The 144,179-nt window shown below is 38.6% G+C and overlaps 1 protein-coding gene across 2 annotated transcripts; it reads right to left on the reverse strand.

Moving 5' to 3' along the window:
- Positions 1-7,018: 7,018 nt before the first annotated feature.
- Positions 7,019-113,387, reverse strand: ARC3 (GTP binding protein). 2 transcript variants are annotated; one of them, XM_010272451.3, is made up of 16 exons: positions 112,599-113,387; positions 103,770-103,828; positions 93,143-93,207; positions 90,033-90,167; positions 72,984-73,032; positions 70,582-70,694; positions 70,409-70,480; positions 65,036-65,146; positions 61,887-62,068; positions 12,418-12,672; positions 12,223-12,290; positions 11,629-12,032; positions 10,264-10,368; positions 9,969-10,106; positions 8,333-8,499; positions 7,019-7,273 (listed from the first exon to the last, which is right to left on the reverse strand). In XM_010272451.3, the coding sequence occupies exons 1-16, from the start codon at positions 112,925-112,927 to the stop codon at positions 7,201-7,203; spliced, it is 2,325 nt and encodes a 774-aa protein (XP_010270753.1). In that variant the 5' UTR covers positions 112,928-113,387; the 3' UTR covers positions 7,019-7,200. The 2 variants fall into 2 exon arrangements, with proteins under 2 accessions (XP_010270753.1, XP_088759764.1); XM_088903638.1 differs by having other exon boundaries at positions 11,629-12,050.
- Between the last annotated feature and the right edge of the window lie 30,792 nt (positions 113,388-144,179).

Here is a 144,179-nt window from a genome sequence, read left to right on the forward strand (position 1 = left end):
CTATCTTTGGTAGATTTCAGTCGTAATAATCTTTTTGGCGAAATCCCAAGAGAAATTGCGAACCTCAAAATCCTTAACACACTAAACCTATCAAGGAACCAACTTACAGGACAAATTCCCAATGAGATAAGATCAATGACCAGCCTGACAACACTTGATTTATCCTACAACAATTTGGCAGGTCCAATGCCAACTGGTGGGCAATTCCTGATCTTCAACGACACCTCTTTTTACGAGAAATCATAATCTTTGCAGTCCATTGCTTCATTTACAATATTTACCATCCCAAAACTTGGACGGGTTTTCGGACTGAAGGACTGCGTCCTCAAAAGTCATTATTGTCATTGTGATCATCTTGGTTGTTCTGCTAGGCCTTGTCACTGTAGCTTTAAAGCTCAAAAGCTACTAGAAAAAATGCCACGAATCAAAAGCTTGGAAATTGGCCCTGTTCTAGAAGCTCAATTTCAAGGTAGAAGACGTGGTCAAATGCTTGAAGGAAGAGAACATCATCGGAAAAGGTGGCACCAAAATCGTCTATCGTGGGCCCATGCCGGATGGTGTGGACGTGACCATTAAGCGCCTAGTGGGGAGAAGTAGTGGCAGGAGAGACCACAGCTTCTCTGCTGAAATTCAAACTCTTGGAAGAATTTGACACTGAAACATTGTTCGGTTGCTGGGCTTCATGTCTAACAACGATACAAATCTATTGATTTACGAATACTTGCTAAACGGCAGCCTAGGATAACTATTGCATGGATCGAAGGGTTTGCACTTACAGTGGGAGACGAGGTATCAAATCGTAGTGGAGGCAACGAAGGGATCGTGCTACCTTCACCATGACTACTCTCCTCTTATAATTCATAAGGACGTGAAATCAAACAATATCCTACTTGATTTGGACTTCAAGGCCCATGTCACAACGTCGGAGTGTATGTCCTCCATTGCTGGATCGTATGGTTACATTGCGCCAGGTTCGTGATCTGAACCATCTGATCTCTGCTTTCTATTACCTTTGACTTTTCTCTAGGTTGATAGAGAAATTAGATGACACTTAAAGGGCATTTGTGCCTTTTCCCATGACACTTAACGGTAGAAAGTTTGGGTACTAAATTGTCGCATATTAAAGTTTGGGTACTAAATTGGTACTCGACCTAAAGTACAAGGTACCAATCAGGAATTTTCCCTATTTATTATTTAAGAGGGTGATGGGAAAGAACTACTTATACATATTAATCGGATTCAGAGTTTTATCAAACAAGTTAGTGTATATCCAAGTTTGATCCAGTTAATAGATGAACTCCTTTTGCCCATCCGAACCAATATTTTGCTAAGAAAAAACCTCCATCTGAATCCAGGATAATTTGATTGGATTAGAATTTGGTTTGGGTCATGGATTTTCCAATTCTATTGACGGCCCTAGGCCTATTTTGAGAAGAAAAGTCTACTTTGTGCATCCATTCATGGTCAAATTCCGTTACTTGTAATGCAATTTAAGAGAGTGATTTGTAAATTGCAAGAGACATGTTTTGGCTTTGTTGGGGATGGCAGTGTTTTCCGTTTTTGTGAGAGGGAAAAATGGAGATGGTAGACTTTAAACTATGGTTCAAGGCCCTAGGCCTAAGGCCTAAGGGCAAACTTGATGTTTCTAGTCTAGGCTTAGTCCAAACTAAAATTTGACATATTTGGATTGGGTTGAAGTTGGGGTTGTTTAATTAGTGTAAAAGGGGGTTATCAATGAGCAGCTCTGGATAATCAAAATCCATTGAAAAGTTGGACTTAGGAGAGTAGTGTTTAGGTTTCCATAATAACAAAGTAACAAGCCCAACCCAATTTGATGCAAGAATAGTGTTTGGGTCTGGCCAGTTTTGTCAATGCTCATTCAAGCCATGCATGGCCCAGCTCAATCATGCAGGAGGACGGTTTGGCTTGGCTATGGCTAATAGCTAGCTTGCTAGCTATGTAGAGAAAGAGAAGTTCTACTTCTAAGGTCTCCCCCATTGTCTTCTAGTGATTTTGCAATTGTCCTGAAGGCATTCCACTTTTGCTAAATCAGTTGTTGTCTTTTATCTTGCATTGATGATCTCTATCATATTCCTATTGAACTGCTACATTCCTCATTTCCTCTTTTCAATATGGATTAGTTCTTTAAACTTTTAAAAACATCGTCCTCTATTCAACGTGACAAGCTTAAACAATAATACATCAATGAGGATTTGGAGATTATGTGGATTACAAAATTAGACAGCTAGATAATTTTATTTATATTATTTGCTTTTGTTCAAAATAAATCTAGATTTGCTATGTTGAAATCCAGAATAAGAAAAACCCCTAGGAAAGATGAAAAACGCATGTTTGACCTTATTCAAGTCAAATATGTTGTTGTGGTGAGGGCCAAAGAGCATTGCCGCTAGGTCTCTTTTTGTTTTTTTTTTATTTTTCTTTTTGACATACATGATATTTCTACATTTACAAGTGGAATATGCTAGTCAGTGTAGCCAGGTCTCTTTGGAGCATGAGCTCAAACACATGGTGGAGGTAAAATTGTCTCACTCTAGATATTGCAGAAGCAAAGGATTGGATACTTGGTCTAGCAAACGATAATTTGCTTCTGATTCATATCGAGCCGTTAATCCGGTCCTGAACCCTCTCATAGCCCTTAACGCCATGTGGATTAGGTTCTTCCAAACAGTGTTTTAAAAAGCGTGGGAGGCATACACCTGGAGGCACGCTTCCAAGCAAGGTGCTCCCAAAATGCCCTGGGGCGTATGGTAGAGGCATTGACACTTTTGAGGCATACACCTCATGTGCCTCATGCACATCTTATATAAAAAGATAGAAAAAAAAGGAAAAAAGAAAAAAAAAAGAATGGAAAGGAAAGGAAAAGAAAATGAAGGGAAAGAAAAAAAAGAGAAAATGAAAGAAAAGAAAAGGAAAGGGAAGGAAAGAAAAGATAAGGGGAAGGATTTTTATTCTTTCCCTCTTTCAACACTAATGTTATACGTCTTTATTCTTTTTAATATAAAAATAAAGAAAAAGTGAGACCCCCCTTCCTCTTCATCCTCCTCCCCTTATCTTAACCCCCTCCTCTTAAAGAGGCTTACGCTTCTTGCATTCTAAACTACGCCTCACACCTTTAGGTAGTGGAACACCTCACATCACGCCTTTGCGTTTTAAAACATTGCTTCCAAATAGACTTGTAGGAGATGACAATATGTTTGGTGGAATTATTTTAAGGAGAAACCTACTAGAATTCAATCTGAATCTGATGGAAAAGACATCCATTGCAATTTGAATCCAGTCTAGATCTATTACTCAAAGAGCATTCTTCACAACATCTATCAATCACAAATTAGGAACATCTCCCATACTTATATATTATTATTCATAGGAAGATGTTCCCAATACATGGTAAGATATGCTATGAGGTTGGTGTGAGATGCGAGCAAATCCCAAAGACATCATTGGAAATCCGACCGATAAGATTCAATTGGAATTCAATTAAAATCTTGATGTACCTCTATCCAATCAGATTTGATTCGTTTTACGGATCACGTATCGTATCGACTATCGATTCAGAACAACTTGCCCCAATTAAACCTACTGGGCAGGTTAATGCATGGCTTTCAAAACCAGACCAGACCAGACGGTCGGATTGGAAAAACCAGGCCATTTTCCCCCAAAACTGTTTTTTCCCCAAAATTGTTGATTTTGGTCAGCAAACTGCTAAATCAGCTAGTTAACCGTTCGAATTGTTTTGACTGTTTTCCATTTTTTTTATTTTCATTTTTTTTGTTAAAATGGGCCGACCATTCGACCCGAACGGTCGGATTGTTCGAACCGGTAATCGGACCCATGACTGGTTCGATTTTAAAAACTATGGGTCAATGTCATAGTGGGTCACTAGGCCACGACTTATCAGTTAAATTCAACCCTTTATAGTTTAATTGGTGATAAGACTAAGAGGCTCAGCTCCATCCTATTCATAACAACCCTTGCATATCGACATAAAGGTCCATTGTCAACTCTTGTCCAAATGGGAGCCCAACATCAAACTAGTGAATCCCATCAAACATCTTGTCAACACGTACAAGCTCATTTGGAAGAACCTAGCCCATCCACGTAGCGTTAAGGGCTATGAAAGGGTTTGGAACCGAGGTGTAGGACCAAACCAATGTCTCGATATGAATTAGAAGGAAATTGTCATTTGCTAGACCAAGTACCCAATCCTTTGTTTATACAAAATCTAGAATGAGCCAATTTTACCCCCACCATATGTTTGAGTTGTGCTCCAAGGAGACTTGGCTACACTAGCTAGCATATTTTGCTTGTAAATGCAGGGATATCATTATTGTTAAAAAACAAAAACAAAGAGAGACCTAGCTACAATTCTCTTTGGCCCTCACCACAATAGCATATTTGACCTGAATAAGGTGAAACAGGTGTTTCTCAACTATCCCCAAGGTCATTCTTATTCTTAGGTAGGGAATTTCAACATAGCAAGTCTAGATTTATGTTGAACAAAAGCAGATTGTGGAAATAAAATTAGCCAACTATCTAATTTTCTAATCCACATAATCCCCAAATCCTCGTTGTTGTATTATTGTTTAAAAACGGGATTAATGAAATTTTTGAGTGAGATCCAGAATTCTAGACATTCGTATTAAGCTTGCCACGTTGAATAAAAGGATGATGTTTTTAAAAGTTTAAAAAACTAATCCATAGTGAAAAGAGAAAATGAGGAGGGTAGCAGTTGGATAGGAATATGATAGAGATCAACAATTGATTTAGCAAAAGTGGGATGCCTTCAGGGCAATTGCAAAATCACTAGAAGACTATGGGGCAGACCCTAGAACCAGAGCTTCTATTTCTCTACCTAGCTACCAGGCTAGCCATTGGCCATTCTCGAACCACCCCATCCTCCAAAACTACCGACTAATAACCTAGGGCATACACATAACTAAACAGGGCTATGCATGGATTGAATGAGCATTGACAAAACGGCCAAAGCCAAACACTGCTCTTGGATCAAATCTGGTTGGCCTTGTTACTTTCATGGTGTTTGGAAGTGTGGTGGCTTTTTGGGACCAATTTTCAAGAAAAAATGCCCATGCTTCCAAGACCCATTTTTCACAAAAAAACACTTCTGCCACATAGGCAGTGAGCAACACTATGTTGTTTGGTGAGTTGATTTTCATCACCGTTTTTCATGTATGTACTAACAGGTAAGTACCACATAGGATACACATCAGTCAACCGTTGGGGGAAACAGTTCACCGATGCAGTGGGGTCCCAATTTTTGAGACATGCCCGATTTTTTAATAATCGACTGAACCAAACAATGAGATACATGGGTGTTTGTTGAAACGCTTATGTGGATCCGACGTGGCACTGTATTTTTGAAAAATGGCCACGGTTCCAAACATCCCCTTTGTTATTATGGAAACCTAAACACTGTCCTCTCCTCCAACTCTATGATGGATTTGATTACCCAGACATGCCCATTGCTTGTTCATTAATTGATCAACCCCAACTTCCGCCCAATCCAAATATGTCAAATTTTAGTTGAAGCTGAGCTTGGACTAGAAAAATCAAGTTTGGCCTCGGGCCTTAGCCTAAGTTGACCATGACTTAGTCTTCCGTCTCCATTTTTCTCTTTCCCGAAAACGGAAAACACTTCCATCCCCAACAAAACCAAAACATGTCTCTTGCAATTTACAGATCACTCTTAAATTGCATCACAAGCAAGAACATAAGTCATGAATGGATGCACAAGGTTTCTCTTCCCAAAACAACAAGCCTAGGGCCATCAACGAAGTTGGAAAATCCATGACCCGAACCAAATTCTGATCCGATCAGATTATACTGGATTCAGATTATTGGTTTGGATGGACAATCCACAATCTGATAAAAATCTGAATCCGGTTAATATGTATAAGCTCTTTCCCATCCACCCGCTTAAATAGTAAATTTCAAATTCAAAACTCAAAAGTCAAAGCAAATGAAAATATATTTTTCTATCGTCCTCTTCAGTTCTTCATGTTTCTTTTTTCCAAATCCTAACCATTGTTTATTCTCTACCACCACTGAAACTTGAAACTGACGGGGATTGGGGATTGGGGAAATGGAGAAAATTGCCATCCCTAAGTTTGATAAACCCTATTGAAAATTAATTATTATTATTTTTGTATTATTAAAAAATTATTAAAAATAGTATATAAAATATAAATAATTTTTAATTATTATATAAAACAATTATATACTCTTACATATTTCTATTATTTATCTTTAACTTAATAAATCCCGTACATTGCAAGCATCATACTAGTAACTAAATATATAACCTAACATCTTAATGATAAAACGAGTAAAGACGTAAAATTTTGAACCCTCCATCCATATATATGTTGGGGTGAGGCTTGAGGGTTGGGGTTCAGGGTGGATAAGTACCACCTCCAACCCATCCCTGGTTGAATAGTTTCAGATTTTATCTGAAACCCGCCCGAAGTGGAGGTTGAATCCCGGTGGGGGCTGGTCAGATCTCTAAATCTGATATTTCTTGATACACCTCAGCGGCTCTTGTTCTACAAGTATCTACATTGAGCATGGATATAATGACTACAAAATGTTGGTCACAGCCATATCCTCAATTCCTTCCTCAATTCCTCGTAACTCCAGAGATACATATTGGGATCATTTCCCCATGAACGAGAATAAATAGTACAAGAGATATTCCCAATGTACAACTGTAAATGTGTGTATACAATGTTAATTTGGGCTACTCTACATTCGTTGCTCTCGTAAAATTTACTTCATTAACTTTTTTAAATAATATTTTTCCCATTTTGCGAACTAGCTCTAGGTCGAATTTAAGAAGAAAAACTCTAAAAAAGAAATGACGGGTTTATCTCATAAAGATATTTTAGACAAAAAAGAAAAATTCCAGTCTTTTAAGACTCAGTCCGGACCAAATGATTAGACAACCAGGAACCGATGGGGGTATTCAGGGAGTCTTAAAACGTTGAAAAATTCAAAATGGGATTCCTCGAGAAAGAACTAAATGAATTTCAGATATATCCGACAGTAGCATTTGTGCAAAATAAATATTTACCCTAAAATTGAAATAAAAATTATGAGATTGAGATCTATACAAATATACATACATATACGAAAACGTTACACATTCATGGATCTCGATACAATTTATTCAGCATCATTTTCAGAGTCCAACTGCTTACGGCTTACGAGAACACCTTCTTCCCATATTTCGCTCCACCTGTAAAGATACAAAATATTAAATGACAAAATGTGCACTATGCAATGAGACTAGATATTGTAATCTAATCAAGAATCAAAGATAGGAGAAAGGCTCTACAAAAAATTAGGGATAAACATAAGATATTATACAAATTAATAATGGATGAACATTTTTTTTTCTTGCGGGTGAATGGGATTTTTGATCCCCGGTCAATGGAAAGTGGGAACCATATCGATTTGATTTTACTAGCTGAGCCAGCTGCTTCAGTTCATTCCTGTCACCTACTCGCCTAGGCAGCGAGTTTTCTTTCTTTTTTTTTTTTTTAAATAAAAAAGTATAAATCCTAGGCCAGTTCCCTCTGGTTTCATGGTACAAGCAGTAATGTTTAACTAATAATTACAATAATCCTCATGAAATAAGTATATAGCCCATGTCAAAAGATAGAAAATCAACATATTATGAGAAGAAACATAAGAAAAGAAAGAAAACATACAAACAGTAAGTCAGTAACGGATAGAATCATAGAAAATCAACATAATCCTCCTGAAACAAGGGTTGAGCACTTGTTTTGGTCTAAGAAGTCCTATTGATTCTTCTGGTGTGTCAATTGGATAAGATCTTCCAAGTTATTTCTTACTTATCAATTGAAATTTCACAGTCCTAAAGGGTTTAAGACTGTCACTACTTGTGTGTCAATTGAACCCAAACAAATAAGAAAATAATAAAAAGAAACTAGTATAAGAATAATAATATTAATCCTATACACCCATAATATGAATAATTTAGTCCAATAATATCTATTGTACTACTATTAGTAACATAAAATAAAATTATAAAAATACTATGTGGTGTCTTACATATAGGCATTTGGGCAAGGCGACCTCCAAGAACGCCTTATCGCCTAGGTGTCGCCTTGACAACTATGGTTCTGTTCTGTATAATCAATTCCTATTATTCTTGCACATACTATTTTATTGAATATGTTTTGACAAAAACTACATATAACAACCTGTAAAAGTAACACCATGGAACCAAAAGGGGAAAAACAGGTAAGACAACATCTCTGTATATACCTACCTAGTTCCATCAACATCAATGCATAAGAAGTTCCCATGGCGCCAGCCATCTTGGAAATGGCCAAAAAAGACATCACCAAACTTTGAGTAAAAGCGTCCTTCACCATTGGCTTTTCCCTTCCAGAAGTTTGCAAACCATCTATCCCCAGTATGAAAATAATACCAACCCTAGAAAAACATATATCCATTTGAGCTTTGTTGCACTGTAAATGATTCTTCAAAAGGGACCAAATATTCAATCATGTTGAAGGACGGAGAATGGTGGCTAATCCAACTCTCAGATATGTAAATGAGAGTTCACCTCATAATGCTAACAAAACTAAAATTACAAGTTTATACACAGGAACAATGCAGAAAGTGGCCCAGTGAGAATATTACATGTGGCACACATGCACAAATATACAAGAGAAAAGGTAGACAGATACTTCATAAGAGAAAAGGTGTTTTATAATAAATGGGTTTGCCTTTTCCGAAGACAAAAGATCAAATTGATAATCTCTTAATAAAGGAAAATTTGGAGGAAATGTTAGCATATAGAGGCAAGTTTATTTTCTTTCCTTTTTTTTTTGCTAATATGAGCATGATTGTCATCTATACACCTCATAAGGAGTAGTGTAGTAATAAGTTACAAAATTCTAGGGACTTATTTGTAGTTATAACATATACTTGTAATTTCAATATTTCTTGCCATTTAATACACTAATTATTTATAGCAATGAGTGAATGGATTGACTGTGATACTTCTTCACCAATGCTCCATTTCTATTAATTTTCTTGTTCTCTTCTCTCTTCTCCTTCTTTATTACAAGAGGCGACCCATGCGATGGATGGATTGGTGTCAAAAAGTCCATATTATTAGATAATTTTTCCTAATAGAAGTGGATATTGACATGGTGAGCAAGTTTTGATAGCCTAATATTTAACAAAAGAATGGGGTAAAGTTTTAGAGACCAATTCTTTAACCAAGTAGAGACTTTTATGTTGTACATCCAAGGCTCCTCTTGTTGCCATGCATTGCATTATCTAATTACAAGCAATAATACCAAACCTAGTTAGTTAAAAAGAGAAGAGTCCACATTTTCTAACTATCAATTGGATGCGTTTCCTATCACTTTGGTGATGTTATTGCAACTAGGCTATCTTGTTGCATGCAAAGGTTTAACAAAAATCAGTAGTTCCGTTTTGTTTTCTCTGATTAGGAGTTTTGTGCTCGATTCATGCTACTTTGTATGATATCCCAAAAATACGGTTTCTTGTTGTCAAAAATACTTGATAGGGAGATTCATGCTTTCTTGTCAAAAATACTTTGTATGATATCCCAAAAATATGACTCCACCTATTTTTGTCATTTGAAGAGATCATGTAGCCTATATGGACAAGCATGTTCAACAGTAATCCACCACATTAACACATTTTCAAAAAATAATATTTGCAATGTTACAAATTTTTAACAATAAACTACACATTTTTCAACATATTCAACATATTTCTGTTTTTTATGTGGTTGACATTTTTATCAAAGCCAATGCTTCACATTTGAAATTGTCCATGCACCACGTGTATATAATGATATTCATCAATAATTTCTTCTTTGTATTGAAGTAAATGAGGTGGATGTCCATATGAAACAGGGTTACCTTCCCATGCATAAGGTCATCCCTCCATGATCCTTGGAAAACATCCCCATTACTGTAATAGAATGTTCCTAGACCTGATCGTTTACCATAACGCCACATGCCATCATACATGCTTCCATCAGCAAGGGTTAGACGACCCTATAGAATCAAAGAATTATGACTCTTAACAAACTGACAACATTATGTATTCTGTTACTGCAAAATAGCAAGATAATATATAGGAGTTTTTCTATCTTTTCTTTCTTTTTCTTTTTTCTTTAATAAAGTCATAGATTGTCAAGTTATAGCTCAATACCTTCCCTTCAGGGAGACCTCCCTGACAACGTCCTCTATAGATTCCTCCTCTATATTGTATCTCAGTGATAGGACTCCACTTTTTTTGCACATCTCTTTCAGCTTCCTGTTTGGGAATCATTTGATCAAATAAAACCCCCAGAACTTAATAATGGAAATAGAAGTAAAAACAAGTAACATAAATTTTATTCAAATAGTTAAAATCCAATATATCAACCATCAGATTCCAGAAGAGCCAGTGAACATAGTTTCCTGCAGATGAGGCAAGACCTGAAAATTTGAACTAAATTGACTAGAGACTAAACCAATTTACTTTCTCAACATTTCGGCAACTCAAAATGTTTTCTTTTGTATTCTTGATTATGGCTATCCTTTTGGACTGCTTCAAGAAAAACAGTGTTGAAAGTTGAATTGGTAAGAAAACACCATCAAAGAGGATTGAATACCAGCTCTAGGAGACGAGAACATGGAGACATGAAGAAGAATGAAGCTTCAAACATAAGATGAGGAAAAAGAAAAGAGAAAGAAGCAAGGTCTCCATACAAGGACATCTCTTTGGATTGCATCTGATAAAGATAAACTAATATAAAGTTTGGCATTGAACAGCTTATAAGATCCAGACAAAGGGAAGTGGTCCAAAATTTTAATTGTTAAAGGAAAGAAAGAAACAAACCAGAACTGAGTGTTACCAATTATTTTTGTCTGCTTTTTTGAATAGGATACATCATTTTGGACTTTTAATTCTTTTTCTTTCTACTTTCACTTTTCTTTCAGGGGGGAGGGGGGGATGGGTTCTCTTGATGTTGGTCCTGTTAGAAAAAAAATAAAGTAGGCAGCAACACTAGGTGGTGTCATTTCTAATCTTCATGAAGTTAGGGGCAATGGTTTCTTTCAAACATTGGATCCTTGCTGAAGCTTTTGGTTTGTTTTGTTAGGTTTTATGGGTAATTTATAGTGACACAATTTTGTCAAGTGTGAATTAGGTTACAATACGGAAAGATGGGGATGGGTTCCATGCACATGCCCAAACCATCTTAGTCTACTCTCTCTCATTTTATTACCTATTGGAGCTACTCCTAGGTTCCTACAGATAACTTCACTCCTAATCCTATACTTTCTAGTTTTTCCACTCATCCATCTTATATGAAACATAAATACCGGTGACATATCTCATGAATTATTAAGAATAAACTTGGTAACCAGAAATGACAATGAATACACACACAGATGTATATATGGTTTCATAGACAGAAAACAGAAAAGATCTACAATTAAAATAAACAAAAATTATGGGTTGTACAAGCATACAATCTTTGTTACTAGAATTTTATCAGAGAAGATAATAGTGTCATGAAATGCACAATACCAGCATAGATGCTGCACGAACAGAAAGCAGTCCTTGCTTCCTAGGAATGTCAGAAAATTTTCCCTTTATTAGTGTTGATGCAGCATTATAGATATCAGTCACTGCTTCAAAACCTGCATCAGTCAATGTATCCCAAGAAGGCATTGTTGGAGTGCCAAGTGAATCTGCATTAAAATCTTCCAGAGAGCTTTTCTCTGAGAATTGTGTAGTATAAGAAACTTTGGGATCATCTTTCACTTTTTCAGATGATTTAACACCAACTGGAAGGGTATAGACACTTAGGTTTGCAAGCATGGGAGCAGTAACTGACACAACAGCCCTTTCTTTTGCCCATTCTTGTGCAATATAAAATCCTGGCCCAACGTTCAAACTAACGAGTAACTCTCTTCCATCGGCAAGTCCTCCTAGATCAAGCATGCAAACTACAATTTATGAAATGCATGTCTTAAAGAAAAACGAACCAAAAAAGGTTGTTCCTATGACTATGCATTGTAGCAAATGAGAATAATAGTTATATAACTTAACTAATATAAATTACTGTTTAGTGACTTGAGAGTACATGATGTTAAAAGGGCATTCCCTCACATTATATACCTTCAGCAACTTGATCATGCATGTCAGAAGCCACCTCAGTGCTTTCCTTTAAAATCTCAACATCTGTTCTGTTGTCATCACCATTAGGCTCTCTCAAATTATAATGTAATATCTATGTAAGTGTAATCTGTACAATTTTCACTAAGAAGATATTCTTTAAGTTGAAGAAAAGCAGCAAACACAAGTTAAACAAACCTCATGTTAGAGATTCCATCACAATTGTTAGATAGTTCTGCCAATTCTTCAGAGGACACACCCATATCTTCATCTTTACTATCTAGTGAATTTAAATTTGGCATATTTCCACTTAGAGGATTTTCAAGCAAATCAGATGGAAGTTCACTGCTGGATTCTGGATGGTTTACTCCCAAAAGAGAAAAAACAAATGGGAAACGCAGTGCCAGTTCCGACAGAAGACTTTTTCTCATAGAAACCTTTTGTTTATCACAGCTGAAAATGTCATGAGAAAGCATCAGTAGCTCAGAAGGACAAGATAATAAATATTTCATGCACTGCCTCAAAAAAAAATTGGATCTAGTGACCAATAATAACAACCTATATATGTTCATATCTAGTACTTAAGTGGTCTCTTTAGTCTGGCATATAGAACTCCAAACAGCATCAGAAAACATATCAATACACTCAGGCCTTACTAGTTACTATAATTTACAACTTGGTAGAGTTTACATGGAATTTTGGAAGAACAGACAATGCCTTCTGTTAATAGAAATCATGGTTTAAAATGTTCCTAACTTCCCTAATATTTCCACGACATATTTCTATTTCCATGGGTAGCAACACGAAATTTCACTGGAATTGACATATTCCCCAATGAACACTACCAGCATATGTGGAGTACAAGAGATAGTATTATAACATAAGTTGTTTTAAAATGTCCCACCTAACTTGCATGACTACCACTTTGAGCTAGCTCCATATTTATTTCAAGCATGAAGTTAAATTTAGTTTTCTTTGCATAATAGATTATTTGATTGATCTATTACAACCATTTACATTTACTCTGAGTTTAATTTTGCTTAAACTCTTTCTATCATGAAGCTCACAGGGAAACTTCTGAACATATTCTTTTGTCTATAACCTCAATTTCTTAACTTTGTTTAGTGATTTGGAACAAGAAATTGCTTTAAAAAGGTGTGTCTATTCTTCTTCTATCATTTCATAAAATATTATTCTATATTTTGCATTATTTTACAATGTCTCCACCATGTCAATAATTTTTACAACATTTCCACCAACACCATGTCTATAGAAACAATATAAAGCATGAACGAAAAATCAAATACCAGATATAACAGAGGTTCCTCGTATTTTGGCATAAACACTAAATTTTTGAGATTGGTCCCAAATGACAACTGAATTGCATAGTCACTTGGGGGTAGGAGATTGGGGATACATTCATGGCACCAAGCATTGTAAGAAATTGTTGGGCACACAATTTTTGAATGGCATTAAAGCAAAATGAATGCAAATCTGAAAGGCAAAGATAAAATGAAAGCTCCATCCTACAATGTTTTTTTTTTTTTTTTTTTCTTAAATTTGCAGTAGAATAAGCTCCATAAACACTTTGTTATTATCCTCAATTTGTTGAATGTTGCAATATTCATTCTTTTTTTTGATAAATGATTGAAAATGTAGAACTGTTCACTAGGCAAAATTTTCACATTGTATATCTGTTAACATACCACAAAGGAGATTATATTGCCAAATCCTTGCATGTGAACAACCTCAAATCCTTGACATGCTTCTCACTAGCCAAATTAAGAATTCTCTGACAGGATAAAAAAGTTCAAGTATTTGAAGCCATCTAACACCTCAGGATAAAAGACTTGAGCCCACCTCCTTGTTGAAGAGGACTCTTGAGAGTAAGGGCCTAAAAGTATTAGCTGCCGGTGCCACCTACCCAATAATTGACATGAGTTACAATAACAACCTTTTCAAGTTAAACATGTAAACCTCAGTGACCCACCTCAAGTTCTGAGTAAAGATGTTAATCATGTCCAGATTGCCAAGCATACCATGAAGTCCAGATTTTTTTTGAGAAAAGGTACAAATTTCACCACCCAAAAATTGGGTGTCTCCTTGTATACAGTGAGAGGCTGTACAAAAGGACTGTAAGGAGTGATATCTTAAAACAGCAAAAAAAAAAAAAAACCTCAAAAGTTGTTAAATGTATGGACAGAATGTATATCACCAGAATGAGTCTCCTTAAAATTCAAGGAGCCAAGCACCCTTCTCCCAACACTACATCCTCACAATCCCTAATCCAACTCAATGTGTTATTTCCAATCATGTTGAATCAGATTATGAGAAATTTGATTGTTGTTTGGTTATATAGATACAGTTTCATAGGAACTTCAACATTGATATCGAAGTCAACAAAAATAATTTTCAACCAAGGCAACTTAGACACGCAATGTGCCATTGCTCTTATTCTGCCACAGCACTAGATCTAACAATAAAAGATTGTTATTTACTTCTTCATGACCCAATACTTCCAATAAGAGCATAGTAACCTGAATTTTAGTTTCTACAATTCAGAGACCCTGCCCAATCTGTGTATCAGCCTCCAGTCCTGTAGTTTTGCATACAATATTCCTTTGCAAAATTAACCTTTTAAGTAGTCTAAGTCTATAATGAGTCATTTTTTTTTATCAATAACAACTTTTCATTAAAATGAAACAAAAATAATTACAAGGGGAGATAAACTTTCTTAACTCCCTGGGTTGGGCAAGAGCCCCCATAAAAGCAATAAAGAAGAAATACAACATAGCCCAAAATAAAGAATCCCAAGCCAGCCCTTGCTTATCTAACCTATCAGAAAAAGAGTTAGCAGGTCTCTTCACCCAACTCTACCCAACTTTACTTCACTTCCATATCCTTTGGCAGCCATTTGTAATTTTCTTTTCATTGCTAAAGTTCCACAACCCCACCTTATCCTCTTTTAGCCATCCTACTACCACCTCGAGTCACCTTCAACCACAAGTTTCCTTATACTCAACTCCTTTGCCCTTTGGATTCCTCCCAGAACCGCAAAGATCTCAGCCCTGAGAGAGTCACCTACCCCTATAGAGCCTGAAAACAGAGCTGAAATAACCCCTTTCTCATCCCTGAAAACTCCCCCAATACCAGATTGTACTGGGTTCCCTCTACTGCTGCCATCAAAGTTGAATTTTATAAATCCATTAGGAGGAGGGGTCCAAGAAAGACTAGTCCCGGTTCTGATCTGAGCAGCTCTAATAATCTCCTTAGACCTTCCACTTTCTCAGCAAGTCATCCAAAGTAAATTCAGTAAATAAATATGAAGTCTTTAATCATTGTGCTGCCCTTAAATGAATCAGTTCTATTACGGTTTCAATACTCCTCTCCCCATCTGAGGAAATCCTTGAATTCCTTTCTTTCCACAATGTCCAACAAACAGAAACCCTTAGGCACCTCCACATGATCCTTCCTCTTTTCAAATGCCACCTGAAAAAGGAGGAAGAAAATAACGTTTGCACAGTCATAGGGGGGTTCCACCTACACCCAAAAAGAGAGAATACCCACTCCCAAATTGTTTTGGCAAAATGGCAAGCAACTGAAAGGTGATAACTAGTCTCCCCATCAGCTTTGTAGAGAATGCACTAGTGTGGGGATAAGCAAGTCTCAGGCCTCTTCCTTTGAAGCAAATCAACAGTATTGAATCTTTCCAGGAAGGCTTCCCAACAAAAACTCCCAACCCTTGGGGGAATTGGCTTACACCAGACCTCTTTCACAAGGAAGGAAGAGTCAATGGAACCAGAAAGATGAGTTAAGCTTCGGAAAAAGGAGGCACAAGAGAAATAGCCTGAAGAAGAAGGAATGCAAATTCTGGCATCCTCCTTTGTAGGGTCCAAGAAAACATTTTCAAGGACACCCAACAAGGTCATGGTGCTGCCCATATCTGTATCCCTTAGTGCCCTTCTCAAGCCTAAATTCCACCCAAGCCTAGAACTGGAGGTAGAAGGGACAATAAAGAAGGAAATGGGCTCATTTTTTAGATCAGAAAGGGCATACAAAGAGGAGAATTGGTCCTTTAAAGGGATATTCCCCACCCAATTTTGTTCCCAAAACTTTATAAGGTTGCCTGAATTTAAATCATTACCTGATCAAAGGGGAGAAAACTGGAAGCAGGTCATGAACGGCTTTCCACAGCGAAGCGCTTGTTGCCAGAATTCCAAGATCCCAACCATTGTCCTCGAGCCCATGAATGCTAGCCACTATCCTAGCCCCATAGTTTTCAAGGCTCCAAGGTGAGGCTAGGCGACTGGGGGGCGCCTTGTCGCCTAGTCGCCTAGGCGATGGAGTTTTTTTTTTTTATGTTAAAACATAGATCCTAGGGTAGTTCCTTAGGTACCGTAACCATATTCTTTAATAATTCTTCATGAGTTTCATAAGAAAAGTATAAATTTCATATTAAAGTATAGTAGTAGTAGTAGTAGTAGTAGAAGAAGAAGAAGAAGAAGAAGAAGAAGAAGAAGAAGAAGAAGAAGAATATATGGAAGAGGAAAGTGTGCTGATTAGATAAAATTTTAAGTTCTTCCTTACATATTGGTTCAGGTTTTTAAGTCTTTGAGGGTTCAATACAACATTTAGCAATGTTTGTGTTGATTAAACCCTAATAAATAAGAAAATAATAAAAAGAAATTAGTATATAAACACACAAAATGATTATTTTAGTTTAATAATGTCTATTTTATAATCATAATCTCAAAAAAGAATGAATAAAAAAATACTTTATAGTAGGAAGTAGAAAATTGCTTGGCGATTAGGCGAGGCGAGCCTCAAGGGGCGCCTTGTCGCCTAGGCGCCCGCCTAGGCGTCACCTTTACAACTATGCCTAGCCCATAACTTCTCCTTCTCTAGAGGGAACATCCATAACCACTTTCCCAACAATGCCATATTCCTTATCCTAATATTCCCTATCCCAAGATCTCCTGACTTCTTGCCTCTAGTCACCACCTTCTCCTTGAAGAAATAGTTGGTTAGCCACGAATATGGGGTTCCATACCCACACTCAGGCTCTAGTGTGTGTGGTTTCATACCCACACCTAGTTGTTTCTAATTTCTTTTATTAGTTGTTTCTAATTTCTTTTGTTAGTAGTTTCTAATTCCTTTTATTAGAAGTTTCTAATTTCTTTTAAGTTGGGCCGGCTGGCCTTATTGTTTCTAATATTTGTTTATTTCCTATTCTTGTAAGGAACCTAAAGCTATAAATAAAGAAGTGTACGGGGCAGCAGATCACTAGCCACCGAACCCCTTCTTTCTTTTCTCCTCTCTTAACTCACTCTCTCTCTCTCTCTCTCTTTATTCTCTTCGAACCTGTAATACAATAAACGGTTCTTCTTCTTCTTCTTCTTCTTCTTCTTTCTAGTTGGTATCAGAGCTAGGGTTTCTCATGTGGATTTAATTCATCCGGCCACATAAGAATTGTTTAGGGCTGAAAGTTTAGAAAGATCCTTACTTCAGCTGATTCTTGGAGGATGCAAGAAGGCTTTAGTAGCTGTCCTAAGATTGGAGAGAGCTTCTTGTAATTAGGAAGAATCAAGCAGGAATTGAGTGATCAAGATCGATTCTTGATCAAGATTGGAGGTGCCGATCAGCTTTTTCTTGGTTCTTTGATCAAGATTCAAGGTGCTGACAGTAGTCGATTGATCAAGTTTGAAGACAAAAGGTAGCAATCAGTTTTCTGGGCATTTTTCTTCATAAAGTAAGTACATTTTCTTGAGATTGATACTCAAAAGGACTTTGTTATTCATTCAGAGAGGTACGGATAGAAAATCTCAGGACTGATATCAATCCCAGGACAATAGTTGACCATTATCTAACTACAAAATCATTGTCCTAGGTTGGCTGTTATCAACCTTGAAATACAGTTTTTCTTGTCACAGTAGTTTAAAGCCTCTTCTTAACTTAGAATGGAGTACAAGAACCAAGGGGAAGGTGCTTTTGGGACTGGTGGTTTAGGTAACATGACTGAAAACACCTTTCAGATTACAACTGTTAAGTTTGATGGATCAAACTACTTGGAATGGGCCCAATCAGCCATGATGGCTGTTGGGGGTAGAGGAAAATTGAACTTCTTGCTAGGGGATGTGAACGAACCCTCCAAGGAGGACCCTACTTATGCTAGGTGGGTCCAAGAGAATTTTTTGGTGATGACATGGCTGCGCAACTCTATGCAGCCACACATCAACTGAAACTACTTGTGGGCCAAAACAGCTAAGAAAATATGGGATATTATGAAGGAAACCTACTCTTAGCCCCTTAATGTTGCTAGGGCTTATGAGCTAAAATGTGAGGTTAAAAATCTAAGGCAAAGGGAGAAGCATGTCTCTGTTTACTTTTCAACCTTAAAATCCCTGTGGCATGAAATTGACCATTTTGAAACAATTGAGTGGGAGAGTCAGAAAGATGCACAAACATATAGAAAGCAGGTTGAAACTAACAGAGTTTTTGAGTTCCTAACTGGTCTAAATTCAACAGTTGATGAAAAGAGATAGTGTGACTTTATCAAAAGTCTATTCCCTAGTGCATAGTGAAGAAACAAGGAGAAAGGTTATGTTGCAGCAACAACCCTCTGAATCAGCCTTTGCAGCAGTTAGACCTAAATCTGGGGGGGATACGGAGAAGAAGGTGTTGGACAGTTTTGTATGCCCTTAGCTTCAATCAGAATGATGTACATTATGAGTTTATTGTAAATGAATAAAAGTACACATTTGATTCATGTTCCCTTGGTATGTTTCTGTGTAATACCCTTAAACTGGACACTTAATGAGATTCGTGTTAGTTTAGAATGTTCACAGCCGGTGGGTCGGCCTGGGGAGACCTATCCTGATAAGGCTGACACTGTTGTGCCACCAAGTCGGTTGGGGTGGCCTGTCTCAGCTGCCAGGGTGAGACCCTAGGCACACGCAGTGTAGGATTAATTGAATCTTTGAACCGGACTAGATTTCCAATATTGCTTTGGACCTTGGAGATTAATGGGCAAAACTGGAAAGTTACACCCGACCCCTAGACTCGATTATGATACTACACTAGGTGTTGGATTGGGCTGTCTTTGATGTACCAATCAGTGAGATCCTTAGCGGGGGTCAAAACCTGGGTATGTTGGGACAGTTTGAGAATTCATCTGAGTGGGTGATCATAGTGACAGGATCAGCCCCTTTGTCGGACAAAGGTAATGATCGGGAATGCACTCTCTCTGATGGAAACCTAGACTGCCGGCAGCCGATTTCAATCATTGAGACTTGTTTGCAAAATATATTTTATATGAGATATAAAAGTATATATATTATGGTTTCTAAAATGTTTGCAAAAGGTTTTAATTCCTGGGATCCATATGAGTAGAGAGTGCAACATTGTTCCTTGCAGCTGAGGGAGAGGTCCTCTCTTGTCGGGCAGTGTTTGATCATTATGGGCTGAGAGGTTGAGTGTAAGACCATTGAGGGCAATGCCTGATGGGCTAATCTTGCATCTGCCCACAGTCCCTGGGTGTTACAAGGTGGCTTGGCCCAAGGACTACTTAGGGTAAGTGTTGGGCCCATAGAGCCCATCTGATGGGTTTCAGGGGGTGCACTGTTCATAGCAGTGTATTCGGCCAGGCCTTGTAACAAAGGCTGGGCCGAACCCATGTGGCTGATGTGTAGATCAATGTTTGGGTCCCACGCCATACAAGGAAGCCCAACTGGGCAGCAATTTGGAAGGCATAGTGAGCACACAACCCTAATGGGCCTAAACCCCATTTCGAATTGGGCTGATTTGAACATTTTAAATGAGGGGCGGATCTGGGATTAGATTAGTTAATGGGATTGGGCCTTGACCCTATCCACTCAGAGAGTCTAAGATCTAAATAAGATTTAGATCTAGGAGCCTCCTAATAGGATTAGGAGAGGACTGATCTAATCCACAGATAAGATAAGGGTTTATCCTTATCACCTAAAGAGATGTCTAATCAAAATGTGATTTGGATCAGCAACTCCTAATTGGATTAGGAGTTGATCCTTTTGGGTTACAAGAAAAGAAGGGGTGGCAACCTTTACAACAACAGAAAAGATATCACCAAGTTCTCTAGTCTCCAGAGCTGAAATCATAGAAGAAAGATTTCTGCAATCTCTGCGAAATACTTTCTTGCCGCCTCCTTCCTGCCGCCGCCAGACCTCTAGTTCGATCTCCAACTTTGTAGGAGGAATCAAGATTCGATCTTGATAGCAGCCCTTTGTGAAAGGACTGATTGGAAGCAGTGTTCACGTGCCATCCAACTATTCTTATGAAGGATCAGGTTCTTGGAGAATGCTGCTGATTCTGCTCCATCTTGCACTGTGCCATCTTCAGTGGGAGTAGTCTTTGGATCTTTCCTTGGGCGTGAACACCTCCATTGAGAGATAATATTTCTCTGTATCAGGTATACCTCTCTCCTACTCCTTTTGGTTCAGATCTGGTTCAGTTTATGGTTCAAGATTGATCCTTGAAAATATGATTTTCTAAATAGGGAATGCGATTCCCAGTTGAAAGGGAGAGAAAAATTTTTGAAATTCGCCCACCTTATTCTGCAAGATTTGGGCGTCCATACGATGGATGTCTCATTCCTTCAGAAGGAAGCTAAGAAGGACTTAATATGTGAACACTGCAAGAAACCTAAACATACTAAGGACACCTGTTGGAAGTTGCAGCCTCATCTAGTTCCAGCAAAGCTTAGAAATAAGAAAGGGAATTCTAATATGGTTGTCAACACTAATAGTACATAAATCTGATTATTGTTTAGAATTGTTCTTTATGATTTTCTTGATTTATGGGCTGTTCGTACAAGAGGAGATTGAAATCTTGGTTTGCGCAGGGAACCTGCAATTTTGCAGTTTATGGATTATTTTATTACATTTGGTCTGTAAAATAATTTTTTATTTTTATTTTTTAGATTAAATGTATAGATATTCGATCTGATGTAATTATTAATAGAAATTAGGATTTCTATTTATGTTATTTTGGATCGAAGATGGCGGCGCAGAGGAGGTTTCGCAGATGAGAGAATTGCAATCTACGTATTTGCAGTTTGTGAAACTGCAAACTGTGATCTAACCTCTGTTTTGTAGGATGGATTGTGCGAACAACCCTGTTTGACTGATTATTGTTTTTCTTTTATCAGTTTTCAATTTCAGATTATTTTCTTGAATTAAAGATTTAATTAAAGATCAAACCCTAGACCCATTCGAACCAAGATTGGTTCAAATAGTTTGGACCGAATCTAGGGTTCGATCATGGCTGAATGTCAGCCCTAATTTTCCCACTAATGGGCATGAGGATTGATAATTAATTAAATAATTAATTCGGCCCAACCTGTAAAGGCCCAGTTTTAAGTTGTTAAAACTGCTAAAAGCCCACTCTGCGGATAAAGCTATATGGGCCAAACCCATCAACCCTTTTTCGGCCCATATACCTAGATAATATTAATGGTTAATATATGAATTTACAAATGGGCTTTACAGATATTTAATTGATTGGATCAATTTATCCTTGCATGTGATGTATGGATGTGTGATGTGTTGCGTACATGGGCCATAAGTGCTTGGCCCATGCTCAATCGACAGTGGCTCTTGCGCACCATGGCTGAATGCACATCATTGCCATGGTGTCCCTTTTGGTCATTGGATGACCTCCCTCAGTGGTGGGCCCCACACCTCATGGAGAGGTTACATGCGGGACCCTAGCCGATTTGGGCCCACCGAAATCTGACTTTATGAAAGTCAGTGGGAGCCACTTGGGTTTGACCTAGATCAAACTTGGGCGTAATTTACTGTTCCCTCCAGTTAATATGAGTGCATGTGATAGGGAGATTCATATGATGAACTCTCTAAAGACCTTCCATCATTAGCATGAGGATGGGTCCTTCAGTAATGAGGAAACACACCAGAAAATGGGAACTCTCTCACGGTACCTTGGCATTCACGAATATGATGGGTAAGCACTCACTTCACAGAAAGGTGGTGGGGTTATGCAGCTGAAACAGTTGGCTCCATGCACCCTATGTGATTTCCCACATTTCCAAAGACAACTCGTAGTCTCCGTCACTGAGATAGGAGGGAAATCTCAGAGATGAATAAATGGGAATGGAACGTAGATTAAAAGCCATATCTATGTGATGAACATGAATCAAATTAGGTTGTGGACTGATGTTTGCTCTTTTATCAGAAAATGGCAAACGGACAATTTGCAAAGCTGCTTGATGACAACAAGCTGAAGGGCCCAAACTATGCCGACTGGTACAAGAACCTTATGTTGGTCTTAACCTCTGAAAAGTTGGATAAGGTAGCCAAGAATCCTGCCCCGGATCGTTCGGGAGATAGGGCTTCTGAGGCAAGGAGAAGAGAATACCAAGAATGGGAGGAGAAAAACTCCCTTGCCCACTGCTATATCATTGCCTCTTTGGACAATCCAATTCAGAGGCAGTTCGATCAGATCGAACTAGCTAAGGACGTACTGGACAGTCTGAAGACAATGTACGAAGAGCAGAATCGTTCTACTCGGTAGAAGGTCTTGAAACAGTTCATGACCGCGCAGATGTCCAACGGCCAACAAGTTCACAACCATTGTCTTCGGATGATGGGATATATCAATGAACTGGAGGCTCTTGGATTCGGGCTAGATCTGGTAACACAGATCGATGCTATTCTCAACTCCTTGCCTCCATCCTTTAATCCATTCATCATGAATTACAACATGAACAAGCTGAACGTCAGCTTGCAGGAACTCAACAATATGTTGTAGAGGGCCAAAGAATTGATTAAAAATGATGAACCCATTGCCATGCTTGTTGAAACTGGCAAATCGGGCAAGAAAAGGAAGGCAAAGAGAAAGCCCCAGAAGAAGGCTACCAAACCCAAGAAACAGAGGAAGGACAAGGCATCAGATGGCTGTCACTTCGGCAAGAAGACCGGCCACTGGAAAAGGAACTGTCCTGCCTACCTGGAATCCAAGAAAGGTAATTTCGAATTTTGTGTTATAGAAACCAATCTATTGGTAGCTTCTGCGTCCTGGTGTATTGACTCCGGGGCTTCAACTCATCCGTATAACTCACTGCAGGGGTTCAAGGTAAGCAAAAGGCTGAGTGAAGGAGAAGTCACACTCTACTTGGGGACTACTGCAACTGTTGCAGCCGTGGCAAATGCTTGAAGAAAGAGAACATCATCAGAAAAGGTGGCACCAAAATCGTCTATCGTGGGCCCATGCCGGATGGTGTGGACGTGACCATTAAGTGCCTAGTGGGGAGAAGTAGTGGCAGGAGAGACCACGGCTTCTCTGCTGAAATTCAAACTCTGGGAAGAATTTGACACTTAAACGTTGTTCGATTGCTAGGCTTCATGTCTAACAACGATACAAATCTATTGATTTACGAATACTTACTAAACGGCAGCCTGGGATAACTATTGCATGGATCGAAGGGTTTGCACTTACAGTGGGAGACGAGGTACCGAATTGTAGTGGAGGCAACGAAGGGATCGTGCTACCTTCACCATGACTACTCTCCTCTTATAATTCATAGGGACGTAAAATCAAACAATATCCTACTTGATTTGGACTTCAAGGCCCATGTCACAGACTTTGGGCTTGCCAAGTTCCTATAGGGCACTAGAGCGTCGGAGTGTATGTCCTCCATTGCTGGACCGTATGGTTACATTGCGCCAGGTTCGTGATCTAAACCATCTGATCTCTGTTTTCTATTACCTTTGACTTTTCTCTAGGTTGATAGAGAAAATTAGATGACACTTAAAGGGCATTTGTGCCTTTTCCCATGACACTTAATGGTAAGTTAACGCCATGTACTAAATTGTCACAAAACGAAAGTTTGGGTACTAAATTGTCGCATATTAAAGTTTGGGTACTAAATTGGTACTCGACCTAGAGTACAGGGTACCTATCAGGAATTTTCCCTATTTATTATTTAAGAGGGTGATGGGAAAGAATTACTTATACATATTAATCGGATTCAGAGTTTTATCAGACAAGTTAGTGTATTATCCAAGTTTGATCCAGTTAATAGATGAACTCCTTTTACCCATCCGAACCAATATTTCGCTAAGAAAAAACCTCCATCTGAATCTAGGATAATTTGACTGGATTAGAATTTGGTTTGGGTCATGGATTTTCCAATTCTATTGATGGCCCTAGGCCTATTTTGAGAAGAAAAGCCTACTTTGTGCATCCATTCATGGTCAAATTCCGTTACTTGTAATGCAATTTAAGAGAGTGATTTGTAAATTGCAAGAGACATGTTTTGGCTTTGTTGGGGATGGCAGTGTTTTCCGTTTTTGTTGGGGATGGTCAACTGTTGTAGCTGTGGCCATAGGAACCGTGGAGTTAATTTTTAGAGAAGGAGTTATTGTACTGAAAGATTGTCTTTATGTACAAAATTTAAGAAGAAATTTGATTTCTGTCTCAAAACTGTGTGCAAATGGTTATTCTATCTTTTTCAGTAATACGATTACTATTAAAAGAAATAACAGATTCATCGCATACGGGGAACTGGAGAACGGTCTCTATGTTCTATATCCTTCTCTAGAAACTAACATAACCGAAACTACGTCGGCTAAAATCCCCAGGAAAAGAGTACGTGATACAGTTAATCCCACGCGCCTGTGGCATTACCGACTTGGCCACATCGGTGTTGACCGAATCACAAGGTTGGTAAAGGATGGTCCTTTCGATTTTCTAATAGTAGAAGATCTTCCCACCTGTGAGCCTTGCCTACAAGGTAAGATGACCAAACAACCATTTAACGGTAAGCATGAAAGATGTACAGGCACACTTGACCTTATACATACTGATGTATGTGGTCCCCTGAGTGTTAGGACACGGAATCAACACGTGTATTTCATCACCTTTACAGATGATTTCTCACGATATGGTTACGTGTACCTAATGAGACACAAGTCTAAATCCTTTGAAAAGTTCAAAGAGTTTAGACAAGAGGTCGAGAAACAGTTAGGGAAAGAAATTAAAGCCCTTCGATTAGATCGAGGTGGCGAGTATCTCTCTGACGAATTCAGGGACTACTTAAAAGACAATGGGATAGTATCACAATTGGCTCCTCCTGCTATGCCACAACTTAACGGTGTTTCAGAGAGGAGGAATAGGACCTTATTGGATATGGTCCGGTCACTTCTCATACACTCAGAGTTACCCACATCCTTTTGGGGCTACGCATTAGAGACTGCGATCTACGTGCTGAATCGGGTTCCAACCAAATCGGTTCCGAACACTCCATATGAACTTTGGTCTAGAAAGAAACCAAGTGTCAGACACTTGAAGATTTGGGGTTGTCCAGCACACGTTAAAAGAACGAGTGCAGACAAGTTGGAATCCAAGACCAGCCGTTGCCTATTTGTAGGCTACCCAAAAGGCTCTGTGGGTTACCTGTTCCATGACCCAAGTGAGCAGAAGGTGTTCTGCAGCCGAAATGCACAATTCATGGAAACAGATTACATTCTGGACACCCATCGTCAAGAAGTAGTTCTTGATGAGGAGAGCTTAGGAGCAGTGGGAGATGTCCCACAAGTTCCAGGTAGTGACCAACCTAGAAGATCCACTCGGGTATCCAGGCCACCAGTCCGTTATGGTTATGACCAGGATAGTTACCTGGTGGAAACCTTGACTAGTGAGGAGGATCCCGTGACTTACGTGGAAGCTATGTTGGACATAGATTCCCAGAAGTGGGTGGAAGCCATGAGAGCTGAGATGAACTCAATGGAGACCAATGGAGTCTGGACTCTAGTAGATCCGCCCTCCGGGGTAAAAACAATCGGTTGCAAATGGATTTACAAGAGGAAGAAGGGCCCCGATGGTAGGGTTGAGACCTTCAAAGCTCGTCTGGTGGCGAAAGGGTACACTCAGAAAGAGGGCATCGATTATGAGGAAACCTTTTCGCCTGTGGCCATGCTTAAATCCATTAGGATCTTGCTAGCTGTAGCAGCATACCATGATTATGAGATTTGGCAAATGGATGTCAAAACTGCATTCCTGAATGGAGATCTTACTGAAAATATCTACATGCAGCAGCCACAAGGCTTCATTGCTGCTAGTCAAGAACACATGGTATGTAAACTAAATAGATCCATTTATAGACTTAAGCAAACTTCTAGGAGTTGGAACATCCGTTTCGACTCTGCTGTCAAATCGTTTGACTTCAAGTAGAATCCGGATGAACCCTGTGTTTACAGGAAGTACAGTGGAGATAAGGTTACCTTCTTGGTTCTGTATGTAGATGACATTCTACTCATTGGGAATGATGTAGGAATGTTAACTACGGTGAAAATATGGCTTTCACAGCAATTCTCCATGAAAGATCTCGGAGAAGCCTCCTATATACTAGGTCTTCGACTCTATAGAGATAGATCGAAGCGGATAATAAGATTATCTCAATCTGCTTACATTGACAAAATAGTCAAAAGATACAGCATGGAGAACTCCAAGAAAGGAAATGTTCCTTTCAGGCACGGAGTCACTCTCTCCAAGAAGATGTCTCCCAAGACCTCTGAGGAGATTGAGGGCATGATGGACGTTCCCTATGCCTCTGCCATAGATAGCATCATGTATGCCATGCTGTGCACTTGTCCTGACATTGCTCAGGCAATGAGTGTAGTAAGCAGATTCTAGGCCAACGCAAGGCAGGAGCACTGGACTGCTGTGAAAAACATACTTAAGTACCTTCGAAGGACAAAAGAGTTTTGTCTGGTGTTCGATGGTAGCTCACTACAGATCCAAGGGTATACAGATGCCGATTTCTAGTCGGATCCGGATGATAGAAAGTCTACGTCTGGATATGTTTTCACGATAGGATCATGTAATGTTTGCTGGAAAAGCAGCAGACAGGGGTCCACTGCAGACTCCACGACCGAGGCCGAGTACATTGCCGCAAGTGAGGTTGCAAAAGCCGTGTGGGTGAAGAAGTTCGTTCACGAGTTGGAGTAGTTCCGTCCAGCACATCACCCATCCCGTTGTTGTGTGACAACAATGGAGCCATTGCTCAGGCTAAGGAGCCACGAGCCCACTCGAAGTCAAAGCACATCGACAGGAAGTACCACGTACTGCGAGAGATTGTTGGTAGAGGGGACGTCCTGATTCAGAAGGTAGCGTCAGCGAAAAATGTAGCAGACCCATTGACGAAGCCACTATCACAGAAAGTGTTTGAGAAACATGTGGAAAGCATGGGACTCCGGCTTGTACCTGATTGGACCTAAGTGCAAGTGGGAGCTGTTGGACAGTTTTGTATGCCCTTTGCTTCAATCAGAATGATGTACATTATGAGTTTATTGTAAATGAATAAAAGTACATATTTGATTCATGTTCCCTTGGCATGTTTCTGTGTAATACCCTTAAACTGGACACTTAATGAGACTCGTGTTAGTTTAGAATGTTCACAGCCGGTGGCTTGGCCTGGGGAGACCTATCCTGATAAGGCTGACACTGTTGTGCCACCAAGTCGGTTGGGGTGGCCTGTCTCAGCTGCCAGGGTGAGACCCTAGGCACATGCAGTGTATGATTAATTGAATCTTTGAACCGGACCAAATTTCCAGTAATGCCCTGGACCTTGGAGATTAATGGGCAAAACTGGAAAGTTACACCCGATCCCTAGACTTGATTATGATACTACACTGGGTGTCGGATTGGGTTGTCTTTGATGTACCAATCAGTGAGATCCTTAGCGGGGGTCAAAACCTGGGTATGTTGGGACAGTTTGAGAATTCATCTGAGTGGGTGATCATAGTGATAGGATCAGCCCCTTTGTCGGACAAAGGTAATGATCGAGGATGCACTCTCTCTGATGGAAACCTAGACTGCCGGCAGCCGATTTCAATCGTTGATATTTGTTTGCAAAATATATTTTATATGGGATATAAAAGTATATATATTATGGTTTCTAAAATGTTTGCAAAAGGTTTTAATTCCCGGGATCCATATGAGTAGAGAGTGCAACACTGTTCCTTGCAGCCGAGGGAGAGGTCCTCTCTTGTCGGGCAGTGTTTGATCATTATGGGCTGAGAGGTTGAGTGTAAGACCATTGAGGGCAATGCCTGATGGGCTAATCTTGCATCTGCCCACAGTCCCTGGGTGTTACAAGGTGGCTTGGCCCAGGGACCACTTAGGGTAAGTGTTGGGCCCATAGAGCCCATTTGATGGGTTTCAAGGGGTGCACTGTTCATAGCAGTGTATTCGGCCAGGCCTTGTAACAAAAGCTGGGCCAAACCGATGTGGCTGATGTGTAGATCAATGTTTGGGTCCCACGCCATACAAGAAAGCCCAACTGAGCTGCAGTTTGGAAGGCGTAGTGAGCACACAACCCTAATGGGCCTAAAGCCCATTTCGAACTGGGCTGATTTGAATAGTTTAAATGAGGGGCGGATCTGGGATTAGATTAGTTAATGGGATTGGGCCTTGACCCTATCCACTCAGAGAGTCCAAGATCTAAATAAGATTTAGATCTAGGAGCCTCCTAATAGGATTAGGAGAGGACTGATCTAATCCACAGATAAGATAAGGGTTTATCCTTATCACTTATAGAGATGTCTGATCAAAATGTGATTTGGATCAACAACCCCTAATTGGATTAGGAGCTGATCCTTTAGGGTTACAAGAAAAGAAGGGGCGACAGCCTTTACAACAACAAAAGAGATATCACCAAGTTCTCTAGTCTTCAGAGCTGAAATCACAGAAGAAAGATTTCTGCAATCTCTACGAAATACTTTCTTGCCGCCTCCTTCCTGCCGCCGCCAGACCTCTAGTTCGATCTCCAACTTTGTAGGAGGAATCAAGATTTGATCTTGATAGCAGCCTTTTGTGAAAGGACTGATTGGAAGCAGTGCTCACGTGCCATCTAGCTATTCTTACGAAGGATCAGGTTCTTGGAGAGCGCTGCTGATTCTGCTCCATCTTGCACTGTGCCATCTTCAGTGGGAGTAGTCTTTGGATCCTTCCTTGGGCGTGAACACCTCCATTGAGAGATAATATTTCTCTGTATCAGGTATACCTCTCTCCTACTCCTTTTGGTTCAGATTTGGTTTAGTTTATGGTTCAAGATTGATCCTTGAAAATATGATTTTCTAAATAGGGAATGCGATTCCCAGTTGAAAGGGAGAGAAAAATTTTTGAAATTCGCCCACCTTATTCCGCAAGATTTGGGCGTCCATACGATGGATCTCTCATTCCTTCAGAAGGAAGCTAAGAAGGACTTAGTATGTGAACACTACAAGAAACCTAAACATACTAAGGACACCTGTTGGAAGTTGCAGCCTCATCTAGTTCTAGCAAAGCTTAGAAATAAGAAAGGGAATGCTAATATGGCTGTCAACACTAATAGTACAACTTCATCAGGCACAAGAGGCACTCCTCTCAATACCCTAGCTGCAGTCCGAGCTGCTCTGACTCAACTAGAAAATGAATTTAGTAATTCAGCTCAGCCTACATCAGCTCAACACTCTACTTCAGCTCTTGCTCATACAGGTACAAGAGCTACTACTTTCCATGCTTCTGTCCCAGGTAATAGTAGACCTTGATCATGGGATTATTCATTAGAGCACCTGTCGTCACACACCTCAGCAAAACGGGGTTGCTAAGAGAAAAAATAGGCATATTTTAGAGGTAGCCAGAAGCATCATTCTCAACTCTAATGTTCCCATACGCTTCTGGGGAGATGCAATCCCACTGTTACAGATGTTCAACCTTCACCGACAAATGACCTTGATCTTCCAATTGCTATTCGTAAAGAGAAGCACCGTTGCACCTCATCCACTGCCCACTGCATCTCCAAGTTCCTTTCCTATAATTGTCTCTCAGAGTCCTACAAATCTTACTTGGCATCTATTTCTACTATTCCTATACCCAGAAAAGTGCATGAAGCTCTTTTGATACCTGAATGGAAAGAAGCAATGCAAGTAGAGATGGATGCTCTTGTCAAGAACAACACATGAGAACTAGTTAACCAGCCTGAAGGGAAGAAACCTATTGGATGTAGATGGGTGTTTACTATGAAATATAATGCTGATGATACTATAGAGAGGTATAAGGTCAGATTGGTGGCAAAGGGATTCACACAAACTTATGGCATAGACTATACAGAAACCTTTGCACCTTTTACAAAAATGAACACTATCAGAGTTCTTCTATCCATTGCTGCAAATTTCTCATGGCCACTATTTCAGCTGGATGTTAAGAATGCCTTCCTCAACGGAGACTTGCAAGAGGAAGTATACATGGAATTACCCCCTGGTTTTTATAGTATAGAAGCAGGAAAGAAAGTTTGCCTTTTGAAGAAGGCCTTGTACGGGCTGAAACAATCCCCAAGAGCTTAGTTTGATAGGTTTAGACTGGCTTTGGACAAATTCGGATACATACAGGCTCAGTCAAATCACACTCTCTTCTTTAAGAGGACAGGTCATTCCCTGACTCTACTTGCAGTCTATGTAGATGACATTGTGATAACAGGAAGTGACACTAGTGAAATTGAAACCCTTAAACAACACCTTCACAAGGAATTTGAATTGAAAGACCTAGAAAAGTTACACTATTTCCTAGGAATTGAGGTAGCTCGATCTAAGCATGGCATTTTCATCTCCCAAAGGAAGTATGTTTGGAAGAAACTGGCAAGTTAGGAGTGAAACCTGCTGATACTCCCATTGAGCCTAACCATAAGATAAGTGCAGAAAGTGGAAAACTCCTTGAGAACAGGGCTATGTACCAAAGGCTGGTTGGAAAACTTCTTTATCTCTGTCTAACCCGACTAGATATTTCTTATGCTGCCAGTGTTGTCAATCAATACATGCATTCTCCTAGGACCACCCATCTCCTTGCAGTAGAAAGGATCCTTGCCTACTTAAAGAGATGTCCAGGGAGAGGTATACTCTTCAAGAATAATGGTCATATGAAAATAGAAGTGTATACAAATGCGGATTGGCTGGATGTGTTGATGATAAGAGGTCCACCTCTGGATATTGTGCATTTTTGGGGGGAAATCTTGTTTCCTGGAGAAGCAAGAAACAAAATATTGTTGCTCGCTCCAGTGCAGAAGCAGAATACAGATCCATGGCCAATGGTGTTGCAGAAGTGTTATGGTTGAGATCCTTGCTTAATGAGTTGGAGGTTGATTATGAGAAGCCTCTGATGCTGTATTGTGATAATCAAGCTGCAATTAATATTGCCCACAACCCAATACAATATGACATGACTAAGCATATCATAGTTTTCAAGGCGCCAAGGCGAGGTTGGGCTTCAGGGGGGCGCCTTGTCGCCTAGTTGCCTAGGCGATGGATTTTTTTTATATAGAAAACATAGATCCTAGGGTAGTTCCCTATGTACCATAGCCATATTTCCTTAATAATTATTCATAATTTTCATAAGAAAAGTCTAGAGTTCATGTTAAAATATAGAAAATCAACATATTCATGAGAAGAAAAAAAAAAGAAGGAAAAGAAAATTCAGAAAAAATAGGGGCTGAACCCTTATTTTTGTTATAGGAAAAGAATAAAAGAAAAAGTAGTAGTAATACTGTAGTAATAGTAGAAAATGTGTTGATTAGACAAAATTTTAAGTTCTTCCTTACTTATTGGTTCAGGTTTTAAAGTCTTTGAGGGTTCAATACAGCATTTAGTAATGTTTGTATTGATTAAATCCTAACAAATAAGAAAATAATAAAAACAAATTAGTATATAAACACAAACAATGAATATTTTAGTTTAATAGTGCCTATTTTATAATTATAATGTCAAAAAATAAAAAAGAAAAAAATATTTTACAATGCATAGTACAAAACTACTTTGCAATTAGGCGAGGCGAGACTCAACAGGCGCCTTGTCACCTAGGCGTCGCCTTGACAACTATGAAGCATATCGAGGTTGACAGACATTTTATCCGAGAGCGAGTCGCATCTCAAGAAGTATGCCTTACTTGCATTGCCTTAGACATGTAGTTAGCTGATCTCTTCACCAAAGCAATCCCAAAAAGCAAATTGGAGACAGATCTACACAAGTTGGGCATGACAAATATCTACTCCCAACTTGAGGGGGAGTGAAGAAATAATTGGTTAGCCACGAGTGTGGGGTTCCATACCCACACTCAAGCTCTAGTGTGTGTGGTTTCGTACCCACACCTAGTTGTTTCTAATTTCTTTTATTAGTAGTTTCTAATTTCTTTTAAGTTGGGCCGGTTGGCCTTATTGTTTCTAATTTTTGTTTATTTCCTATTCTTGTAAGGAACCTAAAACTATAAATAAAGAAGTGTATGGGGTGGCAGATCATTAACCGCCAAACCACTTCTTTCTTTTCTCCTCTCTTCACTCTTCTTCTTCTTCTTCTCTCTTTCTCTCTCTCTTTTTCTTCTCTTCGAACTTGTAATACAGTAAACGGTTCTTCTTCTTCTTTCAAGTCTCCTCTCTCAGCTCCCACAAAAAGTCTCATAAAATATTCCAACATATTGGACACCTCTACTGAAATCTTGAACATAGACAAGAAAATAAATGGGCAAATTGGCTAGGTTAGCCCTAATTAGGGTGATCCTACCCCCAAGAGACAAATAATTCTTCCAAGAAGCAAGTGTTTTCTCAAACCTTTCCACAAACCGGATTCCAAAAGATGCCTTTCTTGGGATTATCTCCTAGGGGTAAGCCTAAGTAATTAAGGGTCAACTTGAGACAATACCAATATTTTCAACCCGCTGTTGACTCAACCGATCGAACTGTTCAAACCATCACTTGGCCAAGATTCCAAGCCCAGTTCAGTCAAGATCCATCATATGGTCAAAAACCATTAACTTGGTCAAGAACCATTCGACCCAACCGGTTCAACCATTGACCCGTTCGACCTGGTGACCAGGTTGCGGGTTGCACCCTTAATGCATATAAAACTTTCAGAGGCCATAACTTTGCACCTGATGCCCGATTTGGGTGATTTTTTTTGGTTTTGGTTAACTTTTCGAGATCTATGTGTCCCAAGGAGCCATAGGCGCCTTGCCCTGCTATTTTCGCAAAAAAAAAAACCCTTTTTTGGTCTTAAGCAATTTTTAATATTTTTATAAATAAAAAAAATTAAAAACTGAATTAAAAATACATATATTAAATATAAAATAATACATATAACATATCTGAACATCTTTATATGTTATTTATTACTAAAATATATATTTATACACATATATATACATATATACACACACACACACACACACATATATATATATATGTATATAAATACATATATACTTAATATATATAGGTGATTACGTGACAAGGCCTGAACCGTTCAACCCGACTGATCGAACCGGCGACCCGTGACCCAGAAGCAAAAACGGTTCGGCCTCCAAGTCAGTTTTTAAAACATTGGATAGTACAACCTAGTAGATTTGCACGCTCCCTAAACTCCCTCTCCTCCATGTTCACACCCACTACAAAACTTTTTCAAAATTCACCTTAAGATTGGACATCTATTCAAAGAGTCGTATCACCACTTTCAAATTTCTAATCCAACTTGAGTCCCCTCCCTCGCAGAATAGAATTGTGTCATTTGCAAATTGTAAATGAGTAAGTAGAACCTCTTCCCTTCCTAATCTCCACCCTCTTAACAAACCCCTCGGGTATGTTCTCTGAATCAATCTTCCTAGAACATCTGTCACCGGGGTAAACAAGGGGGGGAAGTGGATCTCCTTGTCTTATTCCTCTTAAATCTGGTAAAAAGTCCACCACTGTCCCATTTACTAACACAGAGTAGTGGCAGTTTCGGACACATATCATGACCCATTTACACCATCTTCCCCCAAACCTTAAGTTGACCATCACTTCCCTCAATAAGGCCCAATCAACCAAGTCATTGGCCTTTTCTAAGTCTAACTTATAGACCACTCCCTACTTTCTAATCTTCTTGAAATTCCCACACTTTCATTTGCAATTAGAATCTGATCGGTTATTTGCCTCCCCTTCACAAAAGCTCCTTGGTTTGGTGCAATAATGGTAGGCAGTACTAGCTTTAGTCTTAGAAATAACACCTTTACAATTATCTTATACAAACTATTAACCAAACTGATGGGCCTAAAATCTTTTGGGTGTAAGGCATCCTTCTTCTTTGGGACCAAAGCAATAAAAGTGGAGTTCAACCTAGGATTAATCACTCCCCTCTTGTGAAACTCATCAATACTAGCATTAAATCCTTTTCCAATATTTTCCAACAATCCTAATAGAAGGCCATTGTGAATCCATCTGGGCCCAGAGCTTTTGTTCTATCCATGTAGGAAATAGCCTCCTTTATTTCCTTCACTTCAAACCTCCTTTCCAACTTCTCTCTATTTTCAACCCCAATACTTGGCCAATCCAATCCTTCTAGCCAAACCCTCTCACCTAAAGGTCTCCTAAAGATGGATTTGAAGTGATCTATAAATGCCCCTGCTATCTCCTCCGAGTAAGAGAGGACTGAGCCCTCAATTTCTAGCCTTGAAATGGAATTCTTCCTCCTCCCATTTGCTACCGCATGAAAAAAACTTGTATTTCAATCTCCCTCCTCCAACCATTTACATCGATATTTCTGTCTCCAACTAGTCTCCTCCTTATGCGCACAATCCTCTAGCTGCCTTCTCAGCCTCCCCAATTGTACCTTGTCTTCTTCTCAAAAATCTCCCCTTTCTTCCTTCAAATTTAGGGCCTCAATCTGATTCATCAAAGTTCTCTTTCTTTCCTCAATTCTGCCAAACCCCAAGATATTCCACTCTTTGATCTCTGCTTTCAGGAATTGGAGCTTTTTGTGAAACCTCATGCTTTCCCATTCCATTGAAGGATGACAGTGACATTGTTCCCACCATTCTCTAACTCCCTTTGTGAACCTCATGCCTTCCCATTTTCAAATCTGAATGGAGTGGGTCCATCTCTCCCCCTTTCCTCCTTGCAAATACAATGGGCCGATGATCAGAAGTAAGCCCAATGCACTTCCCAGTCTGTGGAAAAAAAGAAACCTGTCCAATTTGAAACAAAGTGGGTTCAATCGAAGATTAGACCAGGTGAAAGTCTTGTGGGATAAAAGGATCTCTTTAATTTCAAAGGCATCCACAAATAGGTTGAAATTCCTCATACTTGTAGTTACACTCTGATTAGAGTTGTTAGTTTCCTCTATAAATCTAACCACATTGAAATCCCCTCCCATACACCGTGGTCCATCCCATAAACCCCTAACATCACTCAATTCCCGCCCTAATTCCTTCCTTTCCCTGTAGTCATTTGGTCCATATACATTCATTAGCACCCATTCAAATCCATCATCTACTTGCTTAAATTTCAGAGATACTGTGTATTTACCTATTAATTCTTCCATCCCAGTAGTCGTATAAGACTACAATCAGCCTTGGGTTTCAAATAGAAAACAAAAGAAAAGGAGAAGATAAGAGGAGAAGAGAAGAAAAGTAGAGAGATGGAGAAGGAGAAGTCGTAGAGAGGTTTTGAGAAAAGAGAGAGTGGTTGGTGTGTTAAAACAGCCGCCCCACCCTTTGAATTTATATACATAGTTTCCTAATTGTAAAAGAACTTTAATGCTTACATGGCAAGATAAGATAATTAAAAACTAATCCTAGATAAGATAGAATAAGATCAAAACTAATCCTACTAGGAAAGCTGATCCTAATCAGTGACTTAATTAAATCAAAGTACAACTTAGGTTGTCACACGAGTACACTAATTTGGGGTCCACAGTTTCCTACACTCCCCCTCAAGTTGGGAGTAGATGTTTGTCATTCATAACATGCATAGGTCTTCTTCTGACTTCTTTCTTGAAACAACCTTGGTGAGAAGGTTTGCAAGCTGCATGTTAGAGGTGATGTAGGGGAGGCATACTTCTTGAGATGTAACCCTTTCTCTAATAAAATGCCGGTCCACTTCAATATGCTTAGTTCTGTCATGTTGCATTGGATTATGGGCTATATTAATGGCAGCCTGATTATCACAGTACAACATTAGGGGTTTCTCATAAACAATACCCAATTCCTCAAGTAATGATCTTAACCATAGAATCTCAGCCACACCATTTTCCGTGGACCTATATTCAGCTTCGGCACTGGAACGAGAGACAACATTTTGTTTCTTACTCTTCTAGGAGACCAGATTATCTCCTACAAAGGCACAATATCCAAAAGTAGTTCTTCAATCATCAACACGCCCATCCCAATCAACACCTGTGTAGACTTCTATCTTCACGTGGTCATTTTTCTTGAACAAAATGCCTCTGCTTGGGGACCTCTTCAAATATGCTAATATCCTCTCAACTGCAAGGAGGTGAGTAGTTATGGGAGAGTGCATATACTGACTTACTACACTGACTGCATAACTGATGTCAGGTCGTGAGGCAAAGATAGAGAAGTTTTCCAACTAAACATTGAAACATAGCTTTATCTTCAAGAGGTTCTCCACCCTCTCCACTAATCTTGTGGTTCTGTTCAATAGATGTGTTCGTAGGCTTAACTCCCAACTTTCCTGTTTCTTCTAGCGGATCAAGACATACTTTCGTTGAGAGACAAAAATCCCATGCTTGAATCTAGCTACCTCAATGCCCAAGAAATATCGTAGTTCCCCCAGATCTTTCACCTCAAACTCTTGATGAAGAAGTTGCTTAAGAGACTCAATTTCACTAGTATCACTCCCTGTTACTACAATATCGTCCACATACACAGCAAGCAAAGTTACGGAAGAATCCACTCTCTTAATAAACAAGGTGTGGTCTAACTGGGCTTGCACATATCCGAACCTATCAAGGGCTCGTCTGAATCTGTCAAACCAAGCTCTGGGGGACTGTTTTAGTCCATATAAAGCTTTGTTCAACCGGAAAACCTTTTTTCCTGTCTCCGTACCATAAAATCTAGGAGGCAACTGCATGTAAACTTCTTCCTACAAGTCTCCATTGATAAAGGCGTTTTTAACATCTATCTGATACAATGGTCAAGAGTAACTAGTTGCAAGAGATAATAAGACTCTGATAGTGGTCATCTTTATTACTAGTGCAAAAGTTTCTAAGTAGTCAATACCATATGTCTGAGTAAATCCTTTTGCAACTAACCAGGCCTTATACCTTTCAACAGAACCATCAGCATTATGTTTCACAGTGAATACCCATTTACATCCAACCTGTTTCTTTCCTTTAGGCTGATCAACTATCTCCCAAGTATTGTTTCTGATGAGGGCATCCATTTCTACTTTTATTGCATCTTTCCATTTTGGTACTTCCAATACTTCCTGTATTGTTTTGGGAATGGGAATATCAGCAATGGATGCAAGAAAAGACATATAGGAGGGAGATAAATGATCATAGGACAAGAACTGAGAAATGTTGTGAGCTGTGGATGTGGTGCAACGGCGCTTGCCCTTACGAACTGCTATGGGAAGGTCAAGATCACCTACACCTTTGACAACCTTCCCCTTTGACAATAGACTCTGCAGAAGGAACTGGGATTGGTAAACTTCTAATAGACTCTGCAGATCAAGAACTGAGAAATGTTCCTTCTGTGATAGACTCTCACATCCCTACACCTTTGACAACCTTCCCCATTACACCCTTCTTCACTTAATGGGATTGGTAAAGGGACTTCTAATGAGCTGCTCCCAACCTCACAATTCTCCCCCTGAGGAGAAACCCTTGGATAATAGGGTTTATCCTCAAAGAAGGTGACATCCATTGAGACAAATCTTTTTCCAGAAGTGGGTTCATAACAATAATATCCCTTTTGAGTTTGGGCATAACCAAGGAAAATACATTTGGAGGCCTTAGGGTCAAATTTGAAACGATGAGGGCCAAGATTTGAACGAAGCAAGTGCACCCAAAGGTTTTGAGTGGAATGGTAAACAATTCTTTATTAGGGTATAAAAGGGTAAATGGAGGTTTCATGTCAAGAACTCGTGAGAGAATCCGATTGATGAGATAAACTACTATAAGAACAACATCCCCCCATAAATGTATAGGCACATTTGAGGTAAACATAATGCCTCTGGCTACCTCCAATATGTGTCTATTCTTTCTTTTAGCAATCCCATTCTGCTATGGTGTATGTGGGCAGGTACTCTGATGGATAATCCCATGATCAGGCATGTAGGAGGCTAATGGGTTTGCAAAATATTCTTTTGCATTATTAGATCTAAAAATTTTAGATTTAACCCCAAATTGGGTTAAAATCATTTGATGAAAGATCCGGGTTAATGCAGGAACCTCATCTCGAGAATGCATAAGGTAAACCAAAGAAAATTGAATATAATCATCAACAAATAATAGGAAATATCTGTACCCCCCATGGCTGTGGTATGATAGGGTCCCCAAACTAGACATCTAAACAGATTCAAATAAACTAGGAAACAAACTCTTCAAAGCCTGAAAGGATAAATGACCCAACCTATTATGCCAAAGCATCGCTTGATCAACAGACTGAGTAACAAAGGATTTCTTGGTTTCACTGTCTTCTTGATGAGCACTTCCTCCAAGTAGGTAGATTCCATTTGTCTCACGGCCAGTCCCAATCACCTTCCTTGCCTCCAAATCCTGAAAAACACATCGATCCGGAAAAAAAAGGTTACTAAACAATTTTGTTTTTTTGTAATGCTACTAACTGAGAGCAAGTTAGTGTTAAGCTTAGGAACATGCAAGATGGAGGATAGGGAAATGGCATCAGACAACTTGATGTCTCCTTTGTCAGGAATAGGAACAATGGATCCATCAGCAATGGACACTTTGTCTTTACCAGAAGATAAATGCTAGGTAAAGAAAAGTGATGGCAAGCCAGTCGTGTGGTCAGATGCTCCTGAATCTATTATCCAAGAATGTTCTGTATTACCTAGAGCTGAAGCATGATAAGATGAGGCCTGATTACCTGATTGAGCAAAGGATGAGGTTGAAGGAGCTGATGTTGGCTGAGGAGATGAGACTGAGTTACTAACTTCACTTTCCAATTGTGTTAGAGTAGCTCGGACAGCAGCTAGGGTGTCTAGAGGAGTGCCTCTTGAGGCCATTGAGGCTGCACTATCAGTGTTGACAGCCATATTGGCATTCCCCTTCTTGTTTCTGAGTTTTGCTGGAACTAGATGTGGATGCAACTTCCAACAAGTGTCTTTAGTATGTTTAGATTTTTTGCAATGCTCACATACTAGGTCCTTCTTAGCTTCCTTCTTCATATCCCTTTCTTTATCACCCCCAGATTTGGACTTAACTGCTGCCAGGGCTGATTCGAAAGGCTGTTGCTGTAGCATAACTTTTCTCCTAGTTTCTTCACTGTGCACTAGAGAATAGGCCTGTGATAGAGTTACACTGTCTCTTGTCAACAACTGCTGTCTCACAATATCATATTCATAATTTAGACCAGCCAGGAACTCAAACACTCTATTAGTTTCAACCTGCTTTCTGTAAGCTTGTGCATCCTTCTAACTCTCCCATTCAATTGTTTAAGGTGGTCAATGTCATGCCACAGGGATTTCAAGGTGGAAAAATAAACAGAGACCTGTTTCTCTCCTTGCTTGAGATTTTTAACCTCACATTTCAGCTCATAAGCCCTAGCAACATTAACGGGCTGAGAGTAGGTTTCTTTCACAACATCCCATATTTCCTTAGCTGTTTTTTCCCATAAGTAGTTTCGGCTGATGTGTGGCTGCATAGAGTTGCACAGCCATGTCATCACCAAATAATTCTCCTGAATCCACTTAGCATAAGTGGGACCCTCCTTAGTTGGTTCCTTCATATCCCCCAACAAATAGTTCAGTTTTCCTCTACCCCCAATGGCCATCATGGCTTAACATAATCTGGAAAGTGTTCTCAGTCATGTTACCTGAACCAGTCCCAAAAACACCCTCCTCCTGGCTCTTAAACTCCATTCTTGGTTAGGAGTTGATCAAAAAACACCTTCTAACTACTGTAACAATCAGCCTACTGGGTCTGAAACTAATAACGTTAAATCTAGAAGCAGAAATCAGATTCAGCAGTACTGGGTCTTTGAATACAGAGAACAGAGAACAGAGAACAGAAATCTGATATCAACCAAGCTTAAATCACAAAAGTCAAGTCTAACTCTTATCCGGACACAATAACAGTCCTGGATTTCAGGGTTTTCTCTTAAAACCCTAAATAAAAAAAAGAGTATATATATAGTCGTACCTCTCAGATTAAGCTATCCTTAATCCTAAACAAAAGTCTCTTAAAACCCTAAACAAAAGTCTTCTGTAAATTCTGATCATCACCTTCAGTCTTGCTCCAAAAAACTGACCTTGATTCTGATCAACCTCTGAAAATTCTGAAAACAAACTGATCCTGAGAGAATCCTCTTAAAATCGACACCTCCAATCTTGCTCACCAATTCTTCTCTGATTCTTCCTGATTACAAGGAGCATCCTCCAATCCTCGAACAGTTGCTGAAGACTTCTTGTAACCTCCAAGAATCAGCCGAAAAAACTTTTCTAAGCTTCTAGCCCTAATTAATTCTCATGTGGTTGGCTGAATTAATTCCACATGAGATTTCCTAGATCGAGTGCTCTGTACCAAGTAGCCGTATAAGACTACAATCAGCCTTGGGTTTCGAACAGAAAACAAAAGAAAAGGAGAAGATAAGAGAAGAAGAGAAGAAAAGTAGAGAGATGAAGAAGGAGAAGTCGTAGAGAGGTTTTGAGAAAAGAGAGTGGTTGGTGTGTTAAAACATCCGCCCCACCCTTTGAATTTATATACATAGTTTCCTAATTGTAAAAGAACTTTAATGCTTACATGGCAAGATAAGATATTTAAAAACTAATTCTAGATAAGATAGAATAAGATTAAAACTAATCCTACTAGGAAAGCTGATCCTAATCAATGACTTAATTAAATCAAAGCACAACTTGGGCTGTCACACGAGTACACTAATTTGGGGTCCACAGTTTCCTACAATCCCCACCATCACATCCTTCTTCCATAGTGTCACAATCCCTCCTGAGGATCACCGGGACGAAGCAGCCACCCAGCTAATCCCCCTTGTCCTCCATACACTTCTTTCCCATGTGCTATCGAAGTCCATTCTTTTGGATTCCTGAATAAGCACTACATCTAGATTGAACTTCCTAATCACTTCTTTAATTGTAGCTCTCTTCCTTGCACTTCCCAATCCCCTCACATTCCAGCTAAGAATCCTCATGAAACCTTTTGTTTTGCTCCCTTCCTACACCCCCTCTACTTCAACCCTTTCATTCTCTCACCCTTAACACTAATTGCTTATCTCCTTCTACATCCCCTTTTAGTCTCTCAACCTCACTCGGTTTTCTCATCTTGGTCTTACTCCCCTCCTTTTATAAGAAAGATTTTAAGTCATTCGGGTCCTTCAATTTACATCCTAGTATACCCACAAAGTCTGCAACAAAATCCCCTCTGATGGACTCTTCCTTTTCTAAACTATCCCTCTCCTCCCTCCTACTCTCCCCTTCAATCCTCACTTCCTTCTCATTATCTTTTTCCTTTTCCAACCCAGATATCACACACCTCTGTAATTCATTTTGTTCCACTTCTCCCATTATCCTTTCAATGATTTCCCAAGTCATCTTATTCTTGTTCACTTCCCCTATTAGTTCTTCTCTATCCTTCAACCCCTTGTTACCACTTATTAATCTCCTTCTCCTTTGTTTCTTCTATTTGGGCATTTGGGCTAGGTTTCTCTCTCTGTTTGGTTGCAGGTGGACTCCCCCATCAAACACACAAAGCATCTTCAACTCTTCTGCCAGTAGCTGGACTAAGAAGAGGGGAAGAATTTTTTCCCTCTGGGGCAGAATTAAGAGAGTTTACCTCTCCCCATCATTATATTTGAATCTTATCTTTATTCTTCATAATTATTTTAGCAGTTTCTAGATGAGGCACAGTTTGACTCATGTACTGGCCCATACACTGACAACATAGGATATGTCAAGTCAAGACAAATGTAAATATAACACGTTTCCTATCAACTATTTATACAAATCACTATCTTCAAGTAATTTATCATTGTAGAGAATGATGCTATGTTTATGTTTTGTTTTGATGGGTGTTTATGTCTTTGTGTTTAGAAGGATATAATAGTCTTTTATCTGCCTTGTATGTGACTATATAAAAATAAAATGAGAAGCAATAGAAAACTGCATCTGTCCCTTCTCTAAAAACAAGATCTCCTCTTGCTCTCTCTAGTTATTCTCTATAACTCATTGTTTATATTTTGTTTTTCACTTTTACTTGACAGGTTTGAATCGTCAAGTTGGTTTTAGAGCTTATATTATATTTTGTCGAGTCATATGATTGTTTGAGAAGCCTCACCATCTCTCTTAGATTGCATGATTTTTTAAGAACATTCAAGTATTTTTCTGAATTTTTCCTGCCTAGGAATGAAGGTGGTGAGATTATGGTTTATCAGTTTGGATTGTGAATTGTGAGAACAAAAACAGTGTTCAGCCATTTATTCATCAAAAAAAAAAAAAAAACAGTGTTCAGCCATTTGGATTGTGAAAGAGGAGTTTTTGCTTTTGAGAATAAGTGAACAGAGATCCTGCCATCGTTGAATGAGGGATTTAGTGCTGGAAGCTCCAGGGGTTATCTCCACCAACCTGCAACCGATTTGGACGATTCACATTCAATGTTTAGAACTTTTGCATGATTGGTGCTTTAATTGTTTAATGGCAGCAAGTCGGTGACCCTCTTGGGTTTTCGGTGCTTTGAGTCTCCAACAGTAGAGAAGTTAAATTGAGCTTGCCATTGTGGCTGCACCATCTCTTATATGGCAGGAAAGGAATATATATTGAATTCCATCAGGTCAAAGGCAGTTGACCTTCCTGTTGTAGCTGCTTCACCTCTTCTCTGGTGAAGAAGCCATTGGTCCTCTCAAACTTGACCTGGAGCTGAATGTGTAATCTGTCTCATCACTTGAGGGTCAATTGTGGAGAAGTAGAATCTTGACAAGGAGCAATCAATAGAAAATGAATCCACAATTTCTACTTAGAGTACCACCCTAAACAGCTTGGGGAAATGATTGGCAGAAAGTTTGGTCAGGACAAGCCCCACTTGGGGGAGATTAGGCATGAAGAAATATATCCCAGAAGGACAAATTTTCAGAGAATAAGATCTTCAGGCGGCACAGGTGGAAAAGGTTTTAGGGAAGGGGAGAATCAAAGAGTGGAGTGTGCAAAGAAAGCAAAAGCTTTGGAATGGATGAAAGAGGGAGAAGCCATGGTAAAAGTTGGAAGGAAAAACTTTTTCGTGGAAGTGGGGAGGGAGAAGAAAAGAGGAAGAAATTCCTGAAATCGTGCTTGGTTAGCTCGGAGGAGACATCCTATTTGGTGCCAAAGCTGCAGCAGTAGGCAGTGAGAAAGGGGAACGTTGCTTTCGGGCTAAGAGTAAGGAGATTACATGGACAGAACTTGTTTATTCTTCCCTCTAAGGAAGAGGTGATCAGGGTATGGACAACAGGTGAGAAACATTGAAGGTTCTGTGGTGCACTTGATTCCATGGCAGGTGTACTCTGTAGGGCAAGGAAAACCACTAAATGATGGTGATGAATATTGGGCGAAAATATTTGGTCTTCCTCTACAGCTTTGGAGCAAAGCAGTGGTTAGCCGAATAGGGGAATTCTGTGGAGGTTATGTAGAAATGTGTCGGCAAGATATGATTTGCGGCAAATTAAGAAAGATATGATTTGCTGCAAACTTAGAAAGATTTGATTTGATTGATTACAGATTTGAATAAATTTAAGAAGGATTAGATTTGAATAAAATTAAGAAAGTCATATCCTAAGATTAAGGGAAAGATTTAATCAATCCCTAATTGAGAGAGATCCTAGGAGTTTGTCTCTCCTATCTTTTCTTATTTAAGTTGTATGCTCAACATGTTTTATCAACACATTATCAATACAAAAGTATTTCTTCTTCTCTCCCTCTTCATTTCTTCTTCTCTTCCTCTTTATTTTTCCACATGGTATCAGAGCTTTAGGGTCCGATCATGAAGGGATGAGAGATCCATCGTATGGACGCCCAAATCTTGCGGAATAAGGGGGCGAATTTCAAAAATTTTTCTCTCCCTTCAACTGGGAATTGCATTCCCTATTTAGAAAATCATATTTTCAAGGATCAATCTTAAACCATAAACTGAACCAGATCTGAACCAAAAGGAGTAGGAGAGTATTATACCTGATACGAAGAAATAATATCTCCCAACGAAGGTGTTCACGCCCAAGGAAGGATCCACAGACTGCTCCCATTGAAGATGGCGCAGTGTAGGATGGAGCAGAATCAGCAATGTTCTCCAAGAACTCTGTCCTTCGCAAGAAACAGCAGGATAGCACGTGAGCACAGTTTCCTATCAATTCTTTCTTAAAGAACTGATGTCAAGATCGAATATTGACTTCTCCCACAACTAGAGATCGAACTGGCAAACAGGGCGGCAAGAACAAGGAGGCGGCAAGAAAGAATTCTGCAGGGTTGCTTAATTCTTTTTTCTGTGTTTTTCAGCACTAAAGAGGATGTGAATATCTCATTCATCTAAAGGCTACCGCCCCTTCCTTCTTTTGTAAACCCAAAGGATCAGCTCCTAATCCAATTAGGAGCTGCTTATCCAAATCATATTTGGATCAGCCCTCTCTTTAGGTGATAAGGATAAACCCTTATCTTATCTGCAGATTAAATTAGCTTTCTCCTAATCTCAGTAGGAGGTTTCTAAATCTGAATCACATTCAGATCTGGACTCTCTGAGTGGATAGGGTCAAGACCCTATCCTATCTACTAATCCATCTCAGAATTCGCCCCATAATTAACTAATTAAATAGCTCAGTTCGAAATGGGCTTTAGGCCCATTAAGCTTATGTGCTCACTTAACCTTCCTAACTGCTGCCCATTTGGGCTTCCTTGTATGGCGTGGGACCCAAGCATTGATCTACACATCAGTCACATGGGTTCGGCCCAACCTTTGTTACAAGGCCTGGCTAAATACACTGTTATGGACAGTGCACCTCCTAAAACCCATCAAATGGGCTCTATGGGCCCAATACATACCCTAAGTGGTCCCTGGGCCAAGCCACCTTGTAACACCCAGGGACTGTGGGCAGATGCAAGATTAGCCCATCAGGTATTACCCTCAATGGTCTTACACAACCTCTCAGCCCATAATGATCATACACTGCCCGACAAGAGAGGACCTCTCCCTCGGCTGCAAGAAACAGTGTTGCACTCTCTACTTCTATGGATCCCGGGAAATAAAACCTTCTTGCAAACATTTTACAAACCATAATATATATACTTTTATATCTCATATAAAATATACTTTGCAAAACAAATCTCAACGATTGAAATCGGCTGCCGGCAGTCTTGGTTTCCATCAGTGAGAGTGCATCCCCGATCATTACCTTTGTCCGACAAAGGGGCTGATCCTGTTACTATAATCACCCACTCGGATGAATTCTCAGACTGTCCCAACATACCTAGGTTTTTACCCCCGCTAAGGATCTCACTGATTGGTATATCAAAGACAGCCCAATCCGACACCTAGTGCAGTATCATAATCGAGTCTACGGATCGGGTGTAACTTTCCAGTTTTGCCCATCAATCTCCAAGGTCCAGGGCAATACTGGAAATCTGGTCCAATTCAAAGATTCAATTAATCCTACACTGTATGTGCCTAGGGTCTCACCCTGGCAGCTGAGACAGGCCACCCCAACCGACTTGGTGGCACCACAGTGTCAACCTTATCAGGATAGGTCTCCCTAGACCGACCCACTGGTTGTGAACATTCTAAACTAACACGAGTCTCATTAAGTGTCCAGTTTAAGGGTATTACACAGAAACATACCAAGGGAACATGAATCAAATATGCACTTTTATTCATTTACAATAAACTCATAAAGTACATCATTCTGATTGAAGCTAAGGGCATACAAAACTGTCTAACAATTCTAGGAGTAATTGAGAGAGATCCTAAGAGTTTGTCTCTCCTATATTTTCTTATTTAAGTTGTATGCTCAACATGTTTTATCAACACATTATCAATACAAAAGTATTTCTTCTTCTCTCCCTCTTCATTTCTTCTTCTCTTCCTCTTTATTTTTCCACATGATATCAAAGCTTTAGGGTCTGATCATGAATGTTAAGGCCACCATGGTTGGCTCTGGTTCAGCCTCTTGGATGCTACCAGTGGTGTGACATCTTTGGAGGGAGGTATTCAGTCAGCGGCCATCTCTCTTTCTGAGAATTCTCTTCAAATTACCATTCACAAATTGAATAGAAAGAAATATCTTGAGTGGTCTCAGTCTGTGCGGTTGGTGATCGGCGACAAAGGGAAACTCGGCTATTTGAATGGCGAAGTAAAACCGCCAGCCACTGATGATCCAAAGTACAGGCAGTGGCGTTCTGAAAATTCTATGGTTACCGCCTGGTTGATCAACTCTATGGATCATGTGGTTGGAAAACCATTCATGTTCCTGCCGACTGCTCGTGATGTGTGGGAAGCTGTTAGGGAAACCTATTCAGATCTGGATAATCATTCACAACTGTTTGAACCGAATACCCGAATGTGGAAGAAAAAATCAGACAGTGACAACAAGTCAGAGGGAGATGTCCGCGCGCTTCAAGTAAGCAATTCGGATCCAGGGCAACAATCATCCTTAGAGTCTCTTCCTTTCACAAAGGAACAAATAGAGCACTTATATAAAATGTTTTAATCTCAATCGTTAAGAAACTCTAACCCATCCTGCTGTCTAGCCCAGTCAGGTAATTTTTTCACTGCAGCCATTGCTTGTACCAAATCTAATGACTCCTGCATATTGAGGTGCCACTGATCATATGACCGGCACTTCACAATTCTTCTCTTCATATACACCCTGTGCAGGGAATCAAAAGGTTAAAATTGCAGATGGTTCCTTTGCTACTGTTGTTGGGAAAGGAACCGTGTCTATTTCTCCTTCTCAAAACCTTAAAGATTTCTCTACATGTTCCTAACCTATCATATAATCTCTTATCTGTCAGCAAACTAACCTTGATCATAATTGTTGGGTTAATTTTTGGTCTTCTTGTTGTGAATTTCAGGATTTAACCTTGGGGAAGATGATTGGGGGTGCTAAACTGGATGGTGGCCTCTACCTCTTTAATAAAGGATCAACCTTTGAAAGGCAAGACCGACAGACTTGTTTCAGCTCTATCTCTATTTCTAGTGACAATGAAGTTTTGTTATGGCATTATTGGTTAGGACATCCTAGCTTTCAATATTTAAAGCATCTATTTCCCAAGTTATTCATGAATAAAAATCATTTGTGTTTTAAGTGTGAATCTTGTGAATTAGCAAAACATCATCGTGCTGTTTTTCCATCCCAACCATATAAAAAATCAAAACAATTTACCATGATTCACAGTGATGTTTGGGGTCCTTCTAGAGTAACAACTCTTTCTGGAAAGCGTTGGTTCATTACTTTTATTGATGATCATACTAGGGTCACTTGGGTTTTCCTTTTAAAAGAGAAATCGGATGCTGAAACTATGTTTAAAACTTTCTATAACATGGTTCAAACACAATTTCAGACTCGAATTAAAATTTTTCGAAGCGATAATGGAAAGGAATTTTTTAACAATATGTTAGGGAATTTTTTTGCTGAGAAAGGAATTGTACCCCAAAGTTCGTGTAATAATACACCTCAACAAAATGGGTGGCTGAAAGGAAAAACAAACATCTCCTTGAAGTTGCTAGAGCCCTAAGTTTTCAAACTAAGGTTCCTAAGTATCTTTGGGGAGAAGCCGTTTTAACAGCCACTTATTTGATTAACAGACTGCCTACACGAATTTTGAATTTTAAAACACCCATACAGGTTTTCATTGACTGTTTTCCAAACTCTCGGCTTGTGACAAACATTCCCTTAAAAATTTTTGGAAGTGTGGCATTTGTTCATAACCATGATCCTAAACGTTCAAAACTTGATCCAAAAGCACATAAATGTATTTTTGTAGGCTATCCCACTAATCAGAGAGGTTACAAATGCTTTGATCCAATTTTGAGAAGGATGTTTGTGACTATGGATGTCACATTCTTTGAAGGAACCTCATACTACAGACACTCCCATCTTCAGGGGGAGAGCAACACTAGTGAAGATGGTCTTTTAGATGGTTCTGATTTAATGTTTGAATTTGTCCATAATGATGTTCCTCACAACCTGTCACCGAAAGAAAGTGAGGCAGAAAATACAAAATCAGTGGAAACAAATGAATTAAATATTGAAAATGAACAACCTTCCGTGATGCCATCTCAAAATAAAAAAGCTGAAACAATAGAGATGCGTGCGAAACAGTATAAAGGCCTTGTATATTTCGCAGCATCAACAAGAATCTGATCTGAGGGTGGATCATGAAATTCATGATAATTCTCCAAAAATACCTGAAAATATTCCTCCAGGTAATTCTAATTCTTCCAGTCAACTTGATCTTCCCATTGCTCTTAGGAAAGGTGTTAGGTCTTGTACAAAACATCCTCTGTCAAATTTTTTGGAGAATTCATGATAATTCTCCAAAAATACCTTCATATTGTGCCTTTATTTCACAAGTGTCTAGTGTATCCATTCCTAACAGTATCCAGGAGGCTCTAAATGTTCCTAAGTGGAAAGAAGCTGTTTCTGAGGAGATGAGAGCTTTGGAAAAGAATGCTACTTGGGAGAAAGTGGATCTACCGGATGGAAAGACAGTTGTTGGTTGTAAATGGGTGTTCACTCTGAAGTACAACTCAGATGGATCCTTGGAGAGATATAAGGCTCACCTAGTAGCTAAAGGCTTTACTCAGACGTATGGAGTGGACTACTTTGAGACCTTTTCTCCAGTGGCGAAACTAAATACAGTTCGAGTACTCTTATCTGTTGCAGCTAACCTTGATTGGCCACTGAATAAACTGGATGTGAAGAATGCCTTTTTGAATGGAGACTTGGAAGAAGAAGTATATATGGAGCCTCCACCTGGTTTCACTGAGAAGTTTGGAACTAAGGTATGCAAGCTAAAAGTCTCTATATGGACTTAAACAGTCTCCCAGAACCTGGTTTGAAAGATTCACAAGGTTCGTTAAAAATCAAGGATATAGTCAAGGACAATCTGATCATACTCTTTTCACAAAATGATCAACCAAAGACAAGGTATCGGTTCTGATTGTCTATGTTGATGACATAATCTTGACTGGAGATGATATTGAAGAAATGAGCAGACTAAAGTAGAGCTTAGCCAAGGAATTCGAGATTAAAGACTTAGGCCAGCTAAGGTACTTTCTTGGAATGGAAGTGGCTAGATCAAAGAAGGGCATTGTGGTTTCGCAACGAAAATATATTCTAGACCTCTTGAAAGAAACTGGAATGAGTGGATGCAAACCTTCAGACACTCCGATAGAAGTTAAGGCTAAACTCGGAGAAGTTAAAGATAGGGTTCCAGTAGATGCAGGTAGATACCAAAGGCTGATAGGAAGATTGATTTACTTGTCACATACACGTCCTGACATTGCCTCCGCTGTGAGCATGGTGAGTCAATTTATGCACTCCCCGTACGAAGAACATCTTGAAGTTGTGTATCGAATTCTTAAGTATCTAAAAGGCACACCAAGAAAAGGACTCTTCTTCAAGAAAAATGAGAAGAGAGGGGTTGAAGTGTATACAGATGCGGATTGGGCAGGCTCAATCACTGATAGAAGGTCAACTTTGGGGTACTGCACATTTCTTTGGGGCAATTTAGTTACTTGGAGAAGCAAGAAGCAAAGTGTAGTTGCTAGAAGTAGTGGTGAGGCTAAATTCAGATCAATGGCTCAAGGAGTGTGTGAGGTTCTTTGGATAAAGAGGGTGCTAGCAGATCTTAAGAGACTAGTGAGTTTTCCTATGAAACTGTATTGTGATAACTAGGCAGCTATCAACATTGCTCATAATCCAGTTCTACATGACAGGACTAAACATGTTGAGATTGACAGACACTTTATAAAGGAGAAACTCGAAGAAGGAATAATTTGCACTCCGTTTGTACCAACCATGCAGCAAGTTGCAGATGTTTTGACTAAGGGCTTGTTGAGACAGCCATTTGAACTTCAAGTTAGCAAGTTGGGCATGATAGATATCTTTGCACCAACTTGAGGGGGAGTGTCGGCAAGATATGATTTGCGGCAAATTAAGAAAGATATGATTTGCTGCAAATTTAGAAAGATTTAATTAGATTGATTACAGATTTGAATAAATTTAGAAAATATTATATTTGAATAAAATTAGGAAAGTCATATCCTAGGATTAAGGGAAAGATTTAATCAATCCCTAATTGAGAGAGATTCTAGGAGTAATTGAGAGAGATCCTAGGAGTTTGTCTCTCCTATCTTTTCTTATTTAAGTTGTATGTTCAACATGTTATATCAACACATTATCAATACAGAAGTATTTCTTCTTCTCTCCCTCTTCATTTCTTCTTCTCTTCCTCTTTATTTTTCACAAAATGGATTACTCAGAGGAGGCAAAAGAGACGGCAGAATGGATTAGGATTAAAGCAAAGTGGAAGGGCTACCTGCTGGCAACAGCAAATATCTTAGAAGGAAACAAGATGGTGATGGTAACCCTGTGGCCGGAGATACTTCCAAAAACAGTGCAGAAAGATGAAAGATGCAAAGCAAGTGGTGATAGAAGAGAAGCACTTGATCTACTTGGCCCTTGCAGGTTCAGACATTGAATCAGAAACTGAAAGGGAAAGCAGTGGCTGGAGAGGATGAAAGAAACGAAGCCGGTGCCGGAGAAATAAAGAGAGAGATTTAGCAGAAATAAAGCTAACTTGGGCAGTCAGCCAGAAGAAATGAGCTGTAAAGTGCCAGAGGGCAGGCAGGCTGGAATTAATATCCCTCTTCAAATTTTGAATTTTGAAGAGTTGTGTGAAAAAGGTAGTGGAATGATGCTGCAAGAAGATGGATGACAGGTGGGGTGATCTGGGTCATTGGAGAGGGAGGAGTAGATCGAGACGTCGATTCAGGAGAAAGCACTCTAGATCCTTCATGTCCCCATTAGAGTTCCTGGAAACCAGTCATTTAACCCCGGAGGGTTTAGACTTTAGAGCTGGCTCAGCACGTGGCACCAACCATGGGAAGAAGGGCAAAGGTTATTCCAGTGTCAAGCCCAAGTTGTGGCAAAACCAGCCAATGGTCTAGGATGGTTGAACTGGTTTCGAGTCAAGATGGTCCTCGAGAAAAAGAATTAATTGACAGCTGGTTACATTTTAGGAGGGAAGCAGCCTTGGACAACAGTGTGGAGAGTAGCAGCAGACAAGGGAATACATGGGGGATTTGGGGGAAAATGGGGAAGGCAACAAAGAAAAAGCATGAGTTCAGGGGGAGTCAGGGGGATGCAGAAGGATGGAGTCTTCCAAAGGTGGAGACATAATAATTGTGAATAAGAGTAGCGATATGCCTGGTGAAGAAGAAGTACAGCCGCACACGGTGGTTATGGCAGATGAGAGATCAGAACCGGTAGATAGCTACGAGCAACCACTTCATTCATCGATTGTAGGAGTAAACCACATCAAAGTCTCAAGTTGGGTTTGGGTACTCTCAAAGCTACTAAATATCAGAGATTTCTTCGAGGTATCAATGAAGGGGTTGGAAGGAGTGACAAAGAAATTTTGGTAGCAATTGAGAGAAAAGTACTAAAGGAAAAAAGGGAGAAGAAGTCACAAAACAGAAAAAGAATTGTTTAAACTGGCTTGGGGCTTAAATGAGAAGGCCGTCAGTGCGTGTAGGGTTAAGAAGATTTCAAAGGGGCAATGAATGGGTGAAAGGGTGTGGATAGCTTACTTGTATATATTGTCTTTGTTTTCAATTCTGGTGTACAGATGGAGTCGCTCAAAATAGTGTCTTGGAACACAAGGGGTCTAATTTCAGGGCGTAGGAGGGTGGTTGCCAATGCTTTTATGAAGAATTGGAATCCGAGAATTTTGTGTTTGTTGGAAACGAAGATGGAGAAGTTAAACCAAGCAGTGGTGAGAAGCATTTGGGGGGATTGCAACTGCGATTGGGTAACCTTACCTGCTCACGGAACCTTTGGGGGGATCCTAGTGGTATGGGGTACAGAAGTAGTCTCAGTTAAAGATAAAATCATAGGACGATTTCTAGTCTCTTTTACTGCATTCATAGGAAAGAGATTGGGAGTGGGTGTTGTCAGTGGTTTACAATCCTAATGAAGAGGGTTTGAGAAACTCTGTTTGGGAGGAACTACATGATACAAGAAGGAGATGGAGCTATCCTTGGGTTATAGGGGGGATTTTAACACAATCTGGTTCTCCTATGAGAAGAAGGGCCGGAGGGAGAACATGAGGGGAATGAGGGGCTTTGCGGAGTTCATGAGGTGAGAACTGATAGATTTACCATTACTTACTAGGGGGGAAATATACTTGGACAAATAATCAGGAAGAAGCAATCTTAGTAAAGGTTGATAGATTTGTGGTGTCCACAGAGTGGGAGGAAAACTTCCCAAATCTGTCCCTGGAAGCTCTACCATGACCAGTATCTAGCCATGCACCAGTCATGTTGGATTGTGGTGGTATAAGGAGAGGCCATCCTCCCTTAAGGTATGAACACTCTTGGTTTGAAGGGCCAGGATTTGTGGAGTTGATAGCTGAGTGCACAGTTGTCAAGGCGATGCCTAGGCGACAAGGCGCCCTTGGGGACTCGCCTCACCTAATCACCAAGCAGTTTTATACAAAGTGTAATAAAATACTTTTAAATTCTTAATGTTTTGAGGTTTTAAATGTTAGAAGGGTTAGAAATCAGGTTTGACATGGCCGAACCAGGTTCGGTGGCTGGCCGAATTTACAAAATTTTTTTAACCCAACTAGGGAACTAATTTCCCGATAATTTTGAAATGTGAAATTTCTGGATCGACCTTGTACTGAATCCGACAAGATTTGAAACCCAAATTAAAATTAATCATACCTTATACAAATACCACAAAATGCAGCTCCCAGATTGGTAGTTCACACCCAATATCAGTCCCAAAATCGACCTCCAACTGAAGATGGCGCAGTGTGTATGTTAAGCCGATTCAACGATACCATTTCAGCAAAAACTGGTGTCCAACATGCTTGGATCAAAGTGGGTATGTGAACCTGATGTACCCCAATGTTTTTCTTGCAAAAAAGCACAATGGAGGACTGATAGAAAGCAGCCCCTAACAATGCTAGGTCGAATTAGGGTTTCTGGGAGGTAAGGGAGATGAGGAGAGAACAAGAGAATGGAGAGAATTCGCTGAATTGGACTCTCCCATCTTTCTCCTTTATATAGAGCACTCTCTTAATCTAATTAGGAGCTGATCCAAAAGCATTATCCTCTTAAGAGGATAAGTGCTCCATACCCAGATCCATGCCCATTTTCAACCAAAGTCATATGACAACTTATATGTGATCACTTGACTAATCATATTAGTAATGGGCCTTAGGCCCATTTTCTCTAATGGCTCACGTCCCAAGGTGTTGCATTGCCACTTGGGCTTGGGCTTAGTTTGGGCCCAACATTTACACCTAAATAATCCTTGGATTCAGCCACCCTATGAAGACCCAAGGACAATGGACTTTTATAAGATAAATCCCATCAAGTAATCAACCCTATAATGGTCTCTTACACCTAACCTCTCGGCCCATAATCATCAGACCACTACCCATAGAGAAGGACCTCTTCCCTGGTTACAAAATGCAATGTCACACTCTCTGCTTAGATGGATCCTGGGACTAAAACCTTTTGCAAACATTTTTTTCATAAAATAGTAATATAACATATAAATATATTTTGCAAATCAAATTTCAAATATAGTTGAAATCCATTGCCGACAGTTTAGGTTTCCATCAAAGAGAGTGCAAAGCCTAATATTCATTTTGTCTAACAAAGGGGTCGATCCTATCACTATGATCACCCACTTGAGTAATCTCCCAAACTGCCCCAACATGCCCGGGTATTTGACCCTTACTGGATCTCACTAGTTGGCACATCAAAGACAGCTCAATTCAATACCTAGTGTAGTATTATAATCAAGTCTAGGGTCAAGTGCAACTTTCCAGTTTTGCCCATGTTGAATGTTTCTTATAAACACACACTAGCTATGCTTGGGGTCTAACCCTAGCAATTGAGACAAGATGCTCCACCAATTTGGCAACACACTAGTGTCAGCCTTGTCAGGATAAACTCCCCAAGTCTATCCAATGGCTAAGAACATTCTAAACTAACACAAGTCTCATAAGTTCCCAGTTTAAGGAGTAATTCATAGAAGTGTACCAATTTAACATAAAACAACAATGTATTTTATTTATTTATTGATAAATGTTTGTGTACATCAATCTGATTGGAGGGAGCTAAGGGCATATGTTGTGTAACAATCATTTTAAAATAGACATTATTAAACTAAAATATTCATTTTGTGTCTCTATATACTAACTTTTTTCATTATTTTCTTATTTGTTAGGGTTTAATCACACAAAAATTAGTAAGGGAGAACTTAAAATGTTGTCTATTCAACACATTTTCTTCTTCTTCCACCTTTTCTTTTCTTCTTTTCATATTACAAAAATAGGGGTTCAGCCCCTATATTTTTTTAACTTTCTTTTCTTTCTTATTTTTCTTTTCATGAATATGTTGATTTTCTATACTTCAACATGAAGTTTATACTTATGAAAATTATGGATAATTATTAAGGAACTATGGTTATGGAACTTAGGGGAACTACCCAAGGATATATGTTTTTTACTTAAAAAAATCCATTACCTAGGTGACTAAGCGACCCCTTATTGCCTAGTCTCGCCTTGGCGCCTTGAAAACTATGGCTGAGTGGTGGAATGGTTTATCCTTTGAAGGTTCGGCAAGTCATATTTCAGCAAAGAAAAAAAAAAAAAAAAAAAAAAAACAGTAATCAGCCATTAATCACAGGATGTTTTATGAGCCCTAAAATCAAACACAGGTAAATCTGCAAGTGTTTCTGTCACCTAGGGAGGCTGATCTTCCCTAGGTTTAGTGATTGAAATGTACAAGTCTGACTGGCAAGACAGAAACAAAAGGCTAAAGAATGATTGGCCCATTCCTCAGAGGAATCAAATTATACCATCAGTGTACAATTCACAATAACATCGAAGCTCCTAGGAGGGACCCAATGGTAAATACACAAAAGAGAGATAAAGTACATTTTATATGCTATTTATCAGAAAAAGTACATTTTATATGCTACGATGGAAGTGCATTAATATGATACACCACTACTTAGAAAGTAAAAACTTCTTTAACCATGAAATTGTTTGTATACTTCAAATCTCATTAGCACTATCCAGGTTAAACAGTTCCTAGAACAGATGATTGACAATCAGCATATCCAAAAAATGGGTGTAGCAGGAATGCAAATGTTTAAATGGATGAGAGGTAAAAGTACGAAGGATAGGGTTAGAAATGAAGTTATATAAAGCAACCTAGGAGTAGCTCCAATAGGTGATAAAATGAGAGAAAGTAGATTGAGATGGTTTGGCACATGCATAGAAGACCATCTACAGCACCTGTTGAAGTGGATAGAAGAGCTAGGAGCAGACAGGAAAGGATTTGGATGGAAGCAATAAAAAATGATTAAAGCACCAAAAACTTAACAATGGATATGACATCGAATAGAATGGAATGGTGAAACAAGATTCATGTAGCCAACCCCATATAGATGGGACAAGGCTTAGATGATGGTGATCAACAGTTAAAATGCTATTTATAGATAGAAGACCTGTAAATTCCCCAAATCTTGGAGGATTAGGATTCCCCCAGTTTCATTCAATCTGGGACAACTTCACCTAACCCTAAACAAAAGAACTAAAGAAAGATTTGACCATGTGCTGCTAAGTTTATCTCTAATTTTTAACTTCATTTATTTTGGATGGATTCATAAAGATGTGATTCAAACCAATAAAATCAGTAGCATATTTCAGAATAAAGCAAAAGAAATCAGAGAAGAAGAAGGAGACAGTAAGAAGGAGGAAGATTGGAGAAGAAAGGAGAAAGAAAGGAGGAGTTCGAATATCTCCTCTTTCCCCTACTCTAATCTTTTATTAAACATACTTAAGTTACATAAATTACAAGGAGGTCCTTAAGTAGGTGTCCACATCAGCACTAAACTTATAAAACATAAATAAGAGCTAAAGGCCCATAAAGAAAAGGGCCAATAAGAAAACATAACATGAAAGAACTAATAGGAAAGATACGAATGGGCTAGGGCCCATTTGGCCCAGTCTCTCTACACTCCCCCTCAAGATGAGCATAGATATCCATCATGCCCAGCTTGCTTATATAATGAACCAGCTTTCCTTTAGGAACACCTTTTGTCAAAACATCGGCCAACTGTTCTTCAGAAGCAACAAATGGTAGACAGACTTCTCTTGAGGCAACTCTCTCTTGTATAAAATGCTTGTCAACCTCAATGTGCTTAGTTCTGTCATGTTGAACAGGATTGTGTGCAATGTTGATAGCAACCTGGTTGTCTCAATATAACATCATTGGCTTCTCACAGTCTATACCCATTTCATCTAAAAGTGATCTCAACCACAAAAGTTCAAAAACTCCATGTGCCATTGCCCTGTATTCCACTTTAGCTGAAGATCTTGCCACTACAGACAGATTCTTACTCCTCCATGATACAATGTTCCCTGCTACCATAGCATAGTAACCTAAAGTAGACCTATCATCAATACATCCGGCCCAGTCAGCATCAGTGTATGCTTCCAGTTTCATGTGTCCATGCTTAGCAAACAAGATACCTTTCCTTGAAGTCCATTTTAGATAGCATAGAACTCTCTCAGCAGTTGCTAAATGTGTATCTCTAGGAGAATGCATAAACTGCCTTATTACACTAACTACATATGAAATATCTGGCCGAGTCATGCAAAGGTAAAGTAACTTCCCAACCAGTCTCTGAACACCCCCTTATTAGGCAACAGTTCACCTTCAATCGTTGACAACTTATGATTTAGGTCAATAGGAGTAGAAGCAGGTCGAGCCCCCAGTTTCCCAGTCTCTGCAAGAAGATCGAGAACATACTTCCGTTGAGAAATGAAGATACCATCCTTAGATCTGGCAACTTCAATTCCCAAGAAATATTTGAGTTCTCCCAAGTCTTTAATTTCAAACTCAGTGTTAAGAAAACTCTTGAGATGAACAACTTCTTGAGTATCATTTCCTGTAACCACAATATCATCAACACAGACAATCAGGAGGGTCACTAAGGAATCTCTCCTCTTAACAAACAAAGTATGATCTGACTGAATATGTGTGTACCCAAAAGCAACAAGAGCAGCCTAAAATCTATCAAACCAGGCTCTAGGAGACTGCTTAAGGCCATAAAGAGACTTCTTCAGTTTACAGACCTTTCTTTGCATCTCCTTCTCATACACCCCTGGAGGTAAAGACATATAGACCTCTTCATTTAGGTCCCCATTCAAAAAGGCATTCTTTACATCAAACTAATGAAGAGGCCAGTCAAAAGCAGTAGCTAAAGATAGCAAAACTCGAACTAAAGTCATCTTGGCTACTGGGGCAAAAGTTTCTAAGTAGTCAATACCATACATCTGAGTATATCCTTTAGCAACCAAACGGGCCTTATATCTCTTAACAGTACCATCAGAATGATACTTAATAGTGAACACCCACTTACAGCCAACTGGTTCCTTTCCCTCAGGCAAATCCACAATTTTCCAAGTATTGTTCTTATGCAAAGCATATAGTTCAATCATCATAGCATCTCTCCATTCTGGTTTGGACAAGGCATCTAGGACAGACTGGGGAGTTACATGTGTGGAAACAGAGGCAAGGAAGGAATAGTAGGAAGGGGAAAGGAGGTTGTAAGACAGGTGTTTAGAAATACAATGAGTTGTGCATTTCCGTTTGCCTTTGTGAAGGGCAATAGGGAGATCAAGATCAGGGAAGGTATCCGAAGTGGTAGAAGAGGGCTGACCTGTTATCTTAGTAGTGATGGGAGGAGCAAGAGGCACATCTGAAAGCATGGAAACAACTTGCATGTCTCTGAGTCTTTGTCTCTGGTACCACCTCTAGTTAATAGGATGAGAAAGGAAAGAAGGGGGATGAGTAGGAGGAAGAGGGGGAGCAGAGATAAATGACTTAACTGGAGGAGACTCTATATAAGATTCAATGGGAATTGGAAGAGGAACAGATGGTGACAATGCAAACAACTAGTTTGAATGCTCCCTCTCAAGAGAAGTACCAAAGAAAGGGTCTGACTCTACAAATGTGACATCTCTAGAAACAAAGCGAGTGCCACGAATTGATCAAAACAACAGTACCCCTTTTGTGTGGAGGCATATCCCAAAAAGACACACTTGTGTGCTTTAGTCTCAAACTTATGTCTTTGATGACTGTGAACATGAACATGGACATAGCAAGTGCACCCAAACACCCTGGGAGGAAGAGAAAACATATCCTCATTTGGAAAAAAGCAAGCTAAAGAGAGTTTTAAACCCCAGAACGCGAGAAGGCATTCAGTTTATCAAGTATGTAGCTGTAAGAACAGCATCACCCCAAAATTTAACAGGAGGATGGGAAGCAAAAAGAAGGCACCTCGCAACCTCAACCACATGTCTATTTTTCCTTTCCACCACTCTGTTTTGTTGAGGAGTGTAGGAACAAGAACTCTGATGAATAACTCCAAAGGTATCAAAGTAGGAGGAGAGACTCTTCTTAAAATATTCCTTTGCATTATCAGATCGGAATATTTTGATTCGAGTGTTAAACTGGGTAAGTATAAGTTCATGAAACTTTTGTACAATATTTGGTACTTCATCCCGGGATTTCATAAGGTAAATCCATGTGTAACGAGAGAAATCATCAATGAAAAGAGTGAAATATTTGTAGCCCCCCATAGCAGGTAAATGATATGGCCCCCACACATCAGAGTGCACAATATGGAAAGGAGAAACAGATCTTTTATTACTCACTGAAAAAAATTGTCTACAATATTTAGCAAGTTCACATGACTCACAATGAAGACTCGATAGGGATATTCCCTTAAACATTTCTAGAAACAAACGACTCAAAGCTGAAAAAGACAAATGACCAAATCTGAAATGACATATCATGACTCTATTAACTGACTCTGATAAAACAGACTCCAAAGCAACTCCACTAGGTAATCCAGGACTTTGATTAGAGACATCTAACAAGTATATCCCATTCGTCTCATGGCCACTTCCAATCGTCCTCTGAGACTTCAGGTCCTGAAAAACACAATAAGTAGGAAAGAAGGTTATCCTGCAATTCATTGATTTGGTTAAACTACTAACAGATAAAAGGTTAGTGCTAAGTTTGGGAACATGAAGGACAGAGGATAATACAAGTGAATCAGAGGCTTTAATATTCCCCTTGCCAGAGATGGGAGTAAGAGACCCATCAGCAAGAGAAATCTTTTCTCTACTCGAGAGGAGTTGGTAGTCATATGGTGTAATGCACCAGAATCCATGACCCAAGGAATTCTACGATTACCTGCGACTGTAGCATGATTTGCAGAAGCACGAATACCTAAATGGGCAAAAGCGGATGTAGAGGCGGGGGCTGAGGAGGAAGATGCAACAATAGACTCCAAGTGATTTATCAACTTCCCATATCTCTCAAATTCTACCTTCACTACTGCCAAATGTTCCACAACAAATTTTTCTTCACATTTAGATACTGTGGCAACATTTGCATTCTTGGGTTTTCCAGACTGGCCACCCTTCTTAGAGCTGTTGTTGTTCCGAAACCTCTCAGGAAGAAGATCTGGACGAAGCTTCTAACAAGAATCCTTAGTATGTTTCGGCTTCTTGCAGTATTCACATATCACTTCCTTTTTCTCATTTAGCCCCTTTGGTTTTATTCCAGCATGTGCCCATCGCCTGCTCTCTTCACTGCTCACCAGAGTGTGCCTGTGCAAGTGACACATCATCCTTGGCCAAGATATTTTGCCTTGCAATATCAAATTCAGGATTGAGTCCAGTAAGGAACTCAAACACCCTGTCTCTTTCCACAAATTTCCTGAATGTTTCGGCATCTTTGGTGCTTTTCCATACAAATGCTTCCATAACATCCAACTCCTGCCATAGTGACTTCGACATCGAATAATAGACAGCCACACTCTTCTCCCCCTATTTTAAATTCTACAAATCACTCTTTAGTTTGTAGGCCCTTGGCAACATTTAATTTCTGAGAGTATGTCTCTGTCACACTATCCCAAATCTCCTTGGCTGAAGTCATCCACAGATAGTAGTGCTGACTTACATGGGGCTGCATAGAATTTACCAACCACCCAATAACTGTGTAGTTATCTTGCATCCATTTCTCATATGTAAGGTCAAACTCATCCAGCATCGCCTTACTACCCGTTAGAAACCCTAGTTTACCTCTACTATAGACATGGATCTTAATAGATTGTGCACACGCAAGGTAATTTGTTCTATCAAGTTTAATTGTAGTCACTCTTGTCAAAAAGGAATCTACGGAACCAACCCCCGACACCAGGATCTGCTTCACCTCACTTCCAGATTGCTCCATCAATCAAATGAAAAATCAAAAAACAATGTTTTTAACCTTTATAGACCTAACTAAGGTCAGTTAAGCACTCAAAAGCCCCAAAACTAGGGTTTCACCGTACCTGGCCTCTGGGGAGAAAGAGAGAAGAGGTAGCCGCTAAAACCAGAGCTACCCAAACCACTTCCAACTGCAGCCACCCACTTTTGGAGATAAAAAGGAACCCTCCAAGCCTTGAGCACCACACCCAAACAGCCTCTTCAACCCATATCTGGAAATTCTCTAGTTGGCTAGGGTTTTGGGAATCTTCAACCAGCTTCTGCCTCTCCAAACCCTCTACCAACTAGGCAAACAAGATCTCTAAATAATCAGCAATTTATCTCTCCATACACCTTTCGATTAGGAAAAAGGTGTATGGGAAAAAAGGAAAAAAAGGAAAAACGGAAGAGAGACCTGCTCTAATACCAAGATGTGATTCAAACCAATAAAATCAGTAGAATATTTCAGAATAAAGCAAAAGAAATCAGAGAAGAAGGAGACAGTAAGAAGGAGGAAGATTGGAGAAGAAAGGAGAAAGAAAGGAGGAGTTCGAATATCTCCTCTTTCCCCTACTCTAATCTTTTATTAAACTTACTTAAGTTACATAAATTACAAGGAGGCCCTTAAGTAGGCGTCCACATCAGCACTAAACATATAAAACATAAATAAGAGCTAAAGGCCCATAAAGAAAAGGTCCAATAAGAAAACATAACATGAAAGAACTAATAAGAAAGACACAAATGAGCTAGGGCCCATTCGGCCCAGTCTCTCTACACATAACAACCTCCTTTTCCTGGTAATGCTGCCTAAGACACTTTTCCCATCAAGCAATGGCCTTACTAAGTCTCTGGTATAAATGTATAAATCAGAAAGCTTCTCCCACCTAGACCATTCATTATGCAAGACAGAGAAGGAACCAATAGAAATGCCATTGTTTCCAATAATATGAGAACAGAAAAATAATAGAATAACAGAGAAATAGTACCATTAGATGGTAATAAAATAATAGAATAACAGAGAAATAGTACCATTAGATGGTAATAAGTAAAGAGTTTATGAATCATTATACTGACTATACCAAAATATTCTTACCTTAAAACCATAACTGTTGTTACTATAAGGTTTGGCTCCATTTTTGGTTCATGAACCATAGAGATTATGATATCCCTTGTGCATTGTGTAGTCTCACGGAAAGTGTGCAAGAAAGAATGCAGATAGCTACTGTCCATATCAACTGCACTGGCAATGGTGCAAATAGCCAAGCCATTCGACTCCTGTATCTCAAAGAACAGCAATAGGTAGTAGGAAGACTATAGCAGATGCCAAGTTACTGATACTTATTATGAAAACCGAGAATTTACCAAATGATATAACAGACTATACCAATATTAAGAAAGAAACAATCTTAAATGCACGTGTAAAACAATCTAGTGGTCATTGTATTAGCTCATAGTATTGTTTGTTTTTCCCCTAAGTTGTTATGATGAATAAATATATGCAGAACAATTTTTGCTTCTATGATTTCATTTAGAACAACTCAGTTTCATATGTTTCTAAGTGCAATGGGAACATTTTATTGCCATTATGTGGTCACCAGCACTGGCATGCTGCTCATTTACTAAACAACATAGAAATTTACTACCATGCAGCATATGAATGATATTCCACATGAATCAAGAGTTAAGCATAGAAGGCAATACAACAAAGTCATTGGAGCAGTTTGAAAGTATATCTAGAGATGCATTGCTTGGTAATTGGAAGGAAGTGGCTGATTCAGATCTGTTTAAGGCAGAAGCCAGGCCTCTTTGGTCCCCACCAGTGGAAGGTTTCATTAAGCTGAATTTTGGTGGAAGTAGTGAGGGTAATCCGGGTCCTTCAGGCATTGGAGGTGTATTCAGAAATGAAGAAGGAAAAGTTGTTGCATTATTCTCAGGACCAATAAGTACAGGTGATTCACTCAAGCAGAGATTATAGCTGTTTGGAAGGAGTGCAAAGGGCAAAGGACCTAAATGTCAGAAAGCTAAAGGACCTAAATGTCAGAAAGCTAGTAGATGAGGATCACTCCAAGCTGGTGATTAATTGGCTTACAAGAGGAAAATGTTTTCTGAACTTTTATTAACGAAAAAAAAAAAAAGAAGATTTATATGGCTGACACAGAACATGGAAGTGAAGCTTCAACGGGTAAAGCAAAGTGCCAACTCCTTTGATGCTGTACTTGCTAAACAAGGGGTGGGAAGGGGTACCATGTTTTGGGTTCTGTTGTAAGTTGGTTTTTTGGTGGGGAGGGCTAAGAGAGATTATCCCTCCCTTTTTCTTGTTTTTATTGTACCTTCTTTCTTTTTAAGAATATAATGAATTGATTCAGTTATTGATAAAAAAAGGTAATACAACAAAGCTTTAAACAGAAACAGGATTTAATTTACTATATGCAATCATGTGGACAAATTTCAGAAGATAGCACTAAGAAAATGTAACAGAAGGTTGATTTTGTATCATATTAGGGTAAATATGTATCTTCTTGTATATAGTCATTATTTCTCTTATTTTCTTTTATATCATTTTTGCTCCTCTCTAGGTTATTTCAGCAACTGTGGGGAAATGTTTTTGACTGACCAAGAATCTTGTTTTGCATTTCCTGCTTTCTTATCTATTAAACACAAGTTTGTGCAAACTTGATATGGTATAGGAGCATGCTCAAGTTATCCATTAGAGCCCACAACAGCAGCATATCTCAACTGGAATGGAGTGGGTGATCTACTAAGTGGAAGTTTACCTTTAGTTTTCTGCACTGTGCTCTGAAAGTTTTATGAGACTATGCTCTGAAAGCCTTAATATGTTTTAGCAAATTAAAATATTATTAACCCTCTTTTACTTCATTGCCCCCAGAATCCTTGGAGCTCTCCTGCTTGTATTTTGATCTCCCTTGTTCTTTTACAGTAACTAGAGTAGATCGACAATGGAATTCTCAGGCATAACTTTCTACCTATTCTCTTTACCTTGAGCTAGGGTATACATCATAGTTTTCAAGGTGCCAAGGCGAGGCTAGGCGATTGGGGGGCACCTTGTCGCCTAGTCACCTAGGCGGGCGCCTAGGCATCGCCTAGGTGATGGATTATTTTATGTTAAAAACATAGATCCTAGGGTAGTTCCCTAGGTACCATAACCATATTTCTTTAATAATTATTCATTATTTTCATAAGAAAAATATAAATTTCATATTAAAGTATAGAAAATCAATATATTCATGAGAAGAAAAGGAAGAAGGAAAATAAAATTCAAAAAAATATAGGGGCTGAAACCTTATTTGTTATAGGAAAAGAAGAAGGCAAAAAGTATTGGTGGTGGTAGTAGTAGTAGTAGTAGTAGTAGTAGTAGTAGTAGTAGAAGAAGAAGAAGATGTAGAAGAAGAATATATGGAAGAGGAAAATGTGCTGATTAGATAAAATTAAGTTCTTCCCTACTTATTGGTTCAGGTTTTCAAGTCTTTGAGGGTTCAACACAGCATTTAGCAATGTTTGTGTTGATTAAACCCTAATAAATAAGAAAATAATAAAAAGAAATTAGTATATAAACAAACAAAATGATTATTTTAGTTTAATAATGTTTATTTTATAATTATAATCTCAAAAAAGAATGAATAAAAAAGTATTTTATAGTAGGAAGTAGAAAATTGCTTGGCGATTAGGCAAGGCGAGCCTCAAAGGGCTCCATGTCGCCTAGGTGTCACCTAGGCGCCCGCCTAGACATCGCCTTGACAACTATGGTATACATCAGACCAGTGTGGCTAAGGAATCCTTGCTCAGCATTTGGACATGTACTAATCAAATACTCCCGTAATGTTTCTCTCAAAAAAGCACCACCTCGGTTTTATTGATGCAATCAGATTAGGGGATTGGCAAATCGATGTTTCCACCATTGCTAATCAGGTCTATTTGTTTTGATTCTTATGTTCTGAGTAGGGAAAAGTGTACTGCAATTTGAGAAGCTTGAAATATTATTGATATTTTGGTATTATAATCATCTAAGAGACTAAGATGAGTGCTCTCTTTCCTTAATGAAAACTTCCTTTCTATAAACCAGAGCAAGCTTCAAATAATGTACTATAAAACATACAACTAGTTTTTATCTAGTTTTGTGATACATCAATAGTAGATACCAAATTCACAATAACAGAAATCTTATTTAAGGAAATATTTACTATAGAGAAAACTGTGTTGATCTCATCAGGAACAAACTCCTACCCTTATGCCACCACCAAGAAAAGGACAGTCAAAGACGGCTTTTGCAATTGATGATTTAATGTTGTGAGCAGCACCAAATCCAACTTTGGCTTCCTTGTAGATTTCTAGAATCTGAAAATATTGTTAGGCTTCAAATAGGATAAAAAGATCAAGAATCAGCAATTCAGAGAAATGAAACACTATACATGGAAAACACAACAATATGGAAGAGTGGGTTCCTTTTCATTTCAGAACTTTCAAGTTAAGAATATATGCCCTAGATGATAATCAAGCCTACAGGAGTGAAATTTTCAGCTAGGAAGAGTATGACCATCATATGTAGTAATAATTTTTAGTATGCACAAGTGCAAAATGAGAATTTTCAAAAAGCATGGTAAATAAAACTAGGCATTTTCACACTATTTATGAAATAAAGCTGCAACCAAACCATACAGCTATCAGAAAGAAAGTCCATGATCAAATGTCCAGATTCCATGGATTGGATAGAAACCCTAAATAAATAAATTCTTGGTTTGTGAAATTCGTTCACAATGTATGAGTTTATCACAGTTGCTCTAAATATTGTTAAAATCCCAAATTGCAAATTAGAGTTCTCATCTTGAAGACTGCAGTCTGATGAGATCAACCAACCGAATCTATCTTTTCATTGAGATGATTGATAGAAAAGTTCAAGGAAAAGAAGAGAGATCTTCACATAGTATTGATTGATATGGAAAGCACATAAAATTCCCTAGAAAGGAAATATGGTGGGTTTTGGAAAAATAGGGAATATCAAGCTAGGTTACCCATATATGGTAAGCACATGGCACAATAAAGTATTGAGCACAAAAATTATACTGGAAAACTGAAGTAACAGACACAATACAAAACCCTTGTAAAGCTATCCAAATATCATAAGTACCAAGCACATACTTGGGCCTATTAAAGCATGTATGAGGGTGTCCCAACCAAGAAAGCTTGTAGGAGAGAACATCATGGTTTCCAGTTACAGACCTACAGTGGGACTTACCAAAAACCAAAGATTAGCATGTAGCTCTTATTTGATTGCACTAGTTATGGATGAATTGATTAAAGCAAGGTTTTGAAAGACTAAACACAGACACTAGGCAGTTGGGTGTTTGAGAGGCAAGGCATGAACCTTAAAGAATATATTATATAGTATATTTTATAAATGATTGCCTAAGTGTATGCACGTATAAATTATTATATATGCATATAGTTTTTAAATTTTTATCTATATATAAATATATATTATGTATGTTGGAGTAGGACTTAGCCATTTTTTTAATAATAAGTAAAAAAAGACACCAGGTGATGAGAGATCACCCAACAGAAAAATAAAAACAAACATTACAAATCAGAGGCCCCCTCAACCTTACCCCACTAGTTATATATTTATTAAAATACTAATTTAATAATCTATTTTATTTATCTAATGATAAAATAAATACTTCATATTTTTATTATTATTTTATTTTATCATTATAAATGATTATTTAATTATTTTTAGGTTTTCTAATAATTATTATTTATTACTATCTCTTTTTTACTTATTATATTTTTTTATTACAATGTTTACAAATCATTAATCAATTATAATAATCATATGGGATATTATTTTTAATTTTGCAGTTATATTAATTATTTACTTACGTTTAATTATTATTATCTGTTCAATTATTTATAATTACTAGTTGTGTTCTTATTAAATTAAAAAATTAATAATTTATTAATAATGACATAATTATTTTAAATACATAATAATAAATATTTATGTAATTATTTATTTTAAATAATTAATTATTAAATGCTCAATTCTCAAATCCATTATTTATGAATCATTATGTACTCATTTAAGTAACTGTTAATTAGTTTATTAAATAGTTAAACAAACTTTCTCATATGATCATATCCAGGGTTAAAATGGTTAATTATCAGTTTTGAGAACTCAGCATTCAGATTTCATAACAACATTCTCTACGTTTAGATATCAGCACCAAGAAAAGTTCACCAACTCCAATGTACGTCTAAAATTAATTAGTACAGTTTTTAGAGGCACTCAGATGTCAGAGTTTTTTTTTTAAACCCCAAAATTTACTCCCAGTGGAGGGGTGGCCACCGAAACTTTATTGATATGCAAAAAGCCTTGGAGGGGGGGACGTGAAGCCTTACCCCTCGCATTATACAGAGGAAGCCTGGCTCATATAAACATAAAGTGTCCGGGCAACCTTAAATCAACGAATTCTCAAGAAAGGAATACCTTCAGATGTCAGAGTTCAGCGCAAAAGAACAAGCCCTAAAGCTACTCCTTTCATTTAATTTTTCCTTTGAAAATTCTTCCTTGTCTTTTCCTACCAAACCTCCAAGCAGATTGCAAATAAAATCATCATCATCATCATCTATGCCTTATCCCAACAATATGGCATCAACTACAAGAATTGTGTTTTGTCATCATTTCTGTTTAGTGCCATATCCATTGTTAAATTATGAGTGCTTAAATCATGTCTTACTACTTCAACCAATGCCTTTTTGGTCTGTGTAGCCCTTCTATCCCTTTAAACTTCCAACATATCACTTATTCATATAGGTGTCATAGATGGTCTTCTGTGCAAGTGACCAAACCATCTTACTGTACTCTCATTTTATCACCTATTGGAGCTACTCCTAGGTTCCTTCGAATGACTTCATTTCTGACCTAAACCATTCTAGTTTTTTTTTTTTGATAAATTAAACCATTCTAGTTTTTCCACTCTTAACATACGCATTTTTGCCACACATTTCTTGGACATATTTCTTGATATTTAACTATCACATAACAGTCCATATGTACCCCTCCATTTTCAAATCAAATTATGGGAAAAGTCACATTTTATGGTAGTAAATAAAAAATTAAAATTTTAATAAAAAATAAAAAAGAGTACAGCAGCTAGGGTGATGAGAGGTCACCACAAAATAAACTCCAAAATCAAAAAGCTTGTACATAAGAAAAAAGAACAAAAAGAAGTAGAGCTATCAACTCTAAAAGTATGGTGTCTGAATCCATTATCCTCTTTCCACACGAGAGTGACTTGATCTCTTCTGTTAGCCTTGTTCTCAAAAATTCTTTTGTTTCTTTCCTTTCTTAACCTTGATGTTTCTTCTCATAGTTGGCCATCGAGCAAAGATGTATCCTGGAGATCTTGGTTTCACCCATCTAGCATTAAATAGACCAAAGAAGAAGCCTCATAAAAATTTCGTGTAGAGGGACAACCAACAAACAGATGAAGGACATTCACTTTTGGAGTAGCATCTTTTGGCTAAGTGAATACCTCTACTCTAAATATGATCTATTGTCAAGATGCTGTCCATAGCTACTAGCCAAGCAAAAGATTCCACTCTATGTGATAAATGGTTTCCCCAAACTTCTTTTACTTCAGATCTTTCTATCTGGTTCCTTTGCAAAGGGTTTCCCCAATTGCTGGACTCTTTCCACCATCTTGAGTCTTTCCTTTCCACTTGCACCTCAGCTGATTCTAATTTTGAAAGAAATTCCACACATTCCCCAATTTCCTAAACAAAATGAGGTCTTCTAAAGTTTGGGCACCATGTTACCCTACCTTGGTTTCAAAACTCACTGCTATAGAGGTGTCCTTACTCGGTCTGTACAAACATGGGCAAAGATCACATAACTTCCCAACTCCCATCTAGCCATCCTCCCAAAATTTTATTGTTGAGACATCTCCAACTCTGAAGGATACATAATTAAGAAAAGCTTACTAGAAAGGCATTATACCCTTCCAGATGCACACTCCATAAGACAATTTCACTTCCTTGAAATCCCACCCAAACCCAATCACCCTATATTTGCATTCCACCACCCTTCTCCACAAAGCCTCCCTTTCACTCCCAAACCTCAATGGCCATTTCCCTAGGAGTGCCTTGTTAAATAACATCACCCTTCTAATTCCCAATCCCAAGTGTACCTAATCTGTACTCCTATTATTATTAGCATCAAATTTACATAGCATATTTTCTGTTTGTGTCCTACATATTTTAAAACCTCTTGTTCCTAAGGTATTTGTTCATAATCTTAAGTTTTGCATTTAATCCTTTGTTAGTTTCATCAGTAAAACAATGGCATCAGCAAACAAGCACCAATAGGACTTCTCCTAAATATGTTTAGTCATTTCATCTTTAACTAGTGTAGATCACAAATAGAATGCAGCTCAAAAAGAAAGCCTTCATGCTGCCTTGATAAACTCGCCTACATTAGAGCTACAAGGATTCCATATGTTTATTCTGAAAAGCCAAAAGAATTAATCCCATAGAAACTTTATAAAAGGGCAACCAAAGCATAGATGTAAAGCATAATTCTTCATTCACTTCACACAAATAACACCCATAGCCCAACTGAAAACCTCTATTCTTTAAGTGATTTTGTGTAATTAGATTTTTTTTATGATTGAAAAGTTATTTTATTACCAAAATATAAGAAAAGTTACAAGCACCCCAAAGAGAGGCACAATCCAAGCAAATGCTCCAGTCCTTGGTGGTATTGGATTACCCCAAATTCCTTTAATGACTCTGTTCAATTTCATTCCTTGCCGAATGGTAGGAACCGCCTACCTCGGAAGTCTCTTCGAGGGAGACTCGCCCTCCTGAAACAGAGAAATGGGGAAAGAAGAAGAAGGTGGGAAGCAGAAAGTCAGAGAACAAGATAGGTAACGATGATATTAATTCACTATGTCCATCCATACAAAACTGGAGCCTCATATAGCTGGCTCGAAGCTATTCCCATGCGAAATCATTCTTATTGAAACCGTTTCTGACAGGGGATCTGTTGACGTGGTCTTCAGTGCTCTGTTCCTTCTAACAAACTTCTTCATTCCTTTAGGGGGGTATGCTGCATCCTTTCGAGCTGGGCCTGAGCTGACCTTGGACTGGGCTGGGCTGGGCTGGTCCCAACAGTCCCTTCCCCCTTGAGATTGACCTTGCCCTCAAGGTTCAAATTGGGGAATCTGTCCTGGAGCTGAAGGTAAGGCTCCCATGTGGCGTCCTCCGGGGGTAATCCAGATGCAACCCACGCCCAACCCAACCCACTCATTTGCCACACCTAGGTGCAACCTCTCACATATCTAAATCATTTAAACTAAAAATCAAATTAGAACTGAGCCCAATGTAATCCATATTTATCCCTTGCTTGGATACAATATCTGCCATCCCATTAGCCAATATTCCAGCCCATTGAATCCTCAAGGTCATGCTGTCAATTAAACATTTAAAACCAGAACACCACAAAGTATAAAATAATAATTTTAAAAGAAAATCCAAAATTTTGCAGTTTTAAAATAATATGGTAGATAAATCACAGGCAATTGAAGATGGTGCTCTTACATTTAACACTTCAGCAACTTTAAGCTCCTTTATTTTATTACATGGGGCATCAAGAAGTTTCATATGATTCTCCTGTAAATTCCAAATTCCAAAAGCAATATAAAAGTATAAATCAAGGACTAAAAAGAATAAGATTTCAGAATATTAGAAAGAATCCTCAGGATGCAACTTACAGATACAAGAATGGAGATAGCATTGATGCATAATAAAACAGCATTGTTAGCACTCTTCAAGGCCTCAGCTAAAGTTAACACTTCCTTTCTGAGCAGTGCATCAGTGTCCACCACTGAGTCAAAAAGAAACATAAACATGATTAACCACTTAATTATATAGAAATTCAATTTAAACCAAACAATCAACTAAATGGTATGGACAGCATATTTAAGAGTGCAGAATACAGTAAAAGTAATTCTGATGGGGAGAGTACACGATTGTTATCTTTTATAATATAATTTTTTTCAACACAGAGAAAACCAAGAAAATACAAGTTTAAAAAGAGCTTTGCACCAAAAAGGAACTCTTTACTCTATAGATAATTAAAACACATCATCCTAAATAGCCCCAACATTCAACTCCACCACCACTGCTAACCTCTCCTCAACAGTTCAGTTGAATAATTCAATCACGATATACACACACATCACCCACGTTATACTCTCTAATTCCTATCCCTTCTAGCTCTTGCCCTGCCACTATGTGAAAGTAAAAACATACCAAAGAGAAGCACTCAAATTAACTGTAAACCCAACATCTCAATGGTGTAGATCGAACTCTCCTTTTGGGCTGGTTGAACTACACACTCTAAGCACTCTAAAGTCCTAGAAATTATCACATTGGACCCTTCATGCAAAGTGAAATGACAATTCTGTCCTTTTGCACTGTAGTATCAAAATCTAGTTGGGATACCACATAAAGAGACATCGTCTGAACCAATCACTATCAAATGGGATTTCACCCAAAGTCATACATCAACTAGGGAAAACACCTGAAACTTGGTTTCTTGCATTGAAAATCTTTCAAGGCAAACACTAGCATAGCTGTGTAAGATCACTCAGGCATATCAGAAATTATTAGTTCAATTAGGACACTACAGGACAAGCCCTACTCCTTTAGAGACAATATTACAGTCCCAGTACAACTAGGATTCCTCCCCATGAGTCCCAATTCAACTAGGAGCCTTTTGATACTCATCCCGGTGTTACCCTAAAACTTATATATGAATCCTAGCCTCACTTGAATTCCTCTACCAAAGTCGTAGTCAAACAATGATTCTTAGCCAAAGTCCGGATTCAACTCAACTTATTGGCAGTGACGCCCTCCTCTTATCTAAGAATGCAAATCATTTCTTTCTTTTTTTGTTTTTATTTATTTGATCAGCAACAGAAAAAAAAAATTATTAGAGAAGAGAAAAAGAAGTACAACAATAGACCCTGCTATCCCACCCCAACTCAGATCTTACAACTGAGCCAAATATGGTTGATGTCTAGTAACCCCTTGCTTTGCTAAACCAACAGCCAAGCCATTTGCAGACCTTTCTACCCACTGTATTTCTATTTGCATATGTCTTTATATCCAATTAAACCTTCTGAATTCATTTCTGTAACACCAATTAGCTTTACTTCCATCCAAAAGCCAGCTTAAAATTACTTTGGAGTCACCTTTAACAACTAGTTTATCAGCGCCTACTTTGCTTTTTGCAAGCCAATCACTGCAGCCATTAGCTCTGCCTGAATAGTCTCCTTTCCCAAAAGGCCCTAAAAATTAAAGCAATTATATTCCCCTTATCAAGCCCCAGTGCCTTGTCACCATTCAACTCCTTCATAGCCTTAACAATTTCTTCCATCTCAAATTCCTTCTCCATCCAACTGGCTGAAAAAATCACTTTTCTTGTTAGGAGCTATTCCCCAAAAGAGCAGTTCCACCACCACACCCCACAACTGATTAATGTCACGGGATCAGGATTCTATTCAAACGCAATGCAAGCCCAATAATTGGCTCCCTGTAAAACACATACAAAAAATACATCTAGTTTGGCATCTTTAGGACAAAAAAATCCAGTCCCCATTGCCAACACCATGCTAAGCTACCAATGATCTAGTTCATGTCTATCAAAAAACAAATGATCTAGCTCATGTGTATTGCAGCCAACTTGAACAAAAGGCTATATTAGTATAGAAAAGCTTAACCTTTATGATCTGATAACTATCTTTACTATCAATGGCCATTTGATCTCTCCCTCACCCACCCAACCAGATCTGTGTATGTACATCTGAGAGTCTCTCAAAGCCCATGGATAAAGATAATTGAAAGTCACTGAAGGGAGAGCACCTTTGTTCCAACTGGATCTCCAGAATCTATTAGTGAAGAATAACTGAAAATAATCACCTCATTTCCACTCCAGAACACATTCCAATGACAGGATGAGAGTTTATCAAGGTTTTTCTCTAACCAAACGTGCAAGCATATAATTGTAATTGCCCTTAATTTTCATACTTTGTTTTTTCTTTTTTTTTCTCCACTGATAACAAAGGAAACAGCAATCTAGTTGATAAATACATTTGGTCTAAATGCTCACCAATACAAAAGTTTGTGTGCTCCTGAATTTTGCTTACCAAAGCTTTGACCTGTAAATACAGAAAACTGTTAAAATTTTTGAAGTAAACATTCAAACAAATTACTGGTTGTTATAAATAGGAACCTCCATGACTATCATAAAAAATATGTTGTCAAATACAAGTGGTTATTGAGCATGTGCTCCACCAAAGCAGTTACCATAAGTGACCAAGTAGGTCACTGCATGAAACACATCTAAATACTAATATGCAGTCATTTATCATGTATAATTTAAATAGGAACTCATTTTATGTACAGTACATAAAAATTATGCAAGTAACTATTCATAATTTCCTTACATCAACAAAGACAGTTCTTATCATTAACAGTTCCTAAAACTTTTATGAAACCATGTGAAAAATGTAAAATATAGAAAAGACAGAAGAATATCTGGACATTTTGGTGAAAATCAGACCTTTTTGATTTGTTTGTGTGGTGAACATTGAGGTGACAGGTGAAAATGGTACATGGTGCTGTGATCGATCATTATGTTACAGGTCAGTGTGCAGATTTGTTTTATGTTGAAATAGGGTTATATTTCCCATTGTAACATGCACTTAGAGTGGTGCACCATGAGTGACTGATAAGTGAGACTCTGGTTTCCCATTTACCAATTAGTGAATGATATAACCAGAATTCTGGTGTCCAATTTTCTGTGTCAATCTGAATTCATTTTTGAATAAGTATCGAATCAAAACCTCCAATGATGCTGACACCAGATTATATACCCATTAAAATAGCTTCCGCAAAAATGGATGGAAGTAACAATGCCATTTGGGAAAAATCAATTAAGGTATTTTTACAGGGAAAGGCAAGGTGAAACACCTAACTGAGAGGAAACCAGAACATGAGTCCCAGTAATTCTGGAGGAATTCAAGAGGATGCCCAATAAAAAACGTGGTTATACTCAATGGAAACAGCAATTTAATTTTTATTAATACTTCAATGGAGATGGGAGAAGTGAGGAGATTATATAAAAGCAGCAAGAATATAAAATGTATATATCTGTTATTTCAGTTCCTGTTTTGTCATCAACAAGAGAAGAAGACTCTTGAGTACTATTCAGACACTGAGTTTATGTGAACAACTGAATATCTATAAGCCCATCACATCTGCTATTATGGTTACATAAAAGAAAAGAAGAGACTTTTATCTAGAATTAAACCAGAGTATGAACCACCAGTCACAGATTTTGGGCAGTCCTAAATTACCACCTTTCAATAAGGTATTTTCTAGACTTCAGTGGGCTAGATTGTCTAAAGGTCTATTGATAAAAAAAAAAAAAAAAAGATTGTCTAAAGGTGCCCCAAAAGTAGCTCAATCTACTCTTGCATTCTGGAGGGATAGCTGTGTTGGGGTCTTTAAAGGTGGATGTGGTAGTCATGGTAAGGTCATGTTGATATTACTGGAGGTCATAGTAATGGGAGGACCACGAATATTAGATTTGGATATTGTAGTGACTTGCATGGTATCCATATTTGTGTGGACGTGAAGGGCATAGTGTGGACTAATGAAGATTTACTTTATTATGGCATATCATCTTCGCCACAGCCATCTACTTCATTGGCAAAGCCTGAGTGAGACTGTAGCTATATCTAAGGAAGAATATGTGAGGCACATGTTTTCTTCACAGGCATCTACTGCTGCTCTAGTTCACACGTCAAGTATTGGATCCACCTGCCTTATGTCTATCAAGTTTCAATGGGTCAATGGCTATAGTGACTGATTACATGACAGGTACTCCTAATCATCATCTCATGTTTCAGAGATAGGACAATTCAATCATATATTCAGTTAACAAAATGTTCAATATGTTCCTCAATTCCTATTAATCACATGTCTGTTAGCAAATTTACCAAATCATTGAGTTGCTTAGTTACATTTTCTTGGTAATAAATAAAAAAGGAAATTTTCACTAAAATAAAAAAATGCATCAAATTGGGTGATGATCACCAAAACAAATGACATCAACAACAAAAAAGAAACTCTAAATACATAAATTTCTCAACACCAAAACAACTTTGGGTCGGGGATTCTCCACTGAAGGACCAGTTTCCTTCCTTGTATGCTCTATCACATTTGAAAAATGAACCCATATCTTCTTTCTTTATACCTTCAGACTCCACTTCTGGCTTTGGGTGGAACCTAGGCCTGCATAGGGCAATTAGGAATACAGACATGGACAGCTTGGTAACTTTCCTAGCTTCCCTTGAGAATGTCTTCCAAAATCCTGCTAAGGAAGACACCAGATTTTGGACCCCTTCTAGCTTTTGTACTTTTTCTTGTGCTTCATTCTTTGAAACCTTAACTCATCCTCCTATCCCCTTTGGGTTGTCCTTTCCGGTTAAAGAAATTTGGAGCAGGTCTATTCCTCCTCGGGTTGGCTTTTTTTGTTGGGAAATTTTCCTGGAAAGAATCAACACTTTTGACTTACTTCAGAGAAAGAGACCAAACTATTGTCTACTTCCTAATAGATGTGCTCTTTGTAAAGTTGATGGGGAATCCGGCTACCACCTCATGGTCTCTTGTAAGGCTGCTAAAACTGTATGGGAGTGGGTTTTCTCCTGCTCTGGGTGTTCTTGGTATCCTCTGGAGAGTGTCCAAGGTTTGTTCTCTCCTTTTTTCAGTTGGCCTAAGAAGCAAGGGATGACTATGTGGAGGAGTATTAGAGCAGCAGTATGCTAGTCATTGTGGGAAGAAAGAAACTCACGTATTTTTTCAGACAAGGAAAGAACCTTGGAAGAACTGTTAGACCTAATCCTTTTAAGGGCTGTCCACTGGCTAAAATCTTTGGAGTTGTTTTCAGACTTTCCTGTGGATGACATGCTAAGAAATTGGAAAGAGATTGCTTCCACTGCTAAATGCAAGAGGACTCTTTGTCCGTCTTGGTCCCCTCCCCCATCGGGCTTTATAAAGCTGATTTTTATGGCAGCAGTGTAAGGAATCCGGGGTCCTCTGGGATTAGAGGAGTTTTCAGGAATGAGGAAGGGATTGTTATTGCTTTATTCTCTAGCCCTATTGGAGAAGGTGACTCTCTTAGGGCTAAGATCCTTGCAGCACTTGAAGGAATTCGAAGAGCAATGGAATTAAATATCAGCCGTTTGATCCTGGAAGGTGATTCGAAGGTGGTGGTTAGCTGGTTGAAGAAAGAGGACAATGGTTTGTGGAACTTTAACAATGGAAAGAAACAGTTCTTATGGCTGTGTAGGGACATTGAGATTCAGTACAGCTGGGTGAAGAGGAATGCCAACTCATTTGCAGATGGGTTGGCCAAGCAAGGAGAGAATAGGGAGTCTGTATTTTGGGCTAGTTTTTAATTTTTTCTCTTTGTATTCTGTTATTGGGGAGCTAAGATTTTTTATCTCCCCTCTCGTATCCATATTCCCTCTTTTCTTTTAATTTAATGAAGCTGATGTTATTGATAAAAAAAAACAATAATTTCTAAAACATCCCCAACAGTTCTATTCTAGAGTAGCCCAATAACCTGCCCCAAACAATTCTTTTGACCATTAGAAAAATCAGTAGCCAGTCCAACAACTTTGACCCAATACTCAAACAAACCTTCACATTACTTCTTTCCTTTAAAATGCAATCACCCCTCTTCATTCTTCAAACTCCTCACTCTCCAACCCCCCCCCCCTTCCAATTCTTTTTAATCCATACCTTCTTTTCTTCTACTCTCTAACTCCAAAAACGCTTTTCTTTCTAACTCTTCCCCACCCAAAAAGAACACTCCCATCAGTTTACTAACTTTTAACTCCTCCCCCCACCAATCTTACTTGATCCAAAACAGCATTTGACTCTTCCCATACCTCACCCTCATGTCTTTCAATATCTTCAACACTAGGAAACAACATTTCACTTACTTGATCCAAACCTTAAGACTCAAAGCTTCACGATAGGATGAGTTAAAGCAAACTTTGAACTCATAGAAAATGTAAATGGTTGTAATAGATCAATCAAATAATCTATTACACAAACACAAACTAATACTTAACTTCATGTTTCATTTTAAAATGAATATTGAGCTAGCTCAAAGTGGTAATCATCTAAGTTATGCGGGCAATAACATTGTTTTTTTTTCATAAGTAAAAATTCCTTAAAATTTCACTAAATCAGAAAAGATAAGCAACTGATACAAGCTTCCCCACCCATTGTATAATCAAGCTCATCTGCTGTGTTAACCATCCGAACTTCATTCGTCTTGATAGCACCATATCACTTTATCCGGATCTTTTAGCCAGCCCACCACCACCTTGGAGTCCCCTTCAATCACCAGGTTTTCCAAATTCATCTCTTTTGCAATCTGAACACCTTGCAGGACTGCATACAGTTCAGCCCTTACAGAGTCTCCATTCCCCACCAATCCTGAAAAAGGTGCTACCAGCTTCTGTACTGAACTAGAAGCCACTGACAATCAGTTCCTCCAAATCTCATCAAAGGAGTACTGTCTAAAGAAATCCAAAGTTAGTAGCTAATGTATAACTTTGGTCAATACACAGTCCATAATTTCTTGTTTGCTTCTCTACTTCTTCCCTTTCTCTTTCGCCATGCAAAGGTAGATGGATCAAATGACATATTAATCTCCATTGGCATGTTCCACCTACACCCAAACAAAGAGAAAAAACAATCCCATATATCTACAACAAAGGAACAGGAGATTAGGAAGTGGTAACACGATTCACCATTAGATTTACACAGAGCGCACCGGTTTGGGGAAATACACAAAAAAGACCTCTTCTTTTGTAGGTAATCCAGAGCGTTAACTTTCCCATAAGTCACTTCCCAACAAAAGCCTTAATTTCAGGGACAATTGGTTGACACCAAACTTCCTTATCAGGAAAGGAAAGAGGGATAAGGGACTAGAAAAGAACATTAGAAAGAGGCATAGGAAAAGAAACTTTTAAAATTTGGGCACCAAACCCTTCTATCCGGTTTAGGAGGCTCTAAACAAACTCTTTCAAGAAGCAGAAAAGCCCTGACAAACAGGTGACTTCATCTCTCAATCCCCTTTGAAACCCAAAATCCCAGTTATGACCCAAAGGCAAAATAGGAGAGGCTAAAAATTTTGAGATACTCTCATTTTTGTACAAGGAGAAGGAATATAGAAAAGGAAACAAGTCCTTAAGAGGCCAATCACCCAACCAAATGTCTTACCAGAAGCGGATTAAATTCCCTAAACAAACATCATACCTGATAAACCTGAGGAAATGAGGAAGGACGCTATGGATTGCTTTCCAAGGTGCTGCCAAAGTAGCCCGATGTGATACACCAAAATCCCAACCACTTTCCAACCTCCCATGAATACCGTCTACCGCCTTATGCCATAACCTTTCCCTCTCTAATGGCCATCTCCATAGCCACTTCCCTAATAAAGCCACATTTTTCTTTCTCACATTCCCAATTCCTAAACCACTTTCTTTATTACTTTTACGCACAATCTCCCACTTAATTAAGTGGTCTTTTTTAGACTCTCTCAGCTCCCAAAGGAAATCCCTCATATTTTTTTCCAACTTTTTTTGCTTCCCTTGGTGGAATCCTAAACACAGAGAGGAAGTAGATTGGTAAGTTACCCAAAGTTGATCTTATTAGGGTGATCCTACCTCCCAACGAAATAATAATTCCTCTTCTAAGCAGCCAATCTCTTTTCACACCTTTCTACAATTCGGTTCTAGAATATACTTTCCTTAGAGTTGGCTCCTAAAGAAAGATCTAAATATGTCAACGACCAAGGGGTGATAGAAGGGACACTTTAAGCAGCCCACTACCAAGTTTAAGTCATTATCCTCCATGTTAATCCCTGCGAAACAACTCTTATCTAAGTTGATTTTCAAATTTGAGATTGCTTCAAACTTCTTGATCAGTTCTTTTAATCTCCTTACCCTCGTAATATCACCCCCTCACAAAATACTATGATATCACTTGCAAATTGGAGGTAAGTAATTGGATCATTGTGGGGCGGTGACTACTGTGAAGCTAGATGGGACAAACTACTTGGCATGGTTTCAATCAATAAAAATTCATGCTTGTAGTAGAGGAAAATGGGGGTATATCATTAAGAGTAAGGCAAAACCCAAGGAGGATGATCCTACCTATGAGAAGTGGTTGCAAAAAAACTACACTATTGTAGGCTGGTTGGTGAATTCTATGCAACCTCATATCAATCAAAACTCCTGTGGATAGAGATTGCTAAGGGGGTATGGGATATTGTTAAAGAGACCTACTCACATAAGCTAAATGTTGTTAGGGCCTATAAATTGAAGACTGATGTGAATAATTTGAGTCAGGGGGAGAAGCCCTTAGTTGTGTATTTCTCAATATTGAAACCTCATAGGAAACTGGTGGAGAGGAATCAGGTGTTTGAGTTCCTAACTAGGTTCAATCCTGAGTATAATATAATCAGATGAAATGTTCTAGCTAAGGATGAAGTGACTCTTTCTCAAGCTTATATTATGTTCAGTTGTGAGGAAAAGCAGGAGATAGATTCAGATTGTGGAGGCCCTAGTAGAACACTTTGCTAGTGTTGGGACGAAATAGAAGGTGAACACTGAGAAAGGAGGTTGTGTGAACACTACAAAAAGCCAAAGCACACAAAAGACACCTATTAAAAGTTACACCTAGAGTTCCTATCTCCTAGATTCAAGAATAATAATAATAATGAAAGAAAGAATGGGAATGGGAAAGGAGGCGAAGTTAATGTAACCACCTCCTCTGATGGTGAGAAGGGGCAATGTGATGAGAAGTCTATAAGGGAACATCTTGCAGTCGTTAGGGTTGAATATGAGAAGTATGGCAACATCATAAGTCATCTAAATTATACCTCTTCAGCTTCTGCTCCACACAGTAATGACTCCGCCTCTGCGTATGCTCAATCAGGTATTTGTGCTACTGCAAATCATGCATCTACCTCAGGTAATCATAAGATCCCCTAGATAATAGATTATGGTGCTTCTAACCATATGACAAGTGTATCCACTTTATTCTCTTCTTACCAACTTTAATCTGGTCGGGACAAAATATCCCTTGTTGATGGCTTTCTTGCCCCCATCTCAGGCAAGGGAGACATCAAAACCTCAAACACCCTTACTTTGACCTCTATTCCTCATGGACCTAAACTTAATACTAACCTACTTTCAATTAGTAATTTCACTAAATGTCTGAACTATAGCATAACTTTTTTCCCTTCTTATTGTGTTTTTCAAGACATGAAATCCTAGAAGGTGATTGGGAGTGCCAATGAGACGAATGGGAGATATCTGTTAGACATGCTTGAGCAGGGCCGAGTACAACCTCAAAAATAAGCTTTTGGATCAATAGTTTCAAAGTCAATCCTGTTGTGTTATGACACCATCGTCTAGGTCATCTTTCTTTTTCTTCATTAAAGCTTTTGTTTCCTACATTGTTTGAAGAAGTCACTTTATCAAGTCTACATTGTGAGTCTTGTGAGTTTTTAAAAGATTATAGAAACTCTTATCCTACAAGTAATAAACGATCCATTGTTCCTTTTAACATTGTTCACTTTGATGTGTGGGGGCCATATCATTTACCCTGTATGGGAGGCTATAAATATTTTATTTTGTTTATTGATGACTTTTCTTGCTAGACTAGTTATATCTTATGCGTTCATGTGGTAAAGTGCCCAAGCTTGTTCAATAGTTTCATGAATTTGTGCTTACCCAGTTTGACACCCAAATCAAACCATTCCGATCAGACAATGCTAAGGAATATTTTGAAAGGGATCTTACCACTTATTTTGAGAAGTTTGGAGTTGTTCACCAAATCTCTTGTGCTCGCATTCTAGAGAAAAATTGGGTAGCGAAGAGAATGAATTGAAGCATTGTGGAAGTTGCTAGAAGCATTCTTTTTTCTTCCCATGTCCCTATAAGGTTTTGGGGTGATGTAGTGAAGACAACTACTTATCTTATAAACCGTATGCCTTCTAGGGTTTTGGGATTCAAGTCTCCCTTCAATGTTCTCCATTCCTTTGTGTGTCTTTGGGTGCATTTGCTATGTTCATGATCCTAGTTCCCAAAGACATAAGTTTGAGCCCAAATCCAAGAAGTGCATTTTTTCTAGGGTATGCCTCCACACAAAAGAGTTATTGTTGTTTTGGTCCTAGTAGTGGCACTCAATTAGTTTTTGTGGATGTTACTTTTGCAGAGTCAAGCCCTTTTTATAGGCCTTCTTCTGAAGGGTTGTTTGCCTCTCTCCTACCTTTACCAGCTCTTGTTGACTTGTGCTAGCCCTTTTTCCAAGTCCTCCTATCATGTTAATGGACAGATTGAGAAGTATAAAGCCTGCCTTGTTGCCAAGGGGTAAACTCAGGTTTATGGGATTGATTATATGGAGACATTTTCTTTGGTGGCTAAGATGACATTTGTGAGGGTTCTATTATCTTTAATAGTGAGTTATGACTAGCCTCTTTATTAGTTTGATGCCAAAAATGCCTTCTTCAATGATGACATGATAGAAGAGGTGTATATGTCCCTTCCTCCTAGAATGTATGGTAAGGAGATGCAAGGTAAGGTATGTAAATTGAAGAAATCTTTTTATGGACTTATGTAGTCTCCCCGTGCTTGGTTTGATAAATTATGGACTGCACTCATCCAATTTGGTTATAAGTAGACATAATTAGACCATACTCTTTTTATGAGGAGGAAAGCTTCTCATTTCACCTTCCCCATTGTACATGTGGATGAAATTGTTGTCACAGGTAGTGATGCTCAAGAAATTCATGATCTAAAATGCTTCCTTATTTCTTTAATTAAGATTAAATATTTAGGAGAGTTGAGGTACTTAGTGGGCATTGAGACCCGCCACGCGTCAAATCTCCTCCTTTCCTTGGACTATGCATTTCCTTCCCTATGCCCTTGCCTTTACCCAATATTTGTTTTATCATTTTAGTATAACTTCTAATCACTTTAGTTTCACCCACTTGTCATTTGCCACGTAGGAAATCTTCTCCAAACCTTTCTTCTTCCTCCCTTCTAATAGCTCTCCACATTGCAGCTTCAATGGTAGTTGCCAACCAGACTGAGTACACCAATTGATCGTCTACAACTAGTTTTTTCCTTGGGATTTCCTCACGTCTAACCCCGCCTGATTTAAATCAGGTGCGCAGCACGAACAACAAAATTCTCAGCATCCACGGCACACTATTGGTCACCACCCTCGGGAACATTAACCCCGATGAAAAACGGCATGGTGTGATGGACTAGCTGCGCATACGGGCATAGAACAAAACAATCCAAAGAAAAGAATCTAAGCTCAACCTCGGCGACCCCAAACTGCTTCCCCCTCTTGGTGCCGAGCCACTGCTTCCCACGACAGACATCGAGAGACACATCCTTTGTTTGGTCACCCTCAAGAGTCGCTATGTTGACAAACAGACGGGACAATCAGCAAGGAGTGATGCTCAACTAAAAGCACTCACAAAGATACATAAATAAGAATGGTGCAAAGACGTAAGATGAGCGACGCTTGCAACTCGGGTCCATGATCTAGTGGATTGTGTCATCCATTTGGTCATAGAGATAGCCGAGGAACATGGATGCCAAAGGCAACTGATGACCGTCGGATGCCAAAACAGAGAGGAAGCAAAACTGTACGAAGACCATAGTCGGGATTGCTAGGGAACAAGAACCACGATGCAACGTAGAGGATGAACGCCGCAAGATGGCACTAACTGTCTGCCTTCCTGACCATGATGTTAGTCAAACTCTTACTCTCAAACCAGAATGCAATCTAGGTTTCGAGAGGCCACTTTCCCAAGCAATTGATTCATCCACCTGCGCCTTGAAAACATTGATATCTTCCCCCAACTCCACATAGAGTTCAGATAAACTATTGGGGATGGACTCAGCATATTGGAGGTGTTGGGCAAAAACAACACCACCCAATGGAAGCGCAAGTAGAGCAGCAACATCTTCCACAGTGATGCCAAACTCACCAAAGGCACTAACAAAGGTACGCGTTCGGCAACACCAGTGGGAGAGAAGCAGCATCATGCAACTGACTCCTCTACCGAGGAGGTCTAAAAAGCAGTCCACGAACCGAAGAAGTCTAGCACTATGGAGCAACCGACAATACATGGGGTTCTCCAATATAAAATATGCCCACGCCGAGTAGTTCACCGGTGACCTGGAGGCATCTGTCTTCGGTTCATGGCACCTAAAAGACATTGTGCACTCCACACACGACCGTACAAGCACATCAACTCCTTCGCTTCCACGGTGTCATACTCGTCGTCCTTTCCCCGGGATACCAGCATCAGAGGCCAAAAACCCCTTCAATCGTCGGCCATTTTGGTAGATTCATACTCAGAGAGCAGCTCGGCGGTGTCAACATTCCTCACGAAATCCAGGAAAGGAAATTCGGACTTCACAGTCTTCTTTTGACCACGGGGAGTCATTGACAGCAAATAATGGAAGAACCGAAAAAGAAGGTTAATAGGGAAACAGAAGGAGAAAACGAATGCACACGAAGGCACTAACAGGACTCAAACAAGAAAGCAAAGGCAAGCATAACAAGGGACTGAACGGAATACTTTCATAGAAACCTCATACGGGCCTGGCATCTCAAACGGCGTCGTGGTAGACAAAATGAAATGATTATCAATCACCCATTGTCGCATAGCCAAAAATTGGTTGTTACAATTACACTGTTGCCCTTAAGAACGGGCGAGACACCCAAAAGACTAATTTAAATTAGTGCACATCACGCAGTCGCCAGCTCAATTAGATAACCTCCAATCCCGACGCGCACGTGACCCATTACACATGAATGTAAATCAACAGTTATACGTGAGGCATGATGAAGAACATGCCACACACATAACGGTCGACCATATGCCATAATGCAACAAAAGAAGAAGAAGAGACAGAGACAGGATACCCTCCAACAAACCTCCCAAGAAACCAAAGCACTGTGATCCAACCATGCTCACCAACACAAAGGGGGGATGAAAACTCTGACCATACAACCGAAATGCCTAAAGTATTTCCCAATAGAAAATGCTCTACCAAAAGATAGGGGGGTTGAAAATCAAACCAAAGCCAAAACTGTCTTTGGCAAAGCACTTCGCCACTTCCTATCGAGAAACAGGGGGGCTAAAAATCAAATTATAGCCACAACTATCCTTGACAAAGAACCTCCTATCGAGAAACAGAGGGGCTAGAAATCAAAACACTAGCCAGAAACAGTCTTTTGACAAACTACTTCCTATCGAGAAGCAAGGGGGCTGAGAGCTTCGCCAAATAATCAAAATACTGAAATGTTCCTCGATAGAAAGCACTTCGTCAAAAGACAGGGGGCTGAGTATACCAAAATAACCGACCCCAATGACCAAAATAATCAATGCCAAATCTCAAAGATAAAATCAAAAACCAGGTGGAAGATGAACAGATATATCAAAGACAGGAATGCTCGCCATGCACCTTAGCTAGGAACAGGAACAATTATACAGCCCAACCAAGCGAGAATACGTTCCAAACCAAGAAACCCCCTTGCTAGAAACCATGAAGGGTAACAAAAACAAGAAACCACGATACTCATGATTCTCCACACCAATCCTCTACCTTGAAACAATGAGCCCAACAAGTGCAATAATCCCCCAACTCAAAACAAATCCCTCACCCTGCTACAGACCTCCAAAACGAACCAACGACACAAATGTTTATTAATAAGCTTACACTTACCAATAAGCATGGGGGCTAATTGTAGGTACACATTCACCATGACCGCAATAGCATAGAAGGCGCTAAACCAATGCCACAGAAACATTCGCGACGAGTTCACAACTCGGCACAGATTTGCGATGAGCTCAAAGCCTGCACAGACTTGCAATGAGCTCAAAGCCCACACGAGCTTGCGAGGAGCTCAAAGTCACCACAGACCTGCGATGAACTCAAAGCCATAGTACCGATGACGAACTCGAGGTCGCCACAGACCTACAATGAGCCCAAAGCCATCACGAGCTTGCAATGAGCTCAGAGCCATCGCAACAGCAACGGACGAAAAATATAATGACTAGATATCACTCGTGACAAGATGCCCAGTAGGATTAAGAGAGACGTAAGACTAGCGCTGACATTATCCACGCCATGTTAGTATAGGAGAGCTGCAAAAGGAAGTAGCATATGTGTATTGAGAATCCTCGGACAAAAGGAAACCTTGTCCTGGAGAGATCTCATAAGACACGTGGTGAACCCCTAGCAGTGTCCCCCTAACAACTGACACCAAATCAAAGATCCCCTTTCCAAATGGGAATCAAACTCTTTTGGCTCCTTCCTTTCAAGACCTCGGGATCTCTCCCTATAAAGGGAGGCATGATTCATAACGAACACACGATTTTGTCAATAGAAGCACTTAGCCTACCCTTTGCTCTCTGCCTTCCTTCATCTTTCAAGGAGACCGCCACTCTTAGCCTTACCATACCACTCACAGATGCTATCCAGCTTAGCACTACACAATAATGCAATTGATTTGAAGATTTCTTCCTTCCATAGGTGGAAGGGGAGACCAAGAATACGAACAAACCCCATCTTCTATGGGAAAACTTTTCTCATTAGACAATGGGCTCCATTTTATCACTGTGAAGCTTCCAGATTCTCCCGCAATATACAAGTTACATCTACCACATCTACTAATTCCAGCAAAGCTTTCTGCTTTTTAAAGGGAGTTATTATTACCGTCCCCTTTAGCTGTAAGTCCTTAATTATGGTTTCTACTATTTTCTTCCAATTTAGTGGTTGTTCCATTCTCTGAACCACTAGCTTCTTTTCCCAGTCACCTCTCTCCCAATTTGCTATGACTCTGAATAGACCTCCTTTGCATGTCATAACCTGTATTTTATCATTAGCTTCCTCTTCCTTCGACTCATTAGTTTTCTTTTTTTGTCTTCCTCTACCACCTCATCCTGCCTCAAAAACTCCTTCAAAGTTTAATCTCCTTCCAACCTTCCCCTCTTCTTCCTTTTGGGAAGCAGACAACCTGCTTCTTTCCTCAACCAAAAAGTTCATAAAGAGTGATAATACCTGCCTTTACCATTTTCCTTTCTTTCAACATTGTAGGTTCTTTCTTCAACAACCGTCAATTCTTTGAACACAGAGTTTCTGCCCATCTGTAATGCTCCTTCCATAAACAGCATAAACCATTCAATCACCTCCTTACCTACCAGTAGTACAATCGCCATATTAGTTTCACTAATCTTCAATGCTATATTCCCTCTGGATCTATAACTCTCAAGCACAAAAGTCTTTGCTTCTATTGATCTGTGGCAAATGGGATAAAGTGAAAACCCCCTCTAAGTTGGAAAATGTATGGTTTGATGATGATAGCTTCATTCCTAATGGTAAGGGCTGCTTGGTGTGAATCCCAAGTGGATGGTTCCAACTCATTCATTATGGCAAAAAAGTTGAAAGCAATCAAGGAAAAAAAATCAAGATCTGGAAATTAGAAAGCAATCTGAATTCAGAAACAGAAAAAAGAGCTTTCTGAGTTTGATTGAAGACATTAATCGAACTGAAGAATTTGGGCCAATTTCGGAGGAGTTAAGGTTGAAGAGATTTTAAGCAAAGTCCTTGTATGACAAACTGGCAGTCAAGGAGGAGTTAAAATGGAGACAGCCAAAACTACCTGGCTGAAAGTGGGAGATAAAAATTCTCAGTTCTTTCATAAATTGGCAAATGCCCGAAACAGAATCTCCTCAATTAGTAAGCTGATTTGGGAGGATAAAGTGGCAAATGCCCAAAGTGCCTCATCATGATGAAATGTTTAGGATCCTTCAATATCTAAAACGATGCCTTAGTAATGGTTTTTAAGGATCATGGACATTTATCCAAATCTAGTTGCACTAATCCAGATTGGGTAGATTCACCTAGCTGATCAAAGATAATACTACTGGGTACTGTATTTTTTCTTGGTGGGAACTTGTTACAATGTATTAAAACGCAAAGGCATCATGTAAGTCATTCCACTACCCAGAGGTGTGAAGCGCAGTTCAGAATGCAAGAGGCATAAGGCTCCCAAGCACAAGGAGACGTAAGCCTCCTCATGAGGGAGGAGAGGGGAAAAGCAGGAGGAAAAGGAAAAAGGAGAGGGAGGAGTTCTTGTTTCTTGTTTCCAAGTGTATAATTGAGCAATGCTGCTCGCCTAACCAAATATTTTACAAATTTTCTTCCTATCCATGGATAGCAGGTCCCATTAGAGTTGTTCTATATTGACCCCTTCTCTAGGTTCCTTTGAAAAATAGGTTTCTTGAGAACATTCATAGAACCCCATGGGACCTCTCCTCCCCCAGGTTCTCCAATAGCCTACTTTTCAAAAATATGTTCCTTGAGAGCATTCCTAGAAGTCCATGGGACCTCCCCTCCCCAGATTCTCCAATTTAACAAGCCAGTCACCTCCTACTTCCACCTCTTGTCTTCTAGAATTCAAGTAACAGAATGGCCTCAATTCTTCTATAGATCCATCAAAATCTTTAAGAAGAATGACTAATGCAGTACCTTTAGAGGAAACAAGAATTTTAATGGATACACCCCATGGTTTTAGGGTTAAAGCTTGAAATTTCATAGGAAATAGGATTTAGAAAATTATGGGCTCAGTAGAGTTAGGGTCTTAAAGGGTTACTGGTTTTGGTTTGGAGGTAGGAGAGGATGAGATAAAAGACAGGTTTTGTAGGTTTGGAAGATTACAGTTGCAAAAGAAGCAGAATCTTAAAGGGAAAGCTTTGTGGTAGGGTGTCTAGGATTCACTTCTATAAGAGAAAGCTTCTCACATTGAGGGGAATCTGCTCTTTCTTTTCAAAACAACTGTTGTAAAATGTGATTACAAGACCTTATATAGGCACTGGTCCTGTAGACATACCTAAGCTGAAAATTCCAAAATACATGTAACTACGTAAATAAAGAAAAGAAAAAGGTAATAAAAGTTCATTATTATGTAAATAGAATGAGCAAAAGTGAACCTAGAACTAATTTGTCTATTGAATATTTGAATCCAAAAACACTCCATCAAGGCCCTATAGAAGTTCCCATGTTGTCCATGCTCCATTTTCATACCACCAAAGCAAGGCTTCGGAGCTGATATTTTTCTGCTTATTGTGCATCTTATATACTTTAAAATCTTGTGAATGATCCATATCAATTACATTTCTAAACTGATATATGCTGCTGAAGAAATAGGTTTAGCAGAGAAAAAAAGAAGACTAACTGCAGGTAGAAAAGAGGAGAAACTCCCAAGCTCCTGTTTGATTGAGACTTGGAATCAATTAGTCTCACCTAGAAGGCAGCTGGGTATATATATTAAGCAATAAGAATATCTAATTACAATGATAACCCTGTTTAGTAATAAAATAAGGACTAGTGTGTCCTTCATTTAACAAGCCTCACAAACACAATGCATTATCAATGGCAATATGTCATCCCAGAAGCTCAGTTGCACTTTTCAATACAGGTAAAAAAGATAATGAAGTATGCAGCAGATAATACAAGACTGGTGAACTAGAGAATACTGTAGAGAAAATAGATAAACTTAAAGAATAATTTATAGAATTTTTTTGGCTTGATTTCAAGGAACTTCAAGTTGAACTCTGAATCATTGGAAACCTATCAAAAAAATTGTGAATTATTTGAAAGCTGAAGCTTAAAAATCTTTAGAGTTGATCCAGTGTGCTGACTTTTTTTTGATAAATAACAGTGATGAAATTTTATTAAAAAGCAGCAATATATACAATCAGTACTAGGCTCCCTAAGAGAGGTGCGAGATGCAACCTCTCACAGAAAAACATAAAAACATGCAACTGAGCCCAATACAAATGATCCCTATTAACCCCTTGCTTAGCTAATGTATGAGCCATTCCAATAGACAATCTTCTAGCAATGTATTCTAAAGGTCATGTTGCTAGTTAACCACTTAAACTTCTTAATTTCATCTCTATAAACCCAAATGACAGAACCCAGCTGCTTTAACCATCCACCACCAACTTGGAATGCCATGCAACTGAGCCCAATACAAATGATCCCTATTAACCCCTTGCTTAGCTAATGTATGAGTCATTCCAATAGACAATCTTCTAGCAATGTATTCTAAAGGTCATGTTGCTAGTTAACCACTTAAACTTCTTAATTTCATCTCTATAAACCCAAATGACAGAACCCAGCAGCTTTAACCATCCACCACCAACTTGGAATGCCCTTCCACAATCAGCTTATTCAAGTTCAATTCCTTTTTCCTAGCTTCAATGCTTGAATTACAACAAGGAACTCAGCTCTTATTTGAGTCCCTCTCCCCCACCATTTCCAAGTACAAAACAACAATATGGTCGTCTTTATCTCTAAATACCCCACCCACCCACCCAATGCCAGAGGGACCTGGATTGCCTTGACTGCTTCCATCAAAATTCAGTTTGATAAGATCTTCAGTAGGAGGTAACCAACCAGAGGGTTCCGGTTTATTTTTTGAAGAGTTATTTGCTACCACCAAAGGAAAAAGGTAAAAAAAATGTCCAACGTTTTAACCCAATGTATCACCTTAGTCACCACATATTCTTTCACCGCTTTTACACTTCTCTCTATTGTCATTCACTGAAGCTGTTCAATGACTTATCTAAAATATGTTTGTCAACAAAAACAGAAGTTTTGCTTTTTTTTTAGTTTGTTCAATGGTTGTACTTGAATTCCTATTACTTTGTTTATTTTGCTCCTTTACCACTACTCCTGTTCATTAATTCAAATAAAGGTTTCAAATTTTAAAAATAAAAATTGATCCAAATATTTTATAGATAATAGGGTGCATAATTGAGCCATCATTTCATGGTTCACAAATAAACACCGAGGTGAAAAGAGAAAAATGAGACAGCCTAAATATCTTGGTCAAAGCAGTAACATTTGTTTCTTTCCTTACTTCGCTGTTAAATCAGCATGCAGTATTATCTGATAAGCATACTCTAGCTCCTCCCCCTCTCCTCCACTCCCAGGGGCCCAAACCTCTATAACAGATTTGCATACCCTACCTCATCTTGGCGCCTTTGGCCTTCAAAGCTGAAAGGCTTCAGTACAACACCAACAGCCAATCCATTAGTTGATTTTACTGTTCCAAGAAGCTCAATGGCTGTCATATGATCCAAGCCATACCCTGCACTAGCCACCTATAACAAGACAAGAATATGTTACCCATGAGCATTGCATTTTGTAAGGAATTTCAATAAAGAGAAGTTAACTATAAATCTTTAATCAAAATAAACAAGCATACTGTAGCTCATCCAATGCATGATTCTTTTGTTAGAAGTTAGAACCAGGTACAACAATTTATTGTGGGGATATTTAAACATGAAACAAGAACCCTTTTGATTCATTTAAAACCGATAAAAATCCAGACTATCTAGTATTGCCACTCATTCTCAAGCAATAAAATAATGCATACCGCTCAGTGGTATTATCAGTGTTTTCTTGTCTTTTTTTCCTGTCAAGATAGCATCCACTTAAATACCACAGATGCATATGTATTTTCAAGGGTACAGACCAGCTCCAATCTTGACTCTTACACCATCAACAGCCACAATATTACTTTCCAATAACTCATTACAAATCTTTAAATCCACCTGATCCAAATTTCAAGAGATATGGGCTACAGACTTTATTTCTCTGAGTCTTTACACCTATCTCGCACGGAGACTCTTCGGCTTCCTTCAACGGCTGGCCACTTGCTTTCGATGACTGGCCTTTGCTTTCCTTTCCATGTGTAACCCAGCCTTCGCTGATATCATCATCTTCTTCCTTTGAACATTTCTCCCACAGAGACGATTCAGCTTCCAGAAGAACCCAAACCTTAATCCAGAGATCCTCTGCAAGCAGGTTTATGCATCTGGGAACTTCATCAGGAAGTAGGCCCACGATTCTTACTCTTACAGCATGCAGGTCTTGAAGATTGAATGCTACCAGAACTCCCCCCATCGCTTGAATCAGCTTTTCAAGTATTCCTTCATTCCAGAAATTGAAAGGGAGTCCTACTAGCCGAATCTCAAGGATTCTCACAGACATATGGTTCTGGCTACAGGAAACATACCAACTCTCCACCCTTTTTTTTTTTATAAATACCAACTCTCCACCCTTACCCTACCAGCTGGAGAATCCACCATCTCAGCGCCGGGAATTACAACTTCTTCACCAGCTCTAAGCAATACAGCCTTCAAATCATCGAAAGATCTGATGTTCACAATTCCTTTTATGTTGAATCTCTCCACAACCACTTCTGCAATTCTTCCCCAATCTGACACTTTTTTGGCTGCTGTTAAAATCAAGTTTTTCTCCCAAGCTTCTTTCTCCATATCTAGGAACACCCTTCAACTTCTGGTATTACTACATACAACTATTTGTGGAACTCCAACATTTTGTATTCCTTCCTTCGAATTTTCTCTGTAACTCTAATCATCACTGACCTCTGTGTCCCTTCTTTGTTTTGAGCTTTGTCTCTCTTTCCCTTTCAGCAGAAACTCCTGTAATATATCTGCAAACAATCTCCAACCTGTTCTCTTTCTACCCACTGGTACACACAGCGTCTGTTTTCTATTATCTCCAAATCTTCTAAGACCACCATGAACCATCCTTTCATGTTCCTCCTCAGCTCAGCTTCAAAACTTTTTTCCATCTGCAATCACTTCACACTCTTCCAGTGCAGTCATTTAATAGAGAAGGTCGTCCCGTCCAAGAAGCCCTTCAACCATCCAACCACTTCCTCGTCTGCAAAATGGTGGCCCTCTTCTCTCCTCTGATCTTTAGCATCCACCTATCCTTGTATCTGCATTCTTCAAAGCAAAAACTCTTAGCTTTGATGTCCGTTTTACTTCTTCATTTCACTATAGATGAGTATTCATCCAACTCCATTTCAATTGTTTTCTTCTCCATTTCACTATCTGCTTAAGTTCAATGAGATTTCAGGACTGCAGTAACCCTCGGTTGTCATTGTTGAGCCTTTCTCCATTGTTCAACATTGATGGAGCAACTGAACACCTCAAGTAACCCTAAACATTGTTCAACATTGATGGGGCAATTTGATAACAGCTGAAGTGATTTAACTAAAAAGCTTATTTTAACAAGTTTCAGTTCAACAATTTCAATGTTTTCTTCTTAAATTCTTTTTCTTTTCTTGGTCAAACACAGAGGCTACGCCCCCTTCAGTTCTTTTAAGTCTGAACTTCCAATTTCTAATATTTTGTATTGCATACTTTAAGCAAGACTGCAAGAATCAGAAGCACAAAAGTTAGTTTAGAGGTTTGTAGGTTAATGTATAAAACCAAATAACTAGCTCATAACGGGTAGAAACATGTAGGCTTCATATTTTTTTATTTCATCGCCTAGGCGCCTGGGTGCCCCATGGTCACCTAGCCTCTCCTTGGCACCTTGAAAACTATAGTTAAGGCAACCATCAACTTTGCATCTCTAGCACCTCCCAAAATCTCTCCCAAACTCTGATCGAGCAATCTGTGTTAAATCTGGAAGAACCATCACCCAGTCAGCCATCAACTTGCCAATATTTTCCACCACCCCCTCCATCTTCTGAACCTTGCCTTTAAACAACCTTTTGTTCTTCTCCTTCCAAATACCACAGAAGACCACAAAAGGGACACAGCTCCAAACAACTCTGGCTTTCTTACTACCACTAATCTTTGACCAACAAGAGAAGATTTCTGCTGAACATCTTAGCTGAGTATCTTACTCCAAAAAGAAAAGAGAATAAAATGTCAAATAAAATCTGCAATTTTGCAAGAGATAAACAGGTGGCAAACTGATTCCTCTTGCTCGAGACACATGTACTTGCTTCTCACTTTTCACGTATTAATGCTCATTTTATCTTGTTACCATCACATACAACCACATACATACCAAAAGACAAAAAAATAAAGAAATAAAACTAAAAACCCATAATGAAAGGCCATCATACAATAGAGAACCATGCCAGAATTGATTTCTACATTTAATTATCAAACAGTTATTGTGCAACTATACAAAGGCAAACTTAATGAACTATTATCACAACATCAAGAGAAAAGCAAATCATAAGCTTAATGAGACTAAAGAAAACTAAAAATAAATAGCGATAAGAAGAAAGGAGAAATGTACAAACAAGGATCATAGCCCGAGGACATGACTGCAATGACTGTGGACCTTCCACATTCCTTTGTACAATATCTGGACAAAGAAATAGTAAGATTTGTTAAAATACAAAATAAAGGTGAACTCCTACAAAACAGCGGCTAATGCAGCATACAGGAGCAAATAGTATGTAGTTTAAATGCTGCAAGTAGATCAAAAACTGAATCCAGAAACACCATGGAGGTGATTGGATTGACCAATCTCTATATTCATCTAGATCAGTGAGGGTTACAAGGAATGCTAGGATATAACCTCTTGCTTGTAGTGCAGAATGTGAACACCAAAATCAAGTAAAAAATGTCTCAAGCATCTACTTAATAAATAAAAATCTATTAAGGCTGAAAAGTACTCAAACCTTCAGAACTTGAAAAGTTTTCGTCTAAGAGAGATTTTGAAAATCATTGTTAGAATCCTACATAAGCCAACCACATGGATGCTTCTCACAACATTATACCACAGTTTATCCATATCCATTGGAATCCTCCAAAACCATTTCATAAAAAGAGTAGAGTTTCAATTGCCAAAGTTCTTCCTCCTGTTTACAAACCATTTCCACTTGATAAATATCTTCTTTGAGTCCCCTAGGTACCAACTTACCATTTTAAGAAAAAATTCATAATCTTTATCATTATTGTTAGAATCATAGGTGGCATAAAAATGATGTCTTTATTTTAAATAATTAGAGGTAGAGTTGTAACTCTACCAGTTATTATACAATAAAATAAGTTGAGCAGCAGATAGAGGCATTCTCTTCTAACTGAACCTAGTTCTCATTTCTCTATTCGGCAGATCAAAAAAGGGTGTTTTTGATGGTCAGGTTGGTTATACATGTTTTCTACTTCCTTGGGGCATTTGGATGATTTGGTATGGTGTAGAAGCAAACTAGTTCTAAGCCTATAAGTGTGGTTACTGTTGAAAGTCAATTCCGATTGCTATTGGGTGATTTTTCATTGATTTTGTGAGGTTGGCTATTGCTGGAAGTTAATTTAGATATGTTTTTGAGTGAACACACTGCCATAGTGATTAATTTGTTGAGTGATATAAAGTTGGTGGTGTGATTGGCTGTAGTGTATAGACTTGTGGTGGTTTATTCTTTACATGTCCTTTGAATTCTGCGAGCTGGATAGCACTAGACAGCTGGTGGTTAAGTTGTTGCGAAGCTGTGGTGTTTGTAGAAATTCCTAGCAGTGTTGGTGCTATGAAGTGTGCCATTTTATGTTGCAATGATGATTTCATAGTAACTTGTGTGTGGTGATAGCTCTGTTTTATGCCTACAACTACAAGGTGCTTGTCTGGTGGTCTTAGTGTGGGCAACAAGCTGCAATCCTCTGACTGGCTGATCAGTTCTTGAGATCGGCAATCAGATCTATTGAATTTTTTTGCATTGGCAGTTGTTGAATAGTTCATATGATAAAGTTGGATTTTATGCAAGGTGCCAACCAGCTGGTTGGTAAGGTCTCCTGCTGGTCGTAGCAGAGACTTGGGCAGCACCTGGGTTGGGAGATAGGCTACCCCCCCCCCCCTAGTTGTGTAGCCCTTCAAAAGATATCAAAAAACAAAAGTTGGATTTTATGGCCATTGCTAGAGGTGGTGATCATGGTGGCAGGAGAGATGGAGGAAGTGCTAGGGATAGCACCATAAGTGGTGGTGGACGTGAGTAGGTGCATGAATGCAGTTATTGTGGCCAGTGTTTTTAACCCGTCATTAACCTGGCCAATTGAACTGTTCGAACCATCACCCGGCCTTAATTCCAGATCCGGTTCTGTTGAAACCCACCCTTCAATCAAAAAACGTTGACTCGGTCAAACACCATCCAACCCGGGCGGTTCAACCATTAACCCTATTTAGGGATGGCAATTTTCCCCATTTCCCCATTCCCTGCAGGGACCCACCCCGAATGGGGCAGGGATAGGGATGATTTTCCCCCCACGGGGACAAGAATGGGGAAATTTCCGTCCCCATTGACAAGGACGGGGCGAGGATGGGGAGAGCACTCCCCACCCCGCGGGGACCCCGAATCCCGCTCTGTGAGATCCCCGCTAATATATATGTATAATTGTATATATGTACACATACGTCTATATATGCATATATGTATTCATACATCTATATATTAATATTTTTAAAAACATGGTTGAATATGTTTGAATCTTTTTTAATAGGATTGTAATTTTAATTGTTTTAATTTTAAACCTTTTTTATGAATAAAAGTAAATTTTATTAATTCAAAAGCTGATTTAGAGTTGTGAATTCATACAACATCCTAGGGAGAGGCGCGAGCTGCAGCCCCTCCTAGAATCTTACAAGTAAACTAGGAAAGAAATACAGGAATCACAACTGAGCCCAAAACAATTCTTCCCTATTTACCCCTTGCTTGGCTAACACATTGAACAAAGTATTTTCTGATCTCCCCACCAACATATCCCTTGTCAACCAACTGAATTTCTTCATTTCGCTCTTGTAGCGCCATATAGCATCTTCAGGATTTTTCAACCAGCCCACCACCACTTTGGAGTCTCCTTCAATTATTAGATGTTGTAATTGACTTGTCCTTGAAGGGTGAACACCTCGCTATTGCTGACCAGTTTCTCCAAAGGTCATTAAAAGAGAATTGATGAAAGCTTTCCAAAGTCTTCAGCCAAAGCATTGCCCTATGCAACACACAATCTTTCAATTCCTGACTGCTCCTTTCCTTTTCTTGAAAAATTCTAGCATTCCTTTCTTCCCAAAGAGTCCAAATCAGGGCAGCATGAGCACATCTCCACATAAGTCTCCCTCTTTTTTGTAGGCCAAGAAAAAGTAGAATGGTTAAAGATCATGCGAATTTCTGCTAGTAGACTCCAACTACTCCCAAACATCGAAAGTAGCCAAGCCCAAAGGTATGCAGAAAAAGGACATGATATTAGTAGATGGTAACAATCCTCCCCATGAGCTCTACAGAGGATACACCAATTGGGAGAAATACAGAGGAAAGGTCTTCTCTTTTGTAGATTATCTAGAGTGTTTACTTTCCCATAGAATACTTCCCAACAAAACACCATAATCTTTGGGAGAACTGGCCTACACTAAATTTCCTTTGACGGAAAGGGTTGTTGAGCAGAATGCTGAGAGATGGACTTGAAGTAAGAAGCACAAGTAAAGGTTCCTTTGGGTCTAGGAGCCCACACCCTTTTATCTGGCTTGGAGTGATCCAAGCAAACCTAATTTTATTTAAACTTTTAAATAAAATTAATAAAACAAAAACAAAATGGTTGACATTATAAAAAATCACAGAGTGTGGGGATCCCCATGGGGATGGGGATAACCTTTTTCCCCATTGGTAGGGATAGGGACGGGGATGGAGAGTGGCTCCCCATCCCCACCCTGCCCAGTTGCCATTCCTAACCCTATTCGACCCCATCACCAGGTTGTGGGTTGCACACTCAATGTATGTGCAAACTTTCGGAGGCCATAACTTTGCACTCCAATGTCCAATTGGGGTGATCTTTTTTTCTTTTAATTTTGGGTAACTTTTTGGGATCTATGTGTCCTAATGTGTAATAAGTGCCTTGTCCCGTTATTTTTGCAAAAGAATAAAACCTTTTGTCCTCAAATCACAATTTTTAATATTTTTTATAAACAAAAAATAAAAACTTAACTAAAAAGCATAAATTAAATATAAAATAATACATATATAATATGTAAAACATAATTAGACACTATTTATTGATAAAATATGTATTTGTACACATATATACATATACACACACACATATATCATATATGTATATAAATATAGATACTTAAATATATACAGTGCTGACATGGAACGGTTTGACCCATTTGACCAGGAGGCTCGAACTGGTGACCCACAACCTAGAGGCAAAAGTGGGTCATTTTTAAAACATTGATTGTGGCTGTAAAGTAACAAAATCTTCAATGATAAATAGAGGGATAAGGCTTCTATTTGGGATTGTTTGCTGAACAGGGCTATTAATTGGGCTAAAGCATCGGGATTTTTTTCACAATTTTCTTTAGTTGACATGTGGAGAAACTAGGAAGTGGTTGCAAATTCTTCTTTAGTTAAGAACAAGTGGGGATAGGGATGGGGATGGGGATAACCTGTTCCCCGTTGGCAGGGATGGGGATGGGAATGGGGATTTTCGTGGGGACCCCCACCCCTCACTGTTGCCATTCCTAACCCTGTTCGACCCCGTCACCAGGTTGTGCATTGCACACTCAATGTATGTGCAAACTTTCGGAGGCCATAATTTTGCACTCCGATGTCCGATTGGGGTGATCTTTTTTTATTTTGGGTAAGCTTTCGGGATCTATGCATTCCAATGTGTTGTAAGTGCCTTGCCCTATTATTTTTGCCAAAAAAAAAAACCTTTTTGGCCTCGAATCACAATTTTTATCTTTTTAAAAAAAAAAATAAAGTTAATTAAAAACATAAATTAAATATAAAATGACATATTATATGTAAAACATAATTTTTTTATGAATACATGTAAAACATAATTATACACTATTTATTGATAAAATATGTATTTGTACACATATATATACATATACACATACACATATATATGTATATAAATTTAGATAAATAATATACATTGTTGACATGGAACGGTCTGACCCGTTCGACCAGGACGGTAAAACTGGTGACCCACAACCTAGAGGCAAAAGTGGGTCGGTTTTTAAAACATTGATTATGGCTATAAAGTAACAGAATCTTCAATGATAAAGAGAGGAATAAGGCTTCTGTTTGGGATTGTTTGCTGAACAGGGCTATTAATTGGGCTAAAGCATCAGGTTTTTTTTCACAATTTTCTTTAGTTGACATGTGGAGAAACTAGGAAGTGGTTGCAAATTCTTCTTCAGTTAAGAACAAGCCAGTTGTTGCCTAGAAGCCCCCTGAAGAAAGCTTTACCAAGATAAACTTTGATGGTAGCAGCCTTGGTAATCCTAGGCCTTCTAGTATTGGAGGAGTGTTTAGGAATGCAGAGGATCAGATTGTAGCCCTGTTTTCTATTCCAATCAGAATGAGGGATGCGGTTAGTGCAGAGGTCCAAGCAGTCTTACAAGGAGCACAACTAGCAAAAGAAATGAACTTCGCGAGATTGATCATCAAAGGAGACTCTAAATTGGTAATTGGGTGGCTGAAAGAGCCGGAGACTGTAGCATGGTCATATAGGGGGTGATGAGAAGATTTAAGTGGCTAACCTCCAATTTAACAGTTAGAGTTCAGTGGGAGAGATCAGATAATGGGCTAGGAGACCTTTTAGCTAAGCATGGGGTGCATAGGGATCAATTATTTTGGGCTCAGTTGTAATTTTGCTTTGTCTTGAGGCAGCATCTCATGCCCATAGTTGTCAAGGCGACGCCTAGGCGACAAGGCGCCCTTGGCTCGCCTCACCTAATTGCCAAACCTACCCTATAATTTTTTTATTTTCTTTTCTTTCTTCTTTTTCTTCTCATGAATATGTTGATTTTCTATACTTTAAATGAAGTTTATACTTTTCTTATGAAAATTATGGATAATTATGAAGAAAATATGATTATGGAACCTAGAGAACTACCCTAGGATATATGCTTTTTACTTAAAAAAAATATCCATCACCTAGCCTCACCTTGGCGCCTTAAAAACTATGGTCATGCCTCTTTGTGGGAACTCTATTCTGTAGCTTTTATTGGTTCATCTTGATTAATCTTAATAAATTACTTTATTACTCATCAAAAAAAAGGACGTCAAGTTAAGTTTTTTCATGACTTGTATGGCTCATCATCCACATGGGATTAACATACTACAGTTGGAGATCATTCTAGTAATGTTACATCAGTTGGTGGAGCACCTGCTTTAGGAGGTAGGAAGGAGAAGGAATTAAAATATCATACATGAGGAGTATGAAAAGCTTTGTGTTTCTTTTTCCAGTACTGCTGCCACCCTTGCTAAATCAGGTATACCTGGTCAAGTTTCTTGTTCTCAATCTACACCTTAGGTAATTAATTTTGAAGCTTCAGACCATATGACTGGATCTCTAGAGTTGTTTATGTCCTTGCCTCCTCGTCATACATCACAGAATGTCACCTTGGCCGATAGTACAACTTCCTCCATTTTTTTTTTTTGATCAATAACATCAATTTCATTAAATTAAGAGAATAGAGGGAAAGGAATACAGAGGGAGATAAAATAACTTAGCTCCCCAAAAAACAGAAAACTCAGGGAAAGCAAAGAAAATTAAAAACTAGCCCAGAAAACAGCCTCCCTAGTCACTCCTTGCTTGGCCAACCCATCTGCAAATGAGTTGGCACTCCTCTTCACCCAGCTGTACTGAACCCATCTGGACCCGGAGCATTTGTCCTATCCATAGAGAAAACTGCTTCCTTTACCTCCTCCATATCGAATCTTTTTTCTAGCCACTCTCTTCTCTGCACTAAGAGTCGGCCAGTCCAAACCCTCCAACCACACTCTCTCATTCATAGGCCTTCTAAAAATAGATTTGAAGTGATTTACTAGGGCCTTTGCAATTTCAGCCGGGTGAGACAAGACTGCTCCATCAACTTCCAAGTTAGAGATGTAATTCTTCTTTCTCCTTCCATTTGCTACTGAATGGAAAAACCTTGTGTTTCTGTCTCCCTCCCTTAGCCACTTACACCTAGATTTTTGCCTCCAACTGATTTCCTCCTTGATCAGGATGTCCTCCAACTTCCTCCTTAAAACCCATTTCAACTTCCTTTCTTCCTCTCCAAAGGGGCCTCTCTCTTCCTTCAGGTCCAAATCCTCAATTTGCTCCACCAGAACTTGCTTTGTCTCTTCTAATCTTCCAAATTCCAGCCTATTCCACTCCTTTAATTGAGATTTTAGGTATTGGAGTTTCTTGTGGAACCTCATTCCCTCCCAATCAACTACTGGATTCGCTTGCTCCCACCACTCTCTGATTTTCACAATGAAACCCGGATGAGACAACCACATATTTTCAAACTTGAAAGGGGTAGGCCCTGCTCCTCTTAATTCCTCCTTGACCAAAACTATTGGCCAGTGGTCTGAAGTGAGTCTAGGGAGAGCCCTAGAAGAAATGTTGCCCCAATGATCCTCCCATTCCTCCATCATTGATACTAGTAATGTGTCTCTTGATTCTGACCTCACTTTATCTTCATATGTTATATGTGCCCAAAGTCCCCTTTAGTCTTTTTTTTTTTTGATATGTAATTCCCCTTTAGTCTTTTGTCTACGAGTAAGATGACTAAATATATTAATTGCTCAATCACCTTTTATCCTTATTGTGTCTTTCAGGATCTCAAGACAAGGAAGACAAGACAATTGGTGGTGGACAGAAAGTTGGAGGGTTGTACTATCTAGAAGGTGATGGTGGTTCACAGAAAGCTCTTCATTCTTCACTCACACCTCAACAATGGAATTGTTGTTTGGGCCATCCCTTCTCCAAGTTTTGAAGTAGTTTCTACCTTAAAAGTAAATTTCAAGTTTAAAGTGCCAATCAATGTCAACTTAACAAACATTATAGAATGTCTTTCATCCCAAGAGAAGATAAGCATGCCTCAAGTCCTTTTTCACTTGTTTTTTTTTTTTGATAATTAAGTCCTTTTTCACTTGTTCATTGTAATGTTTGAGGTCCTAGTCATATCTCATCTTACAATGGGTTCAAGTACTTCATAACCTTTATTGATGATTTTTCAAGGATGACACAGATGTATTTAATGAAAGATCATTCAGAATTGTACTATATTTTTCTTCCATTTTATGTTGAAATACGAAATCACTTTGGCGTTACCATTAAGGTTTTTCATTTTGATAATGCCAAAGAATACTTTCATAGTAGGTTTTAGTCTTGTTTTGATTTTCTTGGCAATATCCATCAATCTTCCTATTCATAGACACTTCAACACAATGATGAGGCTGAACAGAAGAATAGTCATGTGGTGTGGTTGGTAATCCTCAAGGGGAGAAAACTCAGAAAGAAGACAACCGACTACAACAGGGAAAACACTACTACCACCACAAAGCTAGCCACAGCACTGAAGGAACACTCACTCTAGGTTTTGCAACATGTCGAAGGAGCAACCCAAGTCTCTACACATGTAAACAATGTTAGGATCTAGGGGTTCTCTATGGCTCTAAACAAGTCCAGTGAGAGAGAAAATAAGGATAGAATGCAATTGTATTAAACTAAATCTCCTTAAAGTTCAATCTTCATCTCCTTACAATGATGCAGCCAGCCTTTATATACTGCCAAGTTCAAAAAGGTAGGCACCTTTTGGTAGGGGGTGCTCACGTTTCAATTAACCGAACCGTGGACCTATTTTTGAAACCAAACTGGTATTGAAACCAAACTGGTATTACCGGTTTCTAGAAAACTGGTAACTGAAACTGAACCGAAGCCAATCGGTTGACCAGTTTGGTTCATCGATTTTTTGATTTTTTTATATTTATAAAATATTATAAAAAATATATAAATATATAAAAAACTAAATATTTATAATATATTAATATTATATTTTAAATAATAAATGATATATTATATATTATAAATATATAATGCATATTTATTAATTTATAATAAATAGAAAATAAAAATATATATAATATACATATAATATATAGAAATATATGTATACCAGTCGGCTTGTTTAACTTTCAGTTTTCTATATTGGTTAACCAAAACCGGACCGGTACCTTCGATTTTTTAAAAATATTGAACCGACTGGTTTGGTTCGGTTTTTCGGTTTCTCTTGCTCACCCCTACCTTTTGGTGCTCAAATCTGATGTACAAAAATGAAAAAACAATCGTTGGTAGGACAAAGGTATAACTAATCTTGGGATGGAAATTGGCAATTCCAAGTGTCAGCTTTTCTCAAAGATCTGCTACTGAGTACTGACACAATCAAATCATTGGCATGACTTCCGCTACAAGCAAGTGGCACGAAGTCATTGCTTTCTATGTACATCAAGCTATTTGTGAGGTTGGAATTGACTTGAGAGAGGCAGGGTGTTGTAAGGAAAACTCGCAGGTTAAGCCTAGCTACTACAGGTCCGGATTAAATGCAAGGCTTCACGCAAAGCTGAACTAGATCTACACTCGCACGCAATGTGTGATACCACATTTGAGGGTAGCATCGCTAAACACATGCAATCAATTAGACCCACGGCCTTGGCAGCTTCGCAACTGCATAAGATGGCTCTTCCTCAGCTTCACCATTCCTGGACTCACCCTTTGAGCTGGTAGCTCGACTTTCTGTGGACTAGCAAGCAGCATCATCCTCCCTAGTCTGGTCGGCTAGGGAGTGAGACTGAATTCTCTCTCTAGCTGAACCAAAGGGTTTCTCTTCTAGTTCTCTCTTTCTTTTCTTCTTCTTCTATTCTATTTCTCTCTTATCCAGTGCAAATCGAACCAAGAACAGCTGATACACTTGCTAAACAAGGGGTGGGAAAGAATAGCTTATTTTGGGCTGCGTTCTAATTTGTTCAATTGGGGAGGAGCTAAGAGAGGTCATCCCTTCCCCCTTCTTTCTCTTCAAGTGTACTAATTTTCTTTTTAATTAATGATATTAATTCTGTTATTGATCAAAAAAAAAAAACTCTATGGGGTCAACTACATGAACCCTGATCTGCCATTCTACTCTATTTAGTGCATTCGGGCTTTCAAATTATTACTTGTTACTTCAACACATGTCTTCTTTGGCCTGCCCCTAGCTCTTCTAGACCCTTCAAATTGGAAAAGATGACTTCTTCTCATTGGTGTTGTAGATGGCCTTCTCTACATGTGACCTTATGTCCTTATCATCTTAGTCTACTTTCCCTCATTTTATCACCTACTGTGGCTACTCCTAGGTACCTATAACTGTGTCAGTTTTCTATCATATCCTTATTAGTTTTCCACTTCTCCATCTCAAGATTTGGATTTTTCTGCACTCATTTTTGGACAATTTGTTCCTTAACTTCCCGACACTGTACTCCACACAACAATGCTGGTGGCTTTATAACAATCTTATAAAATTTTCCCTGAATCTAAGTGGTATATTCCTATCACATGGGAGTCCAAATACACCCTTAGATTTTGCTCATCCTGCTCCAATTATGGGAGGCATCCCCCTCAACCTCTCCCTTGTTATAATGACTCTACATTTAGATGCCTCTAAGTCTTTTTTTCTTTGAAGATCAATAAAGAAGTTTTATTTCATCAAGAAAGCAACATTGAATGTCAAGGTGACAAGGAGTCACCGCACCTCATACAGGATTGGATGTGACAAGAAATAATTTAGATTGAAACTTGTAATTGTTCAAAGTAACTGAATTATGATGTCTCTACCCTTTTATTTCATGAGAAAGTAGTGTTGAGTGTTGTATTTGTTTTTGTTAAAGAATCAATAAAGGTGTCATATTGATAAAAAAAAATACACCCAGAGCATGTTCTTGTTAATTCCACATGACTATTTTGACCAATCTGCTTTTCAACGTCTCTTAAAATTAGCAATAAATTTCTTATGAAGCATTTGTTTCAATTAGAAATAAACCAAAACAAAGGATTGTTCATAAAAGGGTTAACAGATAACAAGGATATTAGAAAAAAAAAAAAAGCAAAGGAGCAAGAAAAGACCTTCTCCAAGGGACCTTTGTATCAACTGCAATTTTGATGAATCATTCAGGATGATATTCCTACAATAATATTAAATGTAAAATATAAAGAAGGGAAAACTAACACATCAGGGTCACAGCAGACAAATCTTCACACAAAAAAGGAACGATATAATGAGGTTACAGGACTAGATTCTGATTACATTCATGGATAACCTCAGATGCATCAACATTCCAACTGCTCAAAAATGCTATTGCAACCAAAAGGAAAAGACTCAATAACATAATATAGGATTGAAATTAAAGCAAGACATGGGAAAACTACCTAAAACTGCATTATGCAGAAGCTGGAAACAAGACAAATATGCTCAAACATATCATTATCAATGTTTTAAAGCGCGGAGGTGTGACGCAAGGCATTCCACTACCTAGAGGCGTGAGGCGTAATTCAGAACGCAAGGGGCATAAGCCTTCTTAAGAGGAGGGGGGTTAGGAGGAGGACGAAGAGGAAGGGGGGATCTCACCTTTACAACTATGCCTAGCCCATAACTTCTCCTTCTCTAAAGGGAACATCCATAACCACTTTCCCAACAAGGCCATATTCCTTATCCTAATATTCCCTATCCCAAGATCTCCTGACTTCTTGCCTCTAGTCACCACCTCCCAACCCACTCTATGATCCCTCTTCTCCTTAAAGAAATATTTGGTTAGCCACGAGTGTGGGGTTCCATACCCACACTCAGGCTCTAGTGTGTGTGGTTTCATACCCACACCTAGTTGTTTCTAATTTCTTTTATTAGTTGTTTCTAATTTCTTTTATTAGTAGTTTCTAATTCCTTTTATTAGAAGTTTATAATTCCTTTTATTAGAAGTTTCTAATTTCTTTTAAGTTGGGCCGGCTGGCTTTATTGTTTCTAATATTTGTTTATTTCCTATTCTTGTAAGGAACCTAAAGCTATAAATAAAGAAGTGTATGGGGCAGCAGATCACTAACCACCGAACCCCTTCTTTCTTTTCTCCTCTCTTCACTCACTCTCTCTCTCTCTCTTTTTCTTCTCTTCAAACCTGTAATACAATAAACGGTTCTTCTTCTTCTTCTTTCAAGTTGGTATCAAAGCTAGGGTTTCTCATGTGGATTTAATTCAGCCGACCACATGAGAATTGTTTAGGGCTGAAAGTTTAGAAAGATCCTTACTTCAGCTGATTCTTGGAGGTTGCAAGAAGGCTTTAGCAGCTGTCCTAAGATTGGAGAGAGCTTCTTGTAATTAGGAAGAATCAGGCAGGAATTGAGTGATCAAGATCGATTCTTGATCAAGATTGGAGGTGCCGATCAGCTTTTTCTTGGTTCTTTAATCAAGATTCAAGGTGTTGACAGTAGTCGATTGATCAAGTTTGAAGACTGAAGATAGCAATCAGTTTTCTGGGCATTTTTCTTCATAAAGTACATTTTCTTGAGATTGATACTCAAAAGGACTTTGTTATTCATTCAAAGAGGTGCGGATAGAAAATCTCAGGACTGATAGCAATCAGCTTTCCATCAAATGATCTTAACTCAATTTGAAACCAAGATCAAGATTCTTAGATCTGATAATGCCAAGGAGTACTTTGCAAAACCCTTGGCATCCTATCTCCTTGATCATGGGATTATTCATTAGAGCACCTGTCCTCACACACCTCAGCAAAACGAGGTTGCTGAGAGAAAATATAGGCATATTTTAGAGGTAGCCAAAAGCATCATTCTCAACTCCAATGTTCCCATACGCTTCTGGGGAGATGCAATCCCACTGTTACAAATGTTCAACCTTCACCGACAAATGACCTTGATCTTCCAATTGCTATTCGTAAAGAGAAGCACCGTTGCACCTCATCCACTGCCCACTGCATCTCCAAGTTCCTTTCCTATAATTGTCTCTCAGAGTCCTAGATCTTACTTGGCATCTATTTCTGCTATTCCTATACCCAAAAAAGTGCAAGAAGCTCTTTTGATACCTGAATGAAAGGAAGCAATGCAAGTAGAGATGGATGCTCTTGTCAAGAACAACACATGGGAACTAGTTAACCAGCCTGAAGGGAAGAAACTTGTTGGATGCAGATGGGTGTTTACTATGAAATATAATGTTGATGATACTATAGAGAGGTAGAAGGCCAGATTGGTAGGAAAGGGATTCACACAAACTTATGGCATAGACTATACAGAAACCTTTGCACCTGTTGCAAAAATGAACACTATCAGTGTTCTTCTATCCATTGCTACAAACTTCTCATGGCCACTATTTTTTTTTTTTTATCAATAACACTTTCATTAATTCACCAATAGAAGATTTACAAAAGGAAGACAAACACGCTTATCTTCCAAGAGCAACAAAGAACCTCAAGAAAAGGAAAAAAAAGAAAAAGAAAAGAAAGAAAGAAAGAAAACACACTACAATTACAGCTTGGCCCAAAAAAGTGAGTCCCTTTCTGCCCCTTGTTTAGCTAAACCGTCAGCTAGGGAATTAGCCAATCTTTTAACCCAACGTATCTTAACTTCCATCTCCCGCACCAGCCACTTGAATTTAATCCTCTCATTATTGTACTTCCATCTCCCGTATCTTAACTTCTCATGGCCACTATTCCAACTGGATGTTAAGAATGCCTTCCTCAACGGAGACTTGCAAGAGGAAGTATACATGGAATTAGCCCCTGGTTTTTATAGTACAGAAGCAGGAAAGAAAGTTTGCCTTTTGAAGAAGAACTTGTACGAGCTGAAACAATCCCTAAGAGCTTAGTTTGATAGGTTTAGACCGACTTTGGACAAATTCGGATACATACAGGCTCAGTCAAATCACACTCTTCTTTAAGAAGACAGGTCATTCCCTGACTCTACTTGTAGTCTATGTAGATGACATTGTGATAAAGATGCATAATAGTAGTTCAAAGGGGGGGTCTGTTCTTCCTTTCCGCCACCCCGTTTTGTTGTGGAGTGTAGGAACAAGAACTTTGATGAATAACCCCAAAAGTTTCAAGATAAGTGGAGAGGGTTCTCTCAAAATACTCCTTAGCATTATCAGAACGGAATATTTTGATACGAGTGTTAAAATGGGTGAGGATGAGTTCATGAAATTTTTGCACAATAGCTGGTACTTCATCCCTTGATTTCATGAGATAAATCCAAGTGTAACGAGAGTAGTCATCAATAAAAATGATAAAGTACCTGTAACCCCCCATAGTTGGCAAATGATATGGCCTCCACACGTCAGAGTGAACAATATGAAAAGGAGAAAGAGATCTTTTATTGCTTACTGAATAAGAATGTCTACAATGCTTTGCCAGTTCACACGATTCACAATGAAGACTTGATAAAAACACTCCCTTAAACATATCTGGAAACAAATGACTCAAAGCAGAAAATGACAAATGACCAAACCGAAAGTGACATAACAAGACTTTGTTAACAGACTTTGACAAAACTGACTCTAAGGCAACAACATGAGGTGGTCCCAAAGCTCAATCCGATGTGTCCAGCAAGTATATTCCGTTTGCCTCCTGGCCACTCCCAATCATCCTCTGAGATTGCAGGTCCTGAAAAACACAATGAGTGGGAAAAAAGGTTATGCTGCAATTCATGGATTTAGTTAAGTTGCTAACAGATAAAAGGTTTATGTTAAGTTCAGGGACATGAAGGACAGAGGATAAATAAAGGGTGTCAGAGGTCTTTATATCTCCTTTACCAGAGATGGGAGCAAGAGACCCATCAGCAAGGGATATTTTCTCTTTGCCAGAGAGAAGGTGGTATGAGCAGAAGAGATTAGACAGGCTAGTCATATGGTCTGATGCACTAGAATCAATAATCAAAGGGATTTTATGATTACCTGAAACTGAAGTATTATTTGCAGAAGCACGAATACCTGGGTGAGCAAATGCTAATGAAGATGATGTGTTGTTGCTAGAAGAGTGAGATGAAGAAACAGTAGCTTCCAAGTGATTTAGTAGCCTCCCATACTTTTCAAAATCCGCCTTCATTGCTACCAACTGCTCAATGGTTGATTTCTCTTCACTCTCCTTATTTCCTCCTTCAGGTACTGTAGCAACATTAGCTGCTTTAGGCTTTCCTACCTGACTTCCCTTCTTAGAGCTATTGTTATTCTTAAACCTATCAGGAAGAAGCTCAGGATGAACCTTCCAGCAAGTGTCCTTTGTATGCCTCGGTTTCTTGCAATATTCACATATCTGCTCCTTTTTCTCAGTAGGGCCCTTTGGCTTTATTCCAGCATGTGCAAAGTGTTTTGTAGGTGGACCCTGCAACTGAACCTGCCGCCTACTCTCCTCACTGCTTATCATAGCATATGCCTGGGAAAGAGTAACCTCATCTCTGGCCAGGATATTTTGCCTAATGATGTCAAACTCAGGGTTGAGTCCAGTGAGAAATTCAAACACCCTATTTCTCTCCACCAACTTCCTATACATTTCGGCATCATTCTTACTCTCCCATACAATTGTCTCCATAACATCAATTTCTTGCTATAGGGATTTCAATATAGAGTAGTAGATTGCTACACTCTTCTCCCCCTGTCTTAGGTTCTTCACATCACTTTCAACTTATAGACTCTGGCTACATTCAACTTCTGTGAATAGGTCTCAATAACACTGTCCCATATCTCCTTAGCCGAAGACATCCAGAGATAATGCTGACTTATATGAGGTTACATAGAATTGACCAACCATCCTATGACAGTATAGTTCTCTTGCATCCATTTACTACCTGTGAGATACCCGAGTTTTTCTCTACTACAGACATAAATTCTTATAGACTGTGCCCAAGCAAGATAATTTGTCTCATCTAGCTTGATTGTGGTTACACCAGTCAAAACGGAATCTACCGAGCCAAGGCCTGAAACCAGCACTTGCTTGAACTCACTTCCGTATGGCTCCATTAATCAAACGAAAATCAAAGAACCAGAAATTTTGTCTATATAAACTTACTTGAAGTCAAACCAGAACCCAGAAGCTTGAAAACTAGGGTTTTACTCCATCCAACTGTTGGGGAGGAAGAGAGAAGATGCAGCTGCTCCTACCAGAACTTCCCAATCTCTTCCAAACCTGAACCGCCCTGCTTTAGGAGTCACAAGACACCTCCCAAGCACAGAGCGCCACACCCAAAGCTTTACCTTTACCTGTACCTTCGAAAATCTCTAATCGACTAGGGTTTTGGGCAGCAACAGAACAGCACCGCTTCTTGGCAATATCCAGCCAGATTTAAACTCTCCAAGCCCTCTACCAACTAGGCCAGAGATCCTCTGAACTATAGAGAATCTATCTCTCCATACACTCTCTTAATCTAAGGGTGTATGGGAAAAGAAGAAGAAAGAAAAAAAGGAAGAAATAGACCTGCTCTGATACCAAGATGTAAATCAGTCCTCAAATATTAGGTGTAAATTTGAAGATTAGAAGAAAAAGAAAGAAGAAAAGTAAGAGCAACAACACGAGAGAAGAAGATGGTGAAAAGAGGAGGAAGAAGAAGAAGAATCGAATTATCTTCCCTTTCTCCTCTAATCCTTTTTTTATTAAGAATTAAAGTTAGAGTAATGACAAGCATGCCCTTAAGTGGGCGGCCAGCTAGGCAGTAACATAAAGAGATTAAACAAAAAGAAATAGCAGGCCCATTAAGAGAGGCCCATTAGCCAACAATAAAAGAAAAGATATTACAAGAGAAGATACTAGGACCCATTCGGCCCAGTCTCTTTACAGGGAGCGCCTCCAGGCGTACGCCTCCCACGCCTTTTAAAACACTGATCATTATAAGATTAGAATGAATCTTGAGACTTGAATATGTATGAATGAAAATTAAACTTTTGCTTGACTGGTGGGGTGGAGTGCAGGTTGTTTCTGCCCTAAATTGGAGAGAGATCTTGATCATGGTGAACCAACCCCGATTAGAGTTTTGGTCTCCCACTGGTACTTTAGTGTCCGATGTTATGAAGGCAATAGGAGATTTTTATGGCGGTTTCATTGAGACAAATGATTCACCAAAGGAACTTGCAACCGGCGAATGGGTCCAAATGGCTGAAGTGTTGGCTTCTCAGGTGAGTTATCTTCCACGGAAATACTTAGGCTTCTTCTTGGGGCAAAATGCAACTCTTGTTCTATTTGGGACCCAATAATTGAGCGGATGGAAAAGAAATTATCTTCCTAGAAAGCAAAGTACCTCTCTTCGAGGGGTAGAGTGACGCTTATAAAGAGTACTCTTTCAAACCTCCCTACTTATTTCCTATCCCTTCTAAAGTAGCAAAGAAGTTAGAGACCTTGCAAAGAAATATCATTTTGAGAGGCTGGGAAGAAAAAAGAAAATTCCATCTCGTTAATTGGGATCAAGTCTGCTTGCCAGTGGAGGAAGGGGGTTTGGGAATAAGGAAAATAAAGGTATTTAATACTACCCTTCTAAGCAAATGGCTTTGGAAAGAAATGCTTGGTGGAGGAATTTAATAGCTACTAAACATGGTGTGGACTGGGGCAACTGGACATACTTGAACCCTCTACGAAGCTAGGGGTGCTCTCTCTGGAAAGGAATCATGAAGTCTTTTCCCTGTCTTCTCGGAAGGTCTGGATTTCAAGATTGGCAGAGATAAGCTGAGATTCTAGAAGGATCCATGGTGCTTGGATAGCCCTTTAGCTGAGGTTTTCCCCCTTCTTTTTCAGTGTGCTGCTAACCCAGATGTTTCAGCTGCTGACTCCTATGACTTGGCTGAGAATTTAGTGTCCTGGAGTCCTCAATTTAGATGAAATCTTTTTGACTGGGAATTGGATGATGTTGGAGCTGCTACAGCTTTTACAAAGGCAAGTTATTTCTACAGATCTTGAGGATGAATGGAGAAGGAAGTGAAGTGGAGAAAGCTGTTATTCAGTTAAATCCTTGGCATCTAAGCTTAGCAGGGCCAGCATTACTGGCTTTCCTAGCAAACAGGTCTGGTACCCAATCAGTCCTAAGTCAAACATTCTGGTCTGGGCTTTGGTGCTGAATAAGTGCCTTTCAAAGTCAATCTGGATAGGCGAGGGGTGCAGCTCCTGGATCTGAAGTGTGGTCCATGTGGGCTCCTGCCAGAGGCGGTTTGATCACCTAAGCATTCATTGCTCTATCTCTTCTAAGGTTTGGGAGCATTTTCACAAAGCTGCTGGTATTTGCTAGGTCATGCCAGGTTCTGTCAAGGAGTTATTATGTTGCTGGAAGCTGCCTGGTATGAAGAAGAAATGGAAGCTGATTTGGAAAACCACTCCTGTGGCTGTTCTAGTGTCAATCTGGTCTGAAAGAAACAACCGAATCTTCTGTAACAAAGTGAAAAGTTCAGATGAACTAATCCAACTTGCTATGAGCATAGCTGTCAAGGCGACGCCTAGGCGACAAGGCACCCTTGGAGGATCGCCTCGCCCAGTCGGCAAGTAGTTTTGTGCACTATGTTATAAAATACTTTTATATTTTTTATTTTTTGACATTATATTATAAAGTAGGCATTATTAAACTAGAATACTCAGTTTATGTGTTTATGTACTAATTTCTTTTTATTATTTTCTTATTTGTTAGGGTTTAATCGACACAAACATTGCTAACTGCTGTATTGAACCCATGGTTCAAAGTATCAATACACCTCTGTGTATCGGTAGAGGTGTATCAATACTTATAACGATACTCCCCCTATTTTTTTATTTCTTTGGTTTTCAATTTCATTTTTAAATATATATATACATATATATATATATATATTATTTTAAAAAAATGGGTTCCCAAAAACACCTATAAACATGTGTATTGGGGCACTAAAGATACAATACAATACACCCCATACGGGGCGTATCATATCAAGTTTTGATCCTTGATTGAATCCTCAAAGATTTCAGAACCTGAACCAATAAGCAAGGGAAGAACTTAAAATTTTGTCTAATCAACACATTTTCTTCTTACAGATCTTCTTCTTCTTCCACCTTTTCTTTCCTCCTTTTCCTATAACAAAAGTAGGGGTTCAACCCCTATATTTTTTTAATTCTTTCTTTTGTTCCTTTTCTTCTCATAAAATATTGATTGTCTAAACTTAAAACATGAAATTTATACTTCTCTTATGAAAATTATGGATAATTATTAAGAAAAGATGGTTATGGAACCTAGGGAACTACCCTAGGATATATGGCTTTACTTAAAAAAAAATCCATCGCCTAGGCGACTAGGCAACAAGGCACCCCCCCCCCCCGTCGCCTAGCCTCGCCTTGGCACCTTAAAAACTATGGCTGTGAAACTAATCTCTTGGTTATCTGTAACCACTGAATTTAAGCATCAATATGTGTTCCAGTTGCTTTACTCTCAGTCTGTGTGGAATTTGTAAGCTGGTTTCTTTTCCTGGTGAAGTCTGCGGGGAAGCTGTTGTAATCTATTTTCCTCTTTCATCAATAAAATTTTTACCTTACCTTTCAAAAAAAATAATAAATAAGCACTACCTTGTTGCATTATTGCACACAAAATCATGCAAGATATGGAGTCGGGGATAAAATATTGGACACGCACACATGCATAATACTATGTGTTCTGCATTGAAGAGTGTACAAACCATGGGTTAAATGTTATTTTTGTTATTTGTAACTTAATCCTTCGAAACTAATCAGAACAGAATATTCTAAATTTGTAGACAAATAGAAAAAAATGTAGAACATTTTTTAACTACTACATTTCATCCAAGAATCACCGTACTCATTCTCACTGCTAGTCAATCCGTCCATTTCACTTCCAGAACCCTAGTTCCGATAAGTTCAGAAGTTTAGCAAGCATGGACTCTCCTAACATAACAAAAAAACCAGATGTATAAAACAGCAAAGAATGTAAATTCCATACCAGAATCTCAGAGACGTCAATTCAAAAGAAGACTCCAGGCAGAAATCAATAATGGCATCCTTCCTGCTCCCAATTCCAATCACTTCAACAAAGTCCGCCGAATCCCCCCATAAATCATCAGAATCCCTTCGAGGTTCCTGATTGACATGACTATTCGACGTCGATCCTTGCTCTGCATTCGAGAAAGCTCGGAGAGGCATCGAGAAACGCTTACATTTTCTGCACAATCTGCGCCTGGAGAAACGACCATTAAAGGCGAGCTTCACAAGAGAATGGCGCGAGGAGAGGCCAGAGACTGTGCAGAGGGCTGTCGGAAGGACAAGCTCCATGGGAACGATAATGCCGTTTAGGAGAAGACCATCGCCATGCACGTAGAGCGCAGGTGTGGATTTTTGGAAGTGGAAAGGGTCGAGAGAACCAGCGACCGTCTAAAACCTTAAACTTTACCGGTTTACGCTCTCGGTGTCTATGGCTGATAGCCTGATAAGCTGATACGACTCTGAAGCTCCGAGTTTTCTATGGTGGGACCCAAGAAAAACCACCAGTTTTACGCAACCATCTAACGCGGGGAGGTGAATACACTCCAATCTGCTACCAACTAAACGTTCCCACATCCGCCACTATAACCGTAAACGAGCATCCCCCTCCAACCCTTTATCACGCGGGTTGATATGTAGCCGAAGAAATCCGTGCGTCGTTCGGATCATATGTGGTCCAATGAATGATTCCATCAAGGTTAGTGGCACTGTATCATAATTCTGCGGCTTATGACGAGGGCTATATTGGCTCTTGCAAGTTCATGGGAGGCTCATCTTATGTGTAATCACCATGATGAAAAGTACATGTTGTGCAGATGATGATAGGCAATAGCTAGGCTGGAGCACATCATGCGTTGTAGGCAACGAGGTAACTCCATTAGCTTAGACACGGGGCTGGTGTGGTAAAGGGTCATGCTTGAGCCAAATCCATGTGCCAAGCCTCCCTTCAAGGTGTGTGGTGCAGTGTTAGTCCATGCACTATCCCCACAAGCGTATGTGTGCCCATGAGGAACCCTATTAGCCATGCTAACCATTAATCAAGGCCACCCACAAAGGAAGATAGTCTAGAAGTGTCAAGGTTAAGCACCCAAGAAAGTTGACCACCCCTCCTTAAAGAGTACGTTAAGCTTTTGGAGGTCCGCCAATAAGAAACATCACTTCTCCCAAAAATCATACTAGCGAAGTTTATGATAATGCCACTCAATGTAAACCCGCCAAGCATAGACAAGGCTAAGCCTATGTCAGACCGTGACACCTTGCTAGTTGTTACTACCTAGTGGAAAGATTGACATTCCGCATTCAACAAAACCCTTTTGGCCGGCAAAAGCAAACATGGATCGGGCCAAGGTTTGGGCTGGAGTTGGGCTTTGATGACATCATGACACTACAAAAGCAATCTAACCTTCTTAGCATTTCAGCCCAAATAATATTTGCATGTCTACCATGCAATTAGCTTATCTGGAGAGTGGAGACTGGACCTGAACTTACGTCTGTCAATGGATCGAGCGAACCTGTGGAAAACTTGAACTTAACTAGCTCAATTATACGGGATTGCATTGTATTTATACTATGAATGACCACCGTACTAAGTACGGGATTATTAGCCTTTTTATTTGGTTTAAGAGACTTACCATGTTTTATCTAGAGACTGACCACATACTAAGGGGCAACTAAGTATCATTTAATTTGAAATTTACTATTTAACTATAAAAAATTAACATGGGTCTTACATCTTTGTAATTGACAATCTATTCTGACCTACTTTGTTTGAAAATCACTATTAATTTATGTTGTTTTTAATATGATTTAAGAGATTAAATGAGGTTTTATTTGTAAGTAATAACCTACTTTAATTGGTATTTACTATTTATTTGATAAATTTTATTTTTGAAAGCTAAATTAGGTTATGCTTCCAAAAAAAATTAAATATAGTTTGCAATTAATAAACTATTTCATCTAAAAGAATGAAACTAGCACAATTTGTATTAATTATTTAGTCATTTTTATGAATTTCATTTATTTATTTTTATCCATTCAATATTTTGAATATTTTTAAGTTAAATTATTTCTTTATCATTACTTTTGAAATGGTTGTGTTTGAATAAAATTCACTTACTACCATAACATTCGAAGTGGCCACTTTTTAGGGATTAGGATGCTAGTGTATAAATTTTAAGAGAGTGGAGTTATCACTTTTTTTGAGTGGATAGACTTTTTTAAGAGTGAGAGTTTAACCTCTTCTAAGATTCTATCTATTGAAATTTTATAATGCCACGTGTCTTAAGGGTGGGGGTTGTTATATATATATATACATATATATAATAGATGTCCAAAAAAATTATAATTGGGTTGGGTCCATTTTAGTTGTACCAAAGCCATTAAGACCCAAGCTAACTATGAATATATTGTTTGTGCTAAAGTCAAGCATCTAAAATTGTAATAATTACTTTTTAAATATGCATCGGAGATTGTGAATTTTTTGGTGTTTTTAATAAACTAATTAGCAATTAATTAAATAATTACAAAATAATTAATAAATTGTGAAATTGATCAAAATTTTAAATAATTAAATAATTTTTAAAGAAACGAACATTTAATAATTAATTAATTATTATTGCATATTTAAAATAGATATTTACATAATTATTTTAATAAATAGATAGATATAAATTATAAATAATTAATGATTAATAACAATATTAAAAAATAATTATTAAGTAATTGAATAAATAATAAAATAATCATTATTAGATACAAATAATTAAATGGATAATTTATAAAAACACAAATTTCTTAAAGTACCCCTATGATTTAGGAAATTAACTAACTTTACCCTTACTATTAATTTTTGTCACACTCCATTCACACGTGACATCACATGCCTATATAGTTTTACTAATTTCTAAAATAATCTTTTAAAAATTTGAAGCAAATGTTACTTGATGCCGTTGTTGCCATTTCCGAAAGGAGGACGGAATCAATCATTTCCAAATGTGCCTGAATCAGGTTTCAAACGTGGTACCCATCCAATAACCCACTTGAGACAGACCCAAGTGGGTTCCATAATTGCTCATCATCACGATGTCAAGGGTGTTAAATGTAAGGCTCCAAAGCCCAAGAAATGGAGGAAAAGCTTTTGTTATTTGTTTATCTTGCTTTTGCATTTTGCTCCCATTGGTTTAAGGCTTTGGAGTCTTTGGACTCATAAACCCGTCAAATAAGAATTGGATGGAATGATTGATTCCTCGGTGGCTCAGAAGAAAGAGTCGAGTTCAATGAATTAACTTTGATGGTCAATTGATATTTGCTTCCTGGAGACCATTTATTGTTATGCACTCGTTCTGTTATAGTCTACAATATTGCATTCTTGTCATTGCCCCTGCAGCTTTCGTCTCTACAAGTAAGAGAAATTCAGAAATGGGTTTGATCCCATGTTCATCACCCCCAAAAGAAAAGAAAACTACAGGTTGAGTGACTCTAAACAGGGAGATACTATTGACGAGCGTTAAGAAATTATCGTTTTACAGTAATCTCCTTAATCTTCCTCAATTTCCTCTGAATAATCGAAGAAACCAAGTCTATGCTTCCGCAGAGCATCTAGGAATCTTCCTCTACTCAAACCACCCCATGTTTCTTGGTGAACAATGTAACCTAAAAAATATAAACAAAATTCACCTTCTTCAAACCAACTAAGCAATTACCTAAAGCTTATTGAAGAAAAATTGAAACCATTAAAGATTTTTGTTGTGCATCTCACATCTGTGAACCTTGGGACCTTTTGCTAAGACGTCAACTTCTCTCATAAGGTGGTTGTGCTTCTGGACGGCCTTACCGATCTTCTCCTCCACATAGCTCTTGACAATATCTGTTACAGTTCTTGAAAACTTTTATCAATTGGGTTTTATTTTGAAAATTTGGAGAATGGTGGAGGAAAAATTTGACATTTCATTTTTTCCATAAATGCTTAATTTCAATGACATTTGTTAGAAACCTTAAGGGTACTTTAAGATAATATATAAATAGTAGGAATAGAGCTAGTCAATTTCCTAAACCATAAAGGTACTTTAAGAAATTTGCCCTTTATAAAATAATAAAATATAAATAATGATCATAATAATAATAAAACATAATAGTAATAAATAATTATTATTTAATTATTAGACAATTAAATGATTAGGCATTGCTGAATAAGGCTTTCAATTATAAGGCTTAAGCACTAAAAACAACACCTATATCTATATCTATGCTACCATAAAAAGTGGGAATAGCTCCCCCAATGTTTCTCAACTTTTTCTTGATCAAAATGTCCCTCTTTTTGACTTCGCTCCCTCTCTAAGTGAAATGAATCCAACGCATATCAAGAATATCTCATGTACATATATCTTAAATTCATGGGAGATGTTACTAGTGTTGAGATTATTGACAATAATCACAGTTTTGCTTTGATGAAAACAAACTCACTTTGTCAAATTAACTTGAAATTGAGTCTTGCAATCCAACTACTCTTAGTAATCTTCACGAAGGTGGCTTGCAACAAAAGTGAAAGATCAATTCTCTAAGCTTTGAACAAGGCTAATTCTTGAGGAGGAAGAGATTCCAAGTGAAATTGAAAAGCTCAATGTGTCAAATTAGGAATTTTATGTAATCAAAGTAGTGCATGAGTTATAAGCTTCAAGGTTATCTTAAATAAGACTCTAATTGGACTTAGGGTATCTTAAATCCAAATGGACTGACTTAGATCAATAGATAATTAGTAAATCTGAAGTTTTGGGCTAGGGTACATCCCTCAAAAATTAGGAGACATCTCTTGGGAAACCTATAGCAATAAGGACATCCCCTAGGAGGTGATATGACACAAAAGCATTGGAGACATCATTTGGAAGCTGCCCAAAAAGCCAATAGCACGGGGGACATCCCTCACAACCCAAGAGACATCCCTTGCGTGTTTGCCAAGTCAAGTAGCCATTTGAAAAAAAGTATATTTAATGCCTCTTACATATTACGAATAAAAAGGGAAAGTAGATTTTAATACTATTGACCGAGACTAATAACTACTTTTATTGATTAAGCTATAAAAAGCTAATCTGAACAAAAAATTAAAAGAGACCTTGAATTGTTAGATCAAAAAGAAGAAAAATAAGATGGAAAACATTTTGAGTAAGAAATCTTTGGATAAAGAAAAAGCTTGAGAAAAGAAGAAAAACAACCTTGAAGAACTAGAAGTTCCTTCGCATCTTTATTTTGAGTAGTTTAAGTTGTAATTGGTATATTTTATTCAAGAAGTGATTTTCTAGTGCTTTCTATTGTTAAAACATTTAGAAATTTATAGTTGTAAAGCAATTGTGGGTTTGTTCTTATGTTGAGAGAGTGCTCTTATAAGGACACATGCAAAGTTTGGATAGTATAAGCCTATCCATTGGAGAAAAGATTTGGATAACATCCATGAAGCTTATCCATTTGTTCTAAAGGTTGGGATAGTACCCATGAAGCCAAATGGATATTTGTAAACATCTCTCCTAGGATAAGGAATTTAAGAAGGAAGGCAAATAGTTTTTAGGATGGGGACTATGTAAAATCGTGTAACCCAATTCACCCCCCCCCCCCTTCTTGGGTTGCAAACCTAGTAACACCCAATATGTAGCTAGATGAATGTGCTTGTATAATGTTCATAGAGATTTTACTTTCAAGAGATCCCATCACCTATTGTGATGTCAAGAGTTTTAATTTGAATACCACTATTGTGTCATTGGGTTTAAGGTATCTTTGTTTATCATCATTAAATTCTTTTAATTAAATCCATCAGAAATTCAGTAGTATAAATGTAGAAAAAAATAGTATAGTGCCTATATTTAAGATGAAAGATGATAGATAAAGTTGTAGTAAAAATAAGGGGATTAAACTCATGAGCTACACAACCTACACTATAAAATTTAAGAAGAAAATAATTAAGCAAAGATAGCATTGTGAAACAAGTATATTAGAGAATCAATTTTGGTTTAAGCCAATGTGATCAACCATGTAAAATATCTTTCTTTTGTAGTGAATGGTAGAAAAGTTTAGAGAGAGAAAAACAGATCTTCATATGGTGTTCCTTGATCCAGAGTAGGAGTGAGAACAGTAAAACTAAAAAATCAAAGCAAAAAATTTGGTTATCAGTTTGGTTTAAGTTCATAAGGGAAACTTGTATTCCTAGTTCCATCTAGATTGAGAAAAAGAGGAAGAGAGGCGAGGGTCTTAGGGAAATCAATACCTAAGACCTGATAACATCACCTTAAATCAATTCTAGATAAGGTTGGGAGCATTTTTTTCTTGATTTTTAGAGTTCTAAGCAACCTTTTTATTGGTATTTTGTTAGATGTAGAGCTTAGCTAACTCTCGTATTGGACTGCTATAGCAGCTTGGATATAGGGGTGCCTAACACCTTCTTTCTCCCAATCTTTGGGATCCAAAATCTCTCGCTTAGGTGCCTTTCTTGGCGAAGAACAAAGTCACTATCAAAACAATTAAATTGACTTCCAAATCTAAAAATGAGGTCCCATTTCCTCTAAAAAATGGATGGCGACTCAATTTTTTTGAGTCGACCATGAGCTTTATGGAGCTTACACTTAGCTATAACATGAACAAGTTAAAAAGCTAGATTGCAAAAGCTCGGCAATTTGTTACAATGGGCTGAGGAACTAATTAAAAAGGACAAGTCATTAGATATGCTTGTTGAAGGAGGAAAATCTGGCAAGAAGAAATGTAAGGGCAAGAAGAAGCCGCAAAAGAAGGCTGACAAAGCAAAGAAGTAGAAGAGAGACAATTCATCAGATAAGTGTCACTTCTACAAGTAAACTTGGCACTAGAAGATGAAATGTCCTCATTATTTAGAATCATTCAAGAAGAAGAAAGAAGGTAATTTTGAAACTCAGGTCATAAAGACCAACAACTTGGTCACTTCTACCTCCTAGTGTATTGACTCTAGATTATACTCATACATGTAATACTCTGCAAGGGTTCAATAAAAATAGAAGGTTGAGTGATGGTGAGATTGTTCTCTACATGGGTACATCTGCAAATGTAATAACTAATGCTATAGGATCAATAGATTTAATTTTTAGAAAATGGATCATTACCCTTAACGATTGTCTTTATATTCCATAGCTTAGGAAAAATTTTGATTTTAGTTTCCAAGTTATGTAAGAATTATTATTCATTTTTATTTAGTAATAAGATTACAATTATATTGAATAATAAGTTTCTTTCCTATGGAGATCTTGAAAATGGTCTTTATGTACTACACTCTTCTATAGAAACAAATGTAACCGAAACTATTTTGGAACACATCCTCATGGAAAGAACACGATAAATCATTAATCCTATGTATCCCTAGCATTACCTAGCCACATAAACATAGAACGGATTACAAGATTAGTGAATGATGGATCTTTGGATTTTTCACAGTAGAAAATCTACTAACTTGTGAACATTTCCTTCAAGGCAAGAAGAATAAAAGGCCATTTACAGATAAACTTGAAAGAAGTACATGCACGCTTGACCTTATACATATAGAGGTGTGTGGCCCATTGAATGTTAGGGCATATAACTCATATTCGTACTTTATAAACTTTACCAATGACTATTCTAAGTATGGGTATGTGTATAGAATGAAACATAAGTGTAAATCTGTTGAAACGTTTAAAAAGTTTAGACATGAAGTCAAGAAACAGTTAGGAGACAAATAAAAGCCCTTTGATCATATCGAGGAACTGATTATCTCTCTATCGAATTTCAAGGACTACTTAAGGGACAATGAGATTATATCATAATCGTCTCCTCTTATTATACCACAATTAAATAATGTATTAGAGAGAAAAATTAGACTTTGCCAGATATGGTCTAATCATTCCTCATCCACTCAAAATTACCCATATCCTTTTGGGGACACACATTAGAGACTGTGACTTAGGTGTTGAACAAAGTTCTAACCAAGTTAGTTCCTAAAACTTCATATGAGCTTTGAACTAGAAAGAAATTAAGTGTTAGACACTTTGATGTGTGGGGTTGTCCAACACATGTTAAAAGGACTAGTGTAGATAAATTGGAATCTAAAACAGTCGTTGCCTATTTATAGGCTACCCTTAGGACTACATTGGGTGTTTCTTTTTTTACTCAAATGAACAAAGAATATTTATTAGTCGAAATGCCAATTTTTTAGAAAATGATTACATCCTAAGCAATCATCATTAAGAAATTATTCTTGATGAGGAGAGCTCATGAGTAATGTAAGATAACCCACGAGTTCTAGATACCAATGCCAATTTAGAAGATCTATTTGGGTGTCTAGAATTCCTGTTATTTTGGTTATGCTTAAGAAAGTTACTTAATGGAAACTATGGACGGTGAGAACATCTTATTTGACTCTACTGTCAAATGGTTTGATTTTAAGAAAAATCCGATAAACCATATATTTATAAAAAGACAATGGGAGACAAGGTTGCATTCTTGGTTCTATTTGTAGATGACATTTTTCTCATTGGGAATGATGCAGGAATGTTAGCATTAGTGAAAGTATGACTCTCACAACAATTTTCCATAAAAGATCTTAGAGAAGATTCTAACATATAGGGACTTTGACTCTATAGAGATAGATTGAAGCAATTAATTGAATTGTCCTATAGAGGACATGAGAAAGGTACCCTATGCCTCTATCGTTGGGAATGTCATGTATGTTATATTGTACACTCGACCCGACATTGCTTAGGTCATTAGTGTTATAAGTATATATCAATCCAACCCAAGACAAGAGCACTGGACAACTATAAAGAGCATACTAAAATACCTAATAAGAACTAAAGACTATTTGTCTTGTCTTTAATGATAGTTCACTACAGATGATCGGTTACATAGATGTTGATTTCCAGTCTAACCTAGATGATCAAAAGTTTTCATCTGAGCGCATCTTTGTGTTGGGATCTTGTGTTGCCATTTGGATAAGTAGAAAACAAGGGTCCACAATAGACTCCACGACCAAGGCCAAAAAAATTGTCGCAAGTAAGACTGCCAAGGAATCAGTTTGGATAAAGAAATAAGAGTCGTACCATCCAACACATCACTCATTCTACTATTGTGTGACAACATTGGAGCCATTTCTCAAGCCAAAGAGCCAAGGGCCCACTCGAAGTCAAAGCACATCAAGAGAAAATATCACATTCTACAAGAGATTGTTGGTAGAAGAGACATTTACATTAGAAGGTAGCATTAGTGGAAAATGTGGCTGACCCATTTAATTAGCCATTGACATATAACGTGTTAAAGGGACATGTGGATACATTATTTTTAATGTTCAAATTGGTGCGTTTTTGTGAATTATTCCTTAAACTAGACACTTATGAGACTTGTGCTAGTTTGTAATGTTCTCATCCATTGAATAGATTTGGAGAGTCTATCCTAACAAGGTTGACACTGTTGTGCTATCGAATTGGTGGAGTAGCTTGTCTCAGCTATTAGGGTTAGACCCCAAGTATAGTCAATTGGTATTTAAAAAAAAAATACTAAACTTAGACCAATTTCCAATTATGTCATGGACCTTGGAGGAAATTGGACAAAATTGGAAAGTTACACTTAATCCTAGACTTGATTATGAATTTATGATAGTACAATAGGTGTTAGATTGAACTGTTTTTGATAATGTCAACCAGTGAGATCCATTAATGGTTAAATAATTGGACATGTTGGAGAAGTTTTGGAAATTACCTAAGTGAGTGATCATAGTGTAGGATCGGTTCTTTTGTTAGACAAAATGAATATCATGATTTACATTGTCTCTAATGGAAACCTAAATTATTGGTAGTGGATTTGAACTATATTTGAAATCTTTTTTGCAAAATGTATTTATATATCATATTATTATTTTATGAAAAATGTTTGCGAAATGTTTTAATTTTGGGATCCATCCGAATAGAGAGTGTGACACTGCATTTTGCATTTAGGGGAGAAGTTCTTCCTTGTGAGAAATGTTTTGATGATTATGGGACAAGAAGTTAAGGGAAAGAGACCATTACATGGCTAATTATCTGATGAGCTTCATCATACATAAATCTATTATCCTTGTGTCTTCATAGGTGGCTGAATTAAAGGATCATTTATGTTTAAATGTTGGGCCCAAACTAAGCCCAAGATGATTAGGTTAGGGGTTCATTGCCCTTAGGAAGTGAATTTGGCTTGCCCCTTTTTAGGATGGAGCCAAACCCTTGTGGACATATGTGAGACCTTTGTGGGTCCCATGCCACACAATATTCAGGACTAAAGTGGCCATGCAATGCCTTGGGACGTGAACCATTAAGGCAAATGGGCTTTAGGCCTGTTATTAATAAGATTAATTTAGTGATAACATGACAACTTAAGTTGCCATATGATATGGAAATAATATGGGCATGGAGCATCCATTTCTTTTAAAGAAAATAAGGCTTATCTAAACATGGATAAGCCCTGATCAAAATCTAATTTGATCAGTTCCTAATATGATTAGGAGAGTGCTTTATATATGGGATGAGAGGAAGGGGTCAAACCCACCAATTATTCCCAATCTCTTACACTCTTTCTCTTTCCTTGCACCCAAAAATCCTTAGTTTCAACCATCCACTATACGGTCTTACTCTCTTCAATCCTTGGTTGAGTTTTTGGAGAAAAACATCAATAACATCAAGGTTCACACATTTGCATTGATCCAAGGAGGTTGAAGTTCGATTTTGTTGAAATTGCACTATTGAATCGACTACACACACACACACACACACACTGCTGTGCCATCTTCAGGAGGAGGCCAGTTTAGGTCTAATATTAGGCATGAACCATGGTTTTGAAAACTAGACTGGATTGGACGGTTGGACGGGTTGACCTGGGAACCGGTCTGACAATCGGTTTTGTTTCACTGTAAAACTATTCTTGGGCCAAAAATGTTGATTTGGTTAGTGACCCTCTAACTCAGGTGGTTGAACCGTCAACTTGGACTATGGTTTTTGTCCTTTTTTATTTGAATTATTTATTTATTTTTTTAAATCGTAATGGGCCATCCATTCAAACTGGAAGGTCGAACCATTTTACCCAGGAAGTGGTCCGTAAAATGGTTCCGTGTCTGGTTTGATTTTTAAAACCTTGACATGAACTACCACTCCGAGAGCTTTTTTGTGGACTTTGTATTAGGTACGATCAACATTTAATTTTGGTTTCAAATATGGTCCAGTTCAGTTCAAGATCGATTTGAAAATTCAGATTTCAAATTATTGGGAAATCGATTCCTAGGTTGGGTTAGATTTTTTTTTAATAATTCATCCAGGCACCAAATCTGGTTTGGCCATGTAAAATTTGATTTCTAACCTAGCCAATAGTTCCATTGAAATAAACAACCATTCTATCATTTAGCAACTTTCTCAAAGCTCTATACTGAGAACTTCCTTGATAAGAATAAACAAAAGCAGCAAGATAAAATCTCTCTGCTTGAGACCTGTTATGGATTTAAAAAATCCACAGGTCATTCCATTCAACAAGATATTAAACTAGAAATTTTCACCATCTTAACAAGGGAGATCCAACTATCAGAGAAAGCAAACTTATGAAGCACCAAATAAAGAAAATCCTAGCCCAACCCGTCATAATCTTTCACCATGTCTAATTTCAAAATAATGTTTCCACCCATAATCCTCCAATCAATATCTTGTGTGATTTCTTGAACCATGGCAACATTGTTCAAAATACTCCTCCCTTTTTATAAAAGCAGATTGCTCTTCGAAAATTAGTTAAGGTAGCAGACTACTTAGTCTAATAGTGACAAATTTGGCCAATTTTTTGTACAAGAAGTTTCCAACACCGATGAAACCTAAAATCGACAAACATCTCTAGACTTTCCACTTTAGGAATAAGTGAAATATGTGAGGTAGTAAAACCTCTAGGAATATCACCTCCTTTAAAAGGTAAAGCAAATAAATCATTAACATTAGTAGAAATGATCTCCCAACAATTAAAAAATTGACATGAAAATGTTAGAAAAAAACCCATACGGGTAGAACCCGGGTTGTGGCCCATCATAGTGACGATGATCCATATTGTTTGGTACTAATCCAACCACCCAAATAGATCTCATTATGTGGATGGCAGGACTTAAACACCTTCCTGAAACAACTCTAGAATTAGGGGATTTGACAATTTAAATTTAAATTTCAATAGACCCCTTTTATTTGGAAATAATGGAGCTGTTAATTGAGAGAAAATAAAGGGAATTAAATCCCTCATCTTTAGGTAAGCTCTTTGATAGGGGAGATTGCCTAAAAGAATTAATATGAGAGAGGACTTCTCTCCCTTGGGCGTGTGAAGCATTTTCTCTATTACCTAATCTCATCCTAACCTCCAACTCATGAGAGTGCATCCTATCAGCACTGTTCCTTAGAGAAAGGATACATGATAGAATCATTATGACTCAAGGGGATAGACTAAGTCCTTGCAGTCACCAAATACCCATCTTGGCAGAAGAATATATTGCATTCCAGTGCAAACACCTGCATCGATTCAGTCAAGGAAAATGTGCGGACGTGGCTGTGCTCCATTAATTCCGAAGACCAAAGGCTGATACGAGAAGGAAATTGACTTCTGTAAGTCAAGAATAGTGGTTATGGCGACTGGAGGTATAATGTTTGTTTATTTTTGTTGTTTTGATCGGTCAAAGAAATCACTAGTCTTCAAGATCTGCTCATGTCAGTTCTGTTTTATTATTTTAGTTTATTATTCCATGCTTTTTACCTAGATTGTTCAAAGAAAGACTAATGACTACACGACCGACCTTCAATGGTATCAGAGTAGGTCCTCCAAGACCATAACTCTGTATTGGTTGAACCTCTCGTACTTAGTTAGGTACCATGGCTGCCATTAGGATTATTTTATTCTGTATACCTATTTTAATGGGTTTTGGTAATGCCAATTATCTTAAACATGGCTTGAATTTTAGGTTGTATTTCGTGCCCATTCTATTAGATTCAAGAGGTTTATTTAATTTTATTTTATTTCTGTTGATTCATTATTCTTTTAATGAGTTGTTTTAAATGCCGATTTGGATGGCATCATTGTTGTAACATGCCATGTTGGTGGAAATGATTAATCCCGCCATTAACATAAAGGGTTATTATAGTTGCTATCTGTTAGCTAAGTTGTATATGAACATCTAAATTTGTGTGTACTGTTTTTTTTTTTTTTTTCTTATTTAATGGCATGATGGGAGCCAAGTTTGCTACTGTGTTACGACATTATTGATTTTTTTAAATGTTAGTCACAACATGACTAGTAAATGGGTGTCCAACGAGTTTAAATGATAGCCATGGATAAAGAAATATTCTTAGATACAATGATCCGTGGTTAATAGTTATATGGACTGTTATTTATGAATTTTGTGATCAAATAAGTTTTGATTGATCAAAAACATTAGACTAATAAAATGTTTAATAGTCTTGATCATTAAAAGCATATATGGCATGCTGCGTGCTCACTATTTTTCCTTATTTAAATAGGAAAAGGAATATTTTCTTTATTGGACCACATGTACAACCAGCAGAAAGTTTGGATTTGCCATGTCATTAAAATGGCAGTCATGGAGAGACCAAAATTGTTGTTTAATGGGCTGATATGCCAAATACCTTATTGTATTGGTTCTTGTTATGAGTAGTGGGCTGTAGGCCCATTATCTGAGTTGTTGTTTAGCGTGTTATCATTTGGACTGAGAAATACCAACTTGTTGATGGGGTTAATGACCCAAATCGGTATGGGTCAAACCGGACTGGTTCAAACTAGTCCAACTATTGCAACTCAGATGGTGGTCTGATATTTAGCCGAACCAAACGGATTATTCAAAAATCATGTTAGATCACTACAATTGATAGTTTTGGAAGATAAACCACATCAACAAATTGGTTGCGCTACAACGAACATACTTGTTGAGTGGGTCTAGCCAAAGCAGCCCATTGATATTTCTAGGATGCCGGAATTGAATGTTAGCATTAAATCAGAATTGTTTGGGCACAAAGGTGAGCAATTAAGATTTAATGACATCCTAAGTGTGAATCATTTGAAGAAACCTAACTCCATAATAACCAAAGGTATGGGATAACAACCTCAAGTGATTCCCACTTAGTCGATATGATAATTGGGTTGAATGCCCAAAGGTAAAACTGAATTGCTTTTACGACAAAATCCTAATATTCTAAATTTAATTCAAATTAGTAGCAAATCTTGATTCCTTTGGCATTACTGCAATTCCCATGTTGGACGGTGATAATTGTGCAGAATGGAGTCAAATGCTCTACATAATTCTGGGACGCAAAGACCTAGATTTAGTTATATGGGAAAAGAAGAAATCCGTAATTAATGACTATGCATCTCAGAAAGAGAAAGAGCACTTATATGATTGGAAAGATCCAACCGAATATGCAAATCTATTGTAAAAGCCTGCATAAACAAAAGGATAAGAGGTGTTATTCCTAAGAAGGATACCGTGGTTGAATATCTTGCAGCCATTGAAGAACACTTTGTCACCTCGGAAAAGGTGGTCTCATAGACATTATTGAAAAAATTAGTTAACATGAGATTAGCTAATTCAAAATCTGTTAGAGACCATATTCTGGAAATGAAGGACATAAGTGGCAAGCTCAATAGCCTTGGTGCGACTGTGTAGAGTATGGACCATTCAAAGTGTCATATAATACTCAAAAGGAACCCTAGAGCTTTAACAGGCTCTTGACTATGTGTGTACAAGAGGGGGAGAAACTTAAACAAGAAAGGTTGGAAATTGCCAATCTTATTATGAAAGGTGAGAAAAAGAGGAAAGGTCCTACATAGAAGAGTAAGGGGCACAAAAATGCTAAAGGAAAGCCAAAGAGCGAGCCCACTTGCTTCTTCTGCAAGAAGAAGTGCCATTTTAGAAGTGATTGCACAAGGTTTAAAAGCTGGCTAGAAAAGAAGAAATGTCTAAAGGGGAAAGAATCAAGTACTAATCTTTCCTTGGTATGTGAATTTAATTTTGTTAAGTTCTGCTTTGATTCATGGTGGATTGATTCGAGTGCAACAACCCATATTGTTAACACCATGCAGGGAATGTGAAGGACAAGGAAGCCAAAACAAAATGAACAGTTCATCTTCTTGGGAGATAGAAATAAAGTGGCTGTGAGGGCCATAGGATATTTTGAAATAATTTTGAGTACTACTTATAAATTATTTTTGAACAATGTGGTTTGTGTTCCTGGATTCTCCAGGAACTTGATTTCTATTTCCAAACTGATACTTGATGGCTATAAACTTAATTTCTATGATTTAAAGTTAAAAATATTTTATTCATCTAGATTAATTGGTTTTGGTGATTTGATTGATAACTTATATAAATTGAACTGTTTATCGGATTTGGACACATTAATGTTCTATATAATCGGGACAAAGAGGAGTTCAACAACAAAAAACTCCTTATTCCTGTGGCATAGAAGGTTAGGTCACATTTTAGTTGATCGCCTTAAGAGATTCACGAGTGATGGAATTTTTCAATGCATGAGCCTTGAGAATTTCCTTACTTGTGTTGATTGTATCAAAAGAAAACAAATCAACAAGAAGGGAAAGAAAGCCACAAGGAGTGAAGCAAGACTAGCTTTGGTACACACAGATATATGTGGACCGCTCCCTACTTCGTACTTGAGTGATCAAAGATAGTTTATAACATTCACTGATGATTACTCAAGGTATATGTATATATATCTAATTCATGAGAAGTCTAAGGCCTTACAAGCATTTAAGACTTTCAAGGTGGAAGTAGAAAAGAAAATCGATGATGCAATAAAGATAGTCCAGTTTGATAGAGGAGGAGAGTATTATGGGAGACATATTGACTTAGGACAAAGTCCTAGACCCTTTGCGTTGTTCTTAAGAGAACAAGGTTTTGTTGCGTAGTACACCATGCCTGGGTCACCGAACCAGAATAGTGTAGCTGAAAGAAGAAATAAAATCCTTATGGACATGGTAGGGAGTATGATGAGTCACTCCGTCTTGCCTATAAGCTTATGGGGAGAAGCCCTGAAAACCGCAGTGTACATATTAAACAGAGTACCGACCAAGTTAGTACCAAAAACTCCTTTTCAGTTATGGGTTGGAAAGAAACCCAATTTAAATCATGTACACATTTGGGGTTGTAGAGCTAAAGTAAGGGTGTACAACTCATTGTTAGGGAAACTGAATCCTATGACCATTAACGAACATTTTGTAGGCTACGCTAAAAGATCTAAAAGGTTTAAGTTCTATTGTCCAAATAATTCCCCAAGAACTGTAGAGGTAAGAAATGCAAAGTTCTTAAAGGATCTCTTGGAGAGTGGAAGTGAACATAAAAGCATTAAGTTTAGGGAAGTTCAAAATATTGACAAACATCTCAATGTTGTTCTGCCTATAGTTTTCATTGTGGTACAAGAAGAACAACCATCAGTAGAGTAGAGTAGACTACTGAGGTAGAAGCAATTGTTGCTCATCCAAAAGAACCTACAGAACAAATACCATCTCTCTTAGAGAGCACAAAAGTACCCATACTCCTTAGGAGATCAAATAGAATAAGAAGAAACACCGCATCTTTTGACTATGTATACCTTCAAGAGATTAAGTTTGATATGGGTCCTTTTGTTGACCCACTCATGTTCAAAGAAGCCATGGATAGTCGTAACTTCGCACTCTGGCTTGAGATCATGAAGAGTGAAATTGACTCTATGGTCACTAATGGTGTTTGAGACTTAGTACCGTTACTGGTAGGTGCTCGAATAATTCCATGCAAAGGGATATTTAAGACTAAAAGAGTGCCTACTAGTGAAGTTGAGAGGTACAAAGCTAAGCTAGTGGCCAAATGGACAATATAGAGAAGGGAGTTGAATACAATGAGACATTTTCTCCTATCTCTCATTCAAAAGAATCATGGCCTTGGTAGTTCAGTATGACATGGAACTACATCAAATAGATGTGAAAATGACTTTTCTAAACGGTGATCTAGAAGAGGAAATGTACATGGAGCAACCCGAAGGGTTTGCAGTTGAGGGTAGGGAACATATGGTTTGTAGATTGAAAAAGGCCATCTATGGGTTAAAATAGGCCTTTCGCCAGTGGTATTACAAATTTAACAGTATTATTACATCTTTTGGATACAAAGAAAAAGTTGTAGATCAATGTATATACCTCAAGATTAGTGGGAGTAGTTTCATTATGCTAGTGTTATATGCTGGCGATATTTTGTTAGCTAGCAGAGATATGGTCTTATTATACCAAACCAAAGAATTTCTAAAACAAAAATTTGACATGAAGGACATGGGAGAAACCTCCTATGTTCTAGGAATTGAGATCCAAAGAGATAGTGCTCATAAGATTCTAGTGTTATCCCAAAGGGCTTATATCCAAAGGGTCTTAGAGTGGTTTGGTATGGAAAGTTGTGCACCAAGTGCAGTTCCCATTAAGCTGTCATCAAACTGAATATGAAAAAGAGGACATGAATAGAGTTCCTTATGCATCGATCGTTGGCAGTTTGATGTATGCACAGGTTCGCACAAGACTTAACATTACATTTGTAGTGGGAGTATTGAGTAGATTTCAAAGTAACCCAAGTAGGAAACATTGGAGAGTTACAAAGAAAGTGCTTAGATATTTATAGGGGAACTAAACAATATGTTCTCACATATAAAAGAGGGGATGAAATGAATCCGTGTGGGTATACCGATTCGAATTATGCTGGTTGCCAGACACTAGAAAGTCTACATCGATATATGTATTCCTACTTGTTGGAGGAGCAATAAGCAGAAACTAAGAGCTTTCTCTACAATAGAACCAGAGTTTATTGGGTGTCATAATGCTACGACATATGAAATATGGTAAAAAAACTTTATTGTTGGTCTGGGTGCTCTTGTATTAAATTATGTAGACAGACTAATACAACTTTTCTACGACAATGCAACAACTTTGTTTTTCTCTAAAAATAACAAGAGGAGTAGCCAAAGCAAGTACATAGATTTAAAGTACTTGGTAGTGAGGGACAAAATACAAGACAAGATGTTGGCAGATCCCATGACCAAGGGATTGTCCCCTATAATTTATCAAAACCATGTGAAAAACATGGGTATTGTCAATTTGTTGGATGAAGGCAACTTCATTGGATGACACGTGTCGATGCCTCTTGTATCTATGGATGTCTCATAGCTTGTCACTTTGTTCACATATATGTAGTGATAGGCAATGAACCAAAACATAGCAAGGTTTGTACAGTGAGGGTTGTGAAGTATAATGGTATAATACATGAAAGGAAACTCTAATAGTTAGAGGGAACTGTTATGATTTACATTATGCTAGTAATTTCCTAAGTGGTTTGGTTACATACGTATATTTACACAATCATTAGCCTTGATCAAGCTAAATTTATTTTATGATTTCTCTTTATGTCCACTATTCAAGCCAAGTGGGAGATTGTTAGAAAAATACCCACACGGGTAAGACCTGGATTGTGGCCCATCATAGTGACCATGATCCAGATTATTTGGTCCTAATCCAACCACCCAAATAGAGCTCATTATGTGGGTGGTAGGACTCAAACACCTTCCTAAAACAGTTCTAGAATTTGGGGATTTGACAATTTAAATTTAAATTTGAATAGACCCCATTTATTTGAAAATAATGGAGCTGTTAATTGAGAGAAAATCAATGGAGTTAAATCCATCCTCTTTAGGTAAGCTCTTGATCGGGAGACATTGCCTAAAAGAATTAATATGAGAGAGGACCCCTATCCCCAGGGCGTGTGAAGCATTTTCTCTATTACCTAATCCCATCCAAACCTCCAACTCATGAGAGTGCAACCAATCGACACTACTTCTTAGAGAAAGGATATATACATGAGAGAATCATTATGACTCAAGGGGATAGACTAAGTCCTTGTAGTCACCAAGTACCCATCTTGGCAAAAGAAGATATTGCATTCAAGTGTAAACACCTGTATCAGTTCAGCCAAGGAAAGTGTGTGGACGTGGTTGTGCTCCATTCCAAAGACCAAAGGTTGATAAGAAAAGGAAATCGACTTCTGCAAGTCAAGAACAATGGTTATGGTGATTGGAGGTATAATGTTTGTTTATTTTTGTTGTTTTGATTGGTCAAAGCAATCACTAGTCTTCAAGATCTGCTCATGTCAGTTCTGTTTTATTATTTTAGTTTATTATTCCATGCTTTTACCTAGATTGTTCAAAGACTAGTGACTACATGGCCGACCTTCAGAAAAGTCATCCGGACCTGGAGCATTATCCTTGTTAAGAATAAAAACTGCCTCCCTAGCCTCCTTCATAGGAAACCTCATCAACATATTATTATCTTGATTTGTAACCAAACCAGGAATCACCTACAATAGATCATAATTAGCTGAGGTAGCCTCATGAGAAAGGATATTAGAAAAGTAACGTACAGCTTCTTCCGCTATTTCCTCTATGTTCTCCAACCAAACACCATTAATTTTGGCTTTTAATTTTATTGATAATATTCCTCTTCCTTCTTAGATTAATAAAAAAATAAAAGAATTTAGTGTTTCTATCACCTTTTATCATCCATGTAATTTTAGATTTTGCCGCTAATGGACCTCCTCCATTTTCAACACATTATGAAGCTGTGTTCTAGAATTTATAATTAGCTTATGTAGATTTTCTTCAAAATGCACAATCTTATCCGAACCTTCCTTCACAACTCGATGAATATCACCAAAAGTCAGCTAGTTCCATTGTATTCACATGAATAGGACCCTTCAAAACTTCCTTCACAACCTACAAAAATTGAGTGCGCAAGGTTCACATTTATTGAAACCTAAAAGGCTTAGGACCTATAGCCATATCATCAAAAGATGAGATCAATGCAAAAGGGTCAAAATAGGTTCTATTCAAATGAATAAACTAGAGAGGTAAGAAAAGAACAAAGCCAAGAATCATTCATTATTGCTTTGTCCAGCCTGACCTAGATACAATCTAAATCTTCTCTTCCATTACACCAGTAAATTTGTTACCAAAATAGCCAACATCCACTAAATGTAAAGCTAAACCAAAATCTTGGAAGTCAAGAATAGCCCCTAGGTCTGGATCCCTACGCCCCAACTTCTCATCTGTGTTGAGGATGCAGTTAAAATAAATAAGAAACAACCAAAGGAATATTAATATTCTCACCAGCCACTAGTAATTCTTCCCATAAAAGCCATTACCCCACTACACTTGAAAAGTGATATAATGCTTACTATCCCTAAGAATCAAAACCACCAAACAAAAATTCAAGAACAAAAGAAGCTTATCATTATTAACATGCATATAACTACTATCAAAGATTCAAAATTCAACCTTCTAGCCAAGTTTTTAGCAATATCAGAATTAAGCATAGGTTCGACAATAGAAACAAAATCAAGCTTATTGAGTTTGAAACCCACATTGGCTTTGTTAAGTGAGTCATTCCTCTCATCCTTCACCTCTGAACCCAAAAACTAATTAAGCTGGATCCCTACCTGACTCCCCCTTCTTCCTTTCCATCCTCCGAATGCCTCACTTACAATAGCCTCTCCATGCACAAAAAACAGCCCTAGGGTCTTCACAACCTCTAGGACTTGAGCCAACTCGTGGAACCCATCTCTCTCAGCACCAGGAACAGAGCCAACTCATACAAACCCTACTAAGCAATCTACCCATTGACACCACAATAGCCAATTCCAGCATTGCCATCCTTTACCTTATCAGAGCAAACCAAGGATGTTGCGACCTCCATTCCCTGCTAATCTGCCAGCTCTGCCGAGGCATAAAGACGCAAACTCCAACCTTTAAGAAGGGAACCTTTTCCATAGGCAACTTCTCAATCTCCTCTAACTCCCCATCCTCCACCAAAACCAACACCCTGATAGAGCTTTGGACTAGAGCAACTACACCAATCACGCCACTCAACCTAGAAGGACCACCTTTAGGATGATGATCTACTTTTTTTTATGTAACAAAATTAGTTATACTTTTATCTATATAAACGTTAATAGTGAGAAGAGCAGGGAAAATTTTCCCTAGAATTATCTCATATCTCTCTCCTTCTGGAGCTCCCCTTCGCTTGAAGTAAGGAACCTTGTTCTAGCACTTATCATTTGATGCTTTCATTGAGATTCATCCTCCTCCTTCATGGCCGATCCCGTTGTTGTCGATGTCCAGACCCGTTACAAGTACCTCGAGGACATCAACGAAGAACTACGCACCTCTCGCACTGCCCAACAAACATCCATCAACAACATCCGAACCACACTCAACGAACTAGTTCTTTGCCTCTCCTACCTCGACCCGCTGTCCAAATCATCCTCTTCTCCTTTGTCGCCCTCTTCCTCATTCACCACAAATTCTGCCATTACAGTCCAACCATTATGCTGTGAAATCTCCCATTTCGATGAGACTAATCCACAATATTGGATTTTTTTAGGAAGAGAGATACTTCAACTTCCACAACACTCCCGACAACCACCGTGTTGACATTGCTTCCTTTTATATGACTGGGCAGGCCTTAAGCTGGTTCTAGTGGATACACAGGAACCAACAACTATCCACCTGAGCACATCTCACCTCCGCCATTGAAGCCAGGTTTGATCCTTCAACCTTCGTCAACCACCAAGCCTCCTTATTCAAACTCCACCAAACAACAACCGTCACCGACTACCATTCTTAATTCGAGAACATATGTAATCGAATTGATGATCTACCCCCCATGCAATCCTTAACTGCTTCATCTCTGATTGGAACCTGACATCCAGAAAGAACTTGCAATTCTAAAACCATCATCCAATTTGTTGCTATTTCCCTTGCTAAATTAATAAGAAGACAAACTTGCTTCCTTTGTCTCCACCGTTTCCTTTTCAGTCCCACCACATCCCCCTTGAAATTTCCTCCAACGCCTTCCATCACATTGTTACCAACGCCAAACCCATCTATTAAAGCCACCACTCATTTCACTACCTCCACCACCATCGAAAATGAAGGGATGGGAGATTCATCATATGGATGGCCGAACCCTACAGGAAGGTTGGGCAAAATTTCAAAATTTTCTATCTCTCCCATTTGGGAATCGCATTCCCTATTTTAGAAAACTGCAATTTCAATGATCAATCTTGAACCAAATCGAACCAGATCTGAAACCAAAAGGGAGGAGAGACATATACCAAAACCTGCTTCCACTGAAGATGACACAGTGTGTGGTGAAACAGGTTCAGCCGGACGAATCTTCAGCAATAACCGAATTCTTTAGCAAGAATGGAGTAGAGGGCTGGTGAGCACGACTTCAGATTGCTTCTTCTACCAAGAAGCAATATCAAGAACAATTCTTGATCACTCCCATAAGTGGAGATCAAACTGGGTAGGGGCGGCAAGAACAGGGAAGAACTCTGCAGTTTGCTGTGTCTTGTCTTGTATGTCTTGCATGTCCACCCTGCACTCTTATTTATAGTCTTAAAGAGACAACCTCCTAATCTGATTAGGAGTTTCCTGATCCAAATCTTTATTTGGATCTAGACTCTTTAAGTAATAAGGATAATCCATTATCTTATCCGCAGTTTAAGATCAACTTAATCCTAATCAAATTAGGAGTTTCCTGATCCACATCTTTATTTGGATCTGACTCTTTAAGTGGATAAGACTTACCCTCTTATCCTTACCTGCTTATCCAAACCCAGATTTGCCCCTATTTAATTAATCTAATTAACCCAGTTCGAATTGGGCTTTAAGCCCATTAAGTTTCTGTGCTCACTTAACCTTCTAATTTGTTGCCCAGTTGGCTCTCTTTGTTTGGCGTGGGACCCAAACATTGATCTACACATCATCCACATGGGTTTAGCCCAGCCTTTGTTACAAGGCCTGGCCTAATTCATTGTAGGAGACAGTGAACCCCTGAGTCCATCACCATGGGCTTTTAATGGGCCCAACATTTACACTAAATGGTCCTTGGGTCCAACCACCTTATGAAAATTCAAGGACTGTGGGCAGATGCAAGATTAGCCCATTATGTATTAACCTCAATGGTTTTACACTTAACATCTCAGCCCATAATGGTCAAACACTACCCGACAAGAAAGGACCTCTCCCTCGACTGCAAGGAATAGTGCTGCACTCTCTACTCACATGGATCCCGGGAATTAAAACCTTTTGCAAACATTTTGAAACCATAATATATATATGTGTGTGTGTGTGTGTGTGTGTGTGTATATCTTTATATAAATATATTTTGCAAAAACAAATTTCAACGGTTGAAATCAACTGCCGACAGTTTTAGGTTTCCATCAGAGAGAGTGCATCTCCGATCATTCACTTTGTCTGATAAAGGGGTTGATCCTGTCATTATGATCACCTACTCAAATGAATTATCAGACTGTCCCAACATACCCGGGTTTTGACCCCCTCTAAGGATCTCACTGATTGGCATATCAAAGACAACCCAATCCGACACCTGGTGCAGTGCCATAATCGAGTCTAGGGGTTAGGTGTAACATTCCAGTTTTGCCCATCTATCTCCAAGGTCTAGGGCAATACTAGAATTTCGGTCTAGTTCAGGGCTTCAAGAAAACCCACACTGCATGTACCTCAAGTCTCACCTTGGCAGCTGAGATAAGCCACCCCAACCAACTTGGCGGTACATCAGTGTCATCCTTGGCAAGATAAATCTCCCCAGATCTATCCAACGACTGTGAAGATTCTAAACTAACACGAGTCTCATAAGTGTCCAGTTTAAGGGTATTACACAAAAACACACCACAATGGCATGAATCAATTATGTACTTTATTCATTTACAAGAAATGTCAAAAGGTACATCAATCTGATTGGAGCTAAGGGCATAACTGTCTAACAGAAAATTCTGCCCAACGTTCGTCTCCTCACCCCATCTGAACAACAAACCCACCGTGCCTAGGAACTTTGTTTCAACTATGATGAAAAATTCCATCTAGGGTACAAATGTCGAACACTACAACTACTTACCCTTCTCCCTGACGATGACACTGAACCTTCAGACCTCGATTCACCCCACTCCTCCATTTTAGATAACCCGCCCCCTCTCCCTCCAGAAATATCCTTTCATGCACTCCATGGTAGTGCATCACCGTGAACCCTACACCTTCTAGTGACTATTCATTCTCACCCCATCTCGGTGCTTGCCGATACAAGCAACACCCACAACTTCTTGCACCCTCATGTTGCCAAATACTTGCGCCTTCCCATCACTTCTTCTCTTAGCTTCTGCATGACAGTGGATAACGGTTTCCAACTCAAATGTTCCGGCCAATGCACCATGGTGCCCTTGGTCATACAGAACTTTGCCTTCACTATCGACCTTCATCTTCTTCCCATTGCTGGGGCAGATATGGCCTTAGGAATTCAATGGTTAATTAGAAACCTTGGGGCCCGTTACTATAGATCACAAGGATCTAACCATGGCCTTCACTCTCCATGGAAAGCCCATTAAGTTGTTTGGTCTCTGCTCACCCACAGCCAACCCAAATCTCCATTGGTCAGTTCAAACACATCCTTCAAACATAGGCTGTTACAACTCTCTTTTGCATTGAAGCTCAACCTACCAATTCCTCACATCCCTCTCTACAACTCGACCCATCCACCCCACTTGATTTTGTCAATATCCTTCAGTGTTTCTCTCCTGTCTTCGCAGCACCAACAGACCTTTTGCCTTCTCGCCCCATTAACCATCACATCACCCTTCATCCTATGGTGGCTCTAGTGAATGTCAAACCTTACCACTATCCCCATTTCTAGAAGGACGAGATTGAGAGACTAATATGAGATGCTACAATCGAACATTATCCGTCCCAGCACTAGTGCCTTTTCTGCTCCAATGCTCCTTGTAAAAAAAAAAGAGGATGGCTCCTAGTGTTTTTGCATAGACTACCGAGCGCTCAACGCAGTCACAATTAAGGATAGGTTTCCAATTCCAATGGTGGACGAACTTCATGGAGCAAAGTTCTTCTCCAAGTTTGATTTGCACAATTGTTATTTTTAGATTTGAATGCATTAACCAGATATTCCAGAGATGGTTTTTCACACACACGAAGGGCACTACGAGTTCCTCATCATGCCCTTCGGGTTGACAAATGTCCCGACAACATTCCAAGCCACCATGAACTCCATTTTTAAACCACTGCTTCAACGATATGCCTTAGCTTTTTTGATGATTTATTGATTTATAGCTCTATGTGGGAATAAAAAAAAGTTCTACATGGGGATTTCATCTACAACATTTGGCTTTCATCTTTAATATTTTACAAACTCACCAGTTCTTTGTCAAACTATCAAAATGCCTGTTTGACTAACTTGAACTTGAGTACCTAGGCCATATTATCTCTATCGCAGGTGTTAAGGTTGATCCTTAAAGATCCAAGCCATGATTCATTGGCCTCCACCTTCATCCCTCACAGCCCTTTGTAGATTTCTAGGATTGACAAGGTATTACAGACATTTCTTCAAAGACTATGCCACCCTTGCTGCCCCACTTACTGATCTTCTGAAACCCAGCTAGTTCACTTGGACAGAAGCTGCTTATAAGGCTTCCATGTCCTCAAGGAGGCCATGACCACAGTGCCTGTGCTCGCCTTATTAGATTTTCAGAAAGCTTTCATAGTGGAGACTAATTCTTCTAATACTGCTATCAGAGCTCTTCTTTCTCAAGATCAACATAGTGAGAAATTGGGTCCTCGGCTTCAAACTGCTTCTATGTATGTTTGGGAAATGAAAACTATTACAACTGCAGTTCACAAATGGCACCAGTATCTTCTCGGCCACCCCTTCATCATCTTAAATGATCACAAGAGTCTTAAGGAGCTATTCCATCAAACAATTCAAATGCCTAAGCAGCAAAAATGGTTAGCTAATCTACTCAGCTTTGAATTCATTATTCAATACAAATTCGGAGCTTCCAATTCAGCTATTGATTTATTATCCCGATGGTCTTACGAGGCTCTTCCTCAATTTCTAGCATTGTCTCATCTAGTTCTAGGTGTCTATAAGGAGTTTTTCCAATACTTATGATCGGATCTGCCGCCACAAGCCCTGATTCAATCTATCATCACTCTACCACAATTACACTCCCACCACAAGGTTCAAGACGATTTGCTGTTTTTCCAAAATAGTGTATGTGCCACCCTCTTCGGGTCTCACCACGAAACTGCTTGAGGAGTTCCATTGCTCCTCTATTGGAGGGCATTCGGGTTATGATAGGACCCTTGCGAGGCTTCACTCATGTTTTTACTGGCCATCCATGGCCAAGCATACTAAGGCATTTGTCTCTTCATGCCACACTTGCCTTCAGCACAAGTATGAGCTTGTAGCTCCTAAGGGATTGCTCTAGTCCAGCCTCTCCCCATTCCATCTTAAGTGTGGGAAGATATAGCAATGGACTTCATTCAAGCTTCAAGGCACTACACTCAAACTGAGTAGTGTCTACCATCCTCAAATGGATGGCCAAACATAGGTTTTGAACCGATGTTTGGAAACTTATTTACGATGCTTCGCCAGTGACCGTCCTTCACAATGGACTAAATTCCTTCCTTTGGGTAGAATATTGGTATAATACTTGTCAACATTCTTCGATCGGAATGATGCCATTTGAAGCTCTTTATGGAAGGCAACCTCCAACCTTGGTTGATTATGTCAAGCACAACACCCCTGTAGCCGCTCTCGAAGAATTATTATCCAATAGGTCAAATATATTAATTCAGCTCAAGGAGCATTTGCTTAGGACTAGGCTCAAGATGAAGAATCAGAGTGAAAAGCATTGATGAGACAAGGAATTTATAGTTGGATCATGGGTTTACGTCAAGCTCCAACTGTATTGACAATCTTCTGTAGCATCATGAGTTTCCCAGAAGCTCTCTAAGCGCTACTTCAGTCGCTTTCAAATTTTGTAGAGGATTGGACCCATTGCCTATCGCCTACAACTTCCTCAGTCTACAAGGATTCATCCAATCTTCCATATTTCAATTTTAAAAAACTGCCATCAACCTTCATCTGCTGCACCCTCACCCCTTCCACCTGATACTGATGAGGCCCACCCATTGTATGCCCCTGAACAGATTTTAGACTTCTGTCGGATCAAGGTCAACCATTGTTGACAATCACAAGTGTTAGTCAAGTGGATTGAACTTCCCCTAGAAGAAGCTACATGGGAACCCCTTGATCATTTTGCTACTTAATTTCCTCACTTCGACCTTGAGGACAAGGTCAGTCGAGAAGATAGGGGCAATGATAGAGCTGCAGACCAGAGCAACTACACCGATCATGCCACTCGACCCAGAAGGACCATCATTAGGCCTGCACGATTCGAAGAATAATTCACTTCCACATTGGAAGTTAGCTACAACGTGTGGAGACGATCTTCTACTTTTTCTTTTTGATGTTACAGAATTCGTTATACTTTTGTCTATATAAACATTAATAGTGAGAAGAGCAGGGAAAAAATTCCCATAGAATTATCTCATCTCTCTCTCTCTCTCTCTCTCTCCTTTTGGAGGTCCTCTTCACTCAAAGTGAGGAACCTAGTTCTAGCACCTATCACACTCCTTGACATGTAACGAACAATGAATCCACAACAATCATCTTAAAGCCCTTATGAGAGCGCACATCCAGAACCACTACCCCTTCACCACCACTCTCACTACAAACACCAACCCCTGCACCTTAACAGACACTAACTTCGAGAGATTTGTCGGTGTACGATCCCAGACCACCAAGCACACAGTCACAAATCCTTCCATTGCAAGCTCTTTGTGTAAGGCTGTGAAAGTAAAGTGATATGAGGTTTGAGGAATAGACTAAATTGGAAATAGGAAATAAGCAAGTGGCCGAACCTTGATGAAGGGGCTGCCTATATACCCTCTGGTGAGGGATCAGGCCATTGTAGTTTTCCGGCACTAAAATTCTGACAAGAAAATGGGAAATGGTGGATTGTTGTGTTGGGAAAAAGCCTGCTATCTCACAATAGCCAAATAAAAAAATATATTTGAACTGAAGCAAAATAATTCTCTTTCCCTCTTTGTGCAATTAAATGAGCATGCAAGCCAAACAATATCAACCAAATAGAAAAATATATGCAATAACAGGAACACAATCCACAAGTAGAAGGCACAAGATTTTAATGTGGAAAACCCTCAAAAGCGAAGGAAAAAATCACAGGCAATTAGCCACTCAAAAACTTCCACTAATAAATCAATGGGATACAACAAAGTTCTTCTCTAGCCGTAAATCTAGAGGCTATCAGCACCAACTACTCACCCAAAGGTGGATTTCATCACATATCACCAAATAACTCAGAGACAAAAATAAATCTCACCAAAATGATAATAGAGAAGAGGAATAACAAATCAAACCAGTAGATATGCAGTTTGAGGTGCCACCAACTGCATACTAAAATCTCAAGATGATTGCAGAAAGGGATGCCATGCAAGTTTTGTGTTCTTCACCCATGAAAGCCCACAAGAAACTCTCTTCTCCTTTCCCCTCTCTCTCTCTCTCTATTTTTCTCTCTAGTTTTCTCTTCTGTGTTCGGTGGAAGACTTCACCAAACCGTTCGTATTCACCCCACTAACCGAGCAAGCATTACTTGCTCATAACTGTCTTTGCTCATGCAAAGACACGTGGGGCAGCCTCTTCGACTTCCAACCCCCCTCTCTTCCGTTTCCTTTTTTTTTTTATTTTATGGGCCCTCCATGTGGGAAGGGAGCCAACCAACAATCTCCCCCTCACTTCTCACATGGAGGGTGGCAGCCCCATGCCAGAGGCCTTCTTGCAAACAACAAGCTTTTCCTTTGACAAAGTCTTGGTCATCATATCTGAGCCATTATCATTAGTATGAATTTTCTCAAGTTGTAGTAGCTTCATCTCTAGTACATCTCGAGTCCAATGATACCTCACATCTATATGCTTAGAACGTGAGTGGAAAGTAGAGTTCTTATTGAGGTGGATTGCACTCTGGTTGTCACAGTATAAAGTAAACTTTTCTTGCTTATGGCCCAACTCTTGCAGGGACTTCTTCATCCACAAGACTTCTTTACAACCCTTAGTAATATCAATATACTCAGTTTCAGTAGTAGACAAAGCATCACACTTTTGCAGTTTTGATTGCCACGAAACAGCTCCCCTTGCAAAGGTAATCAAGAACCCTGATGTAGACTTTCTAGAGTCAATGTCACCAGTCATGTCTGCATCTGTATAACCATCTAGCACTAGCTTGTTACTTCCAAAGCACAAACAAACTCTAGAAGTACCTCTGAGATATCTGAGAATCCATTTCACAGCTGCCCAATGTTCTTTTCCTAGATTAGAGAGAAAGCGACTAACAACACCAACAACATGAGATATATCTAGCCTTGTACATACCATAGCATACATCAAACTACCAACCACGGATGCATAAGGCGCATTCTTCATTTTCTTCCTTCTCTTTCTCACTTGTAGGACATTGCTTGGAGCTAAGCTTGAAATGACCTGCAAGTGGAGATACAACCGGTTTTGCTTTGCTCATATTGAATCTCTTTAAAACCTTCTCAATGTACTTTTCTTGGGATAACCAAAGATTCTTGTTCTTCCTGTCATAGAAGATTTTCATGCCAAGGATCTGTTTAGTTGGACCCAAATCCTTCATAGCAAAAACTTTATTGAGTTCTTTCTTCAACTTATTGATTTTAGTAGCATCATGACCAATAATCAACATATCATCCACATAAAGCAGGAGAATAACAAAATCATCATTAGGGAATTTCTTTACAAACACACAGTGATTAGAAGTAGTCTTACTGTACCCATTAGCTTCCATAAAAGAGTCAAACTTTCTGTTCCACTGTCTGGGTGCTTGTTTGAGCCCATATAAGCTCTTTCTCAACCTGCAAACAAGATCTTCTTTACCTTGTCTCACAAAGCCTTTAGGTTGCTCCATGTAAATCTCCTCCTCTAAGTTACCATGTGGAAAGGCGGTCTTCACATCAAATTGTTCAATTTCCAAGTTTAAGCTGGCAGCCAATTCCAAAACAACTCTGATAGACGACATCTTCACAACAGGTGAGAAAATTTCTTCAAAGTCAACACCCTTTTTCTAATTAAATCCCTTCACAACTAATCTTGCCTTGTACCGTGGTTGTGAGCAATTTTCTTCACTCTTTAATATGAAAACCCATTTATTCTTCAAGGCCCTCTTACCCTTTGGTAGCTTTACCAGATCATAAGTATGGTTCTCATGCAAGGATTTCATCTCATCTTGCATGGCTTTTAACCATTCTTGTTTCTTCTCATGAGACAAAACCTCCTGATAATTCTCTGGTTCTCCCCCATCTGTAATAATTACATACTCAGTAGGGGAGTATCTTACAGAAGGTTGACACGTTCTAATGGATATTCTCAACTGAGGCTCTTCTGGTGGCTCTGAATTATTCTGTTCATCTGCTTGCTCTTCTTCATTTACTGGCTCATTATCCACTGGAGGAGTATTTTCATCTTGATCTTCTTGTACATCTCTTCTAATTTCAGTATTTGCAACTGGTGGACCAATCATACCTAGGTCAATTGGTTCATGATATGTAGACTTTGGCTCATTTGGCTTTTCAAAGTCTGCAATAGTTTGATCCTTGAGGAACACTGCATCTCTGCTTCTGATGAGTTTCTTGTTGACTAGATCCCAAAACCTGTACCCAAATTCCTCATGACCATACCCAAGAAAGATACACTGCTTCGTTCTACTATCAAGTTTGGATCTCTCATCTCTAGGAACATGCACAAATGCCCTACAGCCAAGAACTTTCAAATAATCATAAGATACATTTCTTCATTTCCAAACCTTCTCAGGAACATCACCATCCAAAGGAACCAAAGGAGAAAGATTTATCAAGTCAACTACTATTCTCATTGCCTCCCCCCAAAAGGACTTAGGCAGCTTTGCATGAGAGAGCATACATCTAATTCTGTCATTAATAGTACGGTTCATTCTCTCTGCAACACCATTGTGTTGAGGTGTTTTTGGCACTGTCTTCTCAAACTTGATCCCACGAGTTCTGTAATACTCTGTAAATGGTCATCTGTATTCACCACCATTATCTGCACGAACACATTTCAACTTCCTTCTAGTTTTCTTCTCAATTGCAGCATGAAAATACTTGAAAACATCTAAAGCTTGATCTTTAGTTTTCAAACAATAAGCCCTGACTTTTCTGGAATGATCATCAATAAAGGTAATATAATAGTGAGCACCACCAAGACTCAAAGAGTCCATAGAGCAAACATCAGTATAGACTGAATCTAGAACATTTTCTCTTATAGAAGGAGAGAAATTTTTAAATGCGACTCTGTGTTGTTTACCTACAGAGCAGTGAGAGCATGACTTCAAGTCAGAAAAATTCAAACCTGAAACATTATACTTCTTTAAAAGAATCCACAAACCATTCTGACTCAAGTGACCCAACCGTGTATGCCAAAGTTCAATGGAAGAGTCTTCAACTGC

Source organism: Nelumbo nucifera, chromosome 4 (genome assembly GCF_055504915.1).
Source record: "Nelumbo nucifera cultivar China Antique chromosome 4, China Antique-T2T, whole genome shotgun sequence".
Classification (NCBI taxonomy): domain Eukaryota; kingdom Viridiplantae; phylum Streptophyta; class Magnoliopsida; order Proteales; family Nelumbonaceae; genus Nelumbo; species Nelumbo nucifera.

Bases quoted from the DNA above. Each gene is read 5' to 3' on its own strand.
- ARC3 (XM_088903638.1), bottom strand. From the start codon at position 112,927: ATGGAGCTTGTCCTTCCGACAGCCCTCTGCACAGTCTCTGGCCTCTCC. The intron at 70,481-70,581 runs GTAAGTTGCATC...TGGAATTTACAG, and splicing joins CTATCTCCATTCTTGTATCT to GAGAATCATATGAAACTTCT. The intron at 12,291-12,417 runs GTTTGTTTAACT...TGATGACAACAG, and splicing joins GATGGAATCTCTAACATGAG to AACAGATGTTGAGATTTTAA.